Genomic DNA, 139,526 nt, shown 5'->3' with positions numbered 1-139,526 from the left:
CGCAGGTCTATTTCAGGGCTCTGTTCTGTTCTGTTGACACGCGTGTCTGCCCTTTCGTGAGCAATCTTGATCACTGCAGTGTTACAGGGACTCGTGAAGCCAGGGAGTGAGTCCTCCAAGTTTGTGTCTGCTCCATGACTGAGGACCAGAAGTGCTGGCCGGTGGCATCCCCTGGACCTTCTGCCTCTCTGCTCCCCGAGCGGGGCGGGGCCTCCTTGGGACCCAGGGAGCCACGGCGCCGTCCTGAGTCAGCTGCAAGGGAATCTCGGAGAAGGGACGGGATGACACACCTGCCCCTTCCATCCTGGAGGGGCGACTTCAGACTCAGAGCTCCAGAAACCCCCCCGGACAGGGGGCCAGCACCGAGCTGCCCTCAGAACCCCGCGCGCCAGACCCCTGGCCCAGGATGGAGCCCGGCCAAATGGTGGAGGCACAGGCTTGGGACCCAAGCCCCAAGACTGCACAGGCTCTGAGTTATGGCCACAGGATTCGTGAGGCCCTTCCCTGGGTGTGGGCCTGGAAGATATTTAGATGCAAAAGGTTGAAAAGCATTTGCTCATTCTCATTATAAAAATTCTGGCATTTTCTGGTCTAAGGAATGCTAACTTGTTCTTTCAATTATGGCTTTAATAACATCACCAATAAAATCCCAACAGGGCCCGAGGGATCTGCCAACAGCAGCTCCCCCCCGCCCCCGCCCCCGTCCTTTCCTGGATGACGACCCTAACCCCCACTGAACTGCGGTCCCGCCGGGAGCACGGGCCTGTCTCCCAGGATCCTCTGTGACTGTGTCACACGCTAACTCTTCTCAGGCCTTTTCCAAACATGACGCAACTCCCCACGTGGTACCGATGGTGATTTGCTGCACTGCTGGGAGGTTCAAGCGATTGATTTAGTATCGCTTTAAGTGATTTACTGCGAGGCTGAGGGGAGGCTCCCTGTTTATAACTCGGAGCACAGCTGTAAAGCTGTCTCCACGGGTCTGAGGGACTGTGTCTCTGAGCAGCAGGCATGCCCACTCTGGAGGGGGGTGGACGCCAGTTTCCCGGGCCCCCAGGAGGCTAACAAGGAACCACAGGTGCTGACTAAGCCAGGGAGTGCCTCCCCAGCCCGGCCACCTGTGGCTGGTGAGCCTGGGTCCTGGGGTGGTGCTTGACGAAGCTGGCGCTGTGATCAGCGGGGGCAGGGTGAAGGATCTGGTACCCTCGCTCTTGGCTGAGGGCCACCCTGGGAGCTCAGTAGCCTCCAGACCAGCAGCATCTCTAAGGAGGGGCTCGGGAGATACTCAGCCCATTGTGCCCTCTGAAGGCACTGATCAGAGCCCACCCTCTTGGGAGGGCCCTTGTCATTCTTCCTCCTAACTCCTCGCCTTGAACCAGCCCATCCTGAAGCTTGAACTCTGCCTCCCCTTCACAGTCCAGGCTGGGGAAGCCACTCCGAGGGCACCTGGGCCCCCCCAGGGCTTCTCTGCCGGGACAGGCCGTGTAGCTGCGTGGGTGGTGACAGCCACACGGGACTCTGTGCTGATGGATGTCGGGGCGTGACTGGAACCCCCCGGCCCCCACAGCAGACTTGACCTTTCCGCGAGTGCCCTCAGTCGTGTCTCAGAAAGGCGTGCTCCGCTGGCCCACGACTCAGCGCGTCTGCACACGCCCGTCCCGTCGGCAGGCCACGCTGACCAGCCGGGAAGGGCTCTTCCTTGCAGAAGCCGTGGCGTCTTGCCGGCATGTGCGCTCAGATCCTTCCTGAGTTTAGAAGGCGGCCCAGGGACATCAAAGGGTGGAGCCCCTCAGGACGCCCGGCCGGTGCCATGGGTCTGCTCACCCTTCCTCTGAGGTTTGGAGTTGGCCCATTATCTGGGTAATTAACCATATCCCCAGTTTTTTTTTTTTTAAATCATAAACATGGCTTCTTGATCCAGAACCTCAATCCTTCAAAATTCGTCCAAAGCCGATGGCAGGTTACCCAGATATGGGCTGGGAAGCCAGACAGGCAGGGACTTGCGGGCCGGTGCCTGCCCCCTTCCCGGGCCTGGGTGGAGCGTGGGGGCCGCCCCACCAGGTGGCCCTCGTGTCCAAGGGTTCCACTACACCCAGGAACTTTGTGGCATCAGAGAACCTAGGAAGGGGGCCAGCAGGGCAGGTTCCCTGGAAAGGGGGCTGGGACTCCAGCGGGAGGTCAGGGCCGAGGTGGGGGTGGCCACTGAATGGAGGTGTCAGTCTCCGAGGGTCCGCTCTGGGCAGCCCCCACCTCCCGGTTCTGCGGCCCCGGCCGAGCATAGGCACGTTCCGCTCAGACACAGACTCGGGGAGGGGCGGCCCAGGGGTCCCGGAAACGCCCCGGAAGAGCGCCCGGGACAGAGCCGAGCCTGCGTCCTGCGTCCGTCCTCCCAGAGGAGGAAGCCGGGAGGGCGGCCTCGTGCTCCCGCCCCTTCCCCGCCGATGGCGGCCCCCGCGATCACGCTCCCCTCCTGTCCGCCTGCGGTCCCCGCGCCTGGGCTCGGGGGGCACATGGAGGGCAGAGCACAGGTGCCTGGCTTCAGAGTCACCTGGGAGCGCCCACGGGCCCTGCCGCCTGCCAGGCCCCAGGGCGCTTCACCGGAGCGTCAGCAAGAGGCAGCGAGGCCCCCGCCACCCCGAGGCTGTGGCCCCTCGCTCAGACCCACTGTCCAGGGCAGCCCCGCACAGGCTTCCCCCAGCTGCCCACCCTTCCCCGGCGAGGCCAGGCCAGACCCTCCCCTGGGCCAGACAAGAAGCTGCATGTCCCACCTCCTGTCAGCCCACAGATCCGGACCCCAGCTAAAGCCCAGTCAGGTCCCCGAAGCCTGTGTGCTGGGCTGCCGCTCTGTCCCGAGAGCGAGGCCCTGGGGGAGTCCCCGGCTGTGCCCCCTGCAGGGCGAGGGGCACTGAGTCCTGCCTGGGCAGACAACCTCTCCAGGGGTGAAGGTCCCGGGGCCTCGTGGCAAGTCCCTGCCTCCTCCAGTGGGGACCGAGCGACAGAACCACTGACCTTCACAGCATGAGGCTGACCTTTGAACATAACCACTGACCTTTAAGGACATAAGCAGTGACCCCCAGGATGTCAGCTGACCTTTGAGGACGTAACTGCTCACCTTTGAGGATGTAACCGCTGACCTTGGGGCCTGGCGGGAGCCCCACCCCCTTGAGAGGGCCCTGCTGGCCCCTGGGGGAGGGCCCGTTCACCCCACCTGCTCCACCTGCTCCCCTGAGGGAAGGAGGTGGGAGGGCGGACAGGCCTGGGCCTACAGCAGTGGCTGGAAGACCCCACGGGGGCCCTCACCCTCCAGACTCCCAGCACGACCCCTCTGACCTCAGACCCTTCCCTGTGGTCGCAGCCACCGCTTGCCCCGCTTGCCCCTCCCAGAGCCGATGTCGCCACAGACTGAGGGCAGGGCCTGGACCCATCTTCCTGCAGCCTCTCTGGCTTAACCTGCAGGCGTGCAAGAGCCTTTATTTCTCTCCTCCAGGTGAGAGTGGAGCGTGGTCTGCTGCTGGGGGAGCTGTCTTTCTCACAGCCTGTTTCGGGCCTCTGAATGCAGGGCTCTGGGTGCGACCTCAGGCCCCGGCAGGCGCTCACCTGCAGCAGGAGGCCCCAGGAACTGGACTCCCGCCAGGCTCCCCTGCCAGCCCTTCCCCCAGGGGGGCTCAGCCTCCTCGAGTGTGCTCGGGCATCACCGCCCCTAGACCCCCACAGCGAAAACTTATAAATGGGAGAACAGAATAAACCTAAAGCAAACAGAAGAAGGGAAACTGAAGAGCAGAAATCAGTAAAACTAGAAACACAGCGAGGCTGGAAGTGCGCGGAGTGAAGGGCTTCCCTGGTGCCTCAGATGGTAGAGGCTCTGCCCGCCATGCAGGAGACCTGGGTTCCATCCCTGGGTCTGAGAAGATCCCCTGCAGAAGGAAATAGCAACTCACTCGAGTCTTCTCGCCTGGAGAATGCCAAGGACACAGGACCCCGGGGAGCTACAGTCCACGGGGTTACAGAGTCAGACACGAATGAGTGGCTAACACACACACACACACACACACACACACACACACACTGGAGTAAATCAATGAAAGAGAGATGCTTCTTGGAAAATATAAATGAAATTGACATATCTATCAAGACTGATTAAAAAGAAAATTCAAATGACTTGCAGGCATAAGGCAGGCTTATGACTTATTAAAAAGATAATAAGGGGAGAAACCTGTGTGCAGATCAAGAAGCAGCAGTTAGAGCTGGTCATAGAACGACAGACTGATTCCAAATCGGGAAAGGAGTGCGTCAGGGCTGTATGTTGTCACCTGCTTACTTGACTCATATGCAGAGCACATCGTGCAAAATGCTAGAGTGGGTGAAGCACAAGCTGGAACCAAGATTGCCGGGAGAAATATCAATAACCTCAGACAAGCAGATGACACTACACTTATGGCAGAAAGCAAGAGCCTTTTGATGAAAGTGAAAGAGGAGAGTGAAAAAGTTGGCTTAAAACTCAACATTCAGAAAACAAAGATCAGGGCATCTGGTCCCATCACTTCATGGCAAATAGATGGGGAAACAGTGGAAACAGTGACAGACTTTATTTCTTGGGCTCCAAAATCACTGCAGATGGTGACTGCAGCCATGAAATTAAAGATGCTTGCTCCTTGAAAGAAAATTATGACCAACCTAGATAGCATATTAAAAAGCAGAGACATTACTTTGCCAACAAAGGTCCGTCTAGTCAAAGCTATGGTTTTCCAGTGGTCATATATGGATGTGAGAGTTGGTCTATAAACAAAGCTGAGCACCGAAGAATTGATGCTTTTGAACTGTGGTGTTGGAGAAGACTCTTGAGAGTCCCTAGGACAGCAAGGAGATCAAACCAGTCAATCCTAAAGGAAATCAGTCCTGAATATTCACTGGAAGGACTGACACTGAAGCTGGAACTCTAATACTTTGGCCAGCTGACGCGAAGAAGTAATTCATTTGAAAAGACCCTGATGCTGGGAAAGATTGAGGGCAGGAGGAGAAGGGGATAAGAGAGGATGAGATGGTTGGATGGCATCACTGAATCAATGGTCATGAGTTTGAGTGAACTCCAGCAGTTGGTGATGGACAGGGAGGCCTGGCATGCTGCAGTCCATGGGGTCACAGAGTCGTACACGACTGAGCAACTGAACTGAACTGAACTGAAAGGGAGAGATACTACAAATAACATTAAACACATAAATTTGACAGCTTCGGTGAAAGGGACCAGGGTTTACATAGCATAAACTACCACAAACACACTGAATATGAATAAGTCGTTTGAATAGCCCTACAGCTAGGAATAAAGTTGAATTTATAATTAAAAGATTCTCCCCAAATTAATCTCCAGGCCCTGATGGTTTCCTTGGAGACCATTTAAACATTTAAAGATAAATTAACACCAATTCTATACAAACTCTTCCCGAAAATAAGAGGAGGGGAGACTTCCTAATTCCTCCTGTGAAGCTGGTATCACCCTGACGCCAAAACGGTGTGAAACGAGAACCACAGACCCCCATCCCTCATAAACACGGACAAACCCTTACGAAGTACCAGCAGGCAGAGTTCAGCAACACCTAGAAAGAGTGAAAGTGCAGTTTCCAGGGACGAAAGGCTAGTTCACCTTTTGAAAACGTATCAGTGTGACCTACCATACGAAGAAGTTAAAGAAGAAAAAAATCAGGTGTTCATGTCGATTGATGCAGAAAAAGCGTTTGAAAAAATCAAAACACATTCCTGATAAAAATTCTCAGAAATGTCAGAATCGAGAAAAACCTTCAACTTGATGAAGACTATAAAAAAAGAACCCACTCTAACTTTGTACTTAATGGAGAAAAGCTAAATATTTTCCTCCTCAAAAAAGGCACAAGGTAAGGATGTCCACTCCATAACTTATTCTTATTGTGCTGAGAGTTCCACTCAATGTTAAAAAACAAGAAGAGGAATTAAAAGGCATGCAGTCCAGAAAGAAATGAAACTGCCCAGGTTGACAGGTGGCATGACTGTCTACGTAGAAAAGTTCCAATGACTGAAAAAGAAGCCAAAAACTACACAAAACAAAAAGAAAAAGAAACGCAAGGAAACAAACAAACAAAAAACCTTCTAGAACTAACAGCAAAGTTTCAGAAAACAAGATCAACAAAAATCAGCTATTCTTCTATACAGTGGCAGTAAACACATGGAAATAAAAATCAAAGATAAAATGACTTGCAAATCACAAAAGGAAGGAAGAAATGAAGAGGAAGGGGAAGGGGAGAAAGACTTGTAATAAATCTACCAAAACATGTGCAGAACTTTTATGCAGAAAGTACAAATGATGCTGAGAGAATCAGCGGAAGGCACTGCTAAGCTGCTGAGTCGCTTCAGTCATGCCCGACTGTGTGGCCCCGCCAGGCTCCCCCGTCCCTGGGACTCTCCAGGCAGGAACACTGGAGTGGGTTGCCATTTCCTTCTCCAGTCCATGAAAGAGAAAGGGGAGTCACTCAGTCGTGTCCGACTCTTCAAGACCCCATGAACTGCAGCCCACCAGACTCCTCCGTCCATGGGATTTTCCAGGCAAGAGTGCTGGAGTGGGGTGCCATTGCCCTCCCCAGCGAAAGGCACTAATTCTCTCTAAACTGATATGCAGGCTCAAGACCACTCACCAACATTCAAAGATTATGCTTGTTTTATACACACAGGCAAGGCTATTCTAAAATTTATATGGCAAAGCGAAGGAAAAAGAAGAGAAAAGAAAAGAGAAAATGGAGGGACCTGTCTGTCTCAGCTCAGGACTTTTTGGGAAGACTGGGTGGGGTCTGCAGAGGGATAGACACAAGGGTCGGTGGAACAGAAAGGGAGCCCAGACACAAACCCGCGCGAATGTGCCCGGCTGACTCACAAAGATGCAGAAGCAGTTACGAGGAGGAAACGCAGACTTCTTCACAAATGGCACTAGGGGAAGGGGACACCCACACAGGAAAATCAGCCTTGATTGAAACTCACACCTTGTATGAAAATTGACTCAAAATGGGCCATGGACGTCAACGTGAAAGATAAGAGAGGAAAGCTTTCAGAAAAAGTGTATGAGAAAATGCTTACCGTCTTTAAATATCTGGGGCTAAGCAGAGTTCTTGGGCTCCCCAGGTGGCACGAATGGTGAAGGACCTGCCCGTCAGTGCAGGTGGACCTAAGAGACAGGGGTCGGTCCTGAGTCAGATGATTTCCTGGAGGAGGGCACTGCAGTCCACTCCAGGACTCTTGCCTGGAGAATCCCACGGACAGAGGAGCCTGGTGGGCTGCAGTCCGTGGGGTCATGAAGAGTCGGGTACAACTGAGTGACGTAGCATGAAGCATGCAGGCAGAGTTCTCAGTCTTGACATCGAAGGTACAGTTCGTAAATGGATAAACAGATAGATTGGACTTTATAAAAATAAAAAACTTTTGTTCTATGTAAGACCTAGTTGAGCGCATGAGAAGATAAGCTATGAACTTGGAGAAAAAAAATCTACAAACCCCAGTAGAAAAAAATCTACCAGTCCTGCATCTGATAGGGGACTGGTATCTAAAACATAGAAAGAACTCTCAAAACTCAACAGTTACACATTAAAAGCAGAACAAATAATCCAATTATAAAATGAGCAAAAGTCACCAAGGGCATTCCACCAAGAGGATCTACAGACGGCAAATTAGCACATGAAAAGATGTTCAACATCATTAGCATTAGGAAAACGCAAATTAAAACCACAATGAGGTATCACTACCGGTTATTCAGAATGGCTAAAATAAAAAACCCCAATCCGGCAGGAGGCAGAGAGATTGGATTTGCAGATGTGGCAGCTGGGAAAAGTAAAACAGAGGGCCCTCTGGACCCCACTTGGCAGCCTGAAAAACAACAGCTAAACGCGCAATTACTATATGACCCAGCAACTGCACCCCTGGGCATTTATCCGAGAAATGAACAGTTTTCTTCACACACAAACCTGTTCGTGAATGGCATAACAGATTTATTTATAGGAACCGAAGTGCAGGAGCAGCCCCAGATGTTCTTCAGCAACAAGGCAGCTGAGACACGCCCAGACCACGGACCGCTGCTCAGCCCCAGCAGCGAGGGGGCCGCTGGGTGAGCACCCAGGGGCCTGTGCTCAGTGAGAAACCCGGTCCCAGGGTTGCGCATGGTGTGAGTCCATTTCTACGACATTCCAGAAGTGGAAGACTTGCCGAAATGGGCAAGAGATTAGAGTTTCCCAGGGTTGGGAGGTGTGGAGTGAGGGCACACGGCTGCATGTGGGTAGGTGTGCAGGTGAGCGTGCCTTGTGTGCACAGGTGTGCACAGTTGTCTGTGGGGGGCGTCGGTGCACGTGCGTGCACACAGGCGTGCCCAGCTGTGAGTGTGCATGCATGGCGTGTATACGGAGCGGCACAGACATTCACCCCTGCGCCACCTGTCCACCCCACTCCTGGCGCCCGGCCCAAGGTGGGTGACTCCTCTGTTTCCTGGGCCCAAGTGCTTTCTGGTAAAAGCCATGTTTGAAATGGCCCTGGGAACGGGGTGGTGGCCTCAACTTGGAGAGTGTTCAGTTTATACAGCATCTCTGTAGAGACTTCGTCAGTCACTTGTGGAATCTGTTCCTGGATTTAAGGAAACATAAAGTGAGCTCGCACCTCCTGCATCAGCTCCCGCATCACCACCTGCCTCAGCTCCCGCATCACCGCCTGCCTCTGTTCCCGCATCACCACCCGCATCACCACCTGCACCAGCTCCCGCATCACCTCCTGCCTCAGCTCCCGCATCACCTCCTGCCTCTGTTCCCGCATCACCACCCGCATCACCACCTGCACCAGCTCCCGCATCACCTCCTGCCTCAGCTCCCGCATCACCGCCTGCACCAGCTCCCGCATCACCGCCTGCATCAAGGGTCAGCATGTCTTTTAAACAGGACTCTTCTGTGCGCGGTATTTAGAATATACCTTGATTAACTGAAAATTGTGTTTTGTACGACTTGTCAGAACAACAGTGACCAGCCGAGCAGAGCCCACGGTCACCAGCTCAAACAGCCGGGCTCCCCGCCCCCCACATCTGCTGGACAAGCTGCCGCTTGTATTCCGGGAATGAGGAGGTAGGAAGGACGGCATCACCCGCCACGTCAGAACGGGACTGTCTCGAGTCTCCCTTTCATGCTTCTGAAAACCAGTGAAGACACACCCTTCACAATCAGAGGGCCGACTCATGCCAACCCAGGCAAAGAAGACCCAGCAGGTCTTCTCACAGAGGGTCCCCAGGTGGCCTTGGGGGCTCCTGTCGGCAGCAGCACCCATCATGCTCTGCTGTCCGCAGTGAGCTCTGAGTGGGGCCGTGCCCAGTGCCAAGTCCACCCGGTGTCCACACGGGCCGGGAGCCACATCCCACAGCTACCTCGCCTGCGGGGAGAGCGGGGCTGGGACGGCTCACAGGGGCCCTGCCTGGGGGAGGGCATCCCCTGGCTGCCGGGGCCCAGCCGGCCCCGGGCTGACGCTGACGAGACAGCTGGCGAGAGCACCCGGGGGACCGCGGCTCGGCCAGCCGTGAGCAGAGTGGGAGGGACAGGGCCAGGGTTTTCAGGGAAAGCTGGGGGGTGCTGTTTAAAATCCGAGAGTGAAGCACGCAGCGACAGAGCGAGCTCTGCAAGCTTCGGTCAGAGGCCGGGCCAGCACAGCACTGACGCGTCGGCGCGCAGAGGCCCGCAGCTCACTCCTGACCCTGGCCTGATGCGGGCTGGGCTTCTCCAGGGTGGGGGCCTTCCTGTGGGAGCACGGGGTGGGCCTGGCCCGGCTCATCAGTGGTACCGAGGGAACCTGCCCTGCAGAGTGGGTCCCGGAGAAGTGTCCACGCTGCTCCCGCACGGACAGAGGGCGGGGCCAGGCCCTGGGGCTGGGGGCAGGTGGTCACTCCTCGTGAGGACGGAAGCTGGCCCGTGTGAGCTTGTCCCTCCACTGTCCACTGACCCTCACCTCCCGTCCAGCCCAGGTGGGCACTGGGCAGGGCCAGGGCTGAAGAGAACTCGGAGGCGTGCAGTGGGTACCCATCAGCATTTTGACAGACACGATCCTTGGTTTCTCGTCCACGTGATGAAGTTGGAGACCTGGTGGTCGGCTACTCGGGTTTCATCAGCGCTGACGGACAGGTTACATCACTGCGCTGAGCGCGACTCAGCTAGGAGCTGGGCCGGGGCTCCTCGAGGCGAGACGTGCTCCCAGCAACGAGCTGTCACAGCTGCTCACATTTGCTTGATTCTTTCGGCAGCACAGACGTCACCCTGGACTGATTTCCTGCAGAGACAGGCCGGCAAGGCTGGGACGGTGGGAGACGCCCCACGAGTCAGGGAGTCGGATGCCTCCCTGCAGAGCTGGCCGCAGGCTGGCGAGCGGGGGCCAGCTCCTCGGGCACGGGCTGGAGCCTGGCCGCTGCCCGGCCTCGGGGGTTTCTTTCCATCCCCGGGAAAGTCAGGAATTCTGACAGCGCTTCTGTACACACGCTCCTGAAGACGGCTCATTGTACAGAAAATGAACACCCAGCCTAGCACAAGCCAGCATGGCCAGAGCACGTGGACCCGGGCTCAGGTCAGAAGCGCAAAGTCACTGCCAGCCCCTCCCCCGGCGCCGTCACTGTGTGGTGAGGCGGGGTCCCAAGTAACGAGGAGCCAGGCCCACCCCACCCCTGTCCGTCCACACAGGCTGGACACCGCGTTCCTCCACTGGTACCCTGCCCTGGCCTGGAGGCCCCCTCCTGACATGAGCTCACATCTGGCCAGTTTAGGGATCAGCCCCCAAAGGCCGCCCGCTGGCTGGGCGAGACCCCCATGGGGACTGCAGGCTCAGCGCCCGCGGGAGCTGTGGGCGGACTCCAGCTGCTGCTGGCCCGGGTGGCTCAGCTGCACGGGCCACACGCTCCACCCTGGTCTCCCGGGACTGTCCTCTTCTGCCCCGGGCCCCATGCACCAGGAGACGGACACACTGCCCATAGAGCTCAGGTCCAAGGCCACAGTCAGAGAGCATGTCTCTGTGGGGGTCTGAGTTCCTTCTCCCGAGGAGATACGCACAGGAAAAGCTCAGCCAGCTATGGAAGAAGCACAGTGTATAATTCCATTCTCCAAAGCTGTTAGTAATTAAGACCCCAGGAGCCGCGTCCAGCTGGACGCAGCAGTGGCCGCACCAGCAGCCTGGCTCCACACGGCTTCCACTCCAGCAGCCCCCGGGGAATTTCTGCTGCAAAGACGACAGTCTTCCCTCAAGTCGTGCTGGTTTATTTTTATACCCAAAAGTGCTCTGAAAGAGGACGTTTTATTGTTTTGAAGATCTCACCTAATTGTGTTCATCTCAGTGATAACGTTTCTTAAGGTTTTTAATTTAAAAAGCCATGCAACTCATTTATTTTATAAATACAAAACCACTCAAGCCCCAGATGTATTTAAATGAAAAAGAATCAGCTTCCCTGATTGGCCTCATAATTCAGCACAGCTTAGAAAGTTTCAAATGCTGTGAATTTTCACATCAGAAGGACAGTTGATAAACAGGTAACACAGGCTGTTTGATGCTGAGCTCTGCGGAAGCTCGTTTTAAACACGAGGCAGCACATGACCCGGCTTGCGTCGGCCGCAGGTTTATAGGCTCTGTGCCTCATGTCGACACCTTGGTGCTCAGCCACCTTCCATTGCAAGAGAGATTCCCTCAAAAAGTTAAACCTAGAATTACCAAGCGGCCCAGACAGGCCGCTTGATCCACAGGGGCCAAGAGTCAGGAAGAGCACTGATGCTCGTTAACGGATGAGAAGGAACAGGCGAGACGCGGCCCACCCACCCGGGGATGCCACTCAGCCGTGAGGCGCAGTGAAGCCCTGAGCCTCACACAACACTGACGGACGCTGGAAACGCTGTGCTCCGTGGAGGAGACCAGCCAGGGCAACGGATTACGTGAGTCCTTGCTACACAGAGCGTCCAGAGGAGGCAAATCCAAAGAGACAGAAAGCAGGCTCCTGTCGTCGGGCTTGGGGAGCAGGGAGGGGAGCGGCCGCGGGCCGGGGCCACCACCAGGGATTAGAGGGTCCAGGAGGCCGGCCGCACACAGTGAACGCGCAGTGCTGACCGGAACTGCCCCCAGAGCCCGCCGGCCAGGGGTAGGGGAGCTGGAACAGAAATCCCGTCAGAGGGGAGGGGAGTGTCTTCAGGGCACTCCACTCCGACCCAGAGGGAGCTTGCCCCAGGAAGCAGGCCTCCGAACAGGCCAGGAAAACAGATATGCGTGAGCCCTGGGACAGCCCAGCCAACTCACCTCTCCAGGGTGGCCTGATGAAGGGGTGGGGAAGGTGGGGAGGGGCGGGGGGAGGGGCGGGGGGAGGGGCAGTGTAGAGGGGTGGGGGAGGGGCGGGGGAGGGGAAGGTGGAGAAGGGTGGGGGGTCAGTGGGGGGAAGGAGAAGGTGGGGAGGGGCAGTGGGGAGGGGCAGGGGGGAGGCCGCTTCCCTCCGACCAAGGTGCTGTCTGGGCCCTTCGGCACCACGAGGGACAACACAGAGAGCTCCCTGTCTCATCTGCACCAAGGAGATGGCAGCCTTCCTTTCAAGGGTTGCCCGTAATCAGCCCTCACACTGAAGCTGAGCCAGGAGAGCTGGGAACGCTCCGATCCTTTCAGCTGGGAGTACCCCAGTCTCTCCTTGAGAAGCCCAGGTATTTTACTGTAGAGGTTACCTTGAGGACTGAAAGTTAACACGGCGCCTGGATTCCGACGGAAAGAGACGAAGATGCGATGGCCGTTGGCAGCAGGCATGCTGCCCTGGGGAGGAAGCAGGCGGCCCCGCCAGGCCGGGCCCACCGTTCGGCCGCGCTCCCCAAGGGACTCGCCGACCCGGTAATGACGCTGCGCTCTTCCGCTCAAAGCCCCCATGGCTCAGCCCTGACTTGGACAGGCAGGATTGTCAAGGGCTGGGGCTCAGGCAGCCCCTCGCCCAGAGCCAGGCGAGGCCCCCAGGGGAGACCCTCCCCCTCCTCGGTCCTCAAGAGCGGGTGCTGGGCTGCGGGGGGACCTGGCGGGAGCAGGGGCTGTGGGCCAACAGACCCCAGGGACCCCAGGCAGAGCCCTTCCCGTCGCTCGGGCCACGGGCACTGCAGGGGCTGAGTGCCCGGGGGAGGGTCCTGGAGCCCAAGGCTGCCCTGTGCCCTCTGCACCCAGTGACCACCCGGGGCAAAGGGAGAAGCCAGCCACACGGCCTGAGTCCTCTGGTTTTAGGCCCTGATGAGGGTCTCCTTGGGTTGTTCAGGCCGCTGGTTCTGAGAGCTGGGCTACACAATGCCCCTGGTGAGGATGCGTGAGCTTCGTGGGTGAGGACGCGGGGCCTGTGAGCCCAGCAGGGTGGTAGTTAATGGGGCGGAGCCTGGCAGCAGGTGGCCATCGGCAGGGAGCAGGGATCCCAAGGACCTGAGCCCTGTCCGGGACGCGCCCTTACCTGCGGCGTCCGCAACCCCAACCGGCTGTCTCCAGCCCTGTGTGCCCAGCCCCTGGGAGGCCTCGGGCAGCCCCCAACAGCCCCTGGCTCTCCCCTCCAAGCTCCCCACCCTGTTCCTCCTGGAGCCCCTGGGACTGGCGGGACACTCCCCAGCGCTGTGTCCAGAGATGCAGCCGACGCTGAGCAGAGCCTTGGAGCTCCCTGTGGACCCGTGAGAGCCCGTTTTCTGCCTGTCGGCTCCTCCCAGAGCTGAAGACACGTCCAGTCTCTGCAGGGCCGGCCCAGCTTGCTCCTCAGGACATGAAGCTGGTGTGGGTTCCCCTGCCCAGATGCGTCTCCTGGAACTGAGCCCTTCCAGCTCCGTGAGTGATCTTTGGAGCATCAGAGGGGCGGGCTGTAAAAGTGCCCCAGCTTCACCTCTGAGGAGGAGAGCAGGGCGGCTGAGACCCCAGGGGACTCGGCCCTCCACACCTGAACACTAGCACCCTGTCCAGATCCTCCGGGGTCCCCAGGCCCCACCGCAGGAGCCGTGCTTTCCCCAGAGTCAGGGGAGGGGCAGGCATGGACCCCGGAACTGAGAGTGAGGGACCCAGTGGGCGGGGGCGATCCCGGGATCCGGAGGAGCCGCTGGGCTGCAGAGCCCGCCAGGACCAGGCGTCTGCCTGCAGCGCCGTCTCCACCCAGACTGTCCCCGAGGGGCCTGTGCTGTCCACTCTCTGCTCTGCGAGCACGACCCCCGTCACTGCCCAGCAGACGAAGAAGGTTCCCGAGAGCCTCCGTCGCCAGACTCCAGCAGCCTCGCCTGCAGACCAGCTTCGCTGAGCAGCCCAGCCCATGTCATCACCACTGAAGCGGTGAAGGACCTTCTGGACAGCCTGGGCGCCCACGGGACCCAGGAGGCCATCTGCCCGGGAGTCCTAGCCGTCCCTCGGGAACCTGGGCACGAGCCGGCAGGAGGGCCCACAGCCGCCAGCAGAGCCCCGGCTTCCTGGGGGCCCACCCCCGACCTCCACCTGGAGCTGTGGCCAAACCCAGCCCAGCCAGGCCAGGGACCCCGTGCCCAGAGAGTGGTCCTCCCGTCAACAGGACGGGCTTCCGGCCTCAGACCCATCCCAGGCGTCCCTCACAAGAGCCACGCAGCTCCCCTGCGGACCCTCCAGAGCCACACAGACGGCCAGCCCGTGTCCGTGAGGGCGGATTACGAGCTGGGAAGAAATCCCTTCCCGCGATGAGGACGAGGGCTCCACTCTGCCCTCCACAGCAGGGAGGCTCCCGATGAGAGACCCTCCCCCACCGCCGGACCTCCTCTGAATCGCCCTGCGCAGTGGTCTCCAGGGGCCAGGAACCCTTCACAGGCTGCTCGGGACCGAGGGAACGCAGCCCAAGGGCTGGGGTCACTGCAGGGTGTGTTCCCAGCTATTTTACACCGAACATGGAAGGAGCAGGGGTTGGCTCCTCTCTTGCTCCATGGTTTCTGCCACTGATGGTGAAATCCGTCTTCAAAAATCTAATAAAACTCAGTAATAAAGCTTTGGTAGATTATATATTTATGGCTTTCTGGGTTGGAACTCTTCAGAAGCTGGCTGGCGGGTTGGGTTTGTTACCATCTACACAGTAGCCTTCACGAGGCGCCCGTCACAGGAAGGGGCCAGGTTCTCACACCGCGGGCTGGATGCACCAAGCACTCCTGAGACCCGCTGTCTGTGGGGCTCACTTTAACCCCACGCGTTACTCAGACACTCCTGCAGCACTCCAGCGCCTGGGTGCAACCTCGAGGGCCCGGGGGTCTCGCAGGCCCGGGGAGGGGTCTCGCGGGCCGCGGAGGGGGTGTCGCGGGCCCGGGGAGGGGGTCTCGCGGACCCGAAGAGGGGTCTCGCGGGCCGGGGAGGGGTCTCGCGGGCGGGGGAGGGGACTCGCAGGCCGGGGAGGGGTCTGGCAGGCCCGGGGGAGGAGTCTCGCGGCCCGGGGATGGGTTTCGCGGGCCGGGGAGGGGTCTCGCGGGCCGGGGTGGGGTCTGGCAGGCCCGGGGGAGGAGTCTCGCGGCCCGGGGAGGGGTCTGGCGGGCCGGGGAGGGGTCTCGCGGGACCGGGGTGGGGTCTCGCGGGTCGGGGGAGGGGTCTGGCGGGCCCGGGGGAGGAGTCTCGCAGGCCCTGGGGTCTGTGGCACTTGTGCTGAACGGGGCCGGCCAGCGCTGGAGGGGCTTCCTCAGGAGGCTGGGCTGGTCCCTGAGAGTTTCCAGCTGCCTGCCCTCCCTGGGGTCCCCCGGACGACCCCCCTGGCGTGACAGCATCAGCAGGCCAGGCGATGGCAGGCAGGTCCAGAATCAGCTCACGGCCACACTCGCCCCCCCAGGGGACGCACGGACGTTTGCGGGAAGGAGGCAGTCAGCCCGGCGCCCTGTGGGGCCGCGGGGCAGCTCAGGACGGGGGCACGCTCACCTGCGGGCATGGGGGTCCAGGTGGTGCCGGGGATGCTTCCCCCGCCTGCCCTCCCAGCAGGGCTCCCCCGCCCAGGGTCCTCGGCGGGGGCTCCTGCAGGCTCACAGGACGCCCGGGCCTGTTCCTCAGTGCTCGCAGCTCCGCGCTCTTCCTGCTGGCTCTCTGAGGCCCCGATGCCCCTTCTGTCCCCCCGGCTTCCTGCCAGGCACTGGGAGCCGGCCGAGCCCACGCGCCCTTGGCCAGAGACCAGCAATGGACCGCTATTTCCAGGAATCTTAGATAGTCACACCGTGCAACAGGAGTGAGGGCCTCCCGAAACCCCCTGGAGTTGCTCCTGACAGGGGTGACGGGCACCATCAGAAAGAAAGGCCTACACCCCCAAACCCAGTCCCGCAACAGCTTTTCAGAATCCTGCAAGAAGGACTGGACGATCTGGAGACGATCGTGCTGTTGAAGAGAACCTGGGCCCGGCTGGGCGAGGGCGGGGGACAGTCTGATCCCAAGAGACGACAGTGAGGCTCCTGCGGCGTTTCGCCCGTCAGAGCACCTGGGCCTCTCAGGCAGGGGGGACCGGCTTCCCTGCGGCAGGCAGCCGGGAGGACCTGACCTGGGGCTGCTCCGGGGCTGCTCAGGGAGCCCTCGCCCCTGCGCCCCCAGCCGCCTCGTGTTCATCTCCTCGCCGAAGTGCTGAGGCCTTAGATGTCAACAGCAGGACGATAGCGACAAGACGAGGGAAGAGACCTTCCCAGGGGACGGCTGTGGACCAGCTTCATCTTCTCGTCTCCGCCCCACGGGGAGGACCAGTCGCGTGGAGACCGAGCCTGGCTCCCCGAGGTGTGGGAAGCCTTCAGGGGTTCCCACAGAGGAACCCTGAAGCGGGCAAAGGCTGGTTTAAAGTGACTTTTGATTCATCACGAAGCCTTTTCGGATTCTGTTTTGGAAGGCTGGGCCCCAGGGGACCACAGCTGCTAAGACTTGGATTCACATCATCTGATCGACGCTCCAGAGGCACCCCAACCACAGCAGTGCTTGTCCCTCATCCTGCCGCTGCCTCATCCACCCACGTCCACCCGGATCCTGGTCTACACTGCCTGGTCCACCCACGTCCACCCGGATCCTGGTCTACACTGCCTCATCCACCCACATCCACCCGGATCCTGGTCTACACTGCCTCATCCACCCATGTCCACCCGGATCCTGGTCTACACTGCCTGGTCCACCCACGTCCACCCGGATCCTGGTCTACACTGCCTCATCCACCCCACGTCCACCCGGATCCTGGTCTACACTGCCTCATCCACCCACATCCACCCGGATCCTGGTCTACACTGCCTCATCAACCCCAGGTCCACCCGGATCCTGGTCTACTCTGCCTCATCCACCCACGTCCACCTGGATCCTGGTCTACACTGCCTCATCCACCCCAGGTCCACCTGGATCCTGGTCTATACTGCCTCATCCACCCCACGTCCACCCGGATCCTGGTCTACACTGCCTGGTCCACCCCACATCCACCCGGATCCTGGTCTACACTGCCTGGTCCACCCCACGTCCACCCGGATCCTGGTCTGCTCTGCCTCATCCACCCCAGGTCCACCCGGATCCTGGTCTGCACTGCTCACGGTCGGGCGGGGAGGAGGTGTCTGGGGATCCCTGTCTCCAGCCCCACCTGGGGCAGGTGTGGGAAGTGGGAGGCTGTTGTATACAGTTGGGGCTGAATTGATTGAGCCCAGACAGCCTGGAACACGGGGAGAGGCTCTGACCCTGCAAGCCCGTGACACGGCGCCTGTGGCTGATGCCGACTTCTCGGGTTCTCTACTTCAGGGCTCTGCCTGAAAGTCGTGAGTCACCAGCTTCCTCTGCAGGAGGTGGTACAGCCCACCCGTCACCGTGGGGGGCACCAGCTGGTGCCTCAGCTCTGGCCACGCGCACACGTGGCTGCACACCCCACACGATGCACAGGTCGGGGGTCTGAGCTGCTGTGATGGGCACCATCCTTGTTTCCTTTGACCGTCGCTGGCGCCGGCCACCCCAGCCCGCCCTCAGCTTCAGGGAGCTCCTGTTGCTCTCAGAGCCCGTGCCCTCTGCCCTGGGCCACGCCTGTGCCCCCCCCATTCCCACCACAATGCTGGGGGGCTTGAGTCCCTTTGGAGGAATTTAGACAGTGAGGCTCTGTGTGTGTGGTGTGTAAGCTGTGAGTGTGATATGTAAGTGTGATGTGTGGTGTATGAGTGTGTAGGGTGTGAGTGTGGTGTGTGAATGTGAACTGTGTGGTGTGTGAGTGTGTAGGGCATAGGTGTGATGTGTGAGTGTGCAAGGTATGGGTGTGTATGGAGTGAGTGTGGTGTGAGTGTGTAAGGTGTGAGTGTGGTGTGTGAATGTGTAAGGTGTGACTGTAATGTGTGAGTGTGGGGTGAGAATGTGGAGTGTGGTGTGTGAGTGTGCAAGGCACGAGTGTGGTGTGTAGGGCGTGCCTATGTGAGGTGTGAGCATGGTGTGTGAGTGTGAAACATGGTGTGTGAGTGTAAGATTTGGGAGTGAGGTGTGTGTGGTGTGTGAGTGTGTAAGGGGTGTGTGGTGTGAATGTGAAGTGGTGTGTGTAAGGTATGGGTGTGTATGGTGTGAATATGGTGTGTAAGGCGTGAGTGTGAGGCATGAGTGTGTAAAGTGTAAGGCGTGAGTGTGTGAGGTGTGTGTAATGTGTGAGCATGTTGTGTGAGTGTGAAGCATGGTGTGTGAATGTGTAAGGTGTGAGTGTGGTGCATGAATGTGTGGTGTGTGTGAGGTGTGAGTGTGTGAGGTGTGAGCATGTAAGGTTGAGTGTGTAAGGTTTGGGTGTGTATGGTGTGACTATGAGGTGTGTAAGGTGTAACTGTGGTGTGTGTGTAAGGTGTGGGTGTGGGTGTAGTGTGAGTGTGTAAGGCGTGAGTGTGTGAGGTGTGAGCATGGTATGTGGGTATGTAATGTATGAGTGTAGTGTGTGTGTGACCTGTGTGTGTAAGATTGTGTAAGCTGTGAGCATGGCATGTGAATGTGGAGTGAGGTGCATGAGTGTGTAAGGTGTGAGTGTGGTGTGTAAGATGTGAGCATGGTGTGTGAAGTATGGTGTATGTGGGGCGTAAGTCATGTGTGTATGGTTGAGTGTGTAAAGTGTGAACGTGAACCGTGCTGTGTGAGTGTGTAAGGCGTGAGTGTGTGAAGTGTGGGTGTGACACGAGTGTGTAAGGTGTGAGTGTGTACGGTTGTGTGTAAGCTGTGAGCATGGTGTGTGAGTGTGAAGTGAGGTGTGTGTGTAACGTGTGAGCGTGGGCACACGCACAGACAGAAGCTCCCGTCCATGTGGCCCCCAGCCCCGCCGGCCTCCCTGGGCTCGGGGTCCCTGTGGCGCCCCCCAAGGCGCTGGCCACTGGTTCTCACCGCCTTGGCCCGGCCACTGAGAGCGGTCGCAGAGATGTCAGAGTGAGCCCTGACCTCCACGGAAGGAGAGGAAGAGGAACCCCGGGTCTAGCCCAGAGCTCAGTCCCAGCCCCTCCGGTCGGCCAAGCCGACCCCGTGACCCGGCGCCGGGCCCCCGCTGGTCCCTGTTCCTGCCCGGCTTGGCGGGAACTGTGCCCTTTGAGCCCGAAGTGCCCATGGACAAGTTACAGAGGCCACAGGCGCTCTGCAGGCCAGCGGGCGATGTGGCGGCTTCTTCTTCAGAACCTTTTACTACAACCTCCTGAGAAGGTGCGTTTGACCAGCCGGCCCTGGCCTGGGTGGAGAGGCGGGGGTCCTGCGGCACTGCCCCCCACGGCTGCCCCGGGGCCTGCCGGGCATCATGGGGGCTTCCAGCCGGGACCCTCGCTCACGGCCACGTGGTCCCGCGTGGCACTGCCCTGTCCACGGGCACGCGGGTGAGGCCGTGTTCAGAGGCCAAGGACTGGCTCTTCCAGCCCTGCCCCCACGGCATCCTGGCCCATGACGCCTACCCTTGCTGCTCAGCCAGTGCCCACTCGTGGCCTCCCTGAGCCAGGGCCCCTCACCCAGCCCTGCTCGGCAGGCTTGGCCCCCGGGGGTCTTTCTGAAGAGAGGGGTCCAGGAAGGCTCCTTCCTGGGGCGGGTGACACTCTGTCCCACGGCTGGGGGAGAGGCTCAGAGAAGAACCTGCGTGACCTCCGACCCTTCCTCCTCCCAGTCGCTGCCTGCTCCTAGGCCACCTGGCCCTGCCAAGCTCCCCTGAGTCCGGAAAGGGGGCCTGATCCTGTGCAGCTCCAGGTCCCCCGTGCAGCTGACGTCCGGGTTACAGGGGCTGGTTTTCTGTCCGAGGGGGTGTTCAAAAGCAACGCCCCCTCACAGACTCTGCAGGACTGACACCCACCGGTAATGGACTTTTTCCGAATTTCTCCTTCCTGCAGAAATAAAATGAATTCCATATGCAGAATAAAATATTGATGTGCAGCTTTTTATTAGGTTGCGAGCCCGCAAGATGAAGGATGACACTGTGCCCGAAGGCAGTGCCGTGGAGACCGTGTCCCGGGGGCTGTGCCTGGGTCCCGGGGCTGCCTGAGGACGCTGGCAGGCAGCCAGGACGGTGTCCGCCAGAGCTGGGCATCCTCACGGCCCAGCAGCTCAAACACAGCGAGCCCTGAAATCCGCAGAGAGTCGGCTCCTGCCCTCGTGAAGTCCCAGCACATCCAGGGCCGGCTGGAGCCCCCAGTGCACCCAGGGCCACGGCGTCGCCATGGGTCACGCGCTCCCACCACGTGGGACCCACTAGCGCAGCCCTAAGCCCCCTGCTCTGGGCCTCCGGCTGCCCCCAGCTCACCAGCCACCCTAGGTGCGAGCCCGGCCCCCTGAGGTGTGCTCCCCCGGTGAGGGGAGTGCTCCATCCAGCGGGATCAGGACCCAGGGGTCAGGAACCCCGCCTGGGCCCTCAGACCCCGGGGCCAGCCGTGGCTGTGACAGCCGCTCCTCCCTGAGCCTACACCCGATGAGGAACGTGCCTGGTACCCTTGGAGGCCTGAGGAATGAGGGCACTTGAGGGGCATCCATCTGAGGTCACGGGTCCTGAGATCTGCAGGCAGGCTGGGTGTTCACATCTCCTCCCCAGGGCAGGGCAGCAGGGCAGCAGGCCTCCATGGGGTGCCAGTGGCCAGAGCCGCCAGCGCAGGCGCCCAGCGGAGGGAAGGGCCCAGGCTCCCCATCAGGCAGAGCCTGCCGCACCGACCTGCAGCAGGTCCTGTGGGAGAATCGCCCGGCCACGGGACCCTAGGGAGCATCAGGACAGAGTCCTGTCTTGAGTGGAGCTCAGGAACATTCCAGTCATTTACGAAGGCCAATCATTTCCTTCTGCAGGCGGCCCAGACTTGCTCAGGGCCTGGGGGGCACCTGGGGAGGCCAGGTGACTTCAGGGGACCCTTCCACCTGAGGGCCATCTGCATAGGATCAGCGCAGCCCCAGGGTGTGGGGGCCTCCCCTGCTGCAGGGCCAGGCTGGGCTCCACCCGCAGAGCCTCAGAGCGTCTGGACCACAGAGTCCCGCTCACACTGTGGGCGGGGCAGCGGGGGCCGGGACGAGGGCCCCATCTTCCTGCACACACAGGCTCTGCAAGGCCCCCGGCCCCCGAGACCCCCTTTAGAGCATCGGCCTCACCTGCATCCGGGGCCTTGCTGGACCCCGCCGGCTCCCTGACCTTTCCAGCCCGGGTCTTGCGCCCACACCTCCCCGCCCCCGATGCCCCGACTCACTGCATCTTCAGCAGGAGGTTTCACCTGCAGCTGGGGCTCCCACCGCCGCCCCTTCCCCAGCGGCTGAGGACAGAGGGAGGCGGGGGAGCCAGCGGCCAGGGATCCTGTCCTTCCCAGAGAGGCCCGCTCACAGCCCAGGTGGCTTTAAGGGGCTGAGACTAGGCAGCTCATGGAGCGTAACAACACCTGACAAGCCTTATGTCTAAATGTGTCCACTCAGGCTGCAAAAGGGCCTTATGCAACCCAGGCCTTTGTGCTTACTAAATTATGGTGACCCTTAGAGAGGAGATGGAGGCGGGCAGGGGAGAGACAGGGAGTGAGGAGGGGAGAGACAGGGAGAAACAGAGAAAGGCAGGCAGAGACAGGGAGAGACAGAGAGACAGGGAGAGACAGAGAGAGACAGGGAGAGACAGGGAGAGACAGGGAGAGACAGAGAGAGACAGAGAGAGTCAGGGAGAGACAGAGAGAGACAGGGAGAGACAGGGAGAGACAGAGAGACAGGGAGAGACAGAGAGAGACAGCGAGAGACAGGGAGAGACAGAGAGAGACAGGGAGAAACAGAGAGTGAGGAGGGGAGAGACAGAGAGAGACAGGGAGAGACAGGGAGAGACAGAGAGACAGGGAGAGACAGAGAGAGACAGGGAGAGACAGGGAGAGACAGGGAGAGACAGAGAGAGACAGAGAGAGTCAGGGAGAGACAGAGAGAGACAGGGAGAGACAGGGAGAGACAGAGAGACAGGGAGAGACAGAGAGAGACAGCGAGAGACAGGGAGAGACAGAGAGAGACAGGGAGAAACAGAGAGTGAGGAGGGGAGAGACAGAGAGTGAGGAGGGGAGAGACAGGGAGAGACAGAGAGACAGGGAGAGACAGAGAGAGACAGGGAGAGACAGAGAGAGACAGGGAGAGACAGGGAGAGACAGAGAGAGACAGGGAGAGACAGAGAGAGACAGGCAGAGACAGGGAGAGGCAGGGAGAGACAGGGAGACAGGGAGAGACAGAGAGAGACAGGGAGAGACAGGGAGAGACAGAGAGAGACAGGCAGAGACAGGGAGAGACAGAGAGAGACAGGCAGAGACAGAGAGAGACAGGGAGAGGCAGGGAGAGACAGGGAGAGACAGAGAGACAGGGAGAGACAGAGAGAGACAGAGACAGGGAGAGACAGGGAGAGACAGAGAGAGACAGAGAGAGACAAGAGAGAGACAGGGAGAGACAGAGAGAGACAGAGAGATAGCGAGTGAGGGAGGCACCTCCAGGGCTGGGACCGCACAGGCCCTTGGCCACCTGTCAACAGTGTCGCCCGGGGGCGGGGTCATCCAGCTGGCGAGAGTCAGGGTCCCCCAGGGGTGGGGTCCCCTCTGCCTGTGATGCCCCTATCTCACGGGGAAGGCTCTGTCCCAGCCAGCTGGGCTTGCCCTGCTGCTCCCGGGGCCGGGGGAGCCTGTGAGTGGAGCCGGGGGATTCCTGGTGGGGCCACTTCTCTGCCTGAAGTTGGGGAAATCCTCCGGCACCAGTGGGCTTCTGGTCATCGGTACGCCAGCTGGTGTGGCCCTCTGAGGCGACAGCCTGCAGCTGGCTGGGCCTCTGTCCCTGATGGAGGAGCTGGGCGTCCAGTGGCTGGAGCCCAGCGAGGGGCTGTGCCTGAAGGTGTCACAGGCAGCAGACCCCCAGGTCTCGGTCAGCGCCCCTTCAGGGCTGGGACGGATGGGCAGGGCTTGCACCCTGGTGCTTCAGCTGGAGTCTTGGCCCCAGACGGCAGCTGAAACGGGCCACGAACGCCCCACAGGATGGGCTTGGTCACCTCCGAGGCCTGGTGCCCCTGAGCCCAGCCCAGCCCACAGCCTTGTGTGCCCAGCTCCCCCAAAACACATGTCACTGGAGCAATAGAAATCACTCAACCTAAAAATAAAGAGAAAATGATTTTCATAAATGAACAGAGCATAACAACATCAAGCGGCTTAACACACAGCTTATTGGAGCCTCATAAGTCGAGCAGAAAGACACTGGGGCAGAAAAAATTTGAAGACACAAAGGCCAAATTTCTTAAACTTGATGAAAAACATAAATTTACAAGCCCAAGAAGCCTGGCAGGGTAATACCAAGGCGATGCTCCATAGGCCCCAAATTAGCCAATTATTGTAATCAATCAACCGAATAATGAACTATGCTAATCATTTAAATTATGGCAAGATTCAGGTTTGACTTTTCCAAGCCAAGTAGCTGGAGCTCTATATTTCCTGAGCTGTTGACACAGGCACATGATGAAGTAACATGCACTCTTTCCCGTTTGGCTACTGGACCGTCCGAGGCTGCCCCCTTGGCTAATGCCTCTGGCTGCAGAGTTTATAGATTTTCACTGTAATTGTAGAGTTTGCAGTGGTCAAGTCCCTTCCAACAAAGTTCAAGTACAGTTTTTCTTGATGTTTCCTCCAGTAAAGGAAGTCTCCGGCTTCTGCTCTGTGGGGCCCCTGGTCTTCTGCAGGGCGCAGGGGCACAGAGGTTTGGGGGCCTGGGGGGAGGAGGGTTTGAATCCTGCGTCCGTGCCTGACAGCTGGACTGCAGTCGTGATCACTCAGGACAAAGTCCGGCGGGGCGTCCCCCTCGGGAGGCAGGGAGGCGGCCAAGAAGCGGCGCCTCTGTCCAGCATCAGACATTCAGGGCCTGACGAGAGCTTTTCTTTTCTTCTGTGGAAACACAGGAGCAAAGCTCAGCCCTGGAGCAGATCACAAACCTGGTTTCCGGGTTTGCAACCTCCTGCGTCTGAGCTCGATGTCCCACTCGAAGGCGGGGTGGATGCAGCCCCCGGCGGGTCCTCCTGCTGCAGAGCGCCGTCTCCGACAGCATCACCACCATCACGGGGTCCTGCACCCTGAGAGGCCCGCCCACAGCAGGTGGGAGGCTTACCACGCATCAGCTCCCGCGTGTGGAGAGGGGCGGTCAGGTTCTCAGCGACTCTAAGCTGGAAACGTGGAAGGGAAGCTGTGAACACTGGTTTGGAGAGCCATGGGCAGACATTTGGGGAAACATTTGGGATTCGGGGTTCAGTCCAGTTTGCAGGGAGATGACGAAACCTCCGAGACAGCCAGTGGACTGGGTCTGATAACAGGCATACAATCATTTTCTACTGAAACATAGATTTCAGTAAACCCAGAACACATCTTCACCAAGGATAATCACAGTGAGACTAATTTGTTTGCAAAATAGGTCTCGTCTCATTGAACTTGGCCCAATTATTGGCTCAAGTGCAGCAAGAACAGTGGTTCTTTGCAAAACATGAGCTTTAGCAGCATCAAGGAGCGTTACTGGGTCTGTGAAGGCAGTGATGAGAAATCTCAGGTCAGACAGTTAAAAGCCTCTCCAGGGACTTCCCTGGCGGTCCAGGGCTTAAGACTCCTTGCTTCAATTGCGGGTGGTACCCATTCCAGCCCTGGTTGGGGAACTGAAGATCCTTCATGTCGTGCGGTGCAGCCAGAAAAATAAAAACCTGTCCAGCTTAGGAAGCCAAGGACTCACCCAGGTGTGTCCTCTTGTAAGTAGAACAAATTCTTATTTAATTTATATAAATCCCTATATTGCCATGAACATAATATTCAGTAAGAGTTTCTGAATTCTGGAGGGATTAGGCCGGGAGGGGTTCTCCTGGTGGCTCGGTGGTAGAGAATCTGCCTGCCAATGCAGGATCCATCCCTGGGTTGGGAAGGTCCCCTGGAGGAGGAAATGACAACCCGCTCCAGTATTCTTGCCTGGAGAACCCCATGGACATCGAAGCCTGGCGATCTACAGTCCATGGGGCAGCAAAGACTCAGACACAGCTGAGAGACTGCGCATGCAGGCAGGGAGACAGGGAAATGTTTCATTTCTTTTCATACAAAAGCACGCTTTACCAAATTGCTACAAGTTACAGATGAAAAAAAAAGAGAGAGAAAAGAGATTCTGCAGATTTGGAGTACTAAACATCAAAGACCCAACAGCATGTCAGAGAAAAAGTTGTAAAAATTATAATTGTCCTCATCAGGTCATGCAACTAATTCTTTCTTAAAAACTGTCTATTTATTGGGCTGCACCAGGTCTTCGTTGCGGCAGGCGGGTGCTTTATTTGAGGCGCGTGTACTCCTAGCTGTGGTGTGGACAGTCTAATTCCCGGACCAGGGATCGAACACACTGCCCCCGACACCCGCCTCCCACCCCCCGCCCCCTACCCCCCGTCCCCCGCCCCGTGGGAGCATGAAGTCTCAGCTCCTGCACCACCAGGGAAGTTCCAGGTAGTCAATTGTTGTTTTGCTCAATTTGAGGTTGGCAGTTTCATGAATCAATTTCCCCTTAAGAGTTTTAGCAATTCTTTCTAAGTTCAATGGTATGACCTGTAAAGTTACCAGAAACCTGTATTCTACAGTACTTGTTAGAATTCTTTCTGTGAAGAGCCTTGTGGATGAAGCACTGTTTTCTGCTGCTGATTAGAAACGCTTTCAGAAAACAAACAAACACACGTAAAATAGTAACTGTGAACAACAAAAGCTGTAAAAACAGCCATGGCTAAGAATCTAGTGAGACTTCACGGTAAAGAAAATGATGTGATTGGCAAGTAAATTTGGTTATTTCTGCGACATACTTAATATTTTACAATAATTGGAAATATGACGGATTATATGGACAATAAGGACATTAACAGGTTTTTAGAAATTCTGTGTGTTCTTTCGGAACGTTAGCAGCAGTGGCTCAGATGGTGAATAACCTGCCTGCACTGCAGGAGACCCAGGTTCGATCGGTGGGTCAGCAAGATCCCCCAGAGAAGGAAACAACACCCACTCTAGTTTTCCCGCCTGGAAGATCCCATGGACCGAGGAGCCTGGCAGCTGCAGTCCCTGGGGTCGCACAGAGTTGGACGTGAGTGAGCGACAGGCGCTTTCGTTTCACTTTTTCGCTCCACGCCGATACGACCTAAAGACGGTTATCAACCATTGTTTCTACCGGACAGTGTTCTCCTTGTCATCTAACAGATCAAATCGGCCTGATTAGTCCAACGTCCTCTCTATAAGGAGAGAGAACAAATCTGAGATTTCCCACACTCTGGAAAATCCCAAAGATAATTTGAGGCCAAAGAGACTCCATTTAGAACTTGATTTGGGGAAGTTTGTTAAAAATGTTAGCTGCCTACTTGTCCAGCTCTTTGCGACTCGTGGACTGTAGCCTGCCCGGCCCCTCTGTCCATGGAATTTTCCAGGCAAGAAGGCTGGAGTGGGTTGCCATTTCCTCCTCCAGGGGTCTTCCCGACACTTCAGGCAGACTCTTCGCCATGGGAGCCACCTTGGCGTGGAAACACGGATGTAAACTGGTGCGGCCTCTGTGGAAACAGTGTGGAAATCCCCCAACAAGCTGGAAGGAGGGTGTGTGTGGCCCAGCGAGCCTGCTTCCAGGAGCTTATGCTGATTTTACGTGGCGAGGTGACTCTGGGAAGGTGCCCGAGGCTGGGGGCCGGTTTCCAGGGAACCCACTGGGAGCGGAGATGGACGTCAGGATACCCACAGTGCCACAGGGCTGCCTGGCGGGGGTGCGAGCCCCCCACTCCTCACACAGTGAATCCTTGCAGGTTTGCGATTGCTTTTACTAAAATCCTGAAATGAACTTGAACTAGGACTTCAGCCACTCCAAAGCTCTCCTTCCCAAGTGTGGGATTGCTGCGCAGTTGGTTGAATGTTGTCCCAGGGAAGGAGTGTCTGCGTCCTGGCCTCTGGTCCCCGTGGACATGACTTTATGGACGTGACAAGTGCAATTCAGGGCCTGAGATAAGATCGTCCTGGGTTTAGGGTGGACTCTAAATCCAGCCACTGGCATCCTCCTGAGAGGAAGGGGAGGGGTATCTGAGACAGAGACATGACGGGGCGGGAGTCCCATGACGATGAGGCAGAGGCAGGAGGGATGTGGTCACCGGCCGGGGACGCTCGGGGCCCTAGGAGCTGGGGGAGGCGGGAAGGAGCCTCCTGGAGCCTCAGTGGGGTCAGGGCCTCGTGCACACTTTGCCCCAGGAGGCCGTCAGCTTGTGCTGGTCTGCGGGGCGGCCTCAGGAGGCCGATGCGTGGACACCTGTCCCCCTGGCCCACCTCCCTTCTGACCTGAGGCTCTGGGGGTGTTCCTGGAATCACCGCACCTGGCAGGCGTTGGGGGGCCTTGGGGCTGCGTCCATTCAGAGGTGACTTCGTGCCCAGGAAGTGAAACCCAGCCTCCTCCCTGCTCCCAACCCCGTGAGCACACGGGACACCCCCCGCAGGGCAGAGGGAAGGACGGACCACTTGAACAGGCCTCCGCAGAAGCCAGTGGGGCTCAGAGTCACTCGGGAGAGTGGCCTGAACAGAACTGACACACACAGAACGGGCAACAAAAAGCCCTTATATTTTTCACTTTCAGCCGCCGGCACTCACAAGCACTTCATTCCGTCTGCACTTCGGGGGGGAGGTCTTTAAATTTTAATTCCAGTCTCAGGACAGAGGGCCGCTGCTCTCCTTTCTTCCTTGGAAAAGATTGGGAGCGTCTCACCAAGAGAAAAGCCATGCTCTTCATCAATAATGGAATGCAGGCAAGCCACTGAGGCTGAATTTTTCAAGCTTCCATGAGTATTTCCATGAATAATGAGAGATCCTCAGATGGCCACGTCCGGGCCAGTGGGGCCGGGCTGCCCTCTCCCTGACCCTCCTGATGCCGTTTGTTTAAAACTAAGGCCAGAGCTGGTTTCATCCCCCAATTCACTGAAGACAGACATGGGTAAAGGTGACACCAGAGAGCTGTCTGTCATGAGCTCACATCGACCGTCCTCAGAAGACAGGGTGACGAGGCGGGCCTCGGGCTGGTGCAGCTGCAGGGGGTGGGCCACAGCTTCCATCTCCCGAGTGCTCAGAGGGGCCTGGTGGAAGCCGGCGCCTCCCGCCTCCCCAGGGCGGGCCACCGTCCTGCACGCGAGTCTGTACACCGCCCCCAGCCCTGCTGTCAAGAGTCAACCGTATGTTTCCACAGTAGGCTGAGTGGACTCGGCCAGCTCTTACCCACACCCCCCCGCCACTGGTATTATTGTTGGAGTTACCGATGACGCACAGCCTAATTTATCAGTTTGCCCTTGTTCAGTCACTCAGTCATGTCCAACTCTTTGCGACCCCATGGCCCGCCAGGCTCCTCTGTCCATAGCATTTCCCAGGCAAGACACTGGAGTGGGTTGCCATTTCCTACCCCAGGGGATCCTCCCGACCCAGGGATGGCAGGTGGATTCGTTACCGTCTAAGCCACCTGGAAGCCCTTCAGTTACTTCAGGGAGGCTTGGCATCTTTGTAATACTGGGTCTTTCCACTCAAGAACACGGCAGCCCTCGGTTTCTTCCAGCCTTCTTTCTGGATCTTCAGCGGCATTTACGGGCTTCCTCAGCGGTCCTAGGGAAGCAAGTGTTAGTTGCCCAGTCGTGTCCGACTCTTTGCGACCCCATGGACTGTAGCCCACCAGGCTCCTCCGTCCTTAGAATTCTCCAGGCAAGAACACTGGCGCAGGTGGCCGCTCCCTTCCCCGGGTGGAAGCCCATCCCCTTCCCGACCCAGGTGGTAAAGAATCCGCCTGCCAGTGCTGGAGACAGAGAAGGGCTCGACCCCTGGGCCGGGAGAGTCCCTCCTGGAGGAAGAAATGACAGTCTTCCTGCCTCTTCCTGCCTGGAGGGTCCCCACGGACAGAGGAGCCCGGCGGACCACAGTCCACGGGGCCACAAAGAGTCAGACACGACTGAGGGTCTGAGCACACACAGCATTTAGAGCTTTCTTTGGGGACTTCTCCCCTCTTCCATCTATCTAATGCAACGTCGGTTTAAGTGTGCAAAATGCAACGCAGAAAGCGTTCGATCTATGCTGTTGCTGTGACTGTGGTTGCCGTAAACCAGCCATTGCCCCCTTTTCTCCTAACTGGCCATTTTCTAAAGGGAAGTCTGTGGATTGTTACAACCCACTCTGCAGCTGGCCTTGTGGAGTCCTTCTATTTGTGACCATGTCCCTGGAGTGTGCAGGTATGGAACCACACCACTCGGAAATAGCAGTGATTTTCACCTTTTTTCTCACTTTGGCCTCTTATCCTTTCCTTTTGCCAAATTACGTCAAGGTGTTGAGAGCTCTGTCGTGTTCCAGCTCAGTGGCTGACATATCCCCCATGCAGGATGCTTCCCTCATAGGTCAGTTGGTAAAGAACCCGCCCACAATGCGGGAGATCCGGGTTCGATCCCTGGGTTGGGAAGATCTGCTGGAGAAGGGAGAGGCCGCCCAGTCCTTGGGGTCGCAAAGAGTCGGGCACGACGGAGTGACTTTCACTCACCTATCAAGCAGGATCTTGGAAAATGCTCATTTCTACATAATTTATTTAGGGATGCCTTTTACACATCTGGAGAAGGCAACGGCAACCCACTCGGAAATAGTTATTTTTTTTTTCTGTTTGAGCTGGTAACATGCTGGTTGAGAAGAATAGACTCCCCAGTGTTAAAGCGTCACTGAATTCCTGGGATGATCCTGCCAGCTCACGCTTCAGCCTTCTACTGCTGTTTTATTTGAGGTTTTTACGCTGACATTCACAAATCAGACTCGCTTGTAGCTCTTAGGCTTGTCCTCGCTTTGTCGAAACTGGGTGTCAATATTGTTCTGCCTTCATAGTGCTGTCTGTAAGCTTTCCTTCTAAACTCTGAAGCTGTAAATAGCATTAATTATTGATTCTGTTTAAGGAGTTAGCATCTTTGTAATAGTGAATCTTTCCATCCAAAAATATGGCAGTTCCTTCTCTTTTTCTCCAGTCTTCTGGAAGCACTGACAGTTATGTTTTCCTAGAAGATTTTGTGCACTGTCCCTGTGAAATTGGCTAATTTTAGGGGTGGCTAGTTCTTAACTTGTCCATTGAGACATCTTCTCTCTTCTGGGGTAGACTTTACATTTTTCTAGAAAAGCATCCATAGAGCAAAGTACTCTCTTAGGATTTTAAATTTTAAGTCTCCACGTGGTTTCGCCATCATCTATTGTTCTGTGTATTTGTGCTTTCTCAATTTTTCTTAATTAGTGACAGGCTAACCATGTGTTGCCAACAAAGTCCGTCTAGTCAAGGCTATGGTTTTTCCAGCGGTTGAGTATGGATGTGAGAGTTGGACTGTGAAGAAAGCTGAGCGCCGAAGAATTGATGCTTTTGAACTATGGAGTTGGAGAAGACTCTTGAGAGTTCCTTGGACTGCAAGGAGATCCAACCAGTCCATCCTAAAGGAGATCATTGGAAGTGATCTGGGTGTTCATTGGAAGGAATGATGCTAAAGCTGAAACTCCAGTACTTCGGCCACCTCATGCGAAGAGTTGACTAATTGGAAAAGACCCTGATGCTCGGAGGGATTGGGGGCAGGAGGAGAAGGGGACGACAGAGGATGAGATGGCTGGATGGCATCACTGACTCGATGGACATGAGTCTGAGTGAACTCTGGGAGTTGGTGATGGACAGGGAGGCCTGGCGTGCTGCGGGTCATGGGGTCGCAAAGAGTCGGACACGACTGAGTGACTGGACTGAGCTGAACATGTGTTGATTTATTGCTGCTTTGGTTCTCCTGTTTTCTAATTATTGTCTATTATTATCTTAATTATGTCCTTGCATTTTTCTTAGGTTAATTCTATTCTAAAACTCGGGTTGGAAGGCTAACGTTAGGCTTGGTTTATAATCACAAGCATTTATTTTCTTTTTAAGCTCTGTCTTTGGCAAGAAGGTACACGACCTCCCCTCTGGCTATTTTGAAATTCTCTATTTAATAGATTTAAGTTTTGATTTCTTCTTGAATCTGAGAGTTGTTTAAAATATTCATGCACACTAAGTCGCTTCAGTCGTGTCTGAGTCTTCGAGACCCCATGGACTCCCAGGCTCCTCTGTCCATGGAATTCCCAGGCAAGAACACTGGAGTGGGTGGCCACTTCCTTCTCCAGGGGGTCTTCCCAACCCGGGGGTGGAGCCTGCGTCTCTCGTCTCCTGCTTTGGCGGGTGGGCTCTCTGCCACCGGCGCCGCCTGGGCAGCCCTAGGATGGCTGGTTCTAGATGCGCTTTGTCTTATGATCAGACAGGTGTCTCCACTGCTCCTACTTTGGGAGACTATACTGAGGGGTTGTTGGTAACCCAATTCATGATCAAATAATTGAATGTTCCCTGGGAACTTGAAAAAAAGTTTGTTCTCTATTTTCAGCAGGATATATATATTATAGCTGGATATCTGAGTCTGAGGACTCATTAATATGTAAAATCTTACATTCGTCTGCTGGATCCGTCCTTAACTGAGGCAGAACTAAAGTTTCCCATATGAATGTCTCTCTTCTATCTCGACTGCGCTTTTCAGGTTTGATGCTGACCTTGCCCGACCCCGGATGCTGCCTCAGCTTCCTCCTCCCTTCCCCTTCTGCGGCCCCTGTCTCCTGCTTTCTGTTCGAGCTTCCAGGTCCCTTAATCGTGAGCTTCTTTCAACAGCGAGAAACCATGTTTGTTCTGTGCTCCGATTTGGGGGGAGGGGAGACATGGGGGACAGAGGGGGGAGGGGCAGAGGGGAAGGGGAGACAAAGGGGGAGGGGGGAAGAGAGGGGAGGGAGGAGGGAGGGGGAGGGGGCAGAGGGGGAGGGGGAGGGGGCAGAGGGGGAGGGGGCAGAGGGGGAGGGCTGGGCTCTGGAAAGAGGGGGTCAGGCCTCGCGGGCACCAGAGTTCCCCCTGGGCAGTGGGGCTCCATGTCCGGCCTGGCCACAAGGTTCGTTCTCGGGAGAAGATGCTGCCAAGGGCTCTGGCCCAAGACTGCAAGCAGCTGGCTGGCCAGGGGGCAGGTCAGGGGTGAGGATTGCCCTGCGGGACCACTGAGGGCCGGGCTCAGCCAGAAGCAAAGGACGTGTGATCTCCTGGAGGTGCTGCTGGATCAGGGTGCCGAGCATGTGAACAGGAGCCCCAGGTCCCTCCGATCTGAGGGCAGCAATCTCCAGGGGCGGGCCAGAAACTGTGGGGCCAGATTTATAACAAACCTCGGTCAGATCACACCTGAAGCTCAACTCTGACCCACAACCTCAGCATCCAGACCAAACCCGCCAGACTGCCACCTTCCCCCACGCAGCTCTAACCCACCAGGAAGGCCTCGGGCTCCTCAGCTCGTCTCGAGGATGCAGCCTCCCGGGGCCCCGAGCCCCTCCCACTGGGAGGCCTTTCACCCCTGGGCTTGTCTTTGGGACTCCACCAAACGCCGGAGACCTGAACTCCGCTCCAGCGCACCCTGGGGACCTGCCTTCTGTGCCTGCCTGGGGTCTCTGGGGATGTCCACGTCTAGGGGCGCAGAGAAAGGAGCCGCCTGTGCCCCCCTGGCTCCTGGGCTGAGGCTGCCTGGGCCCCACTGGCTGTCGATGGGTGTGGGGGAGGGCAGCCAGCCCCTCCCCACCCCCGACTGCCCAGACTGGAGTGACCACTCTCGGGGGCACAAGTGGGCACGGGTGTGAGCAGTATGTAGAGGGCCTGGCCCTGTCCCCCACCCGGACACCAGCCTCTTCCCTCTGATGAAGCTCCTGGTGGGCTGGGGTCTGCGCAGGGCCCGCGGAACCTGCTGGGTCAGAGCTGCCCCACCTTCCTGGTTTTTTGTTTTTTTTTAAAAAAGCAAAATAATAACAACAATGAAATTTCTAAACCAACTGATAATTGAATCAAGGAAAAAATCAAAGGAAAAGTCAACATACAAAATTAGCTCTGGGAGGGGAGGTTAACCTGGGAAGGGGAGGCTGACCTGGGAGGGGAGGCTGACCGCAGATGCAGAAAATCACGGCTCGACTGGGTCAGCAGTTCTGTGCTAATGACCCGAAAGCCAGGATGCGAGCAGCAGTTCTCGAGGAGGCCGAGGTGACCGGACACTTCACACAGGAAGACACACAAAGGCCCAGAAGCACAGGAAGCGTGGTCCACGTCATTCATCACTAAGGAAACGCAAGCTCAGACCACGATGAGATGCCATTCCACACCTGCGAGAACAGTTAAAACCACGGACAGTAACACCAACGGTCGCCCTAATCCAGGGAGCTCGGGGCCAGGCCTCCTCCAGCCTTGCTGGGTGTGAAAAGAGGTGCCGTCTTTCGGGAAAGAGTTTGCGGTTCTTGTGAAGCGTGTGTGCAGCTGCCCTGGACCTCGGCCTTCCGCTGCTCAGCTTTTGCCCCAGAGAGACGAAAACACTCGTCCAAGGACACCGGCAGTGAGCTCGTGGTGACCTTGTTTATAACACCCGGGCCTACACCACAACGTCCTGCAGCAGTGGAGCAACCACGCGTGCTCAAGTGAGCACCCCAGGGCCGCTTCAAGGAGGCTGGACTCCACGAAAAGATGGAGCCGGACGAGAGGTGACGACCCCCGGTGCAGAGGGCAGGCCAGTAACACCCACACGCACGAGGTGCAGGACCAGTGGCAGCGAAGGCAGGGAAGCCCCCCGGGGGGGGGCGCCGTGTTCTCAAAGGGGAGGCTGCAGCGACGCTACTAGGCTGACACGTGTTCGGGCTGACGTGTCTGGCGCCGCACGGCCGTCTCAAGGACGGGTGTGCACCTGCGCTGGAAGGAGCCTGGGGAAACGCAGGGCAGGTGCCGCCCGCCCAGTGCTCTCTGCTCACAGAGGAGCTAAAGCTGCTGCTGCTGCTGCTAAGTCGCTTCAGTCGTGTCCGACTCTGTGCGACCCCATAGACGGCAGCCCACCAGGCTCCGCCATCACTGGGACTCTCCAGGCAAGAACACTGGAGTGGGTTGCCATTTCCGTCTCCAATGCATGAAAGTGAAAAGTGAAAGTGAAGTCATTCAGTCGTGTCCGACTCTTAGCGACCCCATGGGCTGCAGCCCACCAGGCTCCTCCGTCCACGGGATTTTCCAGGCAAGAGCACTGGAGTGGGGTGCCATTGTCTCCTCCGGGAGCTAAAGCAGCAGCAGGCAAACAGCTTCCAACTTCCATAATAAACTACTGAGCTGAAGAAGAAAGACTCCTTCAGGACAGACGGTCTAGGAGGCAATCCCGGGAGACCTCACCGCTTGAGAAAATGCACCCGACTTGCGAGAGGAGGCCGCTGAGGGCTCTGACTCAATACCCGGCTCTGCCCTCACCTGTGGAGCAGCAGGCGCAGCTCCGGGGGCTCAGAGCTGGGAGGTCAGGGAAAGGCGACGGCGGGCAGAGAAGTGACCTCAGGCGATGCTGTCACCCGTGTGACGTGCACCAGCTGCAGATCTGATGCGGAACCTGATTCACCGTCCCCGCCTCTCAGCGGGATCCCAGGTCCTCCAGCCTCAGACCTCATGTGCATCCACCAGTCTCCTCAGCAACAGGCCAACGGGCACCCTACCCCCCACCAGCTATTAGAGAACCAAGCTTCTACATTACACGTAGGAAATCATGGGTTAGAGCTAAGAGAGTGCCCAGATGAAAATTCACCCTTTTTAACTTACATTAATAAGAAAAGGTGAAAATAATCAATCTTGCACCGAATTCAACAACTAAAAATACAGCTAAGTTAAGCAGACAGAAGGCTAATAACTAAAGAAGAAGTGACTTAAAAAATAGAAGATGATCGGACCAATAAATAGATCCAAAAGTTGGTTCTTTAAAGAAGGAAAAGAATAAAATAAAAAATAAGTTAGCTAACAATCAGGAAGAAGAGAGACACACAAAATTAGGAAACAGAAGCAGTCAGGAGGAGCCAGGGACCACAAACGAGAGTGTTGACAGAGCCCTACCACACCCTCACGTGTGAGCCCGTATACATACACACACACATCCATAGATGCCTGAACATACATGCAGACGTATGCATCCACACACACACACAGACACATATACACACATCACTCAGCAGCTCAAAACAAGAAAGAAAATGTTCTGTTTCACAAGCTCTACAGAACCTTTAAGAAACACATAATTACAATGTTATGAAACCAGTTCAAGAGTACCGGGGCGGGGGGGGGGGGTAGGGGGGGGGAAGGGAAAAAGAGAAGTTTCTAAATTATTTGTTTGGGAAGAAAGCACAGAACAACCTTACGCTCCAGGGTGAGGCACAGAGGGCAGGTCAGACGTTCCCAGGAGCAGGGTCTTTCCTCCCTCAGCAGCTGGAGCTCCGGCTGCGACCAGATCCTCCCCTCCCCACCCTCCTCCACCCCTCACCTCTCCCCCTCCTCCCTCATCCCCTCCCCTCCCTCTCCTCCACCCTTCCCCCTCCTCCCTTCCACCCCCTCCCCTCCGCCTCCCCCGGGCCCTGTGTTACCCTCGCCCACCCTTGCCATCGATGCAGCGGAGCTCTGTGCCACCCACAGTGACCTGATGGCGCTCTGATGTACCGGCAGGTGCCCAGGGGCATGCTGCTCCTGGTGGGCGCAGGAGCGCAGGGTAGTCTGACGCGAGGAGAGGCCCGCGGGACCACCCTGGGCAGACACCGGGCCCTTCTGTCCAGGCTCCTCCAGGCCCCCCGCGTTTGGAGGGAGGGGAGGAGAATTACAGGGGTGAATGCTGGTGACCCACAATTTCCAACTAGATTTTTGGGCAAATAAAGCAAAGAGCAAGGCTGACCTGAAATGCCTTTGCTAAATGACACATCGTCCTGCAAAAATAACTTTGCTTTCCAGTCTTCTTAATGTTTAAGGCAGCTGCAAACCTGGAAACACAAGCTTTAATATTTAATACTCTAGGACTCTGGAAGTCTCTTACTACACAATGTCTGTGAGACACTTCCTTGGTGGCAATAAATATTTTACAACTACTGCGCACACGGTGCCTGATGTCTTTATGAATAAACAAAGACTCAGTTGAGAACCATCTGTGAGGACTAATCGCTGGCTAATTCGGCAGGGACTTGAGCCTTCTCCCTTCAAGGTGGTGCACCGCTCTGCACCCAGGGAAGAATGGTATTTAGGTTTCAAAGTGAAATCCAGAGGCAGCGTTTGTCCCCCATGGACCTGAGTATCCATATTTTATCAAGCACTGGGCTCTACACTTTACCTAATAAAACTGTGTCAGAAAGCACGTCAGATGTCTGCCCCTTCCTCCCACTGCCCTTTAGTTCAGTTCAGCTCAGTTGCTTGGTGGTGTCTGACTCTTTGGGACCCCATGGACTGCAGCACGCCAGGCCTCCCTGTCCATCACCAACTCCCAGAGCTTACTGAAATTCATGTCCATTGAGTTGGTGATGCCATCCAACCATCTCATCCTCTGTCATCCCCTTCTCCTCCCGCCTTCAATCTTTCCCAGCATCAGGGTCTTTTCAAATGAGTCAGCTCTTCGCTTCAAGTGGCCAAAGTATTGGAGCTTGAGCTTGAGCTTCAGCATCAATCCTTCCAATGAATCTTCAGGACTGATCTCCTTTAGGATGGACTGGTTGATTCTCCTTGCTGTCCAGGGGACTCTCAAGAGTCTTCTCCAATACCACAGTTCAAAAGCATCAATTCTTCGGTGCTCAGCTTTCTTTATGGTCCAACTCTCATATCCATACATGACCACTGGAAAAACCAAAGCTTTGACTAGACAGATCTTTTTTGGCAAAGTAATGTCTCTGTTTTTTAATATGCCATCTAGGTTGGTCATAAATTTTCTTTCAAGGAGCAAGCGTCTTTTAATTTTGTGGCTGCAGTCACCATCTGTGGAGATTTTGGAGCCCCCCAAAATAAAGTCTGTCACTGTTTCCACTGTTTCCCCATCTATTTGCCATGAAGTGATGGGACCAGATGCCCTGATCTTAGTTTTCTGAATGTTGAGTTTTAAGCCGGCTTTTTCACTCTCCTCTTTCATTTTCATCAAGAGGCTCTTTAGTTCTTCTTCACTTTCTGCCATAAGGGTGGTGTCATCTGAATATCTGAGGTTATTGATATTTCTCCCGGCAATCTTGATTCCAGCTTGTGTTTCTTCCAATCCACCGTTTCTCATGATGTACTCTGCATATAAGTTAAATAAGCAGGGTGACAATATACAGCCTTGATGTACTCTTTTTCCTATTTGGGACCAGTCTGTTGTTCCACGTCCAGTTCTATCTGTCGCTTCTTAACCTGCATACAGATTTCTCAAGAGGGAGGTCAGGTGGTCTGGTATTCCCATCTCTTAAGAATTATCCACAGTTTATTGTGATCCACACAGTCAAAGGCTTTGGCATAGTCAATAAAGCAGAAATAGATGTTTTTCTGGATCTCTCTTGCTTTTCCCATGATCCAACAGATGTTAGCAATTTGATCTCTGGTTCCTCTGCCTTTTCTTTTTTCTTTTTTTTCTTTTTTCTTTTTTCCTCTGCCTTTTCTAAATCCAACTTGAACATCTGGAATTTCATGGTTCATGTACTGTTGAAGCCTGGCTTGGAGAATTTAAGCATTACTTTACTAGTGTGTGAGATGAGTGCAATTGTGCGGTAGTTTGAGCATTCTTTGGCATTGCCTTTCTTTGGGATTGGACTGAACGCTGGCCTTTTCCAGTCCTGTGGCCACTGCTGAGTTTTCCAAATTTGCTGGCATATTGAGTGCAGCACTTTCATAGCATCATCTTTTAGGATTTGAAACAGCTCACCTGGAATTCCATCATCTCCACTAGCTTTGTTTGTAGTGATGTTTCCTAAGGCCCACTTGACTTCGCATTCCAGGATGTCTGGTTCTAGGTGACTGATCACACCATTGAGGTTATCTGAGTCATGAAGATTTTTTTTGTACAGTTCTTCTGTGTATTCTTGCCACCTCTTCTTAATATCTTCTGCTTCTGTTAGGTCCAGACCATTTCTGTCCTTTATCGAGCCCATCTTTGCATGAAATGTTCCCATGGTATCTCTAATTTTCTTGAAGAGATCTCTAGTCTTTCCCATTCTGTTGTTTCCCTCTATTTCTTTGCATTGATCAATGAGGAAGGCTTTCTTACTCTCCTTGCTATTCTTTGGAACTCTGCATACAAATAAGTATCTTTCCTTTTCTCCTTTGCCTTTAGCTTCTCTTCTTTTTGCAGCTATTTGTAAGGCCACGTCAGACAACCATTTTGCCTTTTTGCATTTCTTTTTCTTGGGGATGGTCTTGATCACTGCCTCCTGTCCAATGTCATGAACCTCCATCCATAGTTCTTCAGGCACTCTGTCTATCAGATCTAATCCCTTGAATCTATTTCTCACGTTCACTGTATTAAGGGATTTGATTTAGGTCATTCCTGAATGGTCTAGTGGTTTTCCCTACTTTCTTCAACTTAACTCTGAATTTGTCAGTAAGGAGTTCATGATCTGAGCCACAGTCAGCTCCTGGTCTTGTTTTTGTTGACTGTACAGAGCTTCTCCATTTTTGGCTGCAAAGAATATAATCAATCTGATTTCAGTGTTGACCATCTGGTGATGTCCATGTGTAGAGTCTTCTCTTGTTGTTTGAAGAGGGTGTTTGCTATGACCAGAGTGTTCTTTTGGCAAAACTCTATTAGTCTTTGCCCTGCTTCATTCCGCATTCCAAGGCCAAAATTGCCTGTTACTCCAGGTGTTTCTTGACTTCCTACTTTTGCATTCCAGTCCCCTATAATGAAAAGGACATCTTTTTTGGGTGTTAGTTCTGAAAGGTCTTGTAGGTATTCATAGAACTGTTCAACTTCAGCTTCTTCAGCATTACTGGTCGGGGCATAGACTTGGATTACTGTGATATTGAATGGTTTGCCTTGGGAACGAACAGAGATCATTCTGTCGTTTTTGAGACTGCATCCAGGTACTGCATTTCAGACTCTTTTGTTGACCATGATGGCTACTCCATTTCTGAGGGATTCCTGCCCGCAGTAGTAGATATAATGGTCATCTGAGTTAAATCCACCCATTCCAGTCCATCTTAGTTCACTGATTCCTAATATGTTGATGTTCACTCTTGCCATCTGGTTTGACCACTTCCAATTTGCCTTGATTCATGGACCTAACACTCCAGGCCCCTGTGCAATATTGCTCTTTACAGCATCGGACTTTACTTCCATCACCCATCACATCTACAACTGGGTGTTGTTTTTGCTTTGGCTCCATCCCTTCGTTCTTTTTGGAGTTATTTCTCCCCTGATCTCCAGTAGCATGTTGGGCACCTACCGCCCTGGGGAGTTCCTCTTTCAGTGTCCTGTCGTTTTTGCCTTTTCACACTGTTCATGGGGCTCTCAAGGCAAGAACACTGAAGTGGCTTGCCATTCCCTTCTCCAGTGGCCCACTGGCCCATTGCCCTGGGGCCTGTGTCTGGGCCCTACCCTTCACCCACAGGCCCAGCTACAGCCCTGGTGATGGTGTCAGCTGGGCGTCTCAGGAAACGCAGGGGCCACAGGGTCATCGAGAGGGAAGTCTGCTCCCCTTGCTGTGAGGGCCCCTGACTGAGCAGCCACCTGCATGGGTCACTGGGCTCCTTCCCCCAGCGCAAGGCCTCCTTCTCATGGCACAAAACGGCCGCTCAAGCTCTGGTCTTCAGAGTCACCCCCCAGCAGCAGCCTAAAGGAAGGGCCAAAGAAAGGCGCTCTCCCCGTGAGGACACTCCCGAGGCCATGGCACAGTGACCAGAACACTGCTCACGACGGAGGAGGGTAGCAGGACCATCCCGTGCCTGCCCAAACCAGGGCTGACTCCTGAGTTCAAGAGGAGGAGAGAGAAGACCTCCCTGAAGGCAGAGGATGAGGGAGAGCCGCTCCGCTGCCCCTCAGCCACCGTCAAAGGGCCCACGACACTCTCCTCCTCCCAGGCGGGCCTCCTGGGCTCCTCTGGCCACGTCTCCAGGGCCCAGCCCTGCCTCTGCCTGCCGGCCCTCCCTCCTGCTCACCTCGGTCCAGCATTCACAGCCCCTCACCTGCCCCTTCAGCCTCCCACCCCCTGGGCCCCAGGGGACCTTCTCTAGCCCTGGATGTGATCAGCTGGGCCCTGCGGGAGACTCAAGGGGATAGTACCACCTGGGGTTCACAGCCCCCAACCCAGGTCCCACAGGAGCCTCTTTTCAGCCAGCCCCCACCCTCCTCCACACCCAGCACCCCTCCCCAGACCACCTGGTCTCCCTCAGCTTCCCAGGCAAGGTGCCCACTGGCTGACCGCTGGTCTTCTCCCCTCTCCCCTCTCCTGGCGAAGTATTTTGTTTTACTCAAGGAGCTGTACCCACTTACATTTTTCTTTCAAAGTCTATCTGTGGCCCAGCTCAAATTAGCTCTGTCCACGGTATGATGTGGGTCCCTGGCCACTCCCTGCCCAGCTGTCCTGGCATCCTTGTTGCCAAGACTTGCCTTTCCCTCTTGAAATGGCACGCCTGGCAAGTGCGTGCGGCTCAGTTCTGAACTGTTCTGTCCTGCCGTCTACTCACCGACATAATTCTGTTCAAAACACCCCGGCTTTAGAGTGAGTCTCCGAATCCAGGAGTGCGCACCCCCACCTTTGCTCTTCTTCCTCAAGGCGATCTTGGCCATTCCAGGCCCTTTGTGTTTCCATGTAAACTTCAAATCACTGTCGATTTCCAAAAGGCGCTGCTGGGACTCTGAGATTGTGCCAAGAGGAAAGATCAGGCCGGAAGGAAGGATGGGTCACAGGTCAGGCTTGGTTCACGAGCTCGGGGTCCACGGGGAGCTTCTAGTTTTCCCTGGATCAGTACTGACACATCTGGTCAAGTTTATTCCGCAGGAGTTGGCCTGACGCTGCCCTCCTCTGGGCTGTCAGGACACACAGTTGCCATCCGCCGTGGCGCTGGTCCCGACCCCACAGGATGTTTAACTTCCATCACTTTGTTTATGGATAAAAGCCCACCAACTTGAAAGGTGCTCAGTTGTCATAAACCTTTAAAAGACCGCTCTCCAGACCCCAAAGGCCCCACACCACCTCCCCAGTCTCTTTCTTCCCCATTAGGAGCCGGACTTCTGGACAGAATTATGGATCCAAGTCTTTACCTCCCGCTCCTCCCCCTGCTCACTCTCCCACCCGCCCTCCCCCGCCCCTCCCCCACAGTCCTATTAGACACGCCATTCCTGAGCCTCCTCCTGGGTGCTGTTAAACCCACAGGACTTCTCAGAGCTGACCTCACCGCTGTCTGGGCCTCATGTGACTGGCTGACCCTTCCCTGCCGCTTCCTCTGGCTCCCAGACCCAGCCCTGCCCGGCATCCGGACCAGCTCTCCAGTCTCCCTTCTGTATCCCTGATGCTCTACCTGCTGCCTGAGGCCCAGGGGTCTCCAGGGCTACCTCGGCACCCTGCTCCCCCTCTGGGACCTCACCCGCACCCCATCCCCTCTGCGCACCCCCTACAGGTCTGCACCTCCAGCCCTGACCTCTCTTCCCACAAACGTCGGCCCTGATCCACCTGTCCCAGACAGAAGGCCTGCCACCCGCTCTGAGTCCTCCAACATCCGCCCTTTCCCAGAGCGTCCCAGGGCAACCCCATGCCCCGTCCACCTACTGGGTGTGCAGTCTCCGTGCCGTGGGCCCCCGACCCTTCCCAGCCCCACAGCCATCACCACTCTCTGTTCCTGCCCTCATCCTGTGCGCCTGCCGGTGGGCGACACTCCTCACTCGCGCCCTCTCATCAGTCTTTCCCCGGCGCCAGCACCCCGGTTCAGGCTGCAGGAAGGGGAGCCCTCCCTCCAGACCTCGGCAGAGGCTACTCCCTTGGCGTCCTCACCGCTCCTTTGTCCAGCACTGTCCACTCTTTCAGACCTCAGCTCAACTGCCCTGAGCTTGGGGCGTTCCCCCAGCGCCCTTCCAGGGCCCTGCCTTCTCTACCAAGGGCCAGGCTCCCCGCTTCCCCTGCAGGGCGGGGTACACAGAGACTCGGTGAGGTGTCCTGTCCTCCCCCACGCGGGCGCCGTCCTTCCCGCAGGCCCGGATCAGCCCCTGCAAGCGGCGGGGGCACAGAACTATTTGCAGGGTGACTGAGTGAACACGCTGAGGAACAGGGCCGCTTTCTGGGGGGCTGGGAGGGGCTCAGGCGAGGGCCAGGGCCGGAAGCTGAAGCATCTTGGACCAGCGACACCCAACCGGGACCCCCAGAATCCAGCGCGGACCGGGTGCAGCTGCGGTCTGCAGCCCGGCCAGGGGCGCGGGCAGAGGCAGGGCTGCGGACCTGCCGGCGAGGGTGCGCCCCCGGCTCCGCCCGGAGCCCCCGACCGGCCCCGGCCCGGGCTCCTCCCCAGGCCCCTCCCCAGGCCCTCTCCGCGGGGCTGGTGGGCGCCGGCGCGGTACGCCTCGGGACAAGTTTGGTCCCGCCGCCGACCCGTAGTCTCGCGTCCATCCCCGTCGCTAGGCAACGTCGAGGCCCCTGCAGAGAGAAAACCAACAGACCTCGGGGCAGCGGGCACCTCGGACGCCGGCGCCATGGACCTGGTCATAACGCAGGAGCTGGCCCGCGCCGAGAGCCAGCAGGGTGGGCGGGGGAGGTCGAGAACCCCTGACCCCCACCCCCGGGAGGACTCCGGGACCTGCTGGATCCCAGCCCCTGGGGACACCCCGGGACCCAGGGATCCCTGCCCCCGGGAGACCCCAGAACCCGCCCACCACCCGCCCCCAGGGAGGCCCGGGGCCTCGCTGAATCCCAGCCCCTGGGGAGACCCCGGGGCCTACCAGGACCCCCTCCGCACCTTGATGACCCCCGCCCTACCTGATCCAGTGACCCCTTGAAGCCAGCACTTCGAGGATGTGTCTGACCTGGGCAAACTGAGGTGCCTTTTTAAAGGAAAGCTTTCGTTTTTCCTAACTGTTCCTCAGAATCACTCACGTCGCAGGCTCCCGAAGCCTGAGCCGCAGGGCTGCCGCTGGGTTCTCGGGGCTGGGCTCGGGGCACCTTGCCCCTGGGCTCCTCCCTGGAGAGGAGCGACCAGTGGGGCCCAGCCTGCCCGAGTCCAGCCCCTTCCGCGGCCTCCCGACCGTCCCCACTGCTGCTCTGCGGGCCGGTGGACGCTTGATGACCGCCTCTTCCTCACTCCTGTCCTGGTAGACGCTGACTCTCTGAAGAGGGCTTACCAGTTGATTAAGTCCGCCAACCTGGGCAAGTCCGAGTTCGACCCCACAGAAAGCTTCAGCCCCGACCTGTTTGTTTTATGTGCAGAGCAGGCCCTGAAGGTGATCAGTCCCAGGGCTCCTAGGGAGGCAGCTTCAGGGGACCCCAATCTCCTCGTTTACACTGGAATCGGGAAGCGGGGGGCCCCTTGTGGGTGGTCCAAGGGCTGCTCGATCTCCCAGCCTCCCCCGGCGCTCTGTGTTCACGCAGATGGGGCAGCGGGAGGTGAGTGAAGACTGCATCCAGATGTACTTCAAGGTGAAGGGGCCGGTCACCCAGTTTCTGGGCCGGGCGCACCTGTGCAGGGCCCAGCTGTGTGCCCCCAAGTCCACGGAAAACATGGTGAGAGGGGGCCCTGAGCCCGGCGGGCTGGTTCCTCCTGATTCCCTTCCTTCTGAGTGAGGGAGCCCTGGAGTACACCACCTCGAGTCTGCTGGCACGGCGAAGTGCACCCGCAGCTCGCTTGCCATCCTGCGCTGAATTCCTTATTGCTGGCGCTGCTGTGTCTCCCCTGCGTTCCTCTGATTCTCAGAACCCACATCGCGCCCCGCAGCAGTTCCCCCACCTCCAGCGTGGTTTTGCTGGGAGTTGGGTGACCGGGTTCATCTTCAGTGAACGCGATGCTGCGTTTCCATCTGTGCTTTTCCCTAAGCCCCGGGGTCTGGCTTGTGTCCTTTTGACCTCTGACCTTTGCGCCCTAGTGTGTGGTCATGCCTGCTCACAGAGGGGTGTGGGGGGAGCAGGGGGTGGGCTTTCAGGGAGGGGGCTCACTGTGCAGTCTTTATTTTGTTTTAGGAGGAATTTGAAAATTGTGTGACTCAGTATATGAAGGCGATCAGCTTTGCAAAAGGAGAACCGAGGTGGGCACAACGGGGCAGCCGTTCCTAGTTGGAGGGTCTGGAGCCGGAGTTTGCCAGGTGGCTCTGCGCAGGCGACAGGCTTTGTCTTCTTTTGCTCGTGCTTTCCTGCAGCTCTGGCGTGTGCGCCCGTCTCCTGACGCTGGAGCCGGCCACGTGCACGCCCGCCTGCCCAGGCTGTATCCTCTCCTGTGCAAAGTCTGTGACCTGCAGGCGGCCTTTGTCTGCTGTCCCTGTGGGAGCCTCACCCTTGGCCAGTCCCTAGGAGTCTCCTTTTCGGTCCTCTCTGGGGGACTGGCACTGGGCCCCCTCCCTGCCCTCCCCCACAGTCCTGTACACCCCCTGGCCTAAGGCCTTGTGTCTGGAGGGGTGAATCTCCTGAAACTCCTGCAGTTTTCCGCTTAGTTAATATTCATCAAAAAGAAGCGTTACTGAAATTGTTAACTCTGCGTACAAACTGGTGCTGACACAGCGTCTCTGAGATGGACGCGCTCGGCCCTAGGAGCTGCGTGTCGGCCCTGGGATTATTTGTCCGTCCTCCCTGCATCTGCTGTGGACGGCCTCCTCTGTGCAGGACCTCGGCAGGGATGTCTGGGGGGCGAGGCCTGACCCTGAGCCGAAGCTCTGAGGACAGTGGGTGTTTCTGGAGCCTCGGAGCCCGAGGGGTGGGCGCCCTCGGGAAGGGGCCTGGTCAGTGCCGTGCCCCTCCGTCGCGGCGGGGTCTGAGCTGGAGCGGGCAGCACGGCTGCTCTGGGCGGGGCTGCCGCACTGCTGAACACGAGCCGGTTCCCTCGGGCAGGCCCGGGCGGCCCCGGGGCCTCACTGTCCCCTCTTGGCGCCGCAGGTATTACTTCCTGGTGTACAACGCGTCGGTGCTTTACTGGCAGATGGTGAGGCCGTTTCTCAGGCCTGGCTACCGCCACTACCTGGTCCCCAGCCTGGCCCAGATGGTGGGCGCGCTCAGCCAGACGGAGGAGGAGGACAAGGAGTGGCAGGCAGAGCTGATGCTGTGAGTGCCCCGCCCCCGCCGGCCCCTCCGCTCTCTGGTCTGAACTGGGAACCAGGTTTGGGGCGCCCTGTCCGCAGAAGTTTCTCGACTCTGCCCAAGGCGCCACGGTGTCCCAAGCAGACGGGCGTCATCGCGGGAAGCGCGCTTCTACTCAAAACCCAGGAACTGAAGGAACCGGGAAGGCAGACGTTCTAGCAACAGGCAGCCCCGCCGGAACGCGCGCCCCACCCAGGGAAGCTCGCCCCCCGCGCGCCAGGCTGGCCGGGTGGCCCTGTGGGGCCACGGCGAATGGCTCAGCAGCTGGTCCCAGCGAGCAGGCGGCCGGGTGGGCGGGCTGAAAGGCACTTGGTGACGCTCTCCTGTATCTGGGGGACACTGTGTGTGGCCAGCAACTGCGCGGGTGCCGGGAAGGCCCAGAGGGCCGGCCGTGAAGTTGGAACCCAGAGTCTGCAGGTGTTTCTCACCTTTTATGCAGTTTGGGGAAGCTTTAACAGAAAATCAGTAAAGCCATGCCTTTTCTCTGAAGGCTGTTGTTTGAGGTACACAGAATCACTGCTGGACAGGCCCCGGCCCCTTTGCGAGTCGGGGCCCAGCCCTCTAGGTCTGGGCCAGTCAGGTGAGCCCCAGACCATGCATGGGGTGAGGAGCTGTCTAATTTCTGCATCTTTCTGAAGTTTGTAAAACATAAAATTAATAAAACATGATAACCCAGGCTGTGCTAGTCGTAAAGAACCTGCTGCAGGAGACCTAAGAGACTCGGGTTCGATTCCTGGGTCAGGAAGCTTCCCTGGAGGAGGGCATGGCAACCCACTCCAGTATGCTTGCCTGGAGAGTCCCATGGACCGAGGAGGCTGGTGGGGTACAGTCCACACAGTCTCAAAGAGTTGGACATGACTGAAGTGACTTAACACGCATGTTGCAATCTGGTTATTAGACCTTAGTGGCAGCAAATGCGACTGTCCAGGCCTGACTGCTCCTCTGTCATCCAGGGAGCTCCTGGAGTGTTACCTGCAGGCTGGGGAAAGCGGCGAGGCCGCGAAGTTTTGTGCCACCGCAGCGCCGTTCATCAAGGCCCATGTGCCGCAGAAATACCGGCAAATATTTGCCCTGATGGTGAGTCGGAATATTTACATCTGCAGAAAGAAGTCATTTTGTCTGAAAACAGCCGAGACCATCCGTTGGGATATAGACACACACAGCCTAAACAGGACGAAACACCATCTTTCCCTCCTCGTGGCTGAACGTTCCCTTTTTAACCACACTGAGTTTTTTTAAAAAAATTAGCAGAAACTTCATAAAATAGTTACTGCGACAGAGTGTATAAAGAGCTCTCATCACCTATTCGTTTTATGTATAAAATTCAGCTGGAATTATATGTGCAGAACTAAGCACAGAGCATATGAAACGAGAAAGTACTTGTCAGTCACAAACGCCGTTTTAAGGAACAACATCTGCAAAATGACAGCTGCACGCAGTGCCTGGCCGCTCCCCGGCTGTTTAAATCGCGATATTCTGTTCCATCTTATGACAGGTCCAGCACGAGCTCATGGACGAGCCCCAGTTAAAGGAAGAGAGGAGAAGCTCCATCAGCCTGTCTGTCACTTTCCACATTAATATGCTGAAAGCGTAGGTGTCGTGGGGCGGGGACAGACGCCCAGGAGGCTCTGTGCCCCGGGCGGGGTGTGTGTGCAGTGGCGGCCGGGTTGGAGGGCAGGCCCGACCTCGCCTCCATCTGCGGAGAGGCTCCGGAGAGGTGGCCAGAGTGAGTGTGCTCCTCAGGCAGTACGGTGGGTGGCTTTTAGGGAGCGGGGACAGCAGCCATGTCAGATGCCTCTGACGGCCCTGCTGGAGGAGGCCTGAGACTTGACCGTGAGGCTGACAGAATGATGGTGCTCTGTGCGTGAGACCCGGACGGGACGGGCGAGGGTGTGGGGGAGAGACTGTACCAGGCAGAGGCCTGCTGCTGGGGCGAGCGGGGAACAGGGGGGTGGAGGACTCGGTGTGTGCAGTGAGGAGATCCGAGTGTGTGAGTGGGGAGGTCCCGGTGTGTGTGTGAGTAGGGAGATCCCAGTGCGTGTGTGTGAGTGGGGAGGTCCCGGTGTGTGAGTGAGTGGGGAGGTCCCGGTGTGTGAGTGGGGAGGGAGATCCCGGTGCGTGTGTGTGAGTGGGGAGGTCCTGCTGTGTGTGTGAGTGGGGAGGTCCCACCGTGTGAGTGGGGAGGTCCCGGTGCGTGTGTGTGAGTGGGGAGGTCCCGGTGTGGGGAGATCCCGGTGTGTGTGAGTGAGTGGGGAGGTCCCAGTGTGTGTGAGTGAGTGGGGAGGTCCCACTGTGTGAGTGGGGAGGTCCCGGTGTGTGTGAGTGAGTGGGGAGGTCCCGGTGTGTAAGTGGGGAGGGAGATCCCGGTGCGTGTGTGTGAGTGGGGAGGTCCTGCTGTGTGTGTGAGTGGGGAGGTCCCACCGTGTGAGTGGGGAGGTCCCGGTGCGTGTAAGTGAGTGGGGAGGTCCCGGTGTGTGTGTGAGTGAGTGGGGAGGTCCCGGTGTGTGTGTGTGAGTGGGGAGGTCCCACCGTGTGAGTGGGGAGGTCCCGGTGCGTGTGAGTGAGTGGGGAGGTCCCGGTGCGTGTGAGTGAGTGGGGAGGTCCCGGTGTGTAAGTGGGGAGGGAGATCCCGGTGCGTGTGTGTGAGTGGGGAGGTCCTGCTGTGTGTGTGAGTGGGGAGGTCCCACCGTGTGAGTGGGGAGGTCCCGGTGCGTGTGAGTGAGTGGGGAGGTCCCGGTGCGTGTGAGTGAGTGGGGAGGTCCCGGTGTGTGTGAGTGAGTGGGGAGGTCCCGCTGTGTGTGTGAGTGGGGAGATCCTGGTGTGTGAGTGAGTGGGGAGGTCCCGGTATGCGTGTGAGTGGGGAGGACAGCTGTCCAGAGGGAGGCAGCGGCTGTCTGGGCTGGACGCAGCCGGTGGGAAGGACCCCGCCTCCCTCCCGGGTGGGCTGCAGGTGTGGGGCTGGATTGGGTGTGTGGCCTGTGCACGCTTCCTCAGGGCTCGCTCTTAGCGGCAGAGCAAGACAGAGGCTGGACTGGGGGCGGGCAGAAGAGCTGTGAGGTCACCAGGAGCCCGGCAGAGAGAAAGCAGCAGCTGTTACCTAGGCCTTCTGTTCGTGGAGGACACAAGTTCATAGATAAATTAGTTTTAGAATAATTACTTAAAGAAATATGATCTTTTGGTTATTTAATATTTGATTAAATTAATCTACATTCTAGAAAACTGGATCAAAATGATTTGCCTGAAGACGTCAACAAAATTCTGAAGGACACCTACACACTCTTAAGTCAGTACCATCACCAGCGCTTGCCTTCAGTCAGAGAGGAAAAGTAAGTGTGTGTCTCTCCGGCTCCCCGTCTGTGTACAGCATTTGGCAACTACAGGAAAACAGGAAAGAAAAGCGAAAACAACCCCGAAACCATAATTCCGCAAGCAAGCACCAGCTGTGTGGAGGCTCTGGGGCCTCTCTCTCTAGTCTCTTTTGTCCTGAAGTTGCACTGTTGGGCAGCGCTCGGGATATGAAACTTCATATTGGACTTTCAAAAGTCCAGTTGCCTTCCATCACAAGTGCTTTTCCAGTCACATCGCACACCTTCTGAAGAGTCATCCCAGTGGCCGAAGAACAACCCCCCCAACCCCGGGTTTCCATCATCAGTTCTCTGCTCGAGTGCTGGGGGGCTGCTCAGAGCTCCGTCCCGGGCGGAGTTCCCGGAGCTGCTGGCTGAGCGGGAGGCTGAAAGAGAGGTCTGGGTGCGCCCAGCGCAGCTCTTTGACCAGGCTCGCGCTCTAACTCAGAGCAGGTCCAGCTGGTCCCTGGGCACGGCCTCCCCGAGGTTTCGGGGGGTAGGGGCTCTGGGGACAGAGCGGACCCAGCGACCAGGACGCCCGCCCGCCTCCTGGGGCCGCGCCCCTCCAGGCAGGCCTGCTGCTGCTGACCACATGGAACATTCGTGTATCTGCGAACACTTTTCCTTCTGTTAATTTTCCAGTCCTTTCCTCTCCCCAGCTTTCATGGAGTAGGTTGTGAATCATCTCACTGGAGACTTGCTGCAGCCTCTGCTGCCTCGGGATTTGAGCGCTCCGGCTCCAGCGCGCTCACCAGCTACTCCACTCTGTTTACTCTTTCGGGCTTTTCAGATAATTTTTGATGTCCAGATGGGTTTTATTTAAGATAAGAATTGTTTGAGCTGATGTTCACCCCCCACCAGTGCTGGGCCAGACACGTTTAAGGCCGTCAGGGAGTCCCCGAGATCCCAGCCCAGCAGCCAGCTCGGTGGGCGGTGACCCGGGTCCCCGGCCCCGGTCCTGACCCTCTGCGCCTGCCCCCACTCTGTGCCCACCCCCCGCCCTCCCGTGCGTCTGTGGCGCCCTTGCTGCCCGTCTCTGTGTTGTGGCCGGGAGGACACGGCGTCTTCTGCTGCGGTTCCAGTGTGTTCAGCTCCATCACTGCTGCCGCACCTGGAAGGCGCGTGTTCCCTGCTGGCCCGGGTCCCGGGCTCAGCCGCTCGCAGCAGCCGTCTGTGAGGTCAGGCCCTCCCTCAGCCCTAGAGCCTCAGCGGCTCCAGGCGTCATTGAGGGGCCCTCTGACCCCTCCCCACCTGGGCTTCAGTGTGTGGAACTCTGGATGGGAAAAAAAGATCTTTGAGTTTAAAGCCAAAAAAGGCCTGAAAACCAGTGATGGGTTCCTTGGCGGGTTCTCTTCTTAGCTGCGTGTGGCGGGGCTTGGGAAGGCCAGAGGGTCTTGGTGGTCCAGACTGGGTGGGGCTGGACGGAGGGCCGGGACCACTTGTCCATCCAGGGAAGGGAGGTGCCTTTTCCTGCAAAGGACGAGGGGAGGGGAGGCGCGATACAGGATAGTATCCTCTGAGCTCAGAAGGGGCTTTGAGAACAAAGGCCTAGCTCCATGACACACAGTTAGGAACTCGTTGCGGGGGCTGCACACGGAGGAAGGCCTGTGATGACGACCCAGAGGTGTCCGCAGAGCTCAGGGCAGCCGGAGGGACACGGGGACTCGGGGCCAGAGCTAAAGTGGCGCCTGCCTGCCAGCTGGAGCTGAGGGTTTCCCCCCACCCAGGCCCCCGTGACCACTCACCTTCCGCATCAGCAAAGGGCACGCTCCCGTTTGCGCGTCAGGTGAAGGTGAGGGGTAGTGTTGATGGGCTCCTCTGGCGTGGTCCCGCCCCTCGGGAGTGGGCAGAAGCTGGGTCACCATCACTGGAGGAGGGCGGAGCATGGGCCTGCCCAGCTGGGAGGAGCTGCCCAAGGGCAGAGAGTGTGTCCCGGCCACAGTCAGGCATCGATGCTGCCTCAGGAAGAGCAGGGACGCCAGCTTGTTCCCAGGGGATGCTGGCGTGTCTGGGGACACTGCTCACCAACCACCCCATGCAGGCCAGGTCCCCACCCAGCAGAGAACCACCACGTCCAGACGTGAGGGGGTTAGGCTGGGAAGCCTGGCCCGTCTCCCCCACCCAGAACACTGCCCTGATTCCGCTAGTTCTTTGTTAAGCCGTAAATTCAGGGGGCTCATCCTCCCGCTTTGTTCTTTTTGGAGTTGCTCACGCTCCTCCAGGGTCTTTGCATCTCTGCACACGTTAGCCCCAGCCTGTTGGTTTCTGCAGAGACCTGATCGGCCACTACGACCGCTCTGGTCACCTGGTCAAGGCGTAGGAGGAGTCCGCCTTGAGGACATGTCCTCCCTCGCTGCTCCCCGCCCCAGGGCTGCGGTGCGGGCGCGAGGGGCTCACAGCTGCGCCTGCACCTGCCCTGAGACAGCGGCGCTCCCTCCAAACCTCTGTCAGGGCTGCGGCAGCTGGGCTTCGGAGCCCTCGCCGTGGGACTCCTTTTCTCTCCCGTTTTGTTCGTGCCCCAGAGTGAAGGCTGGAGGCTCATCCCACCGCAGGCAGAGGTGCCTTGTTGCCTCCTGTTGACCTAATGATGTTTCATTTCTGTTTCCAGAATGATTTTGCTTTTTGAATTAGCCCATCTTTCTCTGACCTTGAAGTGCTGGGAGATCGCCTCTGATTGCCTCTCAGACCTGAAGAAGATGGACAGCAAAGTAAGTAGTCGTGGCCGGAAGCCCCGCTCCTGCTCACTGTGATCCAGACGCAAAGGGCCAAAAGCAGGCACGGGATTCAGAAGCCCCTCGCCAGGGGGCCTGAAGTGTTGCGTTGTTGCTAAATTCCCTTCTAGCCTTTTTAAATGGTGCGGTTTTTGCACCAGTAGATTAGTGGAAACTGGATCAGTGCATTGAAGAGAACACAGCCGCCGTCCATGCGTGCGCTCCCAGCGCTGGAGCGCCTGCCTACACCATGCGGACGCCAGCAATCCTGAGAGCAGAGGCAGGCAGCATCACAGCAGCAGTGGGCTCTGTCATGGCCCACTGTCAGCGTGGACAGGTCGCCCAGACAGAAGAGCAATACGGATGCTTTGGGATTGAGCAGAGCAAGCCTAATCGGCACCTCGGAAGGAGGAGGGTGCTCACTCTTCAGGGCAGATCATGTTAGATCACAAAACAAGTCTTAACCAATGTAAGATGACAGGAATCACGCTAAGTGTCTTTTTGGGCTGAAATGGGGTGAAACTAGAAATCGGCAACAGGAGGTAAAAGCTAGGATTTCACAAAAGTGTGGAAGTCAGATAGCATACTCCCGAACAACCAACGAGTCAGAAAAGAAGCGAAAAGGAAAAGAAGATTTTGAAACATAGGACAACAGAAACACGCCTCACCATAACCTATGGGCCGCAGCACAGCCGTCCTCAGAGGGGCGTTCAGTAGACATGCCTGCAACGAGAAAAAAGAATGGCTGAAAGTGAACCGCCACATGCACGCCTCACCAAAACCTATGGGCCGCAGCACAGCCGTCCTCAGGGACGTTTAGCAGACATGCCTGCAGCAAGAAAAGGGAACGCCTGAAAGCACACCACCATATGTATGCCTCAGCTAAGCTCAGCTCAGTCGCTCAGTTGGGTCAGACCCTTTGTGACCCCACGGACTGCAGCACGCCAGGCCTCCCTGTCCATCACCAACTCCTGGAGCTTGCTCAAACTCATGTCCATCGAGTTGGTGACACCACCCAACCATCCCATCCCCTGTCGTCCCCTTCTCCACCCACCTTCAATCTTTCCAACCATCCCATCCTCTGTCATCCCCTTCTCCTCCCACTTTCAATTTATGCCTCAAGAAACTAGGGGGAAAAAAAACCAGAACAAAGCCTGCAGTTAGTGGAAGGAAGGAAATGGTGAAGATCAGAGCGAAAGCAAAGGAAACAGAGATGAGAAAACCAGTAGAGAGGGTCAGTGGAGCCAACAGCGGGTTTTTTGAAGAAACAACACTGCAGACATTAGCTAGACCAGGAAAAATAGAAGCTCAAAATCGGAGACGAAAGAGGAGCCTCACGGCTGATAACACAGAAACAAAAAGGATCTTAAGAGACCAGTATGACATGTGCCAGGAGGATGGGCAACCTATACGAAACTGGTAAATTCCTGGAAACATACACCCCTCCAAGACCGACTCGTGGGGAAACAGAAAGCCTGAATAGACCAGTGAGTAAGCAGGTTGTATTAGTGATCAAAAAATCTCCAAGTAAAGAAACACCCAGTGACCCAACAATCCCACTTCTGGGCATGTACGCAGAGAAAATGTGATTTTAAAAGACGCACGTACCCCAGTGCCCCCTGCAGCGTGAAGGCAGCCTAAAGGTCAGCGGAGAAGTGGACAGAGAAGACGCGGGGCCCACGTGCACAGTGCAACGCTCAGGCCAGTTCAGCCGCTCAGCGTCCGACTCTTTGCGACCCCACGAGCCTCAGCACGCCAGGCCTCCCTGTCCGTCACCAGCTCCCAGAGTCCAGCAAATCCATGTCCACTGAGTCAGTGATGCCATCCAACCATCTATCGTCCCCTTCTCCTCCTGCCCTCAATCTTTCCCAGCATCAGGGTCTTTTCCAATGAGTCAGCTCTTGGAATCAGGTGGCCAAAGGACTGGAGTTTCAGCTTCAGCATCAGTCCTTCCGATGAACACTGTGGACTGATCTCCTTTAGGATGGACTGGTTGGACCTCCTTGCAGTCCAAAGGACTCTCAAGAGTCTTCTCCAACACCACAGTTCAAAAGCATCAATTCTTCGGTGCTCAGCTTTCTTTATAGTCCAACTCTCACCATGGAATATTACTTGGCCATGAAAAGGAATGAAATTGGGTAGTTTTTAGAGAGATGGATGGACCAGGAGACACTCATACACAGTGAAGTAAGTCAGAAAGAGGAGAATAAATATCTCAGTGCATATATGTGGGGTCTAGAAAAGTGAGACATTAAGCTTACCTCCTGTGTATTCTGAGGACTCCCTGGTGGCTCAGATGGTAAAGCATCTGCCCGTGATGTGGGAGACCCGGGTTCGATCCCTGGGTCAGGAAGATCCCCTGGAGAAGGAAATGGCAACCCATTCCAGTACTCTTGCCTAGAAAATTCCATGGATGGAGGAGCCTGGTGGGCTATAGTCCATGGGGTCGCAAAGAGTCAGACATGACTGAGCGACTTCACTCACTGACTCACCCAAACTTATCTGTGAAAGAGAAACAGAGGCGCAGACGCAGAGAGCAAGCATGTGGATCCCAAGGGGGAAGGCGGGGTGGGGTGAGCTGGGAGACGGATTGACGGACACACACCCTGGATGTCACTATAAGAGGCAACTAGTGAGACCCTGTGGTGCCGCACGGGGAACTCTACTCGGTGCTCTGCGAGGAAACCCAGAAAGGGAGGGACGTGTACACACAGCCAACTCACTTTGCTGTGCGGTACAACTAACCCAACAGTGTAAAGCAACTGTGCCCCAAAAAAATCAAGAAAAAAATAGAAACACACACTCAGGATGAGATGACTTCACTGGTGAATTCTACCAAACATTTAGAGAAGAGTTAATGCTGATCCTTCAAAATGCTTCCAAAAAGTTGAGGACAGAGGAATACTCCAACTTGGTTTACAAAGCGAGCTTCACCCTGGTACCAAACCCGACAAAGTAACTACGAGAAAATAGGACGCAGGAAGGAAATCCAGAAGGAAAATAGCCCAGGAAAACACGGGTGCAGAAGTCCTCAGCGGAATACCAGCAAACTCAATGCAGCAGCATATCGTAAAGATCAAACACCACCATCAGTGGGATTTGTCCTGACGTCGCAAGGGGGGTTTAACGTAGTCAAATCAATAAGTGTGATACGTAACATTAAAAGAATGAAGGATAAAGGTACAATCATCCCAATAGATGCAAGAAAAGCATTTAACAAAATTCAACATCCTGTCATGTTAAAAACTCTCAACAAAAAGTGTGTGGAAGGAAAATACCTCCACATAATAAAGACCACATGTGACGAGCCCACAGCTAACATTATACTCAGTGGTGAAAGGCTGAAAGCTTATCTTCTAATGTCAAGAACAAGAGGACGCTGCCTCCTCCTGCCACTTCTGTTTAACACCGTACTAGAAGTTCTAGCCACAATAATCAGACAAGAAAAAGAAATAAAAGGCATCCAAATCATAAAGGAAGAAATAAGTCTGTCCCTGTTTACATGTGACATGACCTGTTTATACAGAGAAAACTCTAAAGACTCCACCAAAAACTATTAGAACTAATGAGCAAATTCAGTAAAGCTGAAGGATTCAAAATCATCATCAAAAAATCAGTTGTGTTTCTGTCCACTAAAAAGGAAATATCTGAAAGAGAAAACAAAAAGTTTACAATAGCATCAAAAACAATACAAAACCTAAGAATGAATTTAACCAAAGAATGGAAAGACTTGGACACCAAAAGCTAGAAGACGTCAGTGAGATAAATGGACGAAGACGCAGAATGGGAGCACAGCCCGTGTCCTTGGACTGGAAGAATGAAAACTATTAAAATGTCGACACTACCCCAAACTACCTACAGATTCAATGAAAGCCGTATCAGTTCCAGCGGCGAGTCTCACAGGAACAGAAAAGGGCGATTTGCATGGAACCGCAGAAGAGCCAGAGCTCTCGAGAAGGGAGAAAACTGGCGGCGGTGTGAGCTGCAGTCACAGCCGCGGTGGCCGGAGCAGCGCGGTCCTGGCGTGAAAACAGATGCAGAGAGCAACGGGGCGGAATCGAGAGCCCGGAAACGAGGCTGCACCGCCGCCAACTCAGGTTGACGAGGCACCAGAACACCACGGGGGAAGTGTAGCCTCTTCAGTAAGCGACGCCGGCAAAGCTGAATGGCCCCGTGGGGACGGACGGAACCGGGCTCCTGCGTCACGCCTCCCACAAACGTTGGCTTGAAATGGGTTACAGATTTTAAGGCCTGCGGCTGTAAAACTCCTTTAAGAACTCACAGGGGAAAAATCCTACCGACTTTGGTCGGCGCCATGATTGTTTGAATACGACAACAAGAGTGAAGTAAACGAGGGTTACATCTCTCGAAGAACTGTCTGCACAGCAAAGGGAACAGCGACACGGCGGAAAGGCGGCCTGTGACCCCGGAGAAAAGCAGCTGCAAACCACACATCTGATAAGGCTTCAGCAGCTGTAGGGGAGCTCATGCCTCAGCAGGAAATCACCGTTATTAGCATCACCTCCATTCTCCAATGGGAAGCAACGGGCTAAGGGCCTAATAGACACTTCTCTAAAGAAAGTCTTCGAGCGGTGCACGAAGAGGCGTTCAGCACCGCTAATCATCAGGAGATAGAGTCAGAGCCTCAGTGAGCCTCACCCCACGCCTGCTGGGATGGCTGCTGTCCAGAGACGAGAGACAGCAAGCGTTGGTGGAGATGTGAAGAAAAGGAAGCCCTGGTGCTTTCCGTTGGTGGAAATGTGAGCTGGCAGCAGCCTCTGTGGAAAGCAGTAAAGCTCCTTAAAATTTCTTTTAAAAAGCTGCCGTGCGATCCGCCAACCCCACTGCCGTGAGCCCAAAGGGCCTAAAGCCAGACCTTGAAGAGCTGTCTGACCCGCGCTCACCGCAGCGTTACTCTCCAAGGCCAGGTGTGCGGACGGCCCGAGTGTCTGTCCCTGGGTGAAGGGATAAAGAAAATGCGTGTGTGAGATGCAGTGTTATTTGGCCGTGAGCGCTCAAGCAGACCTATGTGCAATCGGGGTCCCTGAAGGAGCGGAGGTTAAGTGGGGAGCAGGAAAAGGTTAGGGAATAAAGGCTCAGAATTCTAAATCTGATGGCCTGTGAAGAGGGGGAGATTCTGTACTGAGGAACAGAGGATGGCGGCAGAGGCTGCCCTGGTGGCCTGGGGGCTGAGACTCCCCACTCCCGAAGCAGGGGCAGCTCTGATCCCTGACTGGGGGCCAGAGCTCACGTGTCACCACCAAGAGTTCACATGCGGCAGCTAAGAGTGAAGTCAAACAAATGAAAATAAAATTTGTCAAAAGAATGGCAGCAGGCTTTTTGTTGGAAACAGGATGAGCTAAGAGATCAGCATCCAAATAGTAAAGTGGAAAAAGCGGAACTGCTGGGACTTCCCTGCCGGTTCACAGACTGAGACTGCACCTTCAGTGCAGAGGGCGCAGGTTCAGCCCTCGGCTGGGGGACTAAGATCCCACAGGCCTCATGGTGCAGCCAAAAAAAAAAAAAAAAAAAAAATTGTCAACCTGAAACATTCGCATTCGGAGAAAATATCTTTGAAAATCAGAAGCAAAGTAAATATTTATTAAAATATACAAAATCTGAAAGAGCCTGACTTTGACTGCAGGAAAGTTTCAAGAGCTTTTTCAAGAAGGAGGATGATGGCAGCAGCAATCTGGATCCACACAAACAGTGAGGAGGACCAGTAAGGGGGCCACGCGAGTCAGAGAGAGCCTGGATACGTAAAGCGCTGGGAAAGGTACTTGCTGTCTAAAGCAGAGATAATAATATGGGTCAGAAGACTCAGCATTATTGTGATGTCAGTTCTCCCTAGGCGGAGCAGTAGATTCAGTGTGATTCAATCAAAGTCTTTACGGGAGTGTTTCAGAAATTGACGGAGTGAGCATAACCTGGTGGGGAGATGCGGAGGCCCTACAGTAGCCCAGAGCAGCTCTGGGAACCGCAGCAGTGCCAGCAGGCGGGCACGGCCTCACGCGCAGGCCTGGCGTAGGGCCACCGCGGTTCAGCACGGGCGGCCTGGACGTGGAGACGCCCACGGACGGACAGCCAGGACGGGGTCCGGAAAGAGACCTGCACACTTGGGGCCTCAGCCTGGACCAGGTGCAGAGGCTTCTGCTGGAGACAAAGCATCTCGTCCAGAAAACAGCGCCAGACAGGGGAGGGAGGGTGAGCACCGGCCGCCCTTCATCCCATGGACAGGAATCAACTCAACATGCACCCTAAACCAAAAATGTGAGAGCTCAAATGATAAAACTTCTGGGGGGGTGGGGAGAAAAAACAAACAGAGGAAAAAACAAGAGGAATCCCTGTGGCCTGTTACCTCACAACCGCTCACCCGGTAGGTGGCTCACCCGGAGGCTGACCAGCCCACATGGGCCGGGGAGGGGTGGGAAATGGACCCCTTTGGAAACAGGTTAGCAGCTTTGTGTACCTGTCTGCCCACCCACCCAGGAAACCCCAGGCCCATGCTGCCCCGCCTTCTGCAGCATGACCCCTGTCCTGACCCCAGTGGGGGTTAAGTGAAAGGAATTGTTGTCCAGATTTCATAACAGAGCATTGGTCTGAAGTTGGTGTAGTTATTTAAAAGTTCTATGTCCAATGAAATTAACTGTGAAAAGTAAAAACAAAAAATTATTTCTAGCTTTCTCATTTAAATCTTTGCATCTTTTGGAAACATTTTAAGTTTTTTCATATATATATATGTATGTATTTATATTACCTAATTTTTTTTGTTGAATTTCTACCAAGTCCGTGAATTGTATTTTGAAATGTTTTCTGACATTAGTGAATGTGATTGCTTTCATTAAAACTCTCCGTCTACACAACAACTACTGTGCCCACAGGACCCTGCGAGGCTGATTGAAGTTGAGTGCCTGGAGTATGAACTGGAGGCTGTAAGACTGGAAAATAAAATTAAAACCTACACTCGAGAGGCTGTGGAGGTAAGTTGTGGACCAGGAGCTGGAGCAGACGCTGAGCCCTTGTGCAGGTCCCTGGACCTTGTGCGTGGACTTGGCACCAGGTTTGAGGAGGGGCCCTGATGGGCACGGGCCAGCCTCCCGTGCTGTCTCCCCTGTGAGCGTGGCCTCTCTGGGAGGAAGTCTGGGGGCCGCGCGGCCCCTCCCTGCTGAGACCGGCTGGCACCCTCCTGCCTGGCCCCGGCCCCGCAGCTGCTGGGCCCACCCTGTCTGGCGGGCCTGTGGGCTCACACAGCCTGTTCTCGGGGCTGGGGCTGGGGGCTGGGATGAGATGGGCCTCCAGCCAGGCCCTCGTGTGGCCTGTGTGGAGCAGCCCGCCCCCAGCACGCTGAGAACACATGCCCTTGGTGAACACCGAGTCCCCCGAGGGCTTCTGCCAGCCTGACTCAGGTCCAGGCAAACGGGCATGCCCCTGCCCTAGCGCAGGGCCTGAGGGGCTCCGGGGAAGTGGTGAGGTCATCTCAGGCATGGGGAGGTGGGGCCCCCTGCGGTGGGTAAGGGGAGACCCCTGGGAGGGTGGCGGGAGGGTGGGAAGGGAGGAGAAGAGGGGGCCCCGAGGCCTGGCAGCAGCAGGTTCAGAGGACCCTGGTGAGCGTTGCCCCCTTGGTGCCCACCTTGGAGACCGTGGGCTTATCTAGAATGTTCCACTGGGGGTTGTGAGGCAGGGCGCTGGTGAGCGCGATGGCAAAGTGACAGCGTGAGCTCCGCAACCTGCCTGCCCAGTGCAGTGGGGTGTGGTCCGGCCGCCGCCGCAGAGAAGGAACCCAGCGATCGCTGTGTCTGATAGAAAGGGACCAAAATGCATTGCAACAGGATGAGGCGGCTGGCGTTGCTCTGGGGCCCTGGTGCCCACTCCCTGGACCGGCTCCCTTGAGCCCTGCCCCGGCCCCGCCCGGCCCGGCCCGGGAGGAGCTCTGCCAGCGGAGGAGCAGCCCAGCGGGGGCTCCGGGCCTGTTCACGTGCTCTCTCTCGGGACCTGGGCTGTCCCCACCGGCGCTGCCCTTCTCGAGGGAGGTCGAGGCTGGCTGCTGGCTGCCTGCAGGTGCCGGCAGACGGTGCTGTGGGACTGCAGGGCTGTCTTCTGCCTCTGCTGGCCGAGGGCTCTTCAGGGGCACCAACAGGTTCACGAGGCTTTGATGGACGCGTCTTTGCAGCCAGGAAGCCCGCGGTCTGAACCCAATGCCTGCTCTAAACCCCGTGACCTGGCAGCAGCACAGGGCAGGCCCCCTGGAGCCAGAAGCCAGGTCCCCAGACACGGCTGAGTGCAGGAGCCCGCAGCCCCGGCGGGCACTGAGAGAGGCCTGCTGAGGCCGTTGCACAGGCTGAGGCCCGCCGGCCCCTGTCTGCTGGGCAGGGCCACGGGCTCTGTGAATACACGGGACTGGGAGGCAAGCAGCCTCGCCCAGAGGGGCTCGCAGAGCAGACGCTGCCGCAGCACGCAGTGCCTGTGCGGGGGGCAGGGCCTTCTCCGAGAGATCACGTAGGCAACTTCCACCCGGCAGACTCAGGCCGGGAGCCCGGCCCACCTGCGCCATCCGGGGCTCGGGGGTGGGCTGAGGCTGCCCGGGCCAGCCCGCCTCACCGGGCCGCTGTGCTGCGTGCAGGCCCAGCTGGACGTGGTGCGGAGACTGGACGTCACGCTGCAGCGGGCCGTGCGCCTGGGTGAGCCCCGGCTCGTCCACACGGTGTGCGCCACCCAGTGGAACGCGTGCCTCCCGCTGCTGCAGTACAACTTGCGCCACCACCTGCGGAAGCCGCTGACCAGCATCGCAGACGTCCTGGAGAAGGCGGACAGGTGGGGGACGGGGGAGCAGAGGCTCGCGGCAGGGATGAAACCCAACTCATCTGCCCAGAAAGAGGGCAGGAGCCCACGGCGTCCCCCAAAGGTGGCGGCTTGAGAGGCCGCAGGCCGTGGGGGAGGTGCCCTGGGCTCAGGGGCAGGGCCCCGCGGGGCAGACAGGGACACCCAGGTGGCGCCCACCTGAGCTCCAGAGGGGCCGAGGGGAAAGGGCTGGGCTGCGGGGCGGGCGTCGGCGGAGGGCACAGGGGCTGTGGGCGCAGGCGCGGGAGGGGAGGGGTGGGAGGGGCGAGCAGGGAGGGCCTTGGCGTTTCTCCTCCCCTGCCCTGGGCGGGGGCTCCCGGGGGCAACTGTGCTGCAGGACGGCCCCTGGCGGACACGGGCCGCGAGATGGGGACTCGGCAGGGGAGAGGTGTGGAGGGCCACCTGGGAGGGCGTCCAGCCGCAGGGAGGGGCCGTGGGGGGCTGCCCCGCCTCCGTCTGCTTCGGAGATTAACTGTGCTGTGTGCGGAGTTGCTCAGTCGTGTTCGACTCTGTGCGACCCCGTGGACTGCAGCCTGCCAGGCTCCACTGTCCGTGGGGATTCTCCAGGCAAGAACACTGGAGTGGGTTGCTATCCCCTCCTCCAGGGGATCTTCTCTCCAGGGATCGAACTCAGGTCTCCCGCATTGCAGGTGGAAGCACCAGGGAAGCCCTGAGATTAATCAGGGGTGAATTTCGTCGCCATCGTGAGCCCTCCCTTGGAGCAGGGTTCCCAGCAGGGGAGCCAGGGACCTGATCATCAGCCTGTGGTCTGGCGAGGTTGGGGCCGGTGGCCCTCAGTACCAGCACCATTCATTTCCTGCAGGCACTTGGGGATCTCATCTGTGAAGAGTTACATCTCTTCAAATCTGGAATTTTTCCTCATTTAAAAATAGTTTCTCCTTATGGAATCCCACGGGGCTGTATGACAGCTCCTAGCCCAGGCTCCCGGTCTCCCTGCGTCACTTCCGCGTTCGCAGCCCCACCCCCTCAAGGGACTCACACCAAATCCTGAGGATTTCACGCAGCCCGTTAATTCTCCTTTATTTTGCAAATTCTCTAATTTTTCTTCCTGTTTAGCGTGTATTTTTAAATTTTAATGACGTCTTCTTCCAAAAATATCTTTTTATTTTATATTTGTTTGTTTGTTTTAAATAACGTCTAGTTGCCCTCCTTTTTTTCCCTCTGACAGTTCTTTTTCTGATTAACTTTATTGCGATATGATTGCCTAGGACAGAAGGAACACATCGTGAATGGCCACTTGCTGTGCTGTCTCTTAGCCAGGGACGGGCGTGGAGTGCCGCTGATCGCTTCTCTAGCTATTGAGAGGGGCTCTGACTTTTCTCTTTTGTTCTTTAATGTGGTGGATTATGGTGACTGGGTTTTGAGTAGTGAACCAACCTTGCCTTCTCCTCCTGGTCTCGACAAACGTGCTTTTTTCTATTGCCAGGTCTGATGTTCCTTTAGGGTGCTTAAGGGTTTTTGCCTGTATATGCATGAGGATGTTGGCCTGTGATTTTCCTGTTTTGTAACGCCTTTGCCATGCTGACTTCATTAAATGAATTTGGGAAGGGGGGAAGGATTCTTTCTGCTTTGCTTTCTGAAGGGGTTTGTACAATATTGGTGTTTTCTTCCTTAAATGGTGGGCAGAATCCAGTGAGACTATCTGGGCCCATCTGAGGTGTTTCTCTTTCCATCCTTTGGACTCTCATGCTGTGGACCTTTCGACTTAAAGTGTGGAACACAGCTCTTAACACTCCTGTCAATAGCGTGTAGCTCGGGCTTCTTCTGAAGTCGAGTTCGGTGGTCTCTGCCTTGTAGCTGGGTTGTAGCTGAGCTTTGGGTTCAATGTAGCTTCCAACTTGTCTCCAGCCCCATCGTTTGTGTCCGCCTGCCCCCGTGCTCTGCTGCTGTCTCCCGCCTCCTCTGAGGCTCCCTGAGTTTCTGCCGCTGTGTTTGCTTCTTTGGTCGGCTTGTTTGTCCCCAAACCCCTGGGCGGGAGGGCGACGCTGGAGGGCTAGCGGCGCCGTCCCCCTTAGCCGGGTCCGTGGGGGGTCAGCGCTTCCCGCGCGGCAGGGGAAGCCCCTCGGCCTGCCCTCGGCCGCCCCGCTGTGTGGCTGCTGTCTTGTCTTTTACGGTGCTGTATTGCTCTTAGCAGCTGGCGTTGTTGTTTTTAAAGAAAATTACAGAAAAAACAACCTTCTCGTATGCTTGCCGCTTCCTCTGCGATCCCGCAGGCTCTCCCTTCCTGCTCACGCTCAGATCCAGGTTTCTGCCTGCGGGCATTTCAGCCCAAGCAACTTCCTTTATTTCTGCGTGTAGCGCGTAGCTGGTGAGGAATTCTCTTGGCTTTTGTTGGTCTGAAACTGGCTTTCCCTGAGCATCACCTCTGAAGGTTATTTTCACCAGTTGCTGGGTTCTGGGCTTGCAGACTTTTTCTCTTTAAATGCTTGGAAGAGGTTGTTTTGTTTTCTTCTGGGCTTCATGGTTTCTGATAAGAACCCAGGAGTTATTTTAAGCCTGGTTCTCCTGTATGTTAGGTGTCTCCCCCCTTCTGTTCTCAGATTTGTATCTCTTAGTTTTTGCTTCCTGCATTCTGCATATTACTTTGCTGACAAAGGTCTGTCTAGTCAAAGCTACGGTCTTTCCAGTGGTCATGTATGGATGCGGAGAAGGCAATGGCAACCCACTCCAGTACTCCTCCCTGGAAAATCCCATGGGTGGAGGAGCCTGGTGGGCTGCCATCTATGGGGTCGCACAGAGAGCTGGACATGACTGAAGTGACTCGGCAGCAGCAGCAGCAGCAGCACGTGTGGATGTGAGAGCTGGACTGTGGAGAAGGCTGAGCCGAAGAACCGATGCTTTTGAACTGTGGTGTTGGAGAAGACTCTTGAGAGTCCCTTGGACTGCAAGGAGATCCAACCAGTCCATTTTGAAGGAGATCAGTCCTGAATATTCATTGGAAGGACTGATGCTGAAGCTGAAACTCCAACACTTTGGCCACCTGATGCGAAAAACTGACTCACTTGAAAAGACCCTGATGCTGGGAAAGATTGAAGGCGGGAGGAGAAGGGGACCACAGAGGATGAGATGGTGGGATGGTATCACTGACTCGATGGACATGAATTTGAGCCAGCTCCGGGAGTTGGCGATGGACAGGGAGGCCTGGCAGTCCATGAGTCAGTCGCAAGGAGTCAGACACAACTGAGTGACTGAACGGAACTGATTCCTTAGAGACTTTAAAAAAAAAGTCTTTCTTGGGGTTTGAGGATATACTAAAATATGTAAGATGATATTTTCATCAAATTTGGGAAATTACTGGCTATTATTTTTTAAGTATACCTCTGCCTCATTCTTGCTCTTTTGGGGGAGTATGAGTTACAACATTGAATACTGTCTTAACTGGTTTCTAAGGCTCTATTCATTTTCTTCTGAGACTTTTTTCGTGTGGACCATTTTTAGAGGCCTTTTGACTTTGTCACAGTTTTGTTTCTCTTTTACGCTGTGGCTTTTCCGCTGTCAGCCTTCTTGGATTCTTAGCTCCTCAACCAGGGATCAAACCACAGCTCCCACTTTGGAAGGTGACGTCTTAGCCACTGGACTGCCTGGGAAGTCTTGGCTCTGTCCATTTTTCAGAACATCTGCTTCAGTGCATTCTTCTGGTGGGATAATCTCTATTGCTCTGACTTCAGGTTCACTGACACTTTTCCTGCTCTCCAATCTGCTGGTAGGCTCAAGCAAGAGTTTTTTCATTTCAGTTATTACAGACTTTTTGCTGTACTGTTTCCTTTATTCTCTACTGAAATTCCCCATCTGTTCTCTCGTTAGCAATGTTTTCCTTCAGCTTTTTGTACATTTTTATTTTTGTATTATAATGTCTGCATTAAGGATTTACTGCTAAACCCAGCATCTGGCCCATCTTGCATCCTGACGGTGGGTCACCTTTTCCTGTTTCCTGGCATATCCTGTGGTGTTTTATTGTGTTCTGAACGTTGTGGTTGCTGCACTGTGGAGTCTGTGGACTCTGTGATCTTTTTAGGAAAGTGATGATTTTTGCTTGCTTTCGTGGGCACTCCAGTTACTGGCTGAGAGGTGGCTCGTGTTTCCTCCGCTGTGTCTCTGGAAGGTCATGGTGTCTCCCAGCCTGCACCGTGTTCTCTGCGGGCTCTGACGGTACGTTCTCTTTGGGTGGGTCAAGAGCGCTCTCCCCAGGCCTGCACTCCTGGGGAGAAGCCCCGTGCAGTCTCGGCTGACGTCAGGTGAGAGAGCAACACCCAGCTCTCTCCTCTCTGGCGGGCAGGCCAGCAGCGGCTGGTCCGGTTCCGGGTCCAGTTCCACTTCTCCAGCCCCGAGCAGAGGCCCCCCTCTGGACTCCTCTGCCCCAGCTCCATGGGTCCACTCTGCCCTGGCTCTGGGCCGCATTCTGCCCGCCGTGCCTCAGGACACTGTCTCCGGAGGCCGCAAGCATGGGCTCCTTCCTGAACTTTCTGGTCCAGGGCCCCAGGCTTGCGCTGCCCAGACCTGGGGCTGTTGGGTCCAGCTTTATGCGTGGCAGAGACCCGATCACCGCTGGAAGCAGCGTGACTCTGAAAACTACTCCTTCCGAGTCGTCTTCGTCTGACCCCGTCCATCCCATTTTGGCAGGCCCGGGTTCTCGCGTCTGAGTCTGCTGTCTGGTCGGCCTCATCCCCACGGCCTCCTTGAGCCAGTGGTCGGCTAGTGTGTTCCTGGAAGGACTGTCCTGCTGTGTTGGTGTTGAGGCACTGCCTTGTCAGATTCCTTGTGGCCCCGTGGACCGCAGCACGCCAGGCCTCCCTGTCCTTCAGCATCTCCCGCAGCTTGCCCAAACTCAATGTCCATTGAGTCGGTGATGCCATCCAACCATCTCATCCTGTGTCGTCCCCCTCTCCTCCTGTTCTCAGTCTTCCCCAGCGTCAGGGTTTTTTCCAGTAAGTGGGCTCTTCACACCAGCTGGAAAGTACTGGAGCTTCAGCTTCAGCATCAGTCCTTCCAGTGAACATCAGAGCTGGTTTCCCTTAGGACCGACTGGCTTGATCTCCTTGCCGTCCAGGGGACTCTCAGTCGGCTTGCCTTGGCTGGCTCTTCGGGTGGTTCAGCCAGGGACGAGTCTCACATTGTGGATTCAGGGTCAGGCGCCCTGAGCACACCCCGTGGCCCTGGGCCAGCTCCCTTCTGCAGGCCTCCTCTCTCCCTGCCCCAGAGGGAAGGGACCCGTCACTGGCTACCATCCAGGCTTCCAGGCAGAGACTATGGACCCAGTTCCCTGACGGGGGCTCAGAGCTCACCCTTGGCCTCAACCGGACGCCCTATCCTGCCCACGACTCCCAGGTGCCCTGACCTCTGCCTCCTCGCCCCCAAGGCTACAGGCCTAGCCTGTGATGCTCTCACCTCGTTTTGGAGGAGGGTCGGCACGTGGGTCCCATCGAACTGTAACTAGATCCGAGTTATCGGCCTTGTTGACGCTCCTGCGCAGGACACAGGCTGTGCCGGGGGCTGCAGGTGCTGTTGATGCAAAGGCTTCGGGGAGACTGTGGTTATTGTTTCAGACACGGGCGGCTCCAGCAGGGGCACAGCAGGACAGAGGCCAGGCAGGGCCCACAGCCCGCAGCCCTCAGACCTGTTCTGAGCCGGGATGTGTGTGCCACAGCAGATGAGATGGAGAGACTCAGAGCAGAGCAGAGAGGGCCCGCCCTCCAAGGCAAAGCCTGGGTCTCAGTTCAGTTCAGTCACTCAGTCAAGTCTGACTCTTTGCGACCCCATGGACTGCAGCACGCCAGGCTTCCCTGTCCATCACCAGTTCCTGGAGCTTGCTCAAACTCATGTCCATTGAGTCGGTGATGCTATCCAACCATCTCATCCTCTGTTGGCCCCTTCTCCTCCTGCCTTCAATCTTTCCCAGCATCAGGGTCTTTTCCAATGAGTCAGTTTTTCTCATCAGGTGGCCAAAGTATTAGAGTTTCAGCTTCAGCATCAACCCTTCCAATGAACACCCAGGGCTGATCTCCTTTAGGATAGACTGGTTGGATCTCCTTGCAGTCCAAGGGACTCTTAAGAGTCTTCTCCAATACCACAGTTCAAAAGCATCAATTCTTCAGCACTCAGCTTTCTTTACAGTCCAACTCTCACATCCATAGATGACTACTAGAAAAACCATAGTTTTGACTAGATGGACATTCGTTGGCAAAGTAATGTCTCTGCTTTTTAACATGCTGTCTAGGTTGGTCATAACTTTCCTTCCAAGGAGTAAGTGTCTTTTAATTTCATGGCTGCAATCACCATCTGCAGTGATTTTGAAGCTCCCAAAATAAAGTCTGACACTGTTTTACTGTTTCCCCATCTATTTGCCATGAAGTGATGGGACCAGATGCCATGATCTTTGTTTTCCGAATGTTGAGTTTTAAGCCAACATTTTCACTCTCTTTCACTTCCATCAAGAGGCTCTTTAGTTCCTCTTCACTTTCTGCCATGGGAGTGGTGTCATCTGCATATCTGAGGTTATTGATATTTCTCCCAGCAATCTTGATTCCAGCGTGTGCTTCCTCCAGCCCAGCGTTTCTCATGATGTACCCTGCATAGAAGTTAAACAAGCAGGGTGGCAGCATACAGCCTTGGCCTCGGGCTGCACTAGCTCACTTGCTGGTGCCGCTGCCAGTGCCCATGGTGCCGCCCGTCATGACGCCTTCTGCCCCCAGCCTCATGGCGCAGCAGTGGTCTCTGAGACCTCCTGGGGTCCGCAGGGCCCTCCTCTTCGTCCCTCATGTGGGTCCTGGCAGCAAGGCAGGCGGCAAGCAGGGCCAGCAAGCGGGCACGGGGAGGCCCGCGGCCCCGCCTGCCATGACGCCGTCCGCCCGCAGCCTCGCGGCGCAGCTCCGCTGCCAGGTGCACGTGGAGCTGGCGCACATTGAGGAGGACGCGGACCGGCTGGAGCCCGCCATGGAGCACCTGAGGAAGGCCGCGCTGCTGGACGGCCTGGGCGTCTACCAGGACAAGATCAGGAGGGCCCTCAACCGCCTGCAGCTGTGCACCACGCTGTACCAGGCGCCCGTGCGCGACGAGGACAGGGCCACCACGGCCATCGAGCAGGTGCCGTGGGCGCAGCTCCCGGGGCGGGTGGCTGGCAGTTCCCGGGGGGTGGGCGGGAGCCGCTCACCACGCCGGCACCCCTCTGCAGGCGAAGAAAGCGATGCCCAAGGACAGCGTGCGCAAGAAGCGGGCACTGCTGGTGAATGCGGGGCTGGCTCTGGCCCCCGACACCTTCCAGATCGTGCTCGACAGTGAGAACGAGGCCAAAGGTGCGCGGGTGCTCTCAGTGGGAGCGCCCGGGGCAGCCCCCGGCCCACGGGAATCTGCGCCTGCCCACCCGGACCTCCGCCTACACGGGCCTCTTTGCCTGTGTGCAGCCGCCTGCCCCGACTCGCGGAGGGGCGCGGGGGAGCCTCTCTCCTGGGCCTGCAGCCCCGCCCAGCGGGAGGCAGTGCCACCTGTTTCCTTCGTGTCCTGCCAGGTGTGAGGGCCTCGGGCCCTGAAGGGTGGGCGCCCCAGACACACAGGGCTGGGTGCAATGCACCCAGCGAGGGCTCGGGCAGGAGAAGCGGGCTGACGGGCAAGGGGCTTCAGCAGGGCCTGCACCAGCCAGCTCCTGAGGACCTGGGCATGGGTGGCGGGCGCTGGGGGCCAGCCCGGCGGCTACAGATGGCAGTCATTCTGCCCACCAGCTGCCCTTGGTGCCTGGGATCCCTTCCCGGACAAGGCACATTTAGGGAGACCTAACTTTCATGAAAAGATCAAAAATCGCCCATGGGAGGCTCCGCCCCAGCCTGTCCCTAGTCCCGCGCGGGCTGGTTTCGGGAGTGTTCCCCGGCCTGCCGTGTCAGCAGCCCGTCCTGCTGGCCCCTGCAGTTTCCATCGGGAAAACCCGGGGCCGCTTCACTTACCTGTTTGCCAAGGCACGGCACCACACACTCAGCGTGGACAAGGCCGTGGGCCACCTGCGGCGCCTGGGAGGCCAGAACGACAAGGAGCGGTGAGCAGCCTGGGGGGTGCAGGGCCTCGGGGCTGGGGGCGAGGCGCTGGCCCGCCCTCCTGCCCCGCCCGGGGGGCCCCTGGCCGGCTCCCCGAGCGCGGTGTGGCCGCTCACCTGTGCAGGATACACATCTGGGCAGAGCTGGCCAAGGTGGCCAGGAAGCAGAGCGTGTGGGACGTGTGCCGGGCCGCCAGCCGCTTCTGCCTCCTGTACGACAGCGTCAAGGCGAAGAAGCTGGCCAAGTCCAAGCGAGGTGGGTCCCTCCAGCCACGTACGGGCACCTGTGCTGGCGGGCTCTTCCCAGGCACGGGGGGTCACTGTGGGGTCCACCAGAGCTCAGGGAGGGGTCATGGGGCCGGAGCCTGCAGGCAGAGACTGGGCGGGCGTGGCTCTCCACCGTGAGCCCTGGGTCCGGTGGAGTCCAGCCTGCTGGTCTCTGGAAGCGGTGGTCTTGGGGATGGTGAGGCCATGGGGGCATGCCAGGGGTCCCAGGGGGCGGAGACGTGGGTGTTGCCGGAGCGATGGGGCTTCTTGAGGGGCAGAACAGCACACACAAAGCCAAGAGCTGAGCTGTCTGTCGGGGAACCAGCTGGAGGTTCGCTGCGGCCAAGCTGGCTGGGGAGCCCTCGCCGCCCCCAGGGCCCTGCACCTGGGAGGTCAGCCTCCCAGAGAAGCCACTCCTCACCCTGCCCCCCTTCCTGGGGACCGTGCCACCCCTGAGAAGCACTTCAGGCTCTGACGGGCAGCGCTCTGGTGTTGCAGGCAAGAAGAAGAAGGGCTGGGACGGCCTGGGGCAGGACTCCTGGGGCCACTCCGAAGCCACCCTGCAGAAGCAGGTGTCCCCCACCCTGCTGCGCAAGTTCGCGGAGGTGGGCTTCATCAGCGCCGAGGTGCGTCCCCCGTATGTGCACAGACGTGACCCTCAGCATCCAGCCCTGCTCCCCAAGTGGCCTGTTGCTTACGAAAGTTTTCCTGCATTCTTGGGAGGTTTTCTGGAAGAAAAATATGTCAAAATGTGTTGTGAGGAGTGTTGAGGTTAATTGTACTTTGAAGGAGTGTCTGAACTGTGAGTCCCCAGTGATGTGGGTCCCAGGGGCTGGTTGGTACTGGACCTGGTTCTGTCCTGGCCCGCAAGTAGCTTCAGTAGCACTTTGAGCCAGGTGTGAAAGAGAAACCTGGCTTCTGATGTCGTCTCGGAGGCTGCTGAGGCTGCTGGGGCCCAGCCCGCACAGTGAGCCTGGCCCCCTCCGTGAGCATGCAGAGACCCCAGGCCAGCCGGGTGGTGGAGCGGAGCGGGGACCTGCAGGTCACACAGCGGTGAGGCCGCTTGGGGTGGTTTGTTTTGGGGGTCGAGGGAGCAACCCGGCACAACCCAGACACAACGCTCCTGGGCTTGTTCAGTGAGGGTCTGCCGGGCACCTCCTGAGGGCCGGGCCGGTGCTGCGAGTGGGGGCAGGTGAGCGGACCCGGGGCGCCAGGCAAGGCACCCACCTCCATCCTCAGTCCCGTCACCCTGCCCAGTGGCCTTGGCCACCTCCGGGGCGTTCGTGCGTGGCCGCAGAGGACAGGCTGGGACTCGGTGGCCCCTGCAGCGTGGGGGGCACATTTGTCCTGGGGCTGCATCTCTGAGACGCAGGTGTGGGGGGAGGAGACATCACCTGGGGCAGGGAGGGCCCAGGGTTGGGAAGGCCTGCGGGCACCGTGCCGGCCCCTGCTCAGGGACCACCGGCCTCCGCAGGCCACCGTCCACCTGCTGCAGTCGGAAGGTGTGCAGCTGAACGACCAGCCCACCCCCCCCGAGGACGTGAGCCAGCACCCGACGGGCTACATACCCGAGTGCCCGGAGGACAACGCCGAGTGGATCATGTACCGGTGGGGGCTGGGGGCGCTCCCCGCGGGGCTGGGGGCGCAAGGCAGGGGCTGGGCTGAGCTCAGCGCTGTGAGGCAGGGGCCGCTGCCCGGCGTGTCTCCTGGCTCGCACCGGCGCCCGTGTGGCCAGTCTTCCCTGTTACTAGTGGAAACGGGGTGTGAGCGGGGCGGTGGTCACGGGGAAGCTGTCCCGGGAAGTCTGTGATCGGGATGAGGGTCCTCAGGAGACCCGCAGAAGCCTCGTCCATGTGAGAGGCAAGTGCCGTTCAATCAGGAGAGCGAGGTGCTGTCGTAGTAACGGCGTGTTGCTGTTTTCATCTGGCGTGAAGTGTAAAGGGAACGTGGCAGAGAGTGGCCGTCCCTGGGGCCGTCACGGGAGCCGAGGCCCTAGCTGCCCGCTGGCTGCCCGCTGGCTGCCCGCTGGCTGGGCCCCCATACGTGCCCGCTGCCCAGGAAGGGCTCAGGGAAGGACCCCGACTTTGTGCAGACAGCGTTTGTCTGGAGGTTTCAGAGCACAGCCTGGGGCTAGGGCTGGGCTCTCCACGCCTGGAAGAGGGCCAGGCCGCATCTGACCCACAGCTTTTGTACAGCCCACAGTGGTTTTGACATTTTTTAGTTTGTGAATCTCAATAGCAAAAAAGACACAACAGAGAAGGGACTGTGTAGCTGTCAAACCCCAGGGTACCTGCTGTCCGGCCCTTTACAATAAAGGTCTGCCAAGCCTTGGTCTGAGGCGAGCAGGTCCCGTGTCCACGTGGACCGAGGAGGGCGGCCTGTGTGTGGCCAGGGCCGCGGGCCCTGGGAGGCCGGGGAGGCCAGGGAGACCGGCAGGCAGGTGCAGAGGTGGGCGGGCAGCTTGCAGGCCTTGGCCGGGGGTCCAGCCTCAGACAGGGATGGGCAGGGAGATGGGAGGCCCAGGGGAGCCAGGCAGGTCCTGTCCTTCAGCGAGAATGATGGGCAGCCTCTGACAGGGCAGCCTGCTGAGCCCCGGCTCCAGGGACGGCTTCTGGCTGGCGTCTAAGTGCTGGCTCGGGCAGAGTCTGGCTCCCGGAGAGCCTGACGCACGCCTCTCACAGGAGCTGGGTAGAGGGCCTCTCGCAGTACGCCATGAACTGCTGGCTGCGCTCCGCCGACATCGGGCAGGAGATCCAGGAGCCGTGGATCGTGCAGAACGCCGTGGTCTATGTGCTGAACCACAACCACCACCTCATCAAGGCCGGGCGGCAGCGGGAGCTCCTGGACGCCCTGTACCACCTGCTGGGCATCATGAAGGCCGTGGGCCACAGTGGGTGCGTGAGGCTGCCCAGGCTCTGTCCTGCCACTGCCAGAGACCCTGGGCTTCAGGCTGTGAGCCGGGGGGCAGGCGTGTGTCCCCGCAGGGGAGGGGCGTGTGAGGCCACCAGCACCCAGCAGGGATGGGGCTTCTGTCTTACTGGCTGTGTGCCCCAGGCAGGACACGCACCCTCTCTGAGCCACAGGGCAGCATGGGGGAATCGCTTGGGTGCCCTCATGCCCACACAAGGATTCCCAGCCTGTCCCAATCTGTTCCAAGCAGACAGATTCTGGGAAAGGTTGGCAGAGGCCAGGGTCTCACAGAGACAGGAGACTGACCTGGGTGCCTGTGTTTCTTTATCCAGGGGAGAAACGTGAAAAGCATTAAGTCAGGTCAAATGTCAAAGCTTTCCCTCACAATGAGCTTTTGAAGCCTTCTTTGTGTTTTTTTGGTGGTTTGGCTTTTAGCCTAAACACTCAGATTTAAAGGTTTTGGACAGATGGTGAAGTAGGAAGGCTGGAGTGGATCCGGACCCAGAGATGTCTCCACATGAGCACACAGCCGGAGTGGGCCATGGGGCAGGGGCCTGCCTGGTGCCCTCAGCTCTCCTCTGGGCCCCAGACTCCGCAGGGTCCCTGGGACCGTGGGTGCTGGGGGGGGGGGCGGCGTGTCTCTCCTTCTCAGGCGGTCGTCCATGTCTGTGCTCATGCGGATCAGACATGTTTGCCAGTTCTGACGGTTCTGGCACTGAGACGTTTCAAAGAGAAGCAGGGAGGTTCTGGGCCCACGGACTCCCCGGGGGTCCCGCCCACGCAGCACAGAGGTCACCCTGTGGCCGGCCCGTCACGGCGCCACCGCAGCTCCCCCTGGGGCGGCCTGGCCTGGACGTGCTTGTCTTGCAGGGACCCGCTGCTGCTGGTGGCGCTGTGCAGCGCGCTGGCGCGAGGCCTGATTATCCGCTGGATCCCAGCCCTGGTGCCGGAGAAGGCCAGGAAGCAGGCGCGCTCCAACCCGCTCCACACGCCGCTGGACCCCGAGGCTGCCTCCGAAGTCAGGGCCGCCGTGGAGGTACAGCCCGGCAGGGGGGCGGTGCGGGGAGGGCAGCTGAGGAAGTGAGGCTGGGGCTTCTCCACTGCCCGGAAATGGCGCTGGGGGCAGGGGGCTGGGCGGGCCGTGCTTTCTCTAAAAATGAGGACTCTGTAGGATCAGAGACATCCCTGCATGGCCCAGCCCGTGGAAAAATATGACGTGAGGCTGGAGAACAGGGCCAGTGCTGGTCAGAGCAGGACACTGCAGAACCGAACACAGAATGCGGACCCCGGCCACCGTCGGTCCCACAGCGACCAGGGCGGGGGGCGCTTATCCCCTGACTTTAGCTCCCGGTGGCGGGGACTGAGGTAGCCATCCCGGCCAAGGAGGATGGGTGTCGATGGCACTGATCAGCACCCAGTGACCACCAGCTCACCCGAGTCCACGTGAGGGAGAGCGAGTGCCCGCCCGCGTCAGCATGAAGGGGAGCGAGTCCCCGGCCGAGTCCACAGGACGGGGAGAAAGGACAAAGGAGCTGCCATGTCAGGCTGCGGGGGCTCCTCGGCCCGGGGGAGCTGGGCTGGCTGCACTGTCTGGGAGGGATGGCGGAGCTGGGCGGAGAGGGTGAGGGCTCGGGCAGAGGGCAGAACTTGTGAGGCTCCAGGGATCCCACCAGACAGGGAGGGGTGAGCCTGGGCTGCCCTTGCTGGTGTCTGATGGCTTCCAGACTGTCCTGGAGCACAGGGCACGAGGCATGACTGGGTCTCCGGCAGAAAGAGCCAGGCCAGTGTGCCCACGGAGGGCAGGTGACTGGATCTGGGATCAACCATGCCCTCCGCTGTGGGGTCTGATGGGAAGGGGTCTTCCCAGGCTAGTCCAGGAAGTGGGTGTCCTCAGCCAGGCTGCTCAGAGGAACAGCAGGGGTGGGCCCGTCAGCCCCCTGGGTTTCTGAGCTGCAGGGTCCTGAGCAGTTCACAAAAGACAGGTGTTCATGTTACACTTCAGGGGAAAAATGAAACCTCAGAAAACGTGGAGCACAGTGGGGCCCATGGTGAGTGCGCGGCCTGGTGGCTGCAGGGGCAAAGCCTGTGGCAGGTGATGGGGTTCCACCCCCAGTGACAGATAGGGAACCGTGGCCTCGGTCACGGCAGGCGGGGCAGGGGGCGCAGTCCTCACTGTGCGGCCCCCAGAGCCAACATCAGCCACTGGGTCGCAGTCCGTGGGGACCAGCGGTGCTGTGGGGACCTGATGGCAACACCAGGGGCCGGGCTCGCCGCGGGGTGAGGGCACGAGAGGGCGTGGCTGCGGCTGCCCCTCATCGCCTCAGTACTGGGCCTGTGTGGACCACTTTGCTGGCTGGACCGAGAGCCAGGTCCACTTGTTTTTGCACATGGGGTCTTGGCCCAGGTTCCCTGTTTGGATTCAGGTGTCCTGAACAACAGCCCCTCCATTTCAGATCTGCGAGTTTGCCCTGAACCTGACCAATGGGACGGAGCCCGAGGAGGTGGTGCCCGTGAGTGCCCGGCAGCAGCTCATTGCAACGTGGGTGAAGGGCAAGCAGCTCCTGCAGCAGCAGATTGGGCCCCGGCTGGGCACCGAGGAGCAGGTGCTGGGGCGGGGCCGTGCTGGGGCGGGGCCGTGCTGGGGCGGGGCCGTGCTGGGGCGGGGCCGTGCTGGGGCGGGGCCGTGCTGGGGCGGGGCCGTGCTGGGGCGGGGCCGTGCTGGGGCGGGGCCGTGCTGGGGCGGGGCCGTGCTGGGGCGGGGCCGTGCTGGGGCGGGGCCGTGCTGGGAGGCTTCCCAGCCGGAGGCTCCGTCCTGGCTGTGGCTGCCACCCCTAGGAATGGGGCAGAAGGCTTTCTCGAGCTGCCTGGCCACAGCCTCCCCTCCTTCCTCCAGCCGATAGCCATGGTTCTAACTGTCCACCAAGAGTACGGGGCTTCTGGGGCACTGTCCACCCGCTGTGACACCTCACTTTGGCTTATCTGGAGGCGCCTCCAGGCCAGAGGGGGCGCCCCCTTGGCAGGACCCTGCAGCCCCTGAACTGTGAGCCGAAGACCACGGGAGTGAGGGGCGGGGAGCAGCTGGGGACCCAGCAGACCGGGCCGGGACACGGATGGAGCCCACGGGAGGCTCCATCAGCCCAGCTGGACCAGGACACGCTGGTTCAGGTGGGAAGTGAGGCTGGCGAGAGTGTGGTCCTCAGGGAGGGGCGTCTAAGCTCGGCAGGAGCGAGCATGGATTGGAGCCGGTTCAAAGGGGTGGCCCACAGGCACAGGGCCACCCACTGCGCCTGGCCAGTTGCCCCCCACGTCTGGCTGGGTCAGCTAGCTGCCCGACCACCTTAGGGGCTGCAGTGCCTGCTCCCGTTTCTCATGAAAAGATAACTTGGAGACAGGAAGGAAGGAAGGGAAAGCAAAGTCACTCAGTCATATCCGACTCTTTGCGACCCCAGGGACTATACAGCAGATGGAATTCTCCAGAATACTGGAGTAGGTAGCCTTTCCCTTCTCCAGGGGAGCTTCCCAACCTGGAGACCGAACCCAGGTTTCCCACAGTGCAGGCGGGTTCTTTACCAGCTGAGCCGCAAGTCCTTGTGGCTTCCCTCATTGCCAAGTCTTGCTTCCCTCATAGCTCAGTCGGTAAGGAATCCGCCTGCAGTGCAGGAGACCTGGTTTGGTTCCTGGGTTGGGAAGATCCCCTGGAGGAGGAAATGGCAACCCACTCCAGTATTCTGGCCTGGAGCATCCCGTGGACAGAGGAGCCTGGTGGGCTCAGGGTCACAAGAGCCTGGCGCAACTTAGCGACTACAGCATCTTGGAGACAGACTTTCCCAGTAATTGCTCCTATTGTCGCTGAAGAGCCGCTGTGTCACAGGGCTCACATCCCAAGCATTCCAGGCTCTCCAGCCCCGGGCCTCACGGCCTCTGTGACTTCCTCCCATCAGAGCACCAACGAGGACATCAACTGCATGACCAGAGTTCTTGTCGCTCTGGAGATGTACTCCTGCAGCGGGCTGGGCCTCATGGACTTCACTGTGCCCCCCTTAGCCCAGGTAGGCGTCCCCTCCCCCACAGGCGTCCCCTCCCCCACAGGCGTCCCCTCCCTCCAGGTGTCACTTTCCTCCCCCCCGAGCCCAGGTCGGTGTCACTAGGTGTCTGGTGGGCATGCCCAGGGGTTGTGCCCTGACAAACCTACCCGACTCCGGGCGCTCATTTGAATCCTGTTGTTGAGCCCCAGCCGCGTCCTCAGCACAGCGCTCACCCGCCTCCGGCAGCGCCGAGCTTCCCTCAGGGCCTCCGAGTCTGGTTTCCTGAGGGCTCAGTTCAGTTCAGTTCAGTTCAGTTCAGTCGCTCAGTCGTGTCCGACTCTTTGGACCCCATGAATCGCAGCACGCCAGGCCTCCCTGTCCATCACCAACTCCTGGAGTTCACTCAGACTCACCATCGAGTCGGTGAATGCCATCCAGCCATCTCATCCTCGGTCGTCCCCTTCTCCTCCTGCCCCCAATCCCTCCCAGCATCAGAGTCTTTTCCAATGAGTCAACTCTTCACATGAGGTGGCCAAAGTACTGGAGCTTCAGCTTTAGCATCATTCCTTCCAAAGAAATCCCATGGCTGATCTCCTTTAGAATGGACTGGTTGGATCTCCTTGCAGACCAAGGGACTCTCAAGAGTCTTCTCCAAGACCACGGCTCAAAAGCATCAATTCTTCGGCGCTCAGCCTTCTTCACAGTCCAACTCTCACATCCATACATGACCACAGGAAAAACCATAGCCTTGACTAGACGGACCTTAGTTGGTAAAGTAATGTCTCTGCTTTTGAATATGCTATCTAGGTTGGTCATAACTTTTCTTCCAAGGAGTAAGCATCTTTTAATTTCATGGCTGCAGTCACCATCTGCAGTGATTGTGGAGCCCAAAAAAATAAAGTCTGACACTGTTTCCACTGTTTCCCCATCTATTTCCCATGAAGTGATGGGACCAGATGCCATGATCTTCGTTTTCTGAATGTTGAGCTTTAAGCCAACTTTTTCACTCTCCTCTTTCACTTTCATCAAGAGGCTTTTTAGCTCCTCTTCACTTTCTGCCATATGGGTGGTGTCATCTGCATATCTGAGGTTATTGATATTTCTCCCGGCAATCTGGATTCCAGCTTGTGTTTCTTCCAGTCCAACGTTTCTCATGATGTACTCTGCATATAAGTTAAATAAGCAGGGTGACAATATACAGCCTTGATGTACTCCTTTTCCTATTTGGAACCAGTCTGTTGTTCCATGTCCAGTTCTAACTGTTGCTTCCTGACCTGCATACAGATTTCTCAAGAGGCAGGTCAGGTGGTCTGGTATTCCCATCTCTTTCAGAATTTTCCACAGTTTATTGTGATCCACACAGTCAAAGGCTTTGGCATAGTCAATAAAGCAGAAATAGATGTTTTTCTGGAACTCTCTTGCTTTTTCCATGATCCAGCGGATGTTGGCAATTTGATCTCTGGTTCCTCTGCCTTTTCTAAAACCAGCTTGAACATCAGGAAGTTCACAATTCACGTATTGCTGAAGTCTGGCTTGGAGAATTTTGAGCATTACTTTACTAGCATGTGAGATGAGTGCAATTGTGCGGTAGTTTGAGCATTCTTTTGCATTGCCTTTCTTTGGAATTGGAATGAAAACTGACCTTTTCCAGTCCTGTGGTCATTGCTGAGTTTTCCAAACTTGCTGGCATATTGAGTGCAGCACTTTCACAGCATCATCTTTCAGGATTTGAAATAGCTCAACTGGAATTCCATCACCTCCACTAGCTTTGTTCGTAGTGATGCTTTCCAAGGTCCACCTGACTTCACATTCCAAGATGTCTGGCTCTAGATTAGTGATCACATCATCATGATTATCTGGGTCGTGAAGATCTTTTTTGTACAGTTCTTCTGTGTATTCTTGCCACCTCTTCTTAATATCTTCTGCTTCCGTTAGGTCCAGACCATTTCTGTCCTTTATTGAGCCCATCTTTGCATGAAATGTTCCCTTGGTATCTCTAATTTTCTTGAAGAGATCTCTAGTCTTTCCCATTCTGTTGTTTTCCTCTATTTCTTTGACTTGATCGCTGAAGAAGGCTTTCTTATCTCTTCTTGCTATTCTTTGGGACTCTATGTCTGTGCTTCTCCACACTCCGCCCAGGGAAGGGCCGCCCATGTAGCAGGAAGGCAGTGTGGACCCTGGGGCACTTGGCCCCGAGCTACCGGCCCACCCGGGCTTGGCTGAGGTTGGCAGCTAGTGCTTCACCCTCCTGGGTGGCTCAGCCAAGACCAAGTGACCAGTGGACCCGGGGGAGGTCAGCCTGCGTGCTGGCAGCAGAGACATCCCCCACTCACAGACACCCCCTCCTCCACGCGGGCAGCTGGTGAAGATGGCCTCAGAGTGCACCTGGTCCGACCTCCTGGTGGAGTTGCAGACCCTGATGCGGCTGACCCACTTCACCTACATGGCCCGGGACCATGAGGCCACCATGGCCTGCTCACAGAAGGCCATCCAGATGGGCATCAAGTACCTTCGGACCTTCAATCCGTGAGTCACCCTGGGCCTGACCCATGCCCCCGTGATGAGGCAACCCCACCGGGGCTCAGCCCCCCCCAGACAAGCCCCGCAGCTGCTCCACCCCCTCCCAGCCCCGTGTCTGCCAGGGCGACACCTCATCCGGGGGCCCTGGGAAGCCATGCTCAGCAGCATCCTGGGGGCAGAGATGTGGAAAGGGCCTCACAGCTCAACCCACGGCTCCAGAGAGGAAGCTTTGTTTAAAGTGGTTTTGAGCCAGTGACCTAGGAGGCCAAGTAGATTCAGAAGTAACTAAATGGTGATTACAGTGAAAGGAAAACGTCCCCCATCCCCAACCTGGCTCCTCGCTACCTGAGTGCTGCCAGCAGCCGGCTCTCCAGGCCCCATGCCGTCCAGACGCTCCCTCGAAGCCTCGTCTGTGGCCCTGTGCCCCAAGCTCCCTTCAGCTCATAGGTAGTCAGGGCACTCGAGTCTCCCTTCTTTGCTGTCATGAGTATTTCTGCTGTGAAGACTGTTTTCCTTGAGGCTCTTCTCTTCAACTTATTCCCTGAGTTTATCTCCTAAAAGAGGAGGCCCTGGACCCCTAGTCAGGAGGTCACGCATTGTGGCAGTGTGGCTAGGCTGGTAGTGCAGGGCCGCATCCAAGTCTTTGCTTGTGAAAGACTTCTAGACGCTGCACCCTGGCCTTACTGCAGGGTGAGGTGCATCAGATGGGGCCACGGGTTCAGGGAAGATGAGGGGGTGGCCAGCCCAGGTGCCCAGGTGCCCAGTGCAGGGAGACAGGGAAGGCGCAGGGGTAATACACAGAGTACCCGGTTGCCCGGCAGGACATCTGACACCAGGCAGGGACTTGGGGTTCTTCTCAGAAGTCTTCCTGGGGTTCCCCGCCAGACACTAGTGTCCACCGACCGTTGTAGAGCTGTGCCCGTCAGCAAATAAGCCACGTCCATCACACATGAACTGAGGTTTCTCAGAGTTTTGAAAAGGTTTCAGCTTTAAAGAGAACACCAACAGGAAGAAATAAGGAAAATTGCTTGGATGAGAGTGCCATAATAAAATAAGGGCCGGCTATCTCCCAGGAAAGGCAGGTTCCTTCAGGGAACAGCAGAAGAGTTGCGCTTAGGTAAACGCAGACTGGCGGATGGCAGAGAAGCCAGAAAACAGGGGGGAGCTTGCTTCCATATGAGGAGGGGTGTCAGGAGGGCCTGCAGTGACCGGGCTCATTGGAGGAGCTGGGGGTCTGAAGTGCAGAAGGCTTCCTTTTGGCTGGCTGTGGCCGTCTCTACTGGCTGGGCTGTCAGAGAGTGGGAGGGGAGGAGGCACTTTTTCTGCCTCCATCTGGACAGTAAGTAGAGACACCTGTCTGGGGCATGTGGGCGGGGGGGCCCTCCTGTCTGGGGTAACTGAGGTGCATGGGGGGCATGGGACCTCCCCAACAGGCCTCAGTCTGAGGCCTCTGTGATTCATTTCACAGATCACATGATGATCTGAGTGAACATTATAAAAGTAAATAACTTCCAATATCTTGAGAAGATGTAACATTTGAAAATTAAAATGTAGTAAAAGGACGTCCCTTGTAGCTCAGTTGGTAAAGATTCTGCCTGCAGTGCAGAAGACCCGGGTTCAATCCCTGGGTTGGGAAGAGCCCCTGGAGAAGGAAATGGCAACTCATTCCAGTATCCTTGCCCGGAAAATCTCACAAACAGAAGAGCCTGGTGGGCTGCAGTCCATGGGGTCTCAAAGAGTCAGGCACGACTGAGCAGCTAGCACTTACTTACTTACTTATTATGGAAAAGGAATAAGAAGCAAAAGGGAAAGGATTAAAGAGCTCTTGAAAATCAGAAAGGTGATTTCTGAAAGTGAAAATAAAGTCAGTGAAGAGCTAGAAGGTGAGGTGTGCAGAGATCTCTCAGAAACTTTGTGGAGATGGACAGACAGAAAGCATGGCAGAAAAGCCGAGGCTGCGTGGGGCTGTGCTGGAGATCCAACACCCAGCTGCTGGAGTCACAGCAGGAGGGAGGAGAGAGCTCTCCAGAGAGCAAGCAGGAAAAGAGCGGCGCAGGACAGCGCCCTGCGCAGGGTACTGAGTCTCACGACTGACTCTCCAACACCGCGGCCAGTGAGAAGAATGAAGAGATGCTCACGGCCAAGTGCATCACAGGATAGTCAGGCTGTAAGCATATCCTGTAGCTGCTAGAAGGAAGCTGTCTGCAAAGAAGTAGGAAATAGAAATGCAGCAGCCTTCTCAGGAGCCGTCACTTGAAGCTAAAAGCAAGTAGAGTGGTCTAAGGGGAAGTGGATTCCTACATGTGATTCTAACTCCCCCAGACCTTCAGGCATCCGAGTAAAGAAAGTTACTTTTAAACAGAAAACGTATTTGCCATACATCTGTTTCTAGAAAGTTACTTGAGGATACACTCTGGAAAAATGAAGGAGTAAACCAAAAAAGGGAAAGATGTCGGATGCTGCAGCTAAGAGATTCAGTCTGGAAAAGTTGCCGAGCTGTGCTGCTGGCTGCGGGCGCGGCTGCCAGGATGTAGGGGCAGGACCAGAGGAGGAAGAAGGGAGGAGAGGCAACTGGAAACGCCAGGAGACACGGAAGCAATATGCTGCCTGAGCTGATGCTATCGTAGTGTTTATTGATATTTCTGTGTTAGGACTAGCATTTTGTCAAAGAAGATTTATCCATGGTTACCCAATAAAACGTAAGGGCTGCCAATTTTGACCGCACGAAAATACAGTGAAAGCACAGCTAACACATTTTAGCAGCGGGAAGAGGGAGAGGACAGGTGTGCAAGACCCGCAGCTGGGAGGCTGAGTGGTGGAACCCACTGGAGGGTCTACAGGATACTCCGAGGTACAGAGATAATAAATGGAAATAAAAGCAACGCCAGGGCCAGCTGTGTTGATAAGTCGGGCAAAGGGCAGAAGGACGGTCTGAGGAGGCCATGCTGCGTGTCCCCCATGGTGAGACTTCTGTCAGTTATGTGTGAAGTTCATAACTGGGAAACCAAGAAGGAAGCCCCTTTTAGGAGAGAAAAATGTACCCACTAGGACACAGAGCCGAAGACTGGGGTCAGTTCTTCCTGGGGAGCAGACTGGGAGCTGGGTGGAGCGTTCTTAACCACATAGTAGGTGCCACCTTGATAAAAACTCAGAAGCTAATTTTGAAAGAAAGAAACAGCTGCGAAAAGTCTGCGCTGCGGTGTCTTCGGTGATTGATGAGGCTGACGTCACTGCTTGCGGCAGGCACAGCAGAGCTTCCCAAGGCCCAGAGTGGGGGGCGCCCGTCCACCTTTGTTTCACCAGTGATCCTTAAATCGAGTTTTATTTTAAAACAGCAACTCCTGGCCTAATAAACTAGGCTCTAAATATAGATGTTTACATGTGGCAATAAAGGGCAGGTCCTATGAGACTGGAAGCTTGGTTTTCACGTGACCTTTGAGAACTCATTTGTAGACTACTGCTGTCCTCTCGTGGCGGTTGGTGTCACTGCACCCAGTGGGGCCACCCTCCCGGGGCGTGACCATCGGCTAGCCCCTCTCCCACCCACACTGCGCACCGGCTGTGTGCAGGCCTGGAGCTGGGCGCTGAGAGGCTGGAGAGGCGGAGGCCAGCGGTCTCTAAAGGGCGTGCCGCACTTCATACGGCCCTGCTGGCCGCTCAAAGCCCTGCCCCTGGCCCTAGTCAGCAAGATCCCCAGCCAGCTTCAGCCCTCATGTCCTGCAAATGAGTCACCTTAAAATATATATATATATACACACACACATGCATTTACACATTTCAAATGTTTATGCTATTTTTTTTTCTATTTTGCAAGTTATATAAACAGTGTGGAATTGGTCACAGAGTAAGTTTTATGATAGCATTTCACAACAATAGTGCAAATAGGTTTCAGATCTTGGTGAAAAATAGTGCTGTTACTAGTCACCTAGCATTCTCGCGTGGACGCGTGACACACAGTGCAGCTCACGTGGCTGCGCTCTTTGCGACCCCGCGGACGGCAGCCCGCCAGGCTCCTCTGTCCACGGGATTCTCCAGGCAAGAGTGCTGGAGTGCGTTGCCATGCCCTCCTCCAGGGCAAGTCTGCAATTACCAGAATCCGTTTCATGTTTATACTATTAATGTAAAATATAAACTTCACACCGATCCCTAAAGTAAACCAACAGAGGTCACCTTCCTACTTGGTTTAGCATTTTTAGTTAACATGCTCATCATCACTGCTGGGTCTTTATATCTGGATTTGAGTCACTTTTTCTGCAGTTCTAGCCATGACACTCATACGATTGTGCTGCTGCTGCCGAGTCGCTCAGTCGTGTCCGACTCTGTGCGATCCCACAGACGGCAGCCCACCAGGCTCCCTGTCCCTGGGACTCTCCAGGCAAGAACACTGGAGTGGGTTGCTGTTTCCTTCTCCAATGCATGAAAGTGAAAAGTGAAAGGGAAGTCGCTCAGTCGTGTCCGACTCTTCGCGACCCCATGGACCGCAGCCCACCAGGCTCCTCTGTCCATGGGAATTTTCCAGGCGAGAGTACTGGAGTGGGGTGCCATCGCCTTCTCCGATGCTTGTGCTATTAAAACAAAATTGTAAAACTTGATAAAATACAGGAAGCGTCTGTTTCCAGACACTGGCCAGCAGATGGCCCAAGGCAGCGCTTCCTGCAGGAAGAGACCCTCAGATGTGAACCGCACATGCAGCCTCTGCCTGGGGCAGGGAGGCGGAGGAGCCCCGAGAGGAGAAACAGTCGAGGGGCCGGAGATCAAAGTCGGGGGCTGCCGGGGCAGCTGGACCCCACAGGACGCGAGGCGGGAGGAGGCTCCTGGGGCGAGAAGGCGCGATGCATGCCTGGCAGAAGCAAGTGGCAGAGATGAGGGCGTTCCTGTGCCGACCCAGGAGTCCGGGAGTGTCCACTGAACCTCTCGTATCAGGAAGAGCAGGCCTGAGGGGCAGGGCTGTAAGGGCTCTGAAGATGTTCCCTAAAGCCCGACCCAGATCTCAGTCGGATACGGATGAGCCACAAGGAAATTCACTGGCTGCTGGCTGCCGGAGTGGAACCCAGTCTCCCTTTAAAGGAGGCTCTCAGCCACGCTCTGAGCAATGCAGCCCCCACCCCCACTGCCCAGCACAGCAGCAAAAGTCGCTAGACTCGTGGGAAAATGAAAACGTGTGGCCCAGGAGAAAAAGCAGAGCAGGCTCAGACGTGACACGGGTGTTGGAGTCAGCAGACAATGGGCTTAAAACCATGATTGTAAATACAGGAAAGAAAGGATTTTCATAGACAAATTAGTGTATAGGCGGGGAATTTCAACAAAGAAGTGGGAACTAAACTGGGGAGAATTCTAGAAGTGGCGAGTATGATCTCTGACGTGGACCTGTCACTGGGAGGGCCCGGACACTGGCCAGCAGACGATGGAAACCGAGGCGCAGGAGGGAAGGCGCGAAGAACAGGAGCAGCGCCTTTGGGGGAGGCGGCTGCAGCCGCACAAGTGCAGGTGGGGTCTTGGAAGGTCAGAGGCCAGAGAGCAAGGTGGAAATTGTCTCAAACTGAATTAAAGATATCAACATAGAGATCCAGGATTTTCAGTGAACCCCGGGCAGGATCAACAGATGAAGGAAACCGCACCTGTATTTATTGTAGTCAAATCGCTGGACTACACACTCAGAGGAGACAGGAAAACCCTGAAGGGAAGCAGACGCATCCCACACACGGATGAGATCCAAGTTCTCATCGGGAGCCATGCGGCCCATTGCAAGTGGTAAGAAAGAAAAAGCCTGGTTGATCTAGAACTCTATGTCCACCAAAAATAGTCTTCAGTAAATGAAGGCAAAATCAAGACATTTTAGATTAATTAAAACTGAGGGACTCCATCCCCAGAAGAGCCAACGCGCAGCGCATGTGCTCGGGAGGCTGTCCTGCCTGAAGCGGGGTGGTCCCTGACGGAGAGTCCGCTTGGGAAGCAGCGGCAAACGCCTGAGTGGCGGACATGCGGCTGAGTGTGCACAGCTCTTCCCCCTTCAGTTCCTTAAAAGACACTGGACTGTGTGCTGTGCTCAGCCGCTCCGTCGTGTCTGTCTCTCTTACCCCGTGGACTGTAGCCCACCAGGCTCCTCTGCCCATGGGGATTCTCCAGGCAAGAAGATTGGGGTGGGTTGCCGTGCCCTCCTCCAGGGGATCCTCCCGACCCAGGGACCAACCCCGCACCTCTCACACCTCCTGCACTGGCAGGCAGGCTCTCTACCACCAGCACCACCTGGGAAGCCCTTAAAAGGCGCACGCTGTCTTAAAACAAACGTACATCGTGCTCTGAGATCACTGAGAGATGTGGAAGTAAAGTGTGTGACGGTGGCTGCACAGAGGGTGGGCTTGAGACACACGCGCGTGTGGCGGCCTCCTGTCATCCGTTCAGTGACGTGACGTCAGTTAACCAGACTGTGATCCATGAAGGTGATCACTAGGCAAGTACTACAAACAGAAGAAAACAAAGGCTTATGATGGAAAACCCAATGGAGAGAGAAAGTTGGAAACTAAAAAATATTCAATTAACCCAAAAGGGGGAGGAAAGAAACAGGACACACGAGACAAAAGGAAGAGAGCACGGCGGAAGCCTGCGCCTGACGACGTCAGCAAAGGGGTTAAGAGAGCAGACCAGCACTCCAGGGAGAATGCAGAGGCTGTCCCACTGGACACAAAAAGCAAGACCCAACTGGAGGCCATTTTCAAGAGAGACCCTCCAAATACAAAGACATGGAGGAATAGTTTAAGGGGGCAGAAGATGGACTCTGCTGGCCTCGGGTATAAGAGCACTGGTGGGGCTGTAGGAAGTGTGATCAGGGAAAAGGTTCAATCAGCAAGAAAATGTAAAATCCTAAGTGTGTATATACTCAACGGCAGAGCTTCAAAACTCAAGGAATTAGACACAGTCACAATTACAGCTGTAGATTTCAACATTCTCCTCCAGCGGCAGATCACCCAACTGTCCTTGAAAGACTCTCCCCAAGGACCCTGTCCTGGTCTTCAGGTCTCCAGGACGCCAAGGCCCACTCGGGCGGGCTCTCCCCCACCTCTCGGGGGACGGAGCCAGCTTGCCATTCATCCCTAGAGTGGACTTGACCGGGCCCTGCAGACCCTGATCCTTGCAGGCCGAGGAGCAGCCTCTTTCTCCCCTGGACTCCTGATGGACAGGGTGGCTGGCTGGCGGCTCCTGCATTCAGGTCCCTGGCTTCGGGGTGTCCCGGCCATGGGGAGGTGGGTCTCCCCAGGAACCAGTGCCTTTCTCCTGGAGTGAGTCTGGTGCCGCCAGGCCAAGCTGCAGGAATGCACGTCCTGTGAGTGCCGAGCCGCTGAGAGGAGAGCGCTGCTGGCGCCTGACGTTGCAGAGTCTGAACTGTAGGCTCTTAGTTCTCAGCGCAGAGCGAAGGCCGCTGAGCAAGTCGTGCTCCGGGGCACTGGGGACAGGGACCTCGCCTGGGGCGGGGCCTCCTTCCTTTCACATTGCCTTGCAAGACATCCTACAAAGTAGTCGTTCAGACATTGCGATTCTGTCTCATGGTTCTGTCTCATGACTCAGAGGTTGGTTCTGGTTCCGGGAGGTTCTCGGCTAACTCTGGACGCCCCCAGCACCCTCCCCCACCAGGCGGCTCCTGGGGCCCTCCCCTGCTGCAGCACCTTCCTCCCCGTGGAGCCTCCTGCCAGCCGAGGCGCTTGTCTGTCTCCAGGGTGGAGGTTCAGCTGCTGGCGGAGATGCTGAGCTCGGTGGCCTGCGTCCAGGGCAGGAGCATCATGGAGAACCTCAAGGGGCGGAAGCAGCTGCGCCTGGCGGCCGCCAAGGCCTTCATCGAGAGCGCCAGGTGCGCCTCGGCTCTCGAGGGCCAGTCGCCGCGGGTGGAGATGCTGGCACCACGGCGAATGGTGCTCCGCGGGGACTGTCCCCAGGGGCTGCCCCTCCCCGAGGGCCCTGTGGCCAGGGTCATCTCCTGCCCCGAGCAGCGATCCCCAGGCCACCCCCAGGGTCCCGGGCAGCATGGACGGCCGAACTGGGATGGGCCCAAGAAACCGGGAGCGGAGGGTGGTGTGTGGTCACAGCACCACTGCCGGGAGGAGCCCGCCCAGGCCCTGCGGAGCTGACCTGGGCCCCCACCCCCAGCGCCAGTCGAGGCCAGGCCTTCCCCGCAGGTTCGCAGGCATCGCGGGGAGCAGCGCCCTGGTGATGCTGGCCGCCCGGCACTTCTGGAACGCCTGGCTCCCGCTGCTGTCCTCCGCCGGCAGCCGGAAGAAGTGCAAGAGCGCCGCCCAGAGGCTCATCAGCATCATCAACAAGACGGAGGCCAGGAAGCAGGTGCCGGCGCGCCCGCGTCCCGCCTGCTCGCGCGGAGAGGCGGGCGGCGCGGAGCCGCGGCGCACGGCGGCCGCCTGGGGGCGCGGGGAGTGGCATCGCTGAGGCCCGGGGGGCAGGCGGGCGGCTCCAGCAGGAGAGCGGGGAGGAGGCAGGCTGGGGGCACGGAGCGCCCAGGGCCCAGGGAGGCCCCCGAGGGAGGGAAGGCGGCCGGGGCCCCGCGGCGCAGCCTCCCCGCTGCCGTCGGCAGGTGGGAGGGCGGTCGTGGCCCAGGCGACGGCTTCAGTGGCCCGCACTGCGCGCCTCGCGGGCGGCGACTTTCTCACAGCTCTATTGCGCTGAGGGCTTTCCCCTACTCCTAGTTTCTGGGAGATGTGATGAACTTTTTTTGGATTTTGTCAGACAAGCGCCTTTGCTCCACCAGCTGAGATGACCGTGTGGCTTTCTCCTTTATCCCTTGTGCTAATAGGATGCCTTCTTTATGTGGGACTACCCCGTGTTCCTGGGATGCGGCTCCCGTGGTCATGGTGGATAGTGTTTTACCGAATTTTTGGATTCAATTTGCGATTCGGCAGCGTGTTTTGTTGAGAATTTCTGCCTCTATATTCATAAAAGATATTCATCTATCATTTTCTTTTCTTGTGATGTCTTTATCTGGACCGCCTGTCAAAGTAATGCTGGTCTCATAGAGTGAGTTAAGAGCTATTCCCTTCTCTTCAGTTTTTTGAAGAATTGAGAAGGGTCAGTGTGGTTCTTTTTCAAAACGTTTGGTAGAATTCACCCATGAAGCCGTCTTGTCGAAGAATTTTCTTTATTGGGAGGTTTCTGATTACTGATTCAGACTTTGCTGTTAGAAGTTTGCTGAAATTTTTTGTTTCTTCCTGAGTCAGCTTGGGCGATTTGAGTGTTTGGAGGGATTTCTCTGTTTCTTTTACGTTGCCTAGTTTGTTGGAACAGAGTTGCTACCGATTGGTGGGCTGTGGATGCGGCAGCTCTTTCTGTCACTGTAGGGCTGAGACTTGCTGCCCCCTCCGTTTCTGGTTTTAGTTCCTCGGGCCTTCTTTCTTTCTCTGTCCGTCTGGCTAGAGGTCTGTCCGCTTTGATGACCTTGCGTTGTTTTTCCTGTTATTTTCTGGGCTCTGTATTTAATAACCAACCCACCTTTGGATTTAGCTTTTTTCCCCCACATTCCTTAAGGTGTAAAGTTAGATGGTTGGCTTGAGGTCTGTCTTCTTTCTCAATGCTGGCATTTGCAGCAGTGATCTTCCCCTGAGCCCTGCTTTTATCGTGTCCCGTTAAGTTTTCCTAATGTGCTGTTGATCCCGTTGATTCAAAGCTGTAAAGCTGCCTCAGATGCTTTGTGTCATTAAAAGCCATAAGCTATGTTGAGGGGCTAGTCTGTGCGTGTGTGTGTGCGCCTGTGTGTGCTTTGGTTCTAAGTCAGGGAACCTTGAACTGGAGCAAAATGTGATTCCGCTTCTTGGGACTTAGTATTTCAGAGGTTTAGCTGTGATTTCCATAATTCGATATGGAGCCAAATGAAAAGCAAACTGATGAAATAATAAATTGAAGCTTTGACATCTGTGTCGTTAATCTGTTTTTACTTCAGGAGAAAGGGGGAACGCTGCTTCTGCACCAGTGGCCCACAGCCGACTTCCAAAGTGGAGGGATGACGGAAGGGAGCTTCCTCCCAGGTGTGCGGGCCGGGAAGTGTGCGTGCCTTCAGGCGCTTCCACAGCCTCTGTGGAGCTGGCACAGCCGCGGCTGTGAGCACAGGTGGTGCCAGTCCAGTGCTGAACACAGGGTGGGCACGGAGCGGGCCCTGCAAACAACCAGGAACCCCCGCTGTGCTCACAAGGAAACCAAGCCCTGAGGGCTGCTCTCTGGCTTATTGTGGCAGGTACCTCACACGTCTATAGCCGTAGAAACGTGGAGATACATTTCTGCGGGAAAAAGTGATCTTAAGACAGTAAATACGCTATGATTTATTTCTAAGATAAGACGACTATCTGCTAAAACATAGAGTAGCCCGTCCTTGTCAGCGCAGGGGCCGAGGTGCACACTGGGAAGGCTGAACACGTGGATTTGAGCAGCACCCGCTCCCTCAGGCACTGCAGAGTCTGTGAGAGAGAAACTCTGATTTAAAATAGTGAACGAGAATGTGCCTGTATATAATTATTAAGCTGAGCTCTAGACCCAGCAGTTCGGACTGTTTGCTGGTGCGGCCGGGGGAGACGCAGACAGCAGCCCAGACGCTCGGGACCTGCGAGGAGCCGGGCTGTGGGGAGCCTGTACCCCCGGCGCACCTGGCGCACCCGGCGCCCCGGCTGCACTGTACTCCATTGCTGAGATATGCATCAGATAGCTACAGTGTTAGCAGCTGTAAAAGTTCAAACTATAGGGAAAACGAGAAGCTGGAATTGAGCAAAGCAGTGTTGTGAGGAAAGATTACTTCCTAAAGTTTAGAGTGGTCAAAAAGGCACACTTTCAGACACGTGAGGATTTAAATGGCGAGAGAATAATGGGATATGCAGGAGGTTAAAGAGTGAACACTGGGAAGGTATCTGCACCCAGCTTGGCAGCTAAATGGTACATTGCTGTCTGTGATGCCTGGGTAGTTGCAGTGGTCAGGTTAGGAGACGCTGAGCTGCAGTAACAAAATAGCCTGACTGTGAGGAGCCCTATGGCTCAAGCGTGTGGCTCCACGTTGCGCTGGCTGAGGTGTGAGGAGAACCCACATGGTTCCTGCGTGTCAGCTGTTGACCAGCTTATCTGATCATGAGCCTAAATCCAGCTGCTCCTGTGAATTCCTTCCCAGCACTGACGGGAGGGGCAGAGGGGAGGGGAGCTCAGGGCCTGGGGGGTGGGAGTTGCTGCTGTCCTCTTAGCCGGTAGCTGGATGACGTGCCGGCAGGATCCTGGGCATGTTCACCCCTTTGCTATAGTGATTCAAACACAGGAAAGAGGGCTACATGGTCACTGATGTAAAACAGGACAGCCTGAGCATCTGGGACCAGCTGTGGGGCCTCTGCTTTGATGGACAGTGGGGTTGAGGCCACTTTATTGCTTTATTGACTACACCAAAGCCTTTGACTGTGTGGATCACAACAAACTGTGGATGATTCTTAAAAAGATGGGAATACCAGACCACCCGACCTGCCTCCTGAGAAATCTGTGTGCAGGTCAAGAAGCATTAATTAGAACTGGACACGGAGTAACAGACTGGTACAAACTTGGGAAAGGAGTACATCAAGGCTGTATATTGTCACCCTGCTTATTTAACTTGTATGCAGAGTACGTCATGAGAAACGCTGGACTGGAGGAAGCACAAGCTGGAATCAGGATTGCCGGGAGAAATATCAATCACCTCAGATATGCAGATGACACCACCCTTATGGCAGAAAGTGAAGAACTAAAGAGCCTCTTGATGAAAGTGAAAGAGGAGAGTGAAAAAGTTGGCTGAAAACTCAACATTCAGAAAACTAAGATCATGGCATCCGGTCCTATCAGTTCATGGCAAATAGATGGGGAAACAATGGAAACAGTGGCAGACTTAATTTTGGGGGGCTCCAAAATCACTGCAGATGGTGACTGCAGTCATGAAATTAAAAGATGCTTGCTCTTTGGAAGAAAAGCTATGACCAACCTAGCTGCTGCTGCTGCTAAGTCGCTTCAGTCGTGTCCGACTCTGTGCGACCCCATAGACGGCAGCCCACCAGGCTCCCCCGTCCCTGGGATTCTCCAGGCAAGAACACTGGAGTGGGGTGCCATTTCCTTCTCCAATGCATTAGAGTGAAAAGTGAAAGTAAAGTCGCTTAGTCGTGCCCGACTCTGCCACCCCATGGACTGCAGCCCACCAGCCTCCTTCGTCCATGGGATTTTCCAGGCAAGAGTACTGCAGTGGGGTGCCATTGCCTTCTCCGTGACCAACCTAGACAGCATATTAAAAAGCAGAGACATTACTTTGCCCACAAAGGTCCGTCTAGTAAAGCTATGGTTTTTCCAGTGGTCATGTATGGATGTAAGAGTTGGACTATAAACAAAGCTGAGCACGGAAGAATTGATGTTTTTGAATTGTGGTGTTAGAGAAGACTCTTGAGAGTCCCTTGGACTGCAAGGAGATCCAACCAGTCCATCCTAAAGGAGATCAGTCCTGGGTGTTCATTGGAAGGACTGATGTTGAAGCTGAAACTCCAATACTTTGGCCACCTGATGTGAAGGGCTGACTCATTGGAAAAGACCCCGATGCTGGGAAAGATTGAAGGCAGGAGGAGAAGGGGACGACAGAGGATGAGATGGTTGGATGGCATCACCTACTCGATGGACATGAGTTTGAAGAAGCTCTGGGAGTTGGTGATGGACAGGGAGGCCTGGCGTGCTGCATTCCATGGGGTCGCAAAGAGTTGGACACGACTGAGTGACTGAACTGACTGGCTGGCTGGCTGGCTGACTGGGGCTGAGGCCCAGGCAGCGCCGTGCTGTTTGGAGTGAGTGGTGCATGAGATCTGGGTTCCGGCCTCCACCCTGGGCCTGCAGGGCTGGGGAAGCCTGGAGAGGCAGGGTGCAGTGGGGCGCCTGGCGGAGATGAAGCTGTGTGGGGAGGGGGACAGCAGGGCAGGGGTCGCCGTGAGGACCCCTGAGCCATTGCCCCCAAGAGGACTGAAGCATTTGCCCCGAGGCTGGCCCTGCAGGGCAGCCCTGTGCGTGTCTGAGGCTCACGGAGTGCGAGCCCGTCAGACTGCAAGCGCGTGGTGGCCGGGCGCACACGCGGCCCTGCCGGCCGCCCGGCTCTGAGGCAGGTGCCTTGGCGGCCGTGTCCCCAGTGCTTCCTGGGGCTCCTGGTCCTGCGGAGGCCTGGGTGGGGTCTCCTCAAGCGGCTCGCGCCCCGCTCCCAGGACCATCGCCCGGCACCCTGGTGTTCCCAGGGCCCCCTGAGCGCCCCCTCCCACCGCAGGGACCGAGGACGACCTGTCGCTGCGGGCCGCGTTCTACGGGCTGCTCTTCCACAGCCACGCTGACCAGGGCGACTGGGAGGGCGGCCTCAAGGTGCTGGACGAGGCCATGCAGGTGCTGCCGCGGACGGCGCACCGCCTGTGAGTGCCCAGCCCCGGGGAGCCCCACACAGCCCTCCCCAGGGTGCCCACCCCACAGCCCCCCAGGGTGCCCCCCACAGCCCTCCCCAGGGTACCTCCTCCCCACAGCCCTCCCCAGGGTGCCTCCTCCACACAGCCCTCCCCAGGGTGCCCACCCCACAGTCCCCCAGGGTGCCTCCCCCACCAAAGCCCCCCAGGGTGCCTCCCCCCACAGCCCTCCCCAGGGTGCCCACCCCACAGCCCTCCCCAGGGTGCCCACCCCACAGCCCTCCCCAGGGTGCCCACCCCACAGCCCTCCCCAGGGTGCCTCCTCCCCAGCCCCCAGGGTGCCTCCCCCCCACAGCCCTCCCCAGGGTGCCCACCCCACAGCCCTCCCCAGGGTGCCCACCCCACAGCCCTCCCCAGGGTGCCCACCCCACAGCCCTCCCCAGGGTGCCTCCTCCCCAGGCCCCAGGGTGCCTCCCCCGCAGCCCCCAGGGTGCCTCCCCCGCAGCCCCCAGCGTGCCTCCCCCCACAGCCCTCACTCTCCTCTTTCCTCTGGTGGTTTTATTTCCCTCCTAAGAACTCAGCACAAGAAGAGAGAGGATTTAACACCCAACATACACAAATGATAAATTAACGACACAGTGCAGCACACTATTTCCAAGAGACTCAGCTTCTGTTTTGTTTTCTCTTTGTAAGTGGGAACATGGACGAACACGTCCATCCCGCTGCATTCTGCATGTTTGCGGCTTTTACCGCTCAGTTCAGGCATTAATTTCTCCCTGACGTTTCTTCAGCCTGATCTTCAAACACATGGTCATCGTGAAGGCCAAGCTCGGCCAGAGCTTCCTGATGGAGATCCAGAAGTTCAGGGACCAGAGCGAGGAGTACCTGGCCCACATGTGGCAGCGCCTGGCCCTCAACTCCAAGAGCGTGCACGGCGAGCTGACCTGCTACCACAACGCCATCCAGGCCCTGCAGGTCAGCGGGGCGCGGCTGGGGGCCCGCGCGTGGGCTGGGGAGGCGCCTGGTACCTCGGGAGGAGAGTGGGGCAGGGGGCAGAGCCAGGCCTGAGATGCCGTCCTCCTGCCCGAGGGACGTGGTCCTAGCGAGGCTGCGGGTGTGAGGGGGAGGTGGGGGGGTGGCCAGCGGGTCAGGGAGGACACAGGGATCTGCAGAGTTTGGGGTCCTTGGGGACAGCCCACAGCCCCAGAAGCTAAGACACAGGCTCCTCTCGACGCACTTGGAGATCTGCGGAAGGGCAGGCGCCCCGATTTGAGCACTCTCAGGTTGGGGTGTCCCCCAGGAAAGGGTCTAAGCACAGGCTCCTGTGGTCAAGCAGAGGCCTGGCTCCCCAACAAGGGCCCATGGGCGCCCCTGCACCTCCTGAAGCCAGGCCAGGGCTCCCAAGGCCAGGTGGGCGCTGCTGGCCAAGCTTCTCATAAATTCGCAGGGCTGTGCAGCCCCCGTCTCAGTCCTTTTCAGAACACTTCGGCACCCCCAACCCCCAGGTCGGTTGGCACCCTGTCCCTCCCCACCTCCCCGCCAGCCCCAGGGAGCCAGGGTCACAAGGATGGGAGCAGGCCGGCAGGTACCCTGGATCCGACCGCCCTCCCTGGGCCTCGTCTGGGGAGGCACACATCAGGGCTTCGCTCCCAGCGGCTGGACAGCCTTCCGTCCTGTGGACGGACGTTGTGGCCCCGGGCCTGTGTGTTGCCCCCACTTACTGGCTCTGTGACATGCGTGTGCAGGGGTTTGCACAGATGCGTGTGCAGCTGTTCTCTTGGGCACATACCTGGGAGCGGACTGCCAGGTCACGTGATGACTCTCTAACTACTTGAATCCTGGTATGACTTGTATTTCCCTAGCAACTAGTAGCAAGCATCCTTTCATGCCCTTGCTGGCCATCTGCATGTCTTTGGAGAAATGTCAGATGCTTTGCACATTTTTAAATTTGGTCATCTGTCCACTTATTATTATTCAGTTCAGTTCAGTCGCTCAGCCGTGTCCAACTCTGCGACCCCATGAACCACAGCACACCAGGCCTCCTTGTCCATCACCAACTCCTGGAGTTTACTCAAACTCATGTCCATTGAGTCGGTGATGCCATCCAACCATCTCATCCTCTGCTGTCCCCTTCTCCTCCTGCCCTCAATCTTTCCCAGCATCGGGGTCTTTTCCAATGAGTCAGCCCTTCACATCAGGTGGCCAAAATATTGGAGTTTCAGCTTCAACATCAGTCCTTCCAATGAACACCCAGGACTGATCTCGTTTAGGATGGACTGGTTGGATCTCCTTGCAGTCCAAGGGACTCTCAAGAGTCTTCTCCAACACCACAGTTCAAAAGCATCAGTTGTTTGGTGCTCAGCTTTCTTCACAGTCCAACTCGCACATCCATACATGACCGCTGGAAAAACCATAGCCTTGACTAGACCGATGTTTGTTGACAAAGTAATGTCTCTGCTTTTTAATATGCTGTTTAGGTTGGTCATAACTTTCCTTCCAAGGAGTAAGCGTCTTTTAATTTCATGGCTGCAGTCACCATTTGCAGTGATCTTGGAGCCCGCCAAAATAAAGTCAGGCACTGTTTCCACTGTTTCCCCATCTATTTGCCATGAAGTGATGGGACCAGATGCCATGATCTTAGTCTTCTGAATGTTGAGCATTAAGCTAACTTTTTCACTCTCCTCTTTCACTTTCATCAAGAGGCTCTTCAGTTCCTCTTCACTTTCTGCCGTAAGGGTGGTGTCATCGGCATATGTGAGGTCATTGATGTTTCTCCCGGCAACCTTGAGCCCTGCGTTTCTTATTGTTGGGCTGTAGATATTCTTAGTGTGTTTTGGATACAAGCCCCTCATCAGACACATGACTTGTAAGCGCTTTCTGTCGTCCGTAGGTTGTCTTTTCAGCTACTTTCTTTCTTCTCGATGCTGTCATTTGCAGCACGAACGTTTATCATCGTGACGAAGTCCAGTTAATGTATCTTTCCTGCTGCTGGAGCTTGTGCCTTCAGCTTTGTATCCGATAAACCGAACCGCCACCCTCGGCCTGGAGCTTTCCGCCTTTGCCGCAAGGCTGCCGTGCCTGCAGCTCTCATGGCTAAGCCCTGGCTCCATCTGGAGTCCAGTCTTGCGTCCGCTGGGACGTGAGGTCCTGCTCTGTCTGTTGGTCTGTGGCTCCCAGTCTTCCCAGCTCCACTGTTGAAACGATGACCATTCTCCCTTCCACGCCACTTTCCCCCATCACCTGCCTTGCACAGCTCCTGTCAAAGCCACCAGTGGCCACCACGGCCATTCTTAGGCCCCATCTGAGCCCTTCTCTGCGCTGATGGTCAGGTGTCACCTGGCTTCCAGGCCGCCCTCTCGGGCTGTCTGCCCACGTGCTAATGAGGGGGAGGACCTGCTCAGGGCTTGCATACTCCGTTCAGCAACACAGCCCCAACCCACCCGCCCGCCCGCCTGCCCACCAGGTGGCGGTGTCAGGCAGTGTCCTAAGCTGGTCCATCCCGCCCTTGTGTTCCCCTGGCCCGGGTGCCTGCCCCTGCCCTCAGACTCCTGCCCCTCCGGCCACACGTCCTCCTAGGCGTGGGTTGTGGGGCCCAGTCTGAGGCCCAGCAGGTGGAGGATGGGCGGGCTCCTCGGGGCGGGGGCGGGGGGCAGCGCCTGCCATCCTGCGGCAGTGAGTGATCAGCAGTGTCGGGTCTGAGCCGGCAGGCCTCGGGTGCAGCACCTCCCCTGCCCTCCGCGCCCGTGGGCCACGTGCTAGAGGAGCCCCCGCGGAGGTCAGAGCGCCGGCAGGGAGCCGCTGAGGCCTCCGTTGCCCCGGGGGCGGGCAGGAGGGGCACGTGGGGCCTGCCGGGGGCCTGGTGGGTGGGCCGTGGGGCGCCCACGGGGCGCGGAGGCCGGGGACACTCGCCAGCCTTCCGCCCTGCTGCTGGTCGCCCGTGGCGGTCTGGCCGAGCCTGGTGGGCGCCCTCTGCTCTCGCGGGGGAGGAACCCGACGCCCGCGGTGCGCTCTGCGGTTGCCGCGCGGCTGCCGCGGGTTCCAGCCTTTTCTGTTGGATCCCGAAGAAGCCGGAGAGCCAGTGGCAGAAGGTGGACTACATCATGGAGTTCAGCGAGTGGCTGTACTACAGGCAGTTCCCTCTGGAAGACGTGGTTTTCCACCTCAAGTGGGCGATCGACATCCTGCTGAGGATGCACCCCGTGGGGCGCGTCCCCGAGCCGGCCGGTGTGGGGGCCGCGGGCGCGGAGGATGCAGGTGAGGGGCGCCTCCGGCTGGGGGCGGGCCACCCGCCGCTGGGGGCTCCTGGGCACCGCCGTCCCCACATCCCCCTTCCGGGCACGCTCCCTGCGGGCTTGCCCAGGTCAGGGCCCTGCCGCGCTCGCTGGGTGCCCATCCTCGCGTCCACTAGAGCCCGTGCACCGGAGGCCCAGCCCAGCACCGTGAGGGAGGGCGGCGGCTGACGGACTGAGCCGAGCTCGCTTCGGGGAGGCAGTCAGGCGGTGGTGGCCGCTCAGCAGCTGCTCTGGGTGCCCACTCGGGGGCAAGCGCGAGCGCCGTCACTAGAGGGTGGGCCCCGCCCCCGGCCCCCGCCCCCCCCAGGAGGATGGTGCCCCGAGCAGCAGAGGGCCCCAGGGCCGCTGACCAGCATTCCCAGCCCCAAGGCGGCCGCTTCCTAGACCTGCAGAGTTCAGGATGGGAGAGGGGCCGCCTCCTGTCTGCATCAGCTAGAGGCTCAAGGGCTCGTCCGCTTGGTGTCGAGCCCCTTCTGGGTGTGTCCGCACGCCCAGCTCAGCCAGCTAGAGGGAAGCATGGTGGGTAGGGGGCTCCAAGTAGACCCTGGAGCCCAGACCTCTACCCCAGCCTGGGATGTGGCCAGTGTCCCTGCAGGCAGGCTGGGGAGCCCTGGGAGGCCCGTCCCTGAGGCCGACCTTGAGTCCTGGGAGGAGGGCGCTGCCCTCTCTGGAAGAGAACCAGCCCCAGGCTGGGGGCCAGCGGGCCCTGGGCCAGTCAGTGCCCTGTCTTCCAGACGAGCAGGTGTCCACTCTGGGGGCCGTGGAGGGCCCCGGGGACCCAGGGCCCCCCTCCCTGCAGGAGCTGCAGAGCGTGCGGCAGCTGGAGACACTGGCCCGCGCCTACACGCTACTGGCCTTGGTGGTGTCCCCAGGCAGCGCTGGCCACCAGGACTACTGCCTCCAGGTCTACGCCTTCCTGCACCGCATCTGGCAGGTGAGGCCCCTGCCGTGCTCCCAGGGGTCTTGGTCTCTCCTGGGACCACGTCCCTCCCCTCCTCCACAGTGCCCCCTGCCCCCTGCTCTGGAGACTCAAGGGGGCTTACTCCTCTGCAAGACTCAGGCCAGTGCCTTTGCCCAACCACCCCCAACCCCTGCTTTCCCACCGCATTGCCCCTGGGCTTCCAGAGCCCTCTCTGCACCCCTTCACATAGCCGCCTTCCTACCACCTGTCTACAGGGCCCCCAGGGCAGCTTCTGGTGGCCTCGTCTTCTCAGGAACCTCCCTGAGCTGTGACCCCCAGCAGGACAGTGTTGGCAGGACAGGCCTCTCTTCTTGGGGCACGTTCGCCCCCCGCCCCCAGCCATGTGATGGGGACAACGGGGCATCTGGCATCGGGAAGGACGAGGAAGGCCGTCCTTGTCTGCAAGATGCCCCAGGCCCCCTACCCCCCGTGCGGTTGCAGTTCTTTTAGGAGAACCATTAAAAGTCACTGGAGTGTGCCCTTCATTCAAGACATTAACTCATTTCATGGGACTGACAGACCCTTCTTAAGGGTCAGCCACGCATATCTGCAGGCCCAGAGTCCTGGAGGAAGTCTGCTGAGTGCCCGTGGCCTGTCCGCGCCCAGCCGTGGGGTCCTCAGCCTGCTCTCAGATCTGCATGGCGGGAGGGAAGCCCGCATCTGTCACTGCTGTTCAGTCACGTCAGACTCTGTGCTGCCCCGTAGACCATCCTCCACCACCCCGGAGCTTGCTCAAGCTCAGTCCGTTGAGTCGGTGATGCCATCCAACCATCTCATTCTGTGTCATCCCCTTCTCCTGCCTTCAATCTTTCCCAGCTTCAGAGTCTTTTCCAAGGAGTCAGTTCTTTGCATCAGGTGGCCAAAGTGTTGAAGCTTCAGCTTTAGCATCAGTCTTTCCAATGAATATTCAGGACTGACTTCCTTTAGGATGGACTGATTGGATCTCCTTGTCCAAGGGACTCTCAATAGTCTTCTTGAACACCACAGTTCAAAAGCATCAATTCTTCGGTGCTCAGCTTTCTTTATGGTCCAACTCTCACATCCTTACATGACTACTGGAAAAACCATAGTTTTGACTAGATGGACCTTTGTCAGCAAAGTAACGTCTCTGCTTTTTAATATGCTGTCTAAGTTGGTCATAGCTTTTCTTCCAAGGAGAAAGCATCTTTTAATTTCACTGCTGCAGTCAGACATTAACGTGGCAAATTTGGATTTCTTTTCACAGGTTTCTTTCTCAACAGCAGGAAAATCCTCTTCAGAAAGTAGAATTTCAGCAGTAGCAAGCTCACACTTGCTGTTGCCTAAAAAAGAGAAGGAGAAAAGCAGAGATAGAGACAAGGACAAGATCAGAGACAAGGAGAGGGACAAGGACAAGGGGAGGGATCCGAAGCAGGTGACTGCACCCTCCGAGCGGGCAGGCTGCATCCCAGCCGCCCCTGCAGGTCCTTAGGCCAGAGGCTGGGCCTCGAAGGGCGAGGAGCACCCTGGCTCGTCTGTCCGCTTTCCCGCCCTGGGAGGTGGGGCGGCCTCAGTGCCCCTGCCCCAAGTGTCAGGAGGCTGACACGGGCGGGTCTGGCTTTGCCCTGGTGATCAGCTGCTTTCCCGGAGCGCTGGCCGTGCGGGGCAGGGCAGCCCTTTCTCTGCATCCCGTGGGGCCCTGTGCGTGTCACTTCATCAGCTGGAGGGACTGCCTCCACCCTGGCCATCCTGCTGGCCTGGACCCTCGGGAGACACCCTGCCTCCTTCCTGCAGCCCTGCTGAGCTGGGATGTGTTGGTCGGGGGGGGGCCGTGTCCAGGGCACAAGGCTCCGAGTGGCTGTGGGAAGTGGTGTCAGCTGTCATCTGTGGCTTGGATGTCTCCAGGGAGCCCCACCACACACCCATCCCCAGAGGGGCTGCCTGCCCGGGGCTCACGACCTCCACTGCCACGGGGCCCCCTGGGTGTCTGCCTCCAGCTCCACCTCCCAAAGCAGAGCCTGGCTTCTTGCTTTGCAGTTCCAGAGCTCTGCTCCTGGCAAATGCCTCGAAGACTTGCCCTCAAGCCTCGAAGAGTGGGCTTCCTATGCCTGCCCCGAAGAAGTCATATCTGTATTCAGACAGGATCAGAGCGACTTTACCATCAACTCGTCAACTATCCAGAAGCCGGTGAGTGGACCCAGCGCCTCTCCCCCAGGCCTGCGTCCCCGCGTCCTGCCTGCTGGACTTGCTGTGGGCCCAGAGAGTGTGTCGGGCCCCAGGCCCTCCCCAGGCCCCTCTGCGGGCACCTGTGCCGCACGCATGCTCCCTGGGCAGGCCACGCCCCTGTGCCTGTGGTCCAGCTGCGCCCCAGGGCGTCTGGTGCTGCTGAGTGCTCCGAGCAGCGGGAGGGCCTTCCCCACAGCTCCGGAGGTATGGCTTCAAAGCTTGGGCTGCTGTCGAGGGTCTGCAGGCCGCACTCCCCCCTGGTGCCCGGGAGGGGCCTCCCTGCCTCCACCAGCAGCTGGGCTCCCAGGCGTGTGCCTCTGTGCGCACACGGCTTCTGCTCTGTGTCTGTCTCGTCTCCCAGATAATTTCGGTCGTTTCTCCGTGGTCTCTGTGGATTTCACGTGTGCATGCACAGTCTGCGCTTCCTCTGCAGACGTCTTCCCTGACTTGGGCTCGTCACACTGCTCCCTCGCCTCACCTTGCTTGCCTAGTTGCCTCCAGCTCAACACCACCGGTGGCGAGGCCTCCTGGTCTTAGCAAGACTCATGTGACCGATGCAGTTGGGTGTTCATAGACACTCTTCACTGGTTAAGCGAGTTCTTTTGTTTCTATTTGCTAAGAGTTTTAAGCTTAAACAACTATGAAAGTGAAAGTTGCTCAGCCGTGTCTGACTCTTTGCAAACCCACGGTCTATACAGCCCCTGGAATTCTCCAGGCCAGAGCACTGGAGTGGGCGGCCTTCCCTTCTCCAGGGGGTCTTCCCAAGCCAGGGATCGAATGCAGGTCTCCCGCGTGGCAGGCGGACTCTTCACCAGCTGAGCCACAAGGGAAGCCCCACAAACAGCTACAGATTCTCACTAAATATTTTTCTCTATCTGTTCAAATGGTAATTTTTTTTCGCTTTCATTCCTTCAACTTGGTTGAGAGGTTTTATTCATTTCATTTATCATCAGGTTCGACAGGCTAATGTTTTGTTTGGGGTGTTTGCCTCTATGTTGATGAGAAAAGTTGGTGTTCAGTTTTCCCTTCTCACTACATGCTTGTCAGGATGGGGTGAGAAGTTACGCTGACCCCAAGCTGTTTTCTGCTCCCAGTGCTTCTGACCCCGAGCGCCTGGGTCTCCACACAGCAGCCAGCGCCCAGCGCCCAGCGCCCCCGGACACCAGCTAGGGGACCACCCCACTGAACTCGGCTCTGACACTTAACCGCCGGGGCAGTGTGGCCCAGGGATCAGGCCTCCCTCAAGGCCTGCCCCGGCAGACGCCCGTCATGAGCATCGGGTCCCCAGGCCGCTGCGTGTCTGTCAGTGTGGCCCCCAGTCAGGGTCCTGGGGCCTCCCCAGGTTTGATATTTGCTGTGACGACCCCCAGACTTGGGGAAACTTCACTTAGCAGATACGCTGGCCTGCTATAAAGGATGTTGTAATGGATACAGACAAACAGCCCAATGAGGTCTGCAGGGCAGGTCTGGAGGGCCCCACACTCGGGAGTGTGTCTGTCCCCGAGGAGCTGGGGGCCACCAGGCCCCTCCCTCCTAGCAGGTGGATGTGCTCATCAGCCCAGAAGCTCTCCAAGCCTGTCCCGTAGCGGGATCACGTTGGTTCCAGGACAGGGCACGACTGGTCCTCTCGTGGGCCGTTGGTCCCTAACTTGACCACCAGCCCCTCTCCTCCCCAGGTATCAGGGGAAGGGCCGAGGGTCTCGCTGTCCTGCCATGTGGTTGGTCCCTCTGGCCGCTGGCCTGCCTCCTGAAGGTCTGCAGGGACGGCCAGGAGTCCCCTCGAGGGTGTGAACTCAGGTGGGGTGAGAGGGTTCCAGGTGCTCAGTGATGGACCAGGAGCAAGGCCAGACGCACGTGCCGCGTTTCTCCCAGCATCACACTGACCTTTCAGTCAGTTCCAAAGTGTTCCTTGTTAAGCTCTTCTTGAGAAGAATTTGTATAAAATTAGCTGCTATTTTTTCCTTAAATGTTTGGAAGAATTCCCTGGTGAAGACTTCCGGGCCTAGATCTACTTGGAAAGATATTAAATTATGGATCCACTTTATTTAATAGTTACAGAACCCTTTAGATTTTTAAATTTCTGTTTTTGTAGTGATTTTGGTGGGTTGTATTTTTCTAGGATGTTTCCAGTTAATATAAAATATAAGATTTACTGGATAATGTTGTTCTTAATGTCCTGTTATTGTCTTTCTAGTGTCTGTTGAATCTGTAAATATTTCTGTCTCTCTCCACCCCCTATCTTGAGCGGCCTCATCAGGAATTATCAGTTATTGGTCCCTCAAAAAGCCATGTGCTTTCCAGGCCAACCAAACACCACTGGGGTTGAATGTGACCGGGCTTGTACTTCATTGCCCTTAAGGCTCAGACGCAGACTTTGGGGACCTGATCGGAGCATTAGCCTTCAGTGGGCCCTCGACTCCACCCGACAGAGGAAAGTCAGAGGTGCCGAGCAGGCTCTCCACTGCCTCTTCGTCAGCCGATGCCCCAGGTCACACGGCCCTGACACGCTGGGTTCACGCATCTGAACACCCTCCTTGCGTGCCGTCCGGCACGCTGGGTTCACACATCTGAACACCCTCCTTCTTGCGCGCCGTGGCCCATTTTTTCCGAGGTGTTCACTCCTCAGTGCTTTAAGCGGATTTCTTAAATCGCTCATCCATGTTTTTAAATTTTCCACTGAAGAATAATTGCTTTAGCAAACCTAGTCCAACATTATAAAAAGTATTAGTGCATCCCTGCCTATACTTAATTTTAAAGCAGTTGGTGGCTACATAAAGAAACAAAACAAAGACTCTAATTTGAGTGAAAGCAGGTAGATTTTTCTCGTGAGGATCTTGTGCTTGTGCTGAAAAGTCTAGGAAATTGCGCATGACGAGGTGCAGCTGACGGCGGAGCAGAGGCGGCAGAGGGCACGTCCGTGACGCCCTCGGCACTCGGGAGTCCAGCACCCCGCGTGTGGCCCCACGAAGGACAGAGGTCCTGGGGAGGCCCTGTGAGCCGGGGCCTAGTGCTCCGCACCCTGTGTGTGACCCCGCGTGTTTGCTGTGTTCTGACGCAGACGTACAGTCTGTACTATCTGGACCGCTTGGTGGAGGCCCTGCAGAAGATGTCCCTTCACGAGCTGGCAGTCCCGGCCCTGCAGCTGGGGGCGCTCATCGCAGCCTCTGTGGTTGAAAGCAAGAGCCTCAAGGATCTCTACCACCTCCGGTGGGTGCCCCTGCTGTATTTCAGGGAAGCTGGGAGACGTATACATGGCTAAAGCGGAAATTTGCCCAAAGCAATATAGAGACAAATCAGATCTTAAAACATTAATTCTGTGGTTGACTATTTATATAAACAATAAAGTCTCTAAGATTTGTAAAGCCAAATACATCAAAATACTTAAACATAAAAATATTTTTAATTTTTAAATTTCTACCTGGTTTTTAAGAGAGTATCATTATTTCAAGGAAATACACGGTGAAGTAGGATAAGCAGAGTAAAGGAGTATTGCGTCCTCAACCTACTCTCAAACAGGTCAGGAAAAGAATTACATACATATAAAAATTTTATGTAATTACACACACATAATTTTATATATTTACACACACTCCTAAGCTATATATAAAATTTATATATAAAGTAATTTATATATATATTAGTATAATTTTTATATTATTGTATATGTAGATAGAGAACCTGGACAATGAAAGATGCTCAGTAACTCTTTGTAGAGTTTGTGTAACTTTTCTGGAAGCTTCAAATTATTTCAAAGTAAGAGTGTTTCACACAGAAGGCAGAGCACAGCTCGTTGGCTTGAGGTTGTGATGGGGTCAGAGCCCCGCCAGCTTTGTCTCCACCTCTGGAGGAGACCCCGAGACCCCGAGACTGTGAACGTGTTGAGAAATCTGATGGCGGCATCTCTTGTTTTCCCCTGGGAACTAGGCTTAGCTTTAAAGATTGTTGAAAACATCCTCAAATTACCTGTTCTTTTTCCGTTTGCCAATCTGTGTCGAGCCTCCTGAGCCCAGGGCAGCCTGACTCAGGCCTGACGCTCCTCTCATCCCCAGACTTGCCCTGGCTTGTTCCGAGTTGAGGTTGAGGGAGGCAGCCACGTACCACGAGGAGGTGGTGGGGCAGGCCTACATCTGTGACGTGGAGCAGGCCAGGTGAGACGCTGTGGCTGGTGCAGAGCCCCCTTCCCCACTGCGGCAGGGCCCCCTGCTCTGACACCCCCCAGTGTGTGCCCCCCACTGTGGTGTGGGCCCCCTACTCTGACACCCCATTGTGTGCCCCCCACTGTGGTGTGGGCCCCCTCCCCCCCTGTGGCAGGGCCCCCTGCTGTGGTGCCCCTCTCCTGGGCCCCCCATGTGGCACAGGCCCCCCTGCTGCAGCACTGGCCCCCCCGCCCTCTGCTTGGGCTCCATGCCGGCCCTGTTCTCAGCTGCATCTCCTCGGGCCCCGGGACCCATCTCCCACCACAGGATGTTGGGGGCATCCTGGGCCCAGGAGCAGGTCATTACTCACTGGCCCTCCTGCGTCCCATGTCCACGTACAGGGCTGTGGTAGATGAGGGGCGGGTGCAGGGGTCTGGGGGGGCGGAGCTGAGGGAGGTGGTGTCCCGGGCACACGGGGAAGGTAGGGCCCCCAGGAGGCAGGAGCTGGCGGGACTCCGCGGTTGGTGCCCAGCAGGGAAGGAGGGCCTGCCTTGTGGATGGGCTGGAGTTCTGGCTGGAGAAAGCCTGAGATTCGTGTTAAACATCCAGGTTGGGATGTCAGATTAGTAGCTGGTTCATGAGCCTACAGTGTGGGAGAGAGAACGGGCCACATGGGGAAAACTAGAAGTCATCTGTGCTGCTAGACGAGGGGAATTTGAAACAAACTGTGTAAACACGTGAGTGGACAGTTGCCTCTTGTGGCTTTCTATCTTGTATTTCTTCGATTACTACCGAAGCTGAACATTTTCCAGTGCTCTGGCCGTTTTATTTCTTCTTTGGCATAATGCTTATTTCACTTATATTAGCTGCAGAAAAGAAATTGCCTTGAAAAAGGAGAAAAATAAGGAGCCTTTATTAGAAGAAAGTCTGCCAACACTGACTGAGCCCCCCGCTTCGGCCCCACAGGCAGAGATGAAGCCCCTTGTAGCGCAGGATAAGGTAGCGTCACTCTGCTGCTTGGCCCCTGGCCCAGTGGGGGCGGCGACAGGCCCAGCGCCAGCCACTCTGCTTGGACCTATCCTAGTGGCCGAGGCCTCCTGATCCTTGTGCCGGCTCCTGGGAAATCCAGGGACTGGTGGGGCGTGTCCCTGTCCCTCCAGCCCTCAGGGAAGACGAGACCGCAGGGTCTGAGCTGTGGTTCAGAGAGGACAGGCTGGGGGTGGCTGGTGGGGGGTGGGAGCTCCCACACCAATGGGAAGGGAAGGGCGATCCCTCGCAGTGGGCTCAGAGCAGCTGGGAGGCCTGAGTGCCCCTGCCCCCGCCGCACGCAGTGGGCTTGTCCCGAGGGGCTTGCCTATGAAGGAAATGACCGCCCCACGTGTGCTCCAAGGTCACTTGTCACGGTGGCAGTGCCGTCCTTGGGGCTTGCTTTGTGGTGGGCGGTGCTGGGACCCCGGGATGTGCAGAGTCCCCTGCACCCGGCCCTGCTTGGTGGGAGCAGGGACGGGTGTCCCGAGAGGACAGCCTGGCCACGGGCCCCGGAGCAGGGACTGGGCTCGGGTGTGCGTGGCCAGTGGGCAGCAGCGCCAACGGCGCCCGCCCTGCACCAACGCGACCCCCATGGGCCTGCGCGTCTTACAGATCCTGAAGGTAAACGAAGAGACGGGCAAGGGCCTGGACGGAACATCCTTCCCGCTGCTGTGGACCCTCAAGGCTGAAGTCCTGCTGGAGATGGAGCTGTACCAGCCTGCGCGGCTGCTGCTGTCAGAGGCATATCTGGCCTTCCAGGTGAGGCCGCACCTGCCGGGCCCACTGCACCTGTGGGGCCCCCTCCCCCAGAAGCAGCCCCCCAGGCCCCTGCTCCGCTGGAGGCAGGGCTCTTCTGTGCTGGAGACTGTTCTGCAGCCTCCGTCTGACTGTGGTGGTCTGTCCACGCGTGCTGTCTGTTCCTCTGGCTTCATTACGGCCCGTTTTCTGTAACTGCGGCGGGGCTGTGCTGCGGCCTCTCTTCCTCCTGGGCTGCGGGGCTGCGCGTGTTTCTGAGCGGGCCCCTCACGGTGCGTGTGGACGATGGGGCCCTCGAGAGGCCGAGGGCTTCAGTTTGTTCTTAGAGGCAGATGGCGTCCCAAGGCCCCAGCCTGCTCCGGAGCTCTGTTCTGCTCCTGCGTGTGGGCCCTGCGGGTGTCTGGCCGCTTGGAGGTCTCCTGGAAGCCTGGGTTTCGCCAGGGCCTCTCGGAAAGGCTCACTGCAGTGCAGACACTCAGCCTCTCAGGTCCCTGCTGTCTGCTGGCTTTCGTGAGGCAGCTCGGCCGCTCGCCCAGGAGGGCCCTCCTGTGTCGGCTCCTGCCTCCTCTCCCCAGCCGGACTGAGACCCTCTCCCTGGGCTCCTTGCCCACGAGGACGGTGCCTTGGGAAGGCCCAGTGCGGAGCGGAGCCACCCCGTGCGTCCCTCCCTCTCTGAGGGAGCGGCTGGGCTGCAGCGTGGGTGGCTCCCGGGACCCACGACGGGCAGCTCCGTCTCCGTGCGGCGTTCAGGATTGTTCCCTGGGAGGTGAGGCAGGGCTGCAGAACTGCTCGAGTTGTCCCTTGCTTTGTAACAGAGCCCTCGGGAGAGAAGCACCTGTAGCTCTGTGTCTCAGGCCAGGGGGACCGCGTGGCCAGGGGAGGGACTGAGACAGCCGTGCGGCTGGTGGAGGGGATCAGCCAGGACGGGCGCGGGGGTACCTGGAGGGGGTGCAGGAGGTCGAGGAGGCGGGGCTGCGAGCCGGCTCCCACGGCCCCGGGCACAGCGACCCCGTCCCCCGGCCTGCGCCTGAGCATCCGGGACCTTCCCGGTCAGCCTCCCTCAGACCCACGAAAGAGTGCTCCAAGCACTGTCCGCACCTCCCCCTGGTGGCCCCCCAGCCCTCCTGCTGCCAGAGGGGCTGCTTAGACTCTGCAGAGCGGGCCTTAGCACGCACAGGCATTGAGCTCGGCGCTGGGGCCCCGTCCTGGAGGCTCATCCCCGGGCAGGCACCCGCACGGCGCCTTCGCTCGCCTCTGCCTCTCTCCGGCTCCATCTCTCTCCCACCTCCGTGTTCTGCCTCTCTGTCTCTATATGTGTCTCTGTCTCTATATGTGTTTCTGTCTCTATATGTGTCTCTCTCTGTCTCGTGTCTCTCTCTGTCTCGTCTCGTTTCACTGTCTCTCTCGCCCTCTCCCCCACTCCATCCCCCGTCCACGCGCCTCCTTTGCAGGAGCTGGGCGACCCTCTCGCACAGGCCAGATGCCTGCACTTGCTGGCACAGCTCGCCAACAAGGAGAAGAAGCACGGGCAGGCTCAGCGGATGGTGGAGCAGGCCCAGCGCCTGGGAGGCAGCGAGGAGTTCTGGTACCAGTCCACCCTGACCCTGGCGGACACGCTGCTGTCCGCAGAGGGCGAGAGGAGAGAGACCCTGGTGAGGGGCTGCTGCGTGCGGGGCGGGGCGCCTGCGGGTGGGGGGCTGGCAGGACCACGGTGACTCCGCCGGGCCTGCCCCAGGTCTGCAAGCTGTTCCAGAAACTCATAAACACCTTCAACGCGCTCAAGAAGGAGAGACCAAACCGAATGCCCATATTGGAATTCCTGACCACAGACCTGGAAGCCAGGTAGCTTTCTGTGAGGAAGAAGGTGAATCACCATGAAAGTTGTGGTATACTTCTTTCCACTATTAACTCTAAGTCATGTTTCGAGCCTGTGAAGTTCAGAGACTCTCAGGACAAGGCCCTGTGTCTGCAGCCGCCTCCCGTATCCCTTCCTTGGCAGCCAGCCTCTCTCTTAGGACCGGGCAGGCTGGTGGCTTGTTTGTCCCTGGTCTCTCAGCTCCTCAGAGGTGGCTCAACGTCCAGGAAGCCTCTAAGGCTGGGGAAGGTCCAGCCGCTCCTCTCCCCACAGTCGGTTGGGGCACCCCAGGTGGTCAGCTTCCTCCTGGGGTCTGTCGGTCTGCCCGCCGCTCTCCCCTCCAGTCTTCGGCCCGAGCGTCCGGTCCACGGACATAGCGTCGAGCTCTCTGCAGATGCCGAGGGGCGGGAGGCCGCAGGACAGCCTCCAGGCAGGAACGTGGGCACCCAGACGAGCAGCCCGCCCCTCGGCTGTCGTCCTGGCTGGCCACTGGTCTTCTGGAAAGCGGCCTCCCGTGGTCCCAGCTCCACCTGCCCGGGCCTCTCTCCAGGAGCGCACAGAGCCGGCCCGAGGCCTGCCTGTCAAGGCAGACTTGCCGCTCCCGCCTTCACAGAGCAGCTTCTGCTTCCCGACCAGAGCACCGCCACTTTCGCCTGACTGGGGTTTTCTTCACTCCCCTGCTCTCTGCTGAGTGCTTCCTGTGTTGGGAGAGGGTTCCTCACGGCTGTTCTGTCCCCATCTCTGGGGGGGCCCTGGTCCCCCCAGCAAATGCACCTGGACCCCCAGATGCAGGTTTGACATGTGAACAGGCTTCATTTCCACCTGGTTTTCTTTTCTTCCCCAGAGTTCTTTAAGAGAGGGATTTGAATTTTCAGAGGGATGTAGAGTGCCTGGGGTGGGGAGAGGTTAGTTTCTAACTTTACGGCATTGTCACCAAACGGCGTGGCTTCTGGTGCGGAGAGGAGTGTGCTGTCCTGAAGGTGCCCCTCCGGTTTCCCAGAGCAGAGCTGGTGGTGGGCGGCTGGCGGTCCTGCCCATCAGTCGCAGCGATGCCCCCGCCCCCACCCCCGCAGGTGTGTGAACCTCCAGATCAAAGCGGTCCAGGAGCAGCTGGACAGAGACCCCCTGCAGAACTTGTTTCTGACGCTGGAAATAGACGGCCGCTTGCTGGAGGTCGAGGAGAAGTTTGTCAGCATTGGCCGCAAGGAGAAGTGCATGGACATTCAGCTGGAGCGGGCCCGCCTGAAGAGGTGGGGGCTGCTGTGCTCCCTGCCCCGGGGAAGCGCGCAGATGCAGCCTCCCGCCCAGCCCGGGGCACGCGAGCGCCACTCCACATCTCGCTCAGGCGTGGACATGCACACCTTTTCACACTCAACCACACAGGTGTCACCTCAGAGGCCAGGAGCTGCCTGCCCCCAGCAGTGCCGTCACCTCCCCTGACCACTCCCATCATCTGCCCTCCCCCCCTCCCCCCCGCCTACCCAGGGCCACCCCACCGTGGGGTCCATGCAGGGGTTCAAAACACAGCAAGCAAACCAAAGGCCAGGCATTACAAGTAGCCTTTATGAGGGAAAAGGCACGCGCTGCCTGGGAGCCCCCAGCTAGCAGCTGTGGTCGCCGAAGCCGGTGGGGTCCTTGTAGGGCTTGGGGACACTCAGACACCGGCAGGGAAGTGAGGGGCCCGCCCGGCCCCCGGCACTGCAGCACGGCCGCGGCGCCTCCACACCAGCTTCAGACTGCGCGCGCGGTCCTCCAGGCCTCCATCTCTCTTCCAAATAGACCGAGATGATCTTTCCGGGTAAAACCCCTCATTGTCAGATTGGAGTGCTAATGGAATACACACTGTAATTACATGAAACTTGCATGCTGCACACTCTTAGTGCTGACAGCGTGTCGCTTTGACGGTTTTGTTCTAAATGCCGCTCTTCTTCTGATTAAGGTTGTGTGCCCTAAGTGAGAAATACGAAGAGCAGAGAACTGCATGCTACTTGGAAGCGTACGACCTGGCCCAGAGAGCCGTGGCTGGAGCGGTGGACCTGTTTCTCAGCGTCCAGAGCTTACTGTCCCTTCATGACGTAAGGACATTATGTGAATTTTACCTCAATTTTAAAAAATCCCAGAAAGCTATGGGAGAGATGACCAAATATTTGGAAAGTAAATAGCATACACCAGAATAACTGTAGGCCAGAGAAAAAATCAGAAGGGAAACTATTTTGAACTATAGCGTATGTGTGGTCAGGGCAGGGGCCACGTATCAAAATGTGTAAGAAATCTCTAATGCAACACTTAGGGGAGCTTTTGTAGCACCAAATACTTGTGTGAGAAGAGAAAAAAAAAACCTAAATCACATATCTCAACATGAAAGTAGAAAGAGCAAATCAAAATCAAAGTAAGTAGAAGAAGAGAAATTGAAGACCATAGTGGAAGCCAATGGAACAGAGAACTGAGAACTGGAAAAGCCAATAAGGCCAAATGCTGTTTCTTTAAGGAGGGAGATCAATAAATTGGTAAACTTCTGGTCAGACTGATTAGAAAGAGAGAAAGGATATAAATTACCAAGATCAGAAATAAGACATGTAACATCACCATAGACTCCACGTTGAAACGATAATAAGGGAATATCATGAAAGACTTTATGCCATATGCTTGACACGGGAGATGAAATGGAAAATTCCTTGGAAGACACAAACGACCACAGCTCAGTCAAAAAGAAATAGATAATGTGAGTAGCCCTCAATTTATCAAATAAATTGAATTTGTAGTTAAAAGTTTTTCCATGAAGAAAATGTTAGACCCATATGAATTTACTAGAGAATACCAGCAAGCATTGAAGGGCAAAAATCATGCCAGTTCTGTATAGATTGTTTGGGAAAATTGAAAAGGAGGGAAGACATGCTAGCTCTCCTGTCGGGCTGGTGTCAGTGTGATACCAAAGCAAGATAAAGATACTAAGAAAGACCCTATTGACAGTTCTTCATGATCATAGATAGAAAAATTCTACACAAAATTTGGGAAATTAAGTCCAACAATGTGTAAAAAGGATAATATACCAGGTTGATCCCAGGACTTGTGTAACATTCAAAAGTCAATCAATTTGGTTCACCAGATATTTTTAAAAATTAAACATTATTGGACTTCCCTGGTGGTATAGTAGATGAGAATCCACCCACCCATGCAGGGGATAGGGGGTTGATCCCTGGTCTAGGAAGATTCCACCTGCCGTGGAGCAACTAAGCCCGCGTGCCACGACCGCTGGCCCGAGTGCTGTGGTGCTTGCGTGCCTGGAGCCTCTGCAACAAGAGAAGCGACCACAACTGAGTGTAACCCCAGCTCGCCACAACTAGAGGAAGCCTGTGCGCAGCAGCAGAAGACCCAGAGCAACCAGAAGAAAACAAGGATAAGAAGAAAGCATTTAACAAGATCCAACATCCATTCCTGATTAAAAAAAAAAAAGCAAAACCTCTTAGCAAACGGTTAATAGATGTGGCCTTCCTCCGTCTGAATAAGGGCACCACGTGTTGGAAGACTGAGTGCTGTTTCCTTAAGATGAGGGATAAGACAGCGATGTGTCCTCCACCACTTCGATCCAGAATGCTATTAGAGTTCCAGCCAATTCAATCAGGCAAGACAAAGAAACGAAAGCATTCCGATTAGAAACGAACATGTGAAACTGTCTTTGTTCACAGATAATGTGGCTGTCTGTGTAGAAAACCCTGTGCAGTCTACAGAATAATACAGCTGCTGGTACTAAGGAGTGAGCTTAATAAGGCTGCACGATGCAAGACCGGTGCGCAAACAGCAATTGTATATCTCCAGACACTAATGATGGTCAACTGTACATTAAATATGACAGCATACAGATGGAATCTGGCCCAGAAAGCGAAAACTCATACCCTGAGAACCACAAAACATTGCTAGAAAAATTAAACGATACCTAAAGAAATGGAAAGGTATATTAAGTTCCTGGCTCAGGAGACTTGATGTTATTAAGATGTCACTTTCCCCCATAAATTATCTACAATCCTAATCAAGATTCTGCAGGGTTTTTTAAAATAGAAATTGACAAAGTGACTTTTAAATCTATGTGGAATTTAAAAGGCCTAACATAGCCAACACAACTTTGAAAAAGAATAAAGTTGGAGGCCTAACATTACCTGATTTTAAGACTTACTGTAAAGCTATGGGTGAATAATTTAACTCAAATGACCATAATATCTACAACTGTGGGCAAGAATCCCTTAGAAGAAATGGAGTAGCCCTCATGGTCAACAAAAGTGTCTGAAATGCAGTACTTGGATGCAGTCTCAAAGATGACAATGATCTCTGTTCGTTTCCAAGGCAAACCATTCAATATCACAGTAATCCAAGTCTATGCCCCGACCAGTAATGCTGAAGAAGCTGAAGTTGAACAGTTCTATGAATACCTACAAGACCTTCTAGAACTAACACCCAAAAAAGATGTCTTTTTCATTATAGGGGACTGGAATGCAAAAGTAGGAAGTCAAGAAATACCTGGAGTAACGGGCAAATTTGGCCTTGGAGCACAGAATGAAGCAGGGCAAAGGCTAATAATAGACTTTTGCCAAGAGAATGCACTGGTCATAGCAAACACCCTCTTCCAACAACACAAGAGAAGACTCTACACATGGACATCACCAGATGGTCAACACCGAAATCAGATTGATTATATTCTTTGCAGCCAAAGATGGAGAAGCTCTATACAGTCAGCAAAAACAAGACCGGGAGCTGACTGTGGCTCAGATCATGAGCTCCTTATTGCCAAATTCAGAGTTAACTTGAAGAAAGTAGGGAAAACCGCTAGACCATTCAGGTATGACCTGAATCAAACCCCTTACAATTATACAGTGCAAGTAACAAATAGACTCAGGGGATTAGACTTGACAGACAGAGCGCCTGAAGAGCTATGGATGGAGGAGGTTCATGACATTGCACAGGAGGCAGGGATCAAGACCATGCGCAAGAAAAAGAAATGCAAAAAGCAAAATGGCTGTCTGAGGAGGCCTTACAAATAGTTGTGAAAAAAAAGAGAAGCGAAAGGCAAAGAAGAAAAGGAAAGATATACCCATCTGAATGCAGAGTTCCAAAGAATAGTAAGGAGAGATTAGAAAGCCTTCCTCAGTGATCAATGCAAAGAAATAGAGAAAAACAGTAGAATGGGAAAGACTAGAGATCTTTTCAAGAAAATTAGAGATACCAAGGGAGCATTTCATGCCAAGATGGGCACAATAAAGGACAGAAATGGTATGGACCTAACAGAAGCAGAAGATATTAAGAAGAGGTGGCAAGAATACACAGAAAAACTATACAAAAGAGATCTTCATGACCCAGATAATCATGATGGTGTGATCACTCACCTAGAGCCAGACGTGTTGAAATGCGAAGTCAAGTGGGCCTTAGAAAGCATCACTACGAACAAAGCTAGTGGAGGTGATGGAATTCCAACTGAGCTATTTCAAATCCTAAAAGATGATGCTGTGAAAGGGCTGCACTCAATAGGCCAGCAAATTTGGAAAACTCAGCAGTGGCCACAGGACTGGAAAAGGTCAGTTTTCATTCCAATCCCAAAGAAAGGCAATGCCAAAGGATGCTCAAACTACTGCACAATTGCCCTCGTCTCACATGCTAGTAAAGTAATGCTCAAAATTCTCCAAGCCAGCCTTCAACAGTATGTGAACCGTGAACTTCCAGATGTTCAAGCTGGATTTAGAAAAGGCAGAGGAACCAGAGACCAAATTGCCAACATCCACTGGATCATTAAAAAAGCAAGAGAGTTCCAGAAAAACATTTACCTCTGCTCTATCGACTCCGCCAAAGCCTTTGACTGTGTGGATCACAACAAACTGTGGAAAATTCTGAAAGAGGTGGGAAGACCAGACCACCTGACCTGCCTCTTGAAAAATCTGTATGCAGGTCAGGAAGCAACAGTTAGAACTGGACATGGAACAACAGACTGGTTCCAAATAGGGAAAGGAGTAACGTCAAGGCTGTATATTGTCACCCTGCTTATTTAACTTCTATGCAGAGTACATCATGAGAAACGCTGGGCTGGAAGAAGCACAAGCTGGAATCAAGACTGTCAGGAGAAATATCAATAACCTCACACATGCAGCTGACACCACCCTATGGCACAAAGCAAAGAAGAACTAAAGAGTCTCTTGATGAAAGTGAGAGAGGAGAGTGAAAAATTTGGCCTAAAACTCAACATTCAGAAAACTAAGATCATAGCATCACTTCATGGCAAATAGATGGGGAAACAGTGGAACAGTGACATACTTTATTTTTTTGGTCTCCAAAATCACTGCAGATGTTGACTGCAGCCATGAAATTAAAAGACACTTGTTCCTTGGAAGAAAAGTTTTGACCAACCTAGACAGCATATTAAAAAGCAGAGACATTACTTTGCCAACAAAGGTCCGTCTAGTCAAAGCTGTGGTTTTTCCAGTAGTCATGTATGGATGTGAGAGTTGGAGTATAAAGAAAGCTGAGCACCAAAGAATTGATGCTTTTGAACTGTGGTGCTGGAGAAGACTCTTGAGAGTCCCTTGGACTGCAAGGAGATCCAACCAGTCCATCCTAAAGGAAACCAACTCTGAATATTCATCGGAAGGACTGATGCTGAAGCTGTAACTCCACTACTTTGGCCACCTGATATGAAGAACTGACTCATTGGAAAAGACCCTGATGCTGGGAAAGATTGAAGGCAGGAGAAGGGGATGACAGAGGATGAGATGGTTGGATGGCATCAACCGACTCAATGGACATGAATTTGAGTAAACTCCAGGAGTTGGTGATGGACAGGGAAGCCTGGCATGCTGCAGTCCATGGGGTCACAAAGAGTCAGACATGACTGAGCGACTGAACAGAACTGTAAAGCTATGGGAATCAAGATAGTGTGGTTTTAACGTAAAATTACACATCAGGGGAACTTAACAGAGAATCTAAAAACACCCACATGCATACAGAAAGAAAACTGGCTTTCTGCAAAGGTGCAAAGCGAGTTCAGTGAAAAAGGGCTCACCGTTAAAACAAAGCTGCTGGAGCAACTGGGCGTTCATCCCCCAGAATTACCCTTCCATTCATCCCTCACACCACGTGTAAAAACCCGCTCAAGACTGGTCACAGGGCTCCATGTAAGAGCTGAAACCGTGACACTTTCAGAAGAAGACATAGGAAAATGCCTCTGCAGCCTTAAAGTGTAGCAAATGAGACTGAAATCTTTCTTACCCATGAGACCAAAATCATCCATCAAAAAAAAATTTATAAATTGGATTCAGCTCTTCAAAAGATACCATTAAGAAAACGCAAAGACAAGTTGCCAACTGGGAGAAGATATTTACAAATCATTTATCTGACAAAGGTCTTGTATCTAGAATATATTAATGTAAAGAACTTTCAAAATAGACATCAGTTCAGTCGCTCAGTCATGTCCGAATCTTTGTGACCCCGTGAACTGCAGCACACCAGGCCTCCCTGTCCATCACCATCTCCCGGAGTTCACTCAAACTCATGTCCATTGAGTCGGTGATGCCATCCAGCCATCTCATCCTCTGTCGTCCCCTTCTCCTCCTGCCCCCAATCCCTCCCAGCATCAGAGTCTTTTCCAGTGAGTCAACTCTTCACATGAGGTGGCCAAAGTACTGGAGTTTCAGCTTTAGCATCATTCCTTCCAAAGAAATCCCAGGGCTGATCTCCTTTAGAATGGACTGGTTGGATCTCCTTGCAGTCCAAGGCACTCTCAAGAGTCTTCTCCAACGCTACAGTTCAAAAGCATCAATTCTTCGGCACTCAACTTTCTTCACAGTCCAACTCTCACATCCATACATGTCCACTGGAAAAACCATAGCCTTGACTGGATGGACCTTTGTTGGCAAAGCAATGTCTCTGCTTTTCAATATGCTATCTAGGTTGGTCATAATTTTTCTTCCAAGGAGTAAGCATCTTTGAATTTCATGGCTGCAGTCACCATCTGCAGTGATTTTGGAGCCCAGAAAAATAAAGTATGTCACTGTTTCCACTGTTTCCCCATCTATTTCCCATGAAGTGATGGGACCAGATGTCATGATCTTAGTTTTCTGAATATTGAGTGTTAAGCCAACTTTTTCACTCTTCTCTTTCACTTTCATCAAGAGGCTTTTTAGTTCCTCTTCACTTTCTGCCATAAGGGTGGTGTCATCTGCATATCTGAGGTTATTTATATTTCTGCCCACAGTCTTGATTCCAGCTTGTGTTTCTTCCAGCCCAGTGTTTCTCATGATGTACTCTGCATAAAAAGTTAAATAAGCAACCCAATAATAACTGGCCAAACATCTGAATAGACCTTTCTTCAAAGAAAGTAGGTGGAGGGTAAATAATCACAAGAGAAGACGGCAAGTTTATTAGTGAGTCAGGGAAAAACCACCACACAATTGTTAACACGGCTACAACTTGAAGGACCAACTACATCAAGTGTTATCAGGACGTGAGAGACTGGGACAGCCCCCCTAGGCTGCCGGTGGGGACCGCATGAGCGACCACGTCGGGAACGGTTTGGCGGTTTCGTGAAGAGTGAAGGCATGCCTCCGTGTGGCCCAGCCACCCCGCTCCCGGGCGTGTGTCCCACACAGACGTGTGTGCGGACGCTCACTTCAGCGCTGTTTGCCACAGCCCCAAACTGGGGGTGTGGGAGCAAGCGGGCAGACGGCCTCGGCAGGGTGCAGCGCCTCCGTGTGAAGGGACTCACGGACACGCGCCCCGCGCTGCAGTCCGTGGGGTCGCAGAGAGTCTGACATGGCTGAGCGACGGAACAACTCCCAGGATGGACACAGCCTGCAGAGAGCACGTGCTCTGCGGTTCCATTACGTAAAAGCTGAGGAAGAGCAACTGGCTGACGAGCCGGAAGAGAGGCTCGCCTGGGAAGCAGAAGCGGAGGGAGAGGCGGGCGGGGCCTGGCGGCGGGCGGGGCGTAGCGGGGTGGGTGGGGCCTGGCTAGCGGGCGGGGCGTAGCGAGGAGGGCTCGCCTAGGAGGGAGAAAAAAGGGAGAGGGAGAAAAAGGAGAGAGGCGGGCGGGGCCCCCTGGCGGCGGGCGGGGCCTGGCGGCGGGCGGGGCCTGGCGGCGGGCGGGGCCTGGCGGCGGGCGGGGCCTGGCGGGCGGGCGGGGCCTGGCGGGCGGGCGGGGCCTGGCGGGCGGGCGGGGCCTGGCGGGCGGGCGGGGCCTGGCGGGCGGGCGGGGCCTGGCGGGCGGGCGGGGCCTGGCGGGCGGGCTGGCCTGGAAGTGGCTCCCACCTTGATGGTCGCACCGCTCAGTTACAGAATGTCAGCAGCCCTTTGATGCGGAGACTCCGGCACCTCAGGCTTAGCCTCGTGGAGGGCTGCCTGGACACGCTGCAGCTCATCTGGGAGGACGCCCGGAAGCGGCGGCTGGAGCAGAGCTCCACGGACAAGCTGCTGTCCGACTTCCTGCAGAGCCCCAGTGACTACACCGCTGTCGGCCTGGTAACGTCCCGGACACGCGCTGGGGCCCCCCCCACCGTGTGCCTGACCAGCCATTGGGAACCCAGAAGGTCGGGGTTCACAAACGTCCCCCGAGATCTCTGAGCAGAGGTATTCTCTGCTCTAGTAGCTCCCAGCAGCCCCAAAAGCCCCATCTGACTGGCTAATGAGGTCGGGTCTTCCTGGGGGAGGGGCCCCTTCCCAAGGGGGGGGTGCTCTGACGGCTGTGTCACCACAGGAAGGCGTCCATAAAGGTGAGCTGCCATCTGTGAAAAAGATGAGCTACGTCTGCAGAACGATTCTGAGGAAAATGTGCTCTGTTCTTAGACTTTCAGATTTCGTCAAGTGTGGACCCAATTAATTTGACGTAACTAAACGAACCAAACGAGTCCTAAATGGAACTCAGTACATGTCCTTGTCAGTTCAGTTCAGTTCAGTAGCTCAGTCATGTTCAGCTCTTTGCGACCCTATGGACTGCAGCACACCAGGCCTCCCTGTCCATCACCCACTCCCATCCTTGTCAACCTGCCCCAAACTGAGGCTCCTCAGCAGACTCTAGAACCTCCCAGCACCTGAGCTTTGGGGACCCTCGCCACACTGCAGGGCTGCTGGAGGGCGGGGCCTGGGTGGGCAGCAGCCGTGGCCCTTGTTGACCGAGGCGGTCTGTGTCCCTGAAGAAGTGGTTCAGCCTGCAGCACAGTCTGGCGCACGAGGTGCTGGCGCAGCTGGGGAGCCTGCAGTCGCTGAGCGCGGACTGCGAGGAGCCACACCCGCATCTCCTGGGCCTGGCCGGGAAGACGCTGCACCTGCTGGCCGAGAACTGGGACCTCCTGCTCCCCGCCTGCTACTGGGAGGAGAGCCTCTGGGTGCGTTCTGGCTGGCTCCCAGCCTGACCACTTAGGCCTAAAAACAAAAATATATTTAGAGCTCAAGGGATCTTAGTAAGAACTGGGGTAGAAAACAGGCCTTGAATTGTCTGGGGTCAAGAAGTGTGGTGTGGGCTGTGGAGGGAGGAAAGGCAGGCCAAATGCCTGACCCCCAGAGGAAGAATGGGAGGGGGAGAAGGGGCAAGCAGGACAGGCCGTCCTCAGCGGGGCAGCCCACTCCCGCCCCAAATGGGGGTGTCCCCAGGCAGTGGCTCCTGGCGCCTCCTCCACCCCAGCAGCTCTGTGCCTGAGGACCGGGCCCCTGCCCTACCCAGGGATCGGTCCTGCCCACTCTCGCTGCTATCCCCCACTCCCCGCCCCCACCCACCCGCACAGTCCAGGGAAGCCCTCCTCCTGACAGCCGCGCCAGTGCACCCAGGACCGCCCTCTTCTCTCTAGTACCTACCCCTGCCAGGTGGCCCTGCAGGCCTGGTGCCCCTGAGGAAGCCTCTTCCCCTCAGAAGGGATTCTGGTGATAGCCGCCACCACGGGAGCTCCTGGTCATTGTCCTAAACGCCTCCGTAGATGTTAGAAGGCACCTGCCCAGGTGCAGCCAGGCCGGCCCCGGGGACCTGGCTGGGTGTTACAGCCCTGGGGTCAGCTCAGTGGCAGCTGTCTGGGTCTCCAGGCCCTAAGACGTGACTCACATTTGGGTGAATTGGTGGCATTTTGGCCCTGCATTCAACCAGTATTCACTGAGCACCTGAAAAGGTGGCTCTGAGTCAGGTAGATATGGACCAGACATGTGGCCCCTCTTTGAGCAGGCGTCCGTCAAGGAAGCTGCACTCGCCGCACGTCCACTCGGAGGGGCCACCCGCCTCTGTCCTATCCCCGCAGACCCAGGGCTCCCCCAACCTGAGTCTCCTGGGCCCGCTGTCCCCCAAGCAGGTCCCCCTGGCCTCTCGAGGACCCCTTCAGGGTGCCTTGTTCTGCAGAGGAGACAAGAGGAGCCTTGTGATACCTTGGCCCCTGGGCCCCTGGGGCAGATGGGCACCCGGGTCCCCCAGGCCTGGTGCTCGAGGGAGGGGATTTGCAGGGCCTGAAGGGGCGCAGTGCAGAAGGCCACCCCATGGGCATGCCAAGGCTCCTCCCTGCGGCACCTGCTAGGTGCCAGCTTCTCTGCCAGGCCCCCACTGGTCACCTAAATCAGCAAAGGATGGGCTGCAGCTAGCCTGCTGCACCCCTCACCCAGGGGTCCTGCAGAGACGCGCATCCACACTACCCCAGGCACTGACTGGAGGGGTGTCCTCCGCAGGGGGCCGCTGAGCTGAGCAGCCTCAGGGGTCTGGAGATCAACCAGGAGGACCTGGAACATGAAGGGCCCTACAGTGAACTGCCATCCTTCAGGGGCGCCCCCGAGGAGCAGAGGAAGGGCTGGGATCAGAGGGTATGCCGGCCCCCGCCCAGCCCCAGGCTGCCCAGCCCCAGGCCACCCGGCCCACGGAGCCCACCTGAGTCTGAGCTCCCCCTGCAGAGGAGGGTGGTGCTGGCCCAGCAGTACCTGGCCCAGGCGTCCGAGGTGCTGCTGCAGTGCCTACATGGGGCCCTGGGCAGCAATCTCCTGGACGTCGCCGCGGCCGCCAGCCTGGAGATGGTGGAGTGCGCAGGCATCCTGGAGCCGGCGACCGCCTGCCAGTTCCTCGCGCTGTCTCAGGTGTGCTCTGCTCCGGGCCCGTTCTGCAAGGCCCCCTTGGCCACTGGGGTGAGGGAGGCCCCCCAAGGCCCTGGTGCTCCCTCTGCCGGAGGCCCCACCCACCATGCTGCGACTGGGCTCCGCTGTAAGGACGGTGCTCATTGGAGGAGGCACCCCGGGTACCTGGAGGAGGGGGTCCGTCCCCCCACTGCAGTTCCTGTGGGCACACGAGCAGCAGAAGCCCCCAAGCTTGTGTTCCTGGGGCTCGGGAGAGCAGAGCGCTCTCCTCCCTGCATCCTGAGCCGGCAGGCCCGCAGGCTCAGCAGTGAAGGCCGCCTTGCCCGGCCCCTCGGCTGTGCCAGGCACCTGGAGGAGCGCCTAGGTGCCCACCTGCCACGGACAGTGCCTGGGCCCCCCTGGCAACCTCCGCGATCTGTTTCAGAGCTGCTCGGCCTCCGAGAGGATGCGTGATGTCCTGGTCGCAGCCACGGCCAACACCAGCAGCTCACAGCTGGCTGCGCTGCTGCAGCTCCAAGACAGGCTAAGGCACCAGGAGAGGACGTCCACCAACCTGTGTGCCAGCGTGGAGCAGAGACTGGCCACCATATCCAAGGTAAACGAGCCGAGGCGGCCCTTGAGCCTGCCCCGCCCCCAGCTCGGCAGATGCCCTCGGACCAGGCCCTGCTCCCTGCTTGCTGTGCGGTTCTGGGAGAGCCGCTCCCCTCTCTGAGCTGCAGCTTCTCATGGGCCCAGCAGGGAGAGCAGCCCACCGTTAGCCCTGGCGAGACTCCGCAAACTCACGGTACAGACACCCAAGCCTGCGGTGGTCTCGAAGAAGAGAGGGGAGGACGGGGCTCTAGGGGTCCATTTCAGTTCATTCTGTGTTTCAGGAAATGTTTTATATTCAGCCGAGTCTTAGAATTCAATTTTGGAAGAAATTTGCAGGGCGTGGTAGCTAATAGAACCTCCGCGTTTATTTGGACTAGCAAATGTGAATTGGAGACTTAAAGAAATTAAACTTGATGAAACTGAATACAGAAAACAGGCCAGAACACTCTGGTCAAGCCCACCCTCCTCCCCCGCGGGGCTGCCACGGCCACTGGTGCAGGCAGGCCTCGCCCCCCTCCATCCAGGCTGCCTTCCTCCTCCTCTGACCAGTAAGGACGGGGTGACTCTCTGTGTGGGCCCGTCCTGTGTGTGCCGGGGGTGTTAGCGGTAGCCCTGGCCTCCAGCGCCTTCCCACATGACACCCCAGAAATGGCTCCAGGCCAAGAGCCCTGCCGTGACCCAGGGACAGGAATCCCCCTCTTGCAGGGCAGGGCCAGCCTGGAGGAGGTGAGAGGCAGTCTGTAAACCCTGGGAAGACTCATCAGTTGAAAGCCCGGCAGTCTTCCGCTGAGACATGGTGCTAGAGGGGACACCCCAGCAGCCAGGTCCCCAGCCCGTGAGCGCCAGTGACAAAGCTTCAAATGTGTGAACAGAACCGACTCAGATAGGAGCCAGATTCTCGGCTCCGTGGGGAGGCTGGACCCATCCTCGCAGTTGCTGGTAGAAAGGGAAGATGAACAGAAGTGTGTGGGAAGGTCCCTGAGTGCACGAGGCTTGCACGGACTTGGCCTGACATTCACGGAAGGAGGAGCCGAAGGAGCAGGCGCACCTGCCCTCAGGTGTGTGCGGACCGTCACCGGCAGGACGCCTCAGCAGACGCCAGCGCGCCGAAATCACGGAGTTTGTTTTCAAACCACAAGGAAATTAAAACATAAATCAATAACTGAAAGATACATGCAAAAAACCACGCAGTTGCCTTGGAATTAAACGGTACGTCTGTCATCATCAGTTGGTCAAAGAAGAAATGACAGTGGAATTTACAAAATATTTTAAATTGACTTAAAGAATGAAAATGCTATATATGAAAGCCTAGGAGACTTGTCTACAACAGGGTTTAGGGGAAAATATACATCCTTGAGTACAAAAAGAAAGCCCTGAAAAACAGTGATTTCAAGAAGTTGGAGTAAAAACATCTAAGAAAAAAGGAAAACAAATGAGAGAGAGAACAACAGAAACCATAAAATTAAATCATGCCTATGGCAGAGGAAATCCATAATAGCAAGAATGGGTTCCGAGGGGAAGACTACTAACAGTAAAACTGATAAACACTTAGGAAGCCCTGACAAAGGAAAGAGGGAAGACAGAAATTTCAAGATAGGTAATAGGACATCACGAGATCCTTCAGACATCAAGAAACTAATAAGCGGTCGTGAAGAGTCGGGCACGACTGAAAACTGAACTGAACTGACCTGAACTCTAATAAATTTAACAATTTGAATGAAATGGACAAAAGTCTCAAAAAATATAACCTACCAAAGCTGACAACAGAAAACCTGAATAACTTAATCTCTCTTCAAGAAGTAAAGCCTTAACACCGTTACAAAGAGAGTCCCAGACCCAACAGGCTTCACCAACAAATTCCCCCAAACGCTGAAGGAAGAAATGATCCTTCAGGGACCAGGAGCAAGAGGAACACTCCCTGACGCTCTTCAGAAGCCCCAACGAGGACCTCACATGCGGGAAACCTGTTATCACCGTGGACACAAAGTGTCAGCAAGAAGACCCAGCGACTGTGGAAGGGATCACGCAGGAGGGTCAGAGACTGTGCAGGAAGACCCAGCAACTGTGACAGGGATCACGCAGGAGGGTCAGAGACTGTGCAGGAGACCCAGCAACCCTGGAAGGGATAACGCAGGAGGGTCAGAGACTGTGCAGGAAGACCCAGCGACTGTGAGAGGGATCACGCAGGAGGGTCAGACGCTGTGCAGGAAGACCCAGACTGTGACAGGGATAACGCAGGGGGGTCACACGCTGTGCAAGACCCAGCGACTGTGACAGGGATCACGCAGCAGGGTCAGATGCTGTGCACCATGCAATCTAGTATTTTAACTCAGTACAGTCCACCGTATCAACAGGAGAGAAAGGAGAAAATTGTAAGGCCATCTTGATAGATGCAGAAAAACTGTTCATCAAAATTCAACACCAGCCCGTGATTTCAAAAAATCAAGATAGGAGATAATATTAATTTATTTTTAATTGAAGGGTGATTGGCTTACGGCGTTGTGCTGGTTTCTACCAAGCAGCAGCATGAATCAGCCTTGGGTTTACCCACGACCTGGCCCATCTCCCCGCCCACCTCCCCTCCCCCCGCCCACCCCTCCAGGTTGTTAGCCAGCCGGGGTTTGAGTTCCCTAAGTCACACAGCAGTTTCCATTGGCTCTCTGGCTTACATATGGTAATGTATGTTTCCATGTTACTAAGAAGATAATTTCCTTAATTTGATAAAAAAAATCTTTAAAACTCTATAGCAAAGATCATACTATACGTTAATTTTCAGAAAAATTCTGAAAACTTTTTTCCTAGAGTTGAAATGACCCAAGAAAGCTGTCACACTTCTATTCAATAGAGCAGTCAAGACCAGAGAAAGGGACGAAGGGCAGAAGCATTGAAAAGGGAGAAGTGACAGAGATTGTTCAGCCAGCCTGATTGTGGGCCTTAAAAGTCAGCATCTCTGAGACGCAACAGGCAGACAGTGGGAGGCCACGTCTGACGGCTGTTCCAATGATTGCGCCTCTACACGCCAGTTACAAGCAGCGACAGTGTCTGAATAACACCGTTTTCAGTGACATCAAAACCAATCACACACCTAAGGAAAATCTAACAAAAGACATATGACCTCTACCCCCTAAACCACAAACCTCTTTAAGGAAAACTCAAAAAGAACTGACCTAGCAGAGAGGCAGCCACATCCGGGGGAGGAAGACTCCGTGTGAATACGTCTGTAAGGAAGCGCCAGCTTCCGAAACAAGACAGCAGGACCTGCTTGAAGCCACAGAAGAGACGACAGAGAAAGGCCAGGAACAGGCCCCCCACACACGCCTGACGCACGTCGAGGGCGACACTCGGGCTGGGCGGGGACGGTGCAGCCCCGCTCAGGTAACGGCTCCCCCTGAGATGACACAACGGAGCTGGCAGAGGACGCTTTTGGAGACGAGCCTCCTCATCACCAGGAAGGAGGTACAAAGTCACTGCACGCTGCACGGACGTGAAGAACCTCCGCTCATCAGAACCACAGCCCCGGAGTCGAAGGCAAACCTCAGAGGAGGCCTGGCACTCCCCCGGGGTGACCGGAGCTGGAGTCCTGTGTGGAGAAAGGAGGGGGCCTGCTCTCAGGCAGAAAAAGACTGACCCTCCAGTAGAGGAAGTTCACAAGGCTGGGCTGTCACGGAAGCTACCCAAACGGCCAGTGAACTTTCAAAACGATGCCCAGGCTCACTGGTCCTCAGAGAAATGCAGAACTTAAAACCTCACCCAAGTACTATTGGATGTCCACCAGAGGGGCGGAAAGCACCCAGGGCTGAAGAGGAGGGGGCCTCGGGGCGGGGGCGGGGCGGGGGGTAGGGTCCGTCCACACGGTGCCCCTTGGAAAGTGAGTTCAACCCAGCAAGTCTCCCTGCGGGCTGTGGTCCCCAAGAACAGACGTCACAGCAGTATTTGTGCCCGCTGGCCACAGACGGATGAGAGGCTGTGCCTCCCCCGTGGGACACTGCAGGCAAGAAGGGGCAGCAGCTGCCACGGGTGCCAGCCTGGAGGGACCCGGGACGCTGGCCGTGGCCGCTGGGGCCGAGGAGTTCTGGCCCCTGCGACCCATCCCCCAGGCTGGGGAGCGCGGTCTCCCCCTGCTTCCATCCGTCTGCTCCGCGGGAACAGGCGTTCCCCGCGCCCTCCGCAGTGGACCTGAGTGGGCGCACTGGTCAGCCGCTGCAAACCTGAAGCTCATTTCATCAGAAAGTGGGGAGAGGGTGTGAGCGGCTCCTCTCCGGGGGTGGTCTGCGGGCTGCCTGTGGCTCCCGCTGCAGACCCGCAGGAAAGGGGCGCGGGGCGGGCGGGCTGAACCGCACCGCCTACGGGCTGGGAGAGGCGGCCTCCGGGCCTGTGTCTGCCGGGGGTCGGGGGAGGCGCCGCGGGGAGCGGAGGGGCGGAGCCGCCGGGCCCGCCGCGGCGCTGGGTCCCTGCCTTCCCGGCGGTGCCCGCGGCGAGGTCCGCGTGCCTCTGCTGTCCCCTGGCGGCGGCCGCCGGCCCGGACTGACCCCGAGTGTCACCCGCAGGCTTGGCAAAACCTCTGGGTCACGGAACAGCACTTTAACCTCTTGAATGATGTTCCTCCCACGGCGCGCATCGTCTTTCTGCACCACTCCAGGGACAGGTGAGGCCTTCTCCCCTGTTCCCCAGCTGCTCCCCAGGACCCCGCCTCCTGCTCCGGCGGTCGCTGTGGACTCAGCTCGGGCCGGGGTGGGCTGCCCGTTGGGATGGGGTGGGTGGACCGCCCCTCTGCCAGGGTGACCAGGCTGACGGGTATGACGGCGGGGGGCCGGGCACAGTGCTGCCAGCACACAGCCCTGGTCTAAAGGGCACGGTTGAAGTGCAGCAGAACCCCTGGTGTGCCAGCCTCGGCTGCACTGTAGAGTGCCCTGGGGGGGTGGGGGTGGGGAGGATGCTGTGTGACCCTGTGTCCTGACTTGTCCGAGGTTCAAAGGAGGGGCTTATGTAGGGGGTGGCACAGAGTCTGCCTCTTCTGGGCTCCTCTGGGACCCCACCTGTCCTGCCAACAGGACCCATCTGTACGGCGCCTCCTACGACAAACCCAAGTCCATCCCTGCGGCCAAAGGCAGAATACTCCAGACCGGGGGTGAGTGGCCACAGCACCGCCCTCTGCGGGGTGGGGGCGTCCCTTGGGGGCGGGGCAGATAGAGACCCATCCAGGCATCTTTCCCAGGTAGGGAGGGGGCGTCAGGCGGAAGCAGCAGAGCCTGGCCCATGTGCCTCCCACTGGGGAGACCCCCTCCCAACATTCCCTCTCCAGCTCCTTCCTCAGTCTCAGCACTTCATTCCACCTGCCCGTTCATTTACAACCGCAGATAGAGAGCCGTTTGCTCTGTCCCAGGACCCCCTGGCTACTTCCTGGTGCCCCAAGGGCCTGTCCCTGCTCCTGAACGTCGTCAGCAAGAGCGACACCACCCGCCTGTCCGCTGCCGGGGGGCCGACCCCCATTCCCTGCTGGCCCCTCACTGTGTCTGCAGAGCAGCCTCGGCACGCTGCAGACGCCCAGTTTCTGTCCACCTTCCTTCCCAACCTCTCTGGCCGTCCCCCTTCCAGCGGGGTTCTGGCGCTGACTCCTGGGGAAGGTGCCGAAGCTTTGCCCATAGCTTGCCACCCCCCCACCCCGTCAAGGCTGGTGGTGCACAGCGCTCCGTCCACAGCGCTCTTGGCCTGAAGGGCGGCCTGTGAGGCCCAGTGTGGGGACGTGCCTCTGTCTCCACAGGCTCCTGCAGGGTGGCTCGGGTGGCCGTGAGCCCCGCCGACTTCTCCCACCTGCTGGCCAGGGTCCAGCAGTTCCGGGAGCAGGCCCAGGCTGAGGCCTACAGTAGGGATATGGCCCTGAGCACTGGCCTGGTGAGACCCGAGCCCACGGGGAGGGCGGGGACCAGAGCGGTGCCGCGGGCTGGGATGCCCTGGCTCTGAGCAGGGCCTTTCCTGGGGATCGCCTGCAGGGTCTGGCCCCTTCCCTCTGGCCGCCTGGGGGCTCCAGGGGGTCCCCTCTGACACCTTCTGACCTCTGTGGTTGTTTGGGTTGAGGAGTCAGAAGGTGCGCACCCGATGGGGGACGACCGTGCGCTGCCGAGGTTCGAGGCGGTCTTGAAGTCCATGGAGCAGTACCTGCAGCCGCTGTTCCCACTGCTCAGCTGCCCCCCAGAGCCCAGGTACTGCCCAGGGCTGCCTCCCGAGGGGCTCAGGCGCAGAGTTCCAGCTGGACTACTGGAACCCTGGGGGTGGAGGGGCATGGTGTCCCTCCGTCCCCACAGGTGTGCACAGGTCCCAAGCATTGTGACACCCAGGGCGAGGGTGGGCGGGGGCCTCCGTGTGAAAGCCAGCTCAGCCTCCACCCCCGAGCTCCACGGTGAGCTGAGCAGCTGGCTATGGGCGTAGTGGGGGAGCGGTCAGAGCTGTGTCCTCTTGGGGACTCTGAAGCCCACAGCCCCGGGCTTCTTTCTGTGTGGAATTGGGTGGCAGATGACCTGGAGAGAGCACAGGCCTTCGGAGACAGAAGCTGGGCTCTGCCCGCCTGCCGTCAAGGGGGAAGTCTGGCCCCACCCCATACCTTTTCTGGGGGACGTCCCTGCCATGTGGAGCCCCGCTGCCCTCTGGTCTGGGTGTGGTGGGAGGGGAGAGCCTGGCAAAGGGCCCGGCCCTGTGGACCTGGGTTTGGGGGGAAAGAAGCTGGAGGGGTCAGCGCATGGACTCCCTGATCGGCCAGCAGGTCAGAGCGTCCTGATTCCAGTGTGTTCACATCCACGCCCCAGTCTCGGGAGACGGCCCCCCAGCAGGGAGGGTGGGGAGCCTCGTGCCCTGATGCTGCCCTGGAGACACGCTGCCCCTTCTCAGTGGTGTTCACGGGGTTTTTTCAACCTGAATCTGTGCCTTTGCTTTCAGAGCACCGATCCCCATGGTTGTTGCAGATTCTGGAAAAACCAAGGGCAAAGACAAGGAGAGGAAAGCGTCCCTGTCCCAGGGTGAGCGGGGCCGGGGCCCTGGCCTGTGGGATGGAGGCTGGCAGAAACCGCTCCGGACGGCGCTGATCGGTGCCCTGGTGGGCCAAGTGCAACCCCCCGCTGCCCACGCCACCCTCAGGCGCCCTGCCGGTGCCTGGGCAGGCCAAGGGACAGCAACTATGGCGATGTCACCGTCACCCGCGGGGGATGCCAGCTGGAGTGGCCGCGGGGTCCCAGGAGCAGCACTGCCCCTCCTCCAGCGGAGCTGCCCCAGCAGCCACGGCCCCCTCTGGACCGTCCTCGGGGAGGGGGGCTAGCGCAACTGCCCGTCCCTAAAGGGGCTCCCTGGTGGGAAGAGCCGAGGCTCCAGCACCTGCCTCAGGAGTGCCACGGAGTGTGGGCGGCCCTTGGCATCACAGAGGACACACCGTCCCCACACTTGGGCTGTGCCCAGTTCAGCCTCCTCCCCAAGTCCCTCAAGGGGTGGGGGTGGGGGGTGTGAGGGGCAGGGGTCTGTGCCTCCAGGGGGCGGTAGCGGCTGTGTCCCCCTCGCACAGTGCAACCCGAGGTCGCAGATGACGTCATCCTGATCGCGGACAGGCACCTGCTGGAGCTGCCGCTGGAAGGGCTCTCCGTGTTTGACGACGTGCTGGTCTCCTCGCTGTCACGGGAGTTTTCTCTCCAGATGCTGTGCAATCGCCTCCGCAGAGAGGAGCCAGGTGAGAGCCCGGTGGACACCTGAAACGCGTAGACGGCTTTCACGATAAGAGAGTGTAACTCTTGTGAAAAGGCAGTTATCTAAGTCGCCACGCTTTTCGAGGCCTTGGTGCATTTGGAGGTGTTTAGGGAGCACCTTCCAGCACTCGGACAGCTGCCAGCGCACCTCAGGCAGGACCCCAACTTCCCTCCCGGCCTCACAAACTTCTGTCTCTAAGAAGGGGACTGGTGGTCACCAGCCAACGATACAGTTGGTCATCGGTTAGATGGTGAGAAGGCAGCAAGGGAGACGACTGGGAGGCCTGGCTTGGCCTGGGTGCAGGGGGAGCCGGGCGTGGTCACATCCTGTTCCATGAGCGCCCAGGCTGTACATTTGTGCCCTGTGGTTTCCGGCAGGTATGTTTCACTGTGATAAATATCAAATTACATTAAAAACAAAGAGATTGGACTTTTACTTTTACCCGAGATGAGGTGAAAGGAACTAGATATGCCCTTCCAGCTGAAACAACGAAAACCCAGACAAAAATACGTGAGGCACCAGTTTGCAGATATTGGCAACCAGGCAGTGGGCCCAGCGATCCTCAAGGGAGGAAAACAGGCAGGTGAGCCCCAGCTTTCTGCCTGGAGAGAGTCTCAGGCTGCACAGGTGAGGGGGGCCCAGGCAGAGCCCAGCGGTCTCCCCATGGTGAGCAGAGGGGGGCTGGGGACATACGGCGATCCTGGGAGGAGACACACGCAGAGGGTCCCCTCCGTCCCCAGCTGCGAGCCCGTCAGTGGAGGTGTGTGTGGAAACAACGCAAGAGCTTATGGTTCCCGGCATCAGGCACAGGGGCCAAGGGTGCTGCCTCTGCCCGTGGGAGCCGGCTTTAGTCCCACCACCAGAGCTGAAATACGCCTCAAGGCATCAAACTGTTTCCAGGTAACTTAATGCATCTCAAAATAAGGTTTCAAAATTTTTTTTTTAATTAAAAATTTTAATTTCAAAATTTAAAAAGATCCAGGACCCAACAAGGTAAAATTTGAAATGTCTGACATCCAATCAAAAAGTACCTGCCTTCAAAGACCCCTAAAGAAAAGTCAATCAAAAGCAGACGTGGACACGGCTCAGGTGATAGTCAGAAGTCAGCAGACCGCTAGGCAGGCCCTGGGCCTGCGGCCCACGCGCCGCGCTGGGAGGCGGTGGGAGGGGGAGTGTGGGGAGCGGAGACGTGCAAGACGCGAAGTGGACCCGAACTGAGCTTCATGCCCTGGGCAGCATTACTGCAGCCTGGCACAGCAGGAGGGAAGCCTAGTGAGCTTAAAGAGATTGAAACAACAAACTGGGGAAGAAACAGAACAGAAACCCTGGGGAGGACTGAGCAGCAGTGAGCTGCTGGGCGAGGTGATGCGGGCAGCGCACCTGGCTGCCCCGAGGGGCATGTGAGTGCATAGTGAGCTTTCCCCCAGATTTCATGGAGACTGCAGTCTTGCCGACCCAAGAAGCTCAGTGAATCCCAAACACAACAAACAAAGAAAGCTACAAAGGGACCACTGTAGTCAGAGTGATTAAAACCAGGGGTAGAGTATTTTGCAAGCAGCCAAGGGGAAAAGAGCCAAGAAGAGGCGGCAAGAATACACGGAAGAACTGTACAAAAAAGATCTTCACGACCCAGATAATCACGATGGTGTGATCACTCACCTAGAGCCAGACCTTCGCATCCTGGAGTGCGAAGTCAAGTGAGCCTTAGAAAGCATCACTACCAACAAACCTAGTGGAGATGATGGAATTCCAGTTGAGCTATTTCAAATCCTAAAAGATGATGCTGTGAAAGGGATGCACTCAATATGCCAGCAAATTTGGCAAACTCAGCAGTGGCCACAGGACTGGAAGAGGTCAGTTTTCATTCCAATCTCTAAGAAAGGGAATGCCAAAGAATGCTCAACCTACCGCACAATTGCCCTCATCTCACATGTTACCAAAGTAATGCTCAAAATTCTCCAAGCCAGCCTTCAACAGTATGTGAACCGTAAACTTCCAGATGTTCAAGCTGGATTTAGAAAAGGCAGAGGAACCAGAGATCAAATTGCCAACATCCGTTGGATCATTGAAAAACCAAAAGAGTTCCTTTATTGACTATGCCAAAGCCTTTGACTGTGTGGACCACAACAAACTCTGGAAAATTCTTAAAAGAGATGGGAATACAAGACCACCTGACCTGCCTCTTAAGAAACCTGTATGCAGGTCAGGAAGCAACAGTTAGAACTGGACATGGGACACCAGACCTGTTCCAAATCGGGAAAGGAGGACGTCAAGGCTGTATATTGTCACCCTGCTTATTTAACTTATATGCAGAGTACATCATGCGAAGTGCTGGACTGGAGGAAGCACAAGCTGGAATCAAGATTGCCAGGAGAAATAGCAATAACCTCAGATAGGCAGATGACACCCCCCTTATGGCAGAAAGCAAAGAGGAACTAAAAAGCCTCTTGATGAAAGTGAAAGAGGAGAGTGAAAAAGTTGGCTTAAAGTTCAACATTCAAAAAACTAAGATCATGGCATCCGGTCCCATCACTTCATGGCAAATAGATGGGGAAACAGTGACAGACTTTATTTTTTGGGGCTCCAAAATCACTGCAGATGGTGACTTCAGCCATGAAATTAAAAGACACTCGCTCCTTAGAAGAAAAGTTATGACCAACCGAGACAGCATATTAAAAAGCAAACAACAAAGGTCCATCTAGTCAAAGCTATGGTTTTTCCAGTAGTCATATATGGATGTGAGAGTTGGACTACAAAGAAAGCTGAGCACTGAAGAATTGATGCTTTTGAACTGTGGTGTTAGGGAAGACTCTTGAGAGTCCCTTGGACTGCAAGGAGATCCAACCAGTCCATCCTAAAGGAAATCAGTCCTGAATATTCATTGGAAGGACTGAAGCTGAAGCTGAAACTCCAATACTTTGGCCACCTGATGTGAAGAGCTGACTCATTGGAAAAGACCTTGATGCTGGGAAAGATTGAAGGTGGGAGGAAAAGGGGACAACAGAGGATGAGATGGCTGGATGGCATCACCAAGTCAATGGACATGAGTTCGAGTAAACTCCAGGAGCTGGTGATGGACAGGGAGGCCTGGCGTGCTGCGGTCCATGGGGTTGCAAAGAGTCAGACACGACTGAGCGACTGAACTGAACTGAAAGGGAAAAGATACCTTGTGTATCAAGGAGCAAATACAAGAGGCGCAGCAGCTTCTCAACCGAAACGGCACAAGCAGTGAAGGACGTCTTTAAATTATTACAGAAATATCTATCAGTGTAGATATTTTCAAAAATAACTCTCAAGAACAGTGGCGAAATTCTTTTTCAGAAACAGATGAGCTGAATTCTTCCCAGCAGGCCTGTTCACCCCACAAGAAAGGCTGAGCATGTTCTCCAGGCAGGGAAAAAAGGGTGGGAGTCCACGTCCACGCAAAGGAATAAACACCGGAAGCTGGAAAAGGGTGGGTGGAAAGGGTGGGCATTAAAACTTTTTTCTTAATTTAAAATCTCTTTAAGAGATGTTGACATTAAAAGTTAATAGCAATGCGTGGTGGGGTTTACAGCATTATATAAACGGAACGTGTGGGGCAGCAAAGGCTGGGGGTGAGGGTCATGTGCTGACCGACCAGTGACCAGCGCCCAGAGCAGCGACTGGACCAGAGGCAGGAACGTACAGCTAGCACAGGATGAAGAAGATGAAACAGTCACACAGCAGCAGGCCTGATCAGAAGAGGCCAGGGAGAGGAGACGTGGAGCAAAGCAGAGGCAGGACAAGGAGAAACAGAGCGGCAAGGTGGTGTGCCTGCGCCCGGACACACCAGCAACCAGCCTCCGTGCAAGGTCAAAAGGCGAGGACCCCCTCCCTGAATGGAAATGCAAGGCCTGGCCCCAAACGTGCTTCTTTAAGGAAACGCGCTTAAATCAAAGGGCACTAACGGGCCAGAAATTAAGGATGGAAGAGATCGCAGGTGCCTGGCCCACTCGGAGCCAAGAGCAGGAGTGGGGTGGGTGGGCGGAGCCTGGCACAAGCCCCGCCCACTTGCACCCCTGCTGCTGGGAGTCCCGCCCCTTTCACATTTTCTGGGCTATTTGACGTCTTTGTGAGAATCTGTTCTAGTTTTTCGCCAGGGTTTGCCTTGGGTTTTCCAGATTTTGCTTGTTAGGCCTGCATACATTTTCCGATCACTTGTCTGAACTGCTGATCCGACTCTGAAGAGGCCCCTCAAGCTGGTCGATTCACTCCTGTGCCTGGTACCTCCCTGTGAACAAAGGATCTGAATATAGTCCAGCGCATCCGTCTTCTCTTAACACCTCGTGCTTATGAGGTCTTTTAAAATAAAGTGTATATTTCTTACCTGAAGACCATGGAGATTTTCTGTGATGGCCTCTGTCTCTCTCACCTTTCATGGTTTTGCCTTCCTTCCATCGGATACTGGTCTTCGTGTACAGTGTGAGGTAAGGTTTAGTTTCCCTCTTCCCTCGTGAGGCCCCAGTGGTCTGCACACCATTATTGGAGGGCCTTCCTGTCTGCGCTGCTCTGCATTGCCAGCGTTGTCTGGAAGAGCAGCTCATCCTGCGGGCGTCTGGCGATGGTGCAGGACAACCCCCCAGAGATGTCCCTCTCCTGATCCCCAGGCCCCAAGAGGATGCCGACCAAAGGGCCTTTGCAGGTGTGATTGGTGACAGATCCTGAGATGGGGACACTGTCCTGATTGTCTGGGTGGCCCCGTGCCATCACCAGGGTCCTGAAAACAGGCAGGGGGCGGGCATGGAGGGACTGTGTTGCCTATTGTGCTTAGAGCCTTGAGGAGGACCCGACCCTGCCCTCACCTTGGTTTTAACCCAGTGGGACCCCTTTTGATTTCTGGCCTCTGGAACCACCCTGCATTTGTGGTAATTTGTTACAGCAGCAGCAACACTCATGCAAACTCTCACCGTAGAGCAGCGAGCACGCCGCATGAATGTGAGATGTCTTTCCAAAGCAGTGCCGAGCGGGGGTAAAAAGGATTCTGCACACCCTAGATGAGGAGTCCTCAGAGCCTGGCACCCTCAGGCTGGAGGAGTGCTCTTTGAACATTAATCATTCACGGCAAACCTTTAAGGATACCCAGAAAAGAACATGACTGGGGTATAAATTCCAAACCAGTGAAGAGGGGAAATGAGTAAGAGAGACAAGCGAGCCGAGCCCTCAGCCAAGTTACAAGCAGCCACAATGGAGACCCACAGAACAGCGGGGCGAGGCGCCGAGACTTAGATCGTGAGCCAAAAAGGTGAGTGGGCCCCGCCCGCCACTAAAGGCGAGGGAGCCAGAGCGTGCCAGTCAGGTGCTGTCTGAGCGAGAGGCTCCTGCCCAGAGAGGGGCCACGGCAGCAGCAAGGCAGAGGGACAGACGAGAGAAGCGCCGGGCGCCACTGGAGGGGCCACCTCCCCGCCTCAGGCCCCCGCAGGGCAGGGCCATCCCTCAGTGACCAAAGAGCCCAAACGTGGGAGGCACAAGCAGCAAGAACCTGGGGCAAGACTGTGGGCCCACGCTCGAGACGGGAGAGTCCAGCCTGCATCCACCACTGCACGTCGGATGAGCAGAAAGAGCACAAACAGCTTCGCGGCCACATGGACCTTGTGTCTAGAAATTAGAGAAACAGGCTGAGGCCGTGTGTGATTGGGTCAGATATCAATTCCCAAAAGATGGATTTTTCCTAAATCCCCATACTTTTGGAAATTTTATAACAGTGACTTCTAAATAGCTCACGGGACTCAGAAGACGTGACCATAGAAATGTCAAAAAGACTGGATTATGGCAGAATCGAGAAGGATCTTTTACCTTTATGTTAGGAAAAGGGCTGGAGGCTTTACGCTGAGCATCTAATTCGGGAAGTTAGAGCAAGAACAGCAAAAAAAAAAAAAAAGAAAAAAAGAAAAAAATGAAGAAAGCAAAGGAAAGCCTACAAAAAAATACATGAACAGACACCAACAAAATTGGAAGCAAAGATAAACATTGGTTGTTTGAGAAAATAAAAAAAAAAAACTCATAAAGTAGACACATACTTGTGAGAACAACCCAGAAAAAATAAAGGCACAAATATACAATATTAGAAATAAAAGAGACACAAACTCTACACAGCATCAGAGATTTAAGATAATAGAACATTGTGAACAACTTTGTGCAATATATTCAAAAATTTAGGCAAATTTTTGACAACATCCTGGGGAAAAAGAACTTGAGATTCAAGAAGGAAAGAAAACCCCAACAGCCTTATAGCCAAGAAAGAACGATCAACAGATTTACATTCCCCACAAAAATACAAGTTTTACCATTTTTTTCTGTTGAATTCTACCAAAATTCCAAGAAACCGTTCCTGTCAGTCTGTACATCTCCCAGGTAGAAGGAAAAAGGCTATCTTCTGCCGGCCACTGGCGACTCTGACACCCGAACTGCTTGGGAATAGGAAAGAAAAATACAACATTTCATCACCCTGTCTGACCTTAAAACCTACAGATGTCACAGGTGAAGAGAGGAAAGGGAAAATGGACCTGTAAGCACCTCAGATGATGCAGGTGCTCACAGCAGAGGCTCTCAGCGAGCCAGGAGCGCAGTGAGCGCCATCTGTGGGGGAACTGATCCGAACCCAGAGCAGGCTGCCTCCCACGTGTCGGTAACGTCAGGACTTGGCAGAGAGCCCCCACGCCCGCCCCAACGTCTGTGCTCAGCTGGAGGCCTCCGCAGAGACCAGCTCCCTCCACCAGGAGAGGGACGGGCAGGGAGCGGACAGTGTGAATTCTCAGGAGGCAGAGCAGCCAGCAAGCAGTGCCCCGCCCGCGGTGAGTGGGCCAGGGGCACGCACACTGGCAGGTGCCCAGCGTGGTGGGTGAATGGTCAGGCGTGTGGGCCTGGGCGCCTCTGGCAACTGTTTCTTTCTTGAGACCTCCTGGCCCAGGCCTTTCCCAACCCTGGGAGCCTTTACATTTGAGAAATTACTGCCATTTCAGATTTACCAAAATTAAAACCAGCTGTTCCCACTGCTTGTTTTTACACTGAGGTGCGACTCACATAACATAAAGTTGGCCATCTTCAAGTGAGCGGTCCAGCGGCGTCTGGTGCAGCCAGCCCTTGTGCCTCTGTCCAGCTCCATGGCCCCACTTCCTGACACTGTCTCAACAGAAGGCAACATGAAGAAGGAGAGCAGAGGCAGGGATCTCAAGAAGAGAGGCGCAGCACGGAAGCCCGGGAAGGTCGGTGGTCCAGGCCCCGCTGGGCCCCAGGGCCTGGCGAGCCCAGCGCCCGGCCCCTGGCTGGAGCGGGCCAGCGCTGCCCGCAGGCCGCACCCCCAGGGGCTCCTGCCTGTCGCTGCAGGGCAGCGCGCCGCGGATCGTGCCCTCCCACTGCGTCCTCGTCGACTCGGACAGCTTCAAGTGTATCCTTTGGTGGTTCACCCGCCCGGGACTCGGATCCTGGGGCCTAGTCCTCCTTAACCAAGACCCAGTCGTCGCGGACCCCTACGAGGAGGCCCAAGGCCCAGGTGAGCGCTCCCCGCCGGGCACCGCCCACCGCACTGGGAACATCAGGCCTGCGGGCTGGCCTCTGAGCCTCTGCCCTGCCTCCATGTGGCCCTGGGTCAGCTCTTGCTACACTGCCCGGGGGAAGGGGGGTGGTGGCCGTGTGCTCCAAGACCCGCCCACCCTCTCGTCTGCAGCCGTGTGACAGGGACCCCTGAACTGGCAAGGTGCCGCCCCCGGGTGTGGACCTGTGGCAGAGGGCCGCCCCCGCGGCTCTGGGACAATTCCTTGGCTCTTTGGCTGAGATGGTTTTCAGTATCTTCACAGAGGAGGGAAGGAGCGCCACCCCTCCACTCCCCGGGCCCCCTTGCCCGTGAGGAGCCAGGCCCTGGGCGCCCGCCACACCAAAGGCCACCCTGTGTCCGCACCCTCGACGCCCGTTTTGTCACCATCCCATTCTGGTTGCAGAAATGCTGACTCCTGTCTCCGTGACCCGGGAAATTTTGGAAAGATTCAGAGACACATTCACTGCGAAATGGACGGGGCACCTGGGCAATAAGCAGTTTCCCAGGTTGGCCTCTGGGTTGCGCCCACGGGAGACCCCTTCCCCTCACGCCCTGACCCCCTTGTGTCCTCAGTCCCTTCGTCCCTGCCCGGAAGCGCCTAGAGCCCCAGCGCCCGGATGCGACCTGGGCCCAGAGGGTGCGCGCCCACCCGCTCGGCTTCAAGGGCCTCCAGGCCGCTCCTCGCCGAGGGGCGTGTCGGGGGCGGGGCCCTGGAGGGAGAAGCCTGGGAGAGCGGGGGCGGGGCAGGGCGGGGCGGGGCTTGTGGCGGGCCTGGGCGGGGCTTGTGGCGGGAGGGGAGGGGCTTGTGGCGGGGCGGGGCGGGGCGGGGCTTGTGGCGGGGCGGGGCTTGTGGCGGGGCGGGGCGGGGCGGGGCGGGGCGGGGCGGGGCGGGGCGGGGCCAGCAGCGGGCCGGGCTAGTCCCAGCAGACGCCCTCGGGCACCTGCGCTCCCGGGCTGCAGGGAGGTCCCTCTGCTGCTTCTCAGAGTAACCGCCCGGGGAAGGGCCGGAGCGGACCGCGGCACAGGCTGCTCACGGTGGCGCCCGAGCCCCGGCGCCTCCCCGCCCCCGCTCTCCCTCTTCTTGCCTTGGCAGCCAGGCCGAGTGGGAGCAGCTTCTGGGCAGCTGCACAGGCTTCTTCTTCTACGGGATGGAGAACTTCCTGTCGCACATATTAGTGGAAAGGCTGGCCGCCATGAACTTGGAAGGTGAGACCTCGGAGGCCCCCGTCTCTGCTAAACCCACCGGCTCGAGACACAGGTCGAACTCGCACAAGAAGAGAGCGCGCCCCTTGTGTCTTATCGGGTGGCTCCTGTCCTCTGACGAAGGGCTGGGGGCTTTAGGACCGCACAGCAGGGCCTGGGGGTGGGGCTAAGGCCCCTCCTGCCCTCCGTCCCCCTCCTCCGTTTCTCTGAGAGCCCAGGCTCTGGAGTTGGGGCAGTTCACCCTTTAGGACTGGGCATGCAGAGTCCAGGAGGGCTGGCCCACAGTCAGGTTGCTGTGGGGGTCGGCCTCCGTCCGTGGGGCTTTCTCACGCCCACATCCAAGTGCTCCGTTTCCAACACGGGCCCTGTTTCAGTGGGCACAGGAGGCCACCGCCTTGTGAGGGCAGCTGGGAGCTGAGACCCCTTCTGCAGGTCTGGAGATGCAGTAGGCCCCCCGGGTGGACTTCCCGCCCCTCCACTCCTTGCCCGGCCTGGCCGCCTAAGGAGACTATGAAGGTGTGGATCCCCTAAGACAAATGACCAGCTTGCCCGTGTGGCCCAGAAAATGGACCAAAGTCTGAGCCTCGGGCAGAGGGGGCTGTGTTTCCATAGCTGCCCGTGCCCTGGGTGACACCCTGCCCACAGGGTCCCCCGCCCCCGCCCTGGGCACCTGGCTGATGAGCCCTGCCTGTGACCACAGAGTGCCAGCTGGTGGTGCTGCTGGACCTGGCCCAGTCCTATGAGAGCATACGGCGCCGCGCGGGGTCCTCGGAGAGCAGGAGGTGCCCGGGATCCCCGGGGAGCTGGTGGGAGACCTGGGGGGGGCGTGTGAGTGAGCAGGAGGTGCCCGGGGTCCCTGGGGAGCTGGTGGGAGACCTGGGCGGGCGTGTGAGCGAGCAAGAGGTGCCCGGGGTCCCCGGGGAGCTGGTGGGAGACCTGGGGGGGGGCGTGTGAGTGAGGAGGAGGTGCCCGGGGTCCCCGGCGAGCTGGTGGGAGACCTGGGGGGCATGGGAGCAGTGGGTTCCATCTGGGGCATTGGCCCTGCCCCATCACGGCAGCCAGGCAGCTGTGACCTGCTCCCAGACCACAGGCCTGGCTGGAGCCTCGGGCCGCTGGGCTTGGGACCGGCACAGAGGGGCCAGTGGGGAGGACACCTGGCTCCCGCTCGCCGCATCACCTGCCACACACACCCCAGGGCTTCGGGAGCTGCGGGCAGTGGGGCTGCAGACCACCCTCTGCGGGGGGGCTTCCCCTCACAGCTCCCCCCACGCAGGGAGCCCTCCAGAGTGTGCCGGTACCCTGAAACGACTTTTCTTGCTAAATGGCATTTAATTGTGCGCATGGTGTGAGTGGGCGGGTGGAATCTTGACTTTTCAAGAAGCTTAAGGACGGTGAGTCCATCTACTGGGTCCCACACTTGGTGCTCTTCGGGCTGTGGACGGGGAGGCTCTGGCCGGGCCCCTTGTGCCAGCCCACGATCTCTGTCCCCTGCAGTGAACTCCAGCTGTCCTTGGAGGAGCCAGTCGAGACCGCCATCCTCCTGAGCCTGGTGGGGGTCGGGAGCATCGTGGCGAGCCAGTGGCCTACGGTCCTGCAGGACAACGCGATGCGGGCCCGGGTTCTGTGGGAAAGTGAGTGGTTCCGGCACTGCCACCCAGTCCTGCGGCCACGCGGCCTCCTGGGGCCTGCGGGTGGTGGATGGCCCATCTCAGGGCTGGTTCTTCTCTAGATCTGTTGGCAGTTGGCAGGCCGATTGGGAGAACAGTTCGCCTGCTTCAGGAGGTGGGAGCCAGTGAAGCCGCCCGCCACGGTAACTAGCAGTGGCCCCTTCCCCCAGCCCTCGGGCGCGGGGTTGGGGGACTCTAGCTGCTCCTGTTTCCAGGGACCCTCAGCCTCCGACAGCCCAGCGTGTGAAATCTGGCCTCCAGAGTCTTTAGGGAGAAACACGCAAATGACTAGAACATCTTTATCTTCAAAAGGCCCAAGTCCTCAAACCCTGAAAAGCCCCCCGGGGTGCTCTTGGGAAGGAAACCCACCCACTCCTCCAGCGCAAATGAAACCCTAATGTCCACATGTAGCTTCAGCGCTCCATGTGGATTCTGGTGTGAAAGACCCAAGTGCAGCCCAGGTAGTGAGTTGAGTAGCGCGCTGACGCGAGAATCCGCCGTAACTAAGAAAGAGTTAGCCTAGCTCATGAGGCCTTCAAATACAGAGCGCAGAAGGCGCCTAAAGGGTAAGATCCCACGGCCCACAGTGCTAGGGAGGTGGTACCAGACACTGAATGCTTGCTGAATGAGCAAGGGAGTGCTTGAGCGAGCCAGATGTGCGTGTGCATAAGTGAGTGTGTGCGTGAGTAAGCAAGTATGGGAGTGTGTGTGAGGGTGTGTGAGTGAGCCTGTAGGAGCAAGTGTGTGAGGGTGTGTGAGTGAGGGAGCAATCGCACGGGGGAGCAGGTGAGGGTGGCCCGCGGCTCCGCGGCGTCCACACCTGGGCGGTGCTGGAAGGCAGGGTGCTGGCACTGTCCCCTCCGTTGGGCTGGCCCCGGGCGTCCGTCCCCGTGAGCCTGCATCGCGTGCCCGTCCGCTCTCCCCAGACGAGTCCCTGCACGCTTGGAAGGACCGGCCGGCGGCACTCCGGCCGCAGCTGCAAGGCTCCGAGCGGCTCCCCATCACCCTCAACACGGTCCTCTATGGGCTGCCGCACCAGGCCATCGTGTGAGGGGCACCCAGCACGCTCCCGGGGGCCTTCAGCCTCCTCCTGAGACCCCTGCCAGGCTGTGCAGCGGAGCCCCCACCCCGTTCTGCACAGGGCAGCGCCTGCCCATCTCCACCGTGAAGCCAGGGCCCCGGGGGGGGGGAGGAGAGTCTCTGGGGCCGGGTGGGGTACCTGGGCCCACCCTACAGCTGCCTGGACCCTGGGCCCCTTGCTTCTCCAGGCTTTCCCTGGGGCCCTCCATGCCTTTGGTCCTAATGAGGACACGGGTCTGTCCAAGTGCTTCAATAAACAGCTTCATCACCTCTGAGCTATGTTTCTGTGCCCCCAAAGCAGGGAACAGCCTGGTTCTGCCCCCAGCCTGGCGCAGACGCCAGCGCCTCCAAACTCACAGGGAGGGCGTGGCCCTGCGACCTGAGCCCCCAGGCCTCCCTGCCCCAGCTCTCCACCCTGGGTTGGGACTCACATCCCGAGTAGAGGTGACCGTGTGTTCAGGACTCCCAGGGGCCCAGCCCGGGACCTCACCCACTGGCCCCGTGGGCTTTGCCAAGAGGATGGGAAGAGCTGGGGTGTCCGCTGCAAATGCCTCGGTGGTGTGGCTGGCGTGGGACTTGGCATCCCTGATGTCCCGGCCCCGTGGCAGGGTGGCCTGGTCTGCGCTCTGACGGCTCCAGGGCAGGCCCAGCTCTGCAGGGCTGTGGGGACCAGGAGGGGACAGGCTGGCGGCAGGGGCAGGCAGAAGAACCAGCAGGGAGACGGGCCAAGAGCTCGTTTCCCCCGCGTCGAGGGACCAGCAGTGGCAAAGCAGGCACGCCGGAATCCTTGGTCTCCCGTGCGTCTCTGGAAGGAATCTAAAGGGGTGCAGCCCTTCTGGAAAAGAG

At 56.9% G+C, this 139,526-nt stretch overlaps 1 protein-coding gene across 11 annotated transcripts; it reads left to right on the top strand.

Moving 5' to 3' along the window:
• The first annotated feature begins 42,885 nt into the window (after positions 1-42,885).
• Positions 42,886-138,955, top strand: CFAP46 (cilia and flagella associated protein 46). Of its 11 annotated transcripts, none has more exons than XR_011252212.1 (59): positions 42,886-42,986; positions 43,557-43,681; positions 43,830-43,961; positions 44,415-44,479; positions 45,321-45,485; positions 46,475-46,598; positions 47,017-47,111; positions 48,737-48,847; positions 51,474-51,573; positions 58,458-58,556; positions 60,197-60,387; positions 67,287-67,515; positions 67,604-67,724; positions 68,332-68,455; positions 68,578-68,708; positions 69,218-69,345; positions 70,194-70,327; positions 71,401-71,613; positions 72,500-72,665; positions 74,083-74,232; positions 75,571-75,678; positions 78,014-78,180; positions 85,886-86,017; positions 86,343-86,505; positions 88,112-88,196; positions 91,457-91,595; positions 92,375-92,558; positions 95,648-95,837; positions 96,610-96,809; positions 98,062-98,229; positions 98,832-98,981; positions 102,079-102,227; positions 103,070-103,168; positions 104,023-104,155; positions 104,798-104,944; positions 106,393-106,593; positions 106,677-106,783; positions 107,870-108,046; positions 108,736-108,871; positions 116,100-116,288; positions 116,963-117,151; positions 118,467-118,598; positions 118,686-118,865; positions 119,287-119,457; positions 124,001-124,098; positions 124,505-124,581; positions 125,215-125,345; positions 125,529-125,653; positions 126,384-126,463; positions 127,000-127,161; positions 134,331-134,401; positions 134,523-134,583; positions 134,653-134,688; positions 135,134-135,236; positions 135,824-135,936; positions 136,634-136,715; positions 137,428-137,564; positions 137,646-137,743; positions 138,527-138,955. XR_011252212.1 is itself a non-coding variant. In XM_069568005.1 (59 exons), exons 1-59 carry the CDS (start codon positions 42,938-42,940, stop codon positions 138,649-138,651), a joined length of 7,827 nt encoding a protein of 2,608 aa, XP_069424106.1. In that variant the 5' UTR covers positions 42,886-42,937; the 3' UTR covers positions 138,652-138,955. The 11 variants fall into 11 exon arrangements, 7 of the variants coding, with proteins under 7 accessions (XP_069424106.1, XP_069424105.1, XP_069424108.1 ...); XR_011252214.1 differs by having other exon boundaries at positions 134,209-134,401; positions 137,663-137,743; XM_069568005.1 differs by having other exon boundaries at positions 125,532-125,653; positions 137,663-137,743.
• The last annotated feature ends 571 nt before the right edge of the window (positions 138,956-139,526 follow it).

This window comes from Ovis canadensis, chromosome 22, assembly GCF_042477335.2.
Source record: "Ovis canadensis isolate MfBH-ARS-UI-01 breed Bighorn chromosome 22, ARS-UI_OviCan_v2, whole genome shotgun sequence".
NCBI classification, from domain to species: Eukaryota; Metazoa; Chordata; class Mammalia; order Artiodactyla; family Bovidae; genus Ovis; species Ovis canadensis.
The sequence above is the reverse complement of the archived record's forward strand: the minus strand, read 5'-3'. Positions and strand labels throughout refer to the sequence as shown.

Coding starts and splice junctions, on each gene's coding strand:
- CFAP46 (XM_069568004.1), top strand. CDS start 42,938: ATGGACCTGGTCATAACGCAGGAGCTGGCCCGCGCCGAGAGCCAGCAG. Junction 75,679..78,013: donor CTGTGCCCCCCTTAGCCCAG/GTAGGCGTCCCC, acceptor CCACGCGGGCAG/CTGGTGAAGATGGCCTCAGA. Junction 102,228..103,069: donor AAGGATCTCTACCACCTCCG/GTGGGTGCCCCT, acceptor TCTCATCCCCAG/ACTTGCCCTGGCTTGTTCCG.